Source organism: Ziziphus jujuba, chromosome 6, assembly GCF_031755915.1.
Source record: "Ziziphus jujuba cultivar Dongzao chromosome 6, ASM3175591v1".
Classification (NCBI taxonomy): Eukaryota; Viridiplantae; Streptophyta; class Magnoliopsida; order Rosales; family Rhamnaceae; genus Ziziphus; species Ziziphus jujuba.
The window spans coordinates 784,899-929,077 of NC_083384.1; the positions used below are offsets into that span (position 1 = coordinate 784,899).

A 144,179-nucleotide genomic window follows, 5' to 3' on the forward strand; every position below is an offset into this window, starting at 1 on the left:
TGTAAAAAGTTTTAATATTCTTGAGGATAAAATCCAACTGCAAGGTCTGAGACGACCCAGAAAGAACTTGATCATGATTTGTAAGCCCACTTGGGTATTGAACATTTATCTGTAATAACTGAATTCCTTACAATGGATGGTTGTTGAAACTCCAAAAAAGGAAATTTGGTAAATTTTTTCTTACTCTTACATAGAATCATTCATATAGGTGTGGATACCATATCAATTTTTTTATTTTTTATATGGATCTATTTGGTTCGTTTGATTCTTGCTCGAGCCGGATGATTAAAAATTATTATGTCCAGTTCTTTTGTAGGATGGATCTAGAATAATTCATCTATCCTAATAACAAAAAAAACCCGACTTGAACAATCCTATATTAAGAGCTAAGTTGGCTAAGGGGATGGGGCATAATTATAATGGAGAGCCCGCATGGCCCAACAATCTTTTATATATTTTTTCGGTAGTAATTTTAGGTACTATTGCATGTAACATAGGTTTAACGGTTCTAGAACCATCAATGATTGGCGAACCCGCGGATCCATTTGCAACTCCTTTGGAGATATTGCCTGAATGGTATTTCTTTCCTGTATTTCAAATTCTTCATATAGTGCCCAATAAATTATTGGGTATTTCTTTCCCGTATTTCAAATTCTTCATATAGTGCCCAATAAATTATTGGGCATTCTTTTAATGGTTTTCGTACCCACGGGGTTATTAACAGTATTCTTTTTGGAGGACGTTACTAAATTCCAAAACCCATTTCGTCATCCAGTAGTGACAACCTTCTTTTTTATTGATATCGCAGTAGCCTTTTGGTTGGGTATTGGAGCAACATTATTTATTGATAAATCCCTAACTTTAGGTCTTTTTTAAATTTATTTAGTTGAGAAATAAATAAATAAAACACGATGTGTGTATCTAGGGAATAGTCGCTTCAAAGTGAATTCTCCCTAGATACATTTATTTATTCAATTAAATTTTGGATCTATTTCGAGTATATAGAATGTGCTAAAGATTCAAAACTCATTTTTATCTCTTTTTTTTTTTAAAATAAATAATCCATTAAAATTTATGGGAAATGCTTTTCTATTTCTAGAATGTCCAATATATGTTTTATATCTTCTATGCGAAAATGTTTCATTTTCATAAGCTCTGCTTCACTGTTATTCAAAAGGTCTAATAATGTATGTATATAGGACCTTTTAAGGCAATTATAGACCCTGTGGTGCAATTCTAATTGGTGAATAAAAATAGATTTCAATGCTATTTCGTTTTGATTTTTATATGGTTTAGCCAATCTATCATGAAAAGTAAAAAGGGGCAAAGTAACTTTGTGTTGGTTTTTTTCTAAATCAAAATTTTCTTCTTCTGCATATAAAAAGGGAATAAATAAATCAATCAAATTTCGGGAACCCTCATGAAGTGCTTCTTTAGGAGTTAAACTTCCATTTGTCCATATTTCGAGAAAAAGTATCTCTTGTTTTTCATTCCCATTCGCATAATAATGAATACTATGATTGGCATTTCGAACAGGCATTAATACAGCATCTATAGGATAACGTCCATCTTGAAAGTTATTTGGCATTTTTATATGATACCCATTATGCCTTTCGAGTTGTAATTCAATACACAAATTAATTGGTTCCGTTAGGTTCGCTATAGCCTATGTATTATCAACAATTTCCACCGAAGGTGGTAAGATGATGTCTTGAGCAGTTACATATCAGGGACCTTTGACACAACTAGACGCATCACAAGTTCCATAGAGGTTACTTTTCTATACAATTTGTTTCAACTCAATAAAATTTCATGTATAGATTCTTGAATACCCACTATGGTAGAATATTCATGTCGTATTTTATCAAATTTTGCGCATGTGATACATGTTCCTTATATTTCTCTAAGCAAAGCTCTTCGCATCGCAATGCCAATTGTATCGGCTTGGCCTTTCATAAGTGGAGCTAGAATAAAGTGTCCATAATAAAGACGCTTACTGTCTACTTCTAATTCAACACACTTCCCCTGCAGTGTCTAAGTAGATATTGTTGCCTTCTCCTGAACCATAGTAATATTATTTTATTAGATCATTCAATTATTTATTTCTCTTGAAATATCTTCAATGTTTATTTTTATACACGTCTTTTTTTAGGAGGTCTACAGCCATTACATGGCATAGGGGTTACATCTCGGATGAAACTTAATACGAATAGGTCTTAATGCCGCATCTCTTCGGAGATCGGGGCCTTTTATCATGACTTCTGCCCATTGCATACCTTGATCCACTACTATCTAAATAGCATTTCCCATTGTGGTTTGAGCGGCAAATGGCGACCCTCATCTTGTACCCTTGAATACACAAGTATCGGCAAAAGACCATGAAATTACTCGACCTCTTACATCCGTAATAGTTACAATAGTATTGTTGAAACTTGCTTGAACATGAATAACTCCCTTTCGTATTCTACACTCATTTTTACGTGAACCAATATGTTTATTCTCATGTGAACCAGTTCTTGGTATAGGTTTTTCCATATTTTATCATCTCATAAATATAAGTCAGAGATATATGAATATATCCATTTCATGTCAAAACAGATCCTTTATTTTTATTTATGTATTTGTACAATGGTTCCTTTAGATTTATGGAGTCCTTTTTTGTTTAGAAGGATTATCATTGTCTTTGTCTATATCTCAGGTTGGAATAAATTACTATAATTCGTCCCCACCTATGGATCAGTCGACATTTTTCACAAATTTTATGCGCAAAGGCTCTTATTTTCATATTTATCATTCCTTAATTTAATTCTAACTTTCTTTATTGGAAGAAAATAAGTTGCTTGAAATTTTTAACTTTGAATTGTATACCCCAAAAATGAATGTTGAAATTGAAAAAACCATATAATCATTGGAATCTTTTTTCAGAGACTATAAACTATACATTTGCTGGTTGAATCAAAATGACTTGCTTCACTTTTGCTTCGATTTCCTCATCGTATATATATATATATAAAAAACTACTTATAATCATTTTTGAAACATAATCTAGAATCAGATTTTCATTATCTAAATGAATTTAGACTATACCATTGGGCAGTTATGCAGTAATTCAACCTTCATGAATCCTTTTTTTTTCTTTCATTTTAGGTCAAACTCCTTGACGTATCAACTAATACGGGAGGGGTGATATTAGAAAACCACCCTTTCTCTTCTTTGTTTTTTTTTTTTTTTTTTTTACAAATATGAAAGTTCCACATATAATTCATATATCAGAAGGATTACCATATATAACACAAAAGTTCTCCACCAATTTCTTTTAATCGAGCCCCTTTGCTGTAATTGTACGAAAAAATTACAATCTCCATTCCGCCTAAAATTCTAGGAATTCGTTGATAGTTAGAATATATTCGTAGACTGGGTCGATTAATCCATTTTAAATTTAAAACAGCTTTATATGGTGCTTTCCTATTCCTTCTATGTCGTAGGGTTAAAACCAAAAAATCTTTGTCATTTTGTTGATGTTTCCGCATCTTTTCAATAAAACCTTCGCGTAAAAGGATTTTAACAATGTTTTCAATAATGTTAGTAGATGGTATTCAAACTGTTCTTTTTTTATTCATGTCAGCATTTCGTATAGAGGTTATTATGTTAGCAATAGTGTCTTTATTCATGATAAACTTAGATTATTGTTTTACTCAAATTTGATATAATCAACATGCTCTTTTTCTGTTTTATTTTTATTTTTAATTATGAATTCTTAAAGGCATATACGTGAGACACAACCACTCTACTACTAATAATAAATCTCAATTTACTAAATAATCTTAATCAATTTCAGTTAAATACTCAGTTAAATATTATAACTATAATAATTATATTAATTATGTTATGGTCTCTTCTTATAATACTTCGGGTGCTAATGAAACTATTTTAGTGAAATTTAACTGTCTTAATTCCCGGGTGATCGTACCAAAACTTCGGGTTCCTTTTGGGTTTCCTTCTTGTTCAATAACACCCACAGCATTTTCATCGTATTGTATGATCATATCGTTCTCAGATTTAAGCTCTTTACCAGCATGTACAATTACAGCTCTAATCACTTTTGATCATTCTAGAGGTGTATTTGGTATTGATTCCTTGATTACAGCAACAATAACGCCACCAATATGAGCATATCATCGATTACTAGGTCCTATGATTCGAGTACACATTAATTCTTGGGCCCCGCTGTTATCCGCTACATTCAAATGGCTTTGGGGTTGAATCATTTTTTTATCTGTTTTTATCTGTTGTTTGTTCAAAACAAAAAAGGAAACCTGAAATTGGTTTTTTTTTTTTTTTTCTTCATCCAAAAAGCCTTTTCTTTTGGTTCTATGTTCCTATACCGAAATAATGAATTGACTTCATATGCCGCTAGTCAAACAGCCTTTCTAGCGATATTTTCTGCTACTCTACTCATTTCATAAAGTATTCTATCAAGTTTGATGGCAGCTACCCAATATTCAGGAGATCCTTTCCCCGAACCTGTACGGGTTTCTGTAGGTCTTATTGTAATTAGTTTGTATGGAAATATACGTACCCATACTTTCCCAGCGCAACGGACATTTTGTGTCATTGCTCATTGACCGGCTTCAATTTGTTGAGATGTGATCCAAGCGGGTTCAAACGCTTGAAGAGCATATCTACCGAAGCAAATACAATTACCTTGATAAGATATTCCTTTCATTCTTCCTCTATGATGTTTATGAAATCTGGTTCTTTTGGGCTAGAGTTGATGGTTGTTTATGAATTCCATCTTTACTACAGAATTGGACAAGAGAGTTTCTTCTCATCCAGGTTCTCACGAATGAAACGATTAAAAAATAATATCTATGTATTTATATTTACCTATTTAATGAATAATATACTAAAAAAATATATTGATTCATGAGATTTTTTGAAATTTCATCTAATCTATTAGAAATTTTTATTTCTTGTTTTGATATCTAACTAAACATGGATTCGATTTATAGAGAATTTTTATTTAGAGATACATTAGAGATAATAGTATAGATACAGTAATTTTGTTATAAGGTTATAATGAATCTTTATTTTGTTTTACATTTTATTATCATATCGGATCAGCTAAAATTTAGAAATCCAATAAAATCAAAATTTTCACAGGTGGATATTTACTCTTTCAATATTTAGTTGTCGGTTTAGTCTATGACATGAACTTTCAGAATAAATGAATTGGTTTCTGGTTCATTCCGCCATCCTACCCAATGAATCATTAAGATTCATTTTCAGTATAATCTTATGTATTCATAGGTTCTATCATTCCCATCACTTCTCGATTAATGGCTAAGTCTGACTTCTACAACGGAGCCCCTAATGAAATTTGATTTGTTCTCGAGTCAATCCTCTCAGTATTTATTAGCTTGGGGCTCTTGATTCTTTTTCTATGAGCAGATTTGTATAATTATAGACCAATTAGTATTAATGGTTTATTACATTCCTCGTTATGAGATGAATCATAGACCTTACATATTGGAATCATATATCATTGATATTTATTTTTTTTTCACTTTTTCTAATTTTTTGATTTATCCGCATATTTTTTTTTTCTTTACAACTCAGACTTATATTCATTTTTTCTTTTTTGTTGTTTGTTTATGCAAAAAAGATTTCAGTTGCTACGTTGATATGACCAATATATCATATCTCGACCAGTTTTTTATATCTAGATAATGCGAAAAAATGAGCTGGTTATTGGTTCTATAATAGTTATTAGTTCACGATGAGCTGATTATGACTTGAATCAAATCGATTCGTTTTTTAATTTCTGTACATGAAATTCCCTCAACACTAGAAGATATTTTCATATTTTTTATTCTTCTTGTAGATCCTCCGAATAATTTTTCAGTTGTGCAAACCAAAGAGAATGATGACCTTGGGTTTATGCCAAGTCTGAAACCAAGTGGATTTATTTTTTGTCCCATAATCCCCCGCTACTATACATATCATGACATGTCATATCGATCTACTTCTTTTTTTTATTCATTCATGTTTTTTTAAGCATAATATGGCGTATTTTATTTGTATTTTTATTATAAAAAAATATTTGTCATTTAACCTTAAAATTCTTCAAAGACAATTTTGTTCTTTAAATAGTCTATATAATAATGTACAGCTATATGTTTTGGTATAATAGTTATATGACAAGTGGGTCTTTTTATTGGATAACTTCGTCCCCGAGCTTGAGGTTTTAATTTTTTCACAGTAATTAGTATCTTCGAGGCCAGAAATCACAAAATATTCTAATTTATGATCAATTCATTCAATATTTCCATTTTTAGAGGACAAATTCCCACATTTAAATTATGTATCAGATGTACAAATACCCTACCCCATTCATCTGGAAATTTTGATTCAAACCCTTCGCTATTGGATGAAAGATGCCCCTTCTTTGCTTTTATTACGGCTTTTATTATAATTGGAATAGTTTTATTACTCCAGAAAAATCTTTTTCTTTTTTTTTTTGAAAAATAATTCAAGATTTTTCTTGTTCCTGTATAATTCTCATTTTTATGAATACGAATCCATCTTACTTTTTCTCCATAACCAATCTTCTCATTTATGATTGACATCTTCTGGGGTATTTTTTTAGCGAATTTATTTTTGTGGAAAAATAAAACATCTTGTACAAAAAGTCTTTTCCAATGATTTTCCAGCAGTTTTATGGTTCTTCACGGAGCCTTTCATGCATTATGTTAGATATCAAGGAAAATCTATTTTGGTTTCAAAAGATACACCTCTTCTAATGAATAAATGGAAATATTTTCTTGTCCTTTTATGGAAATGTCATTTTTATGTGTGGGCTCAACCAGGAAGGATCTATATAAACCAATTAGCCAACCATTCTTTTGGCTTTTTAGGCTATCTTTTCAGTGTGCGACTAAATCTTTCAGTGGTAAGGAGTCAAATGCTAGAAAATTCATTTATAATGGATAATGCTATAAAGAAGCTTGATACATTAGTTCCAATTAGGCCAATGATTGGATCATTGGCTAAAATGAAATTTTGTAACGAATTAGGACATCTTGTTAGTAAGTTGACCTGGGCCGATTCGTCAGATTTTGAGATTATCGATCAATTTGCCCATATATGCTGACATCTTTCTCATTATTTCAGCAAATCCTTAAAAAAAAAAGAGTTTGTATCGAATAAAATATATACTTTGACTTTCTTGTCTTAAAACTTTGGCTCGTAAACACAAAAGTATTGTACGGGTTTTTTTTTAAAATATTAGATTTGGAATTATTGTAAGAGTTCTTTATGCATGAAGAAGGGGTTCTTTATTTGATTTTTCCAATAACTTATTTGACTTTTCAATGGTTATATAGAGGGCGAATTTGGTATTTGCATATTGTTTGCATCAATGATCTGGTCAATCATGAATGCTTGGTTGTTCGACCATGGAAATGGAAATTATCCTTAAATGCTGAAGAGATAACAAAAAATTTATTTAGTCGTCTATTATGAAATGTTCATATGGTAAGAGTAAAGGTTGATCAACTGAATATTCAACTTTGTTAGAGGCTTGTCTAGGGAAGGAGCTAGATTTTAGGTGTATACATAAGGAAGGCCGTGTGCAATGAAAAATGCAAGCACGGTTTGGGGAAAGATTTTTGCCTATTTTTTATTTTCTAATTCTAGGAAGTAAATTATCTACTCCATCCAACTAGTTCCGGGTTCGAGTCCCAGCCAACCCATTCTAATTATTCTATCGAAATCATATGTATCTAAATTAAATTTGAATTTTAATCAAAATTTTGTAACTTATTTATTTTTATTCAATTTATTTATTCAGTTTATTAAAAAAAAAATGGATGAATCTAGATAGATAAAAACCTCGATATATCTATGGATGTTGAATATTGGTTGACATGGGTATATAAGTCATGTTATATTGTTGAATAACAAGCCCTCGATTATCTATTTATAGAAAATTCATGTGCTTGGGAGTCCCTGATGATTAATAATTGAATAAATCAAGATTTTACCATGTCTTTACATTTGATGGTTTGGTGTTTTGATGATCCCTACCTATTGACCACAACTTCTCTATTTATTATCACTTTCATTGTTGCCTCTCCGGTAGATACTGATGGTATTCGTGAACCTATTTCTGGATCTTTACTTTATGGAAACAATATTATTTCTGGTACCATTATTCCTACTTCTACAGCGATAGGTTTACATTTTTACCCGATATGAGAAACGGCTTCCTTTGATGAATGGTTATAAAATGGTGGTCCTTATGAGCTAATTGTTCTGCACTTTTTACTTGGTGTAGCTGGTTATATGAGTTGTGAGTGGGAACTTAGTTTTCGTCTAGGTACGAGCCCTTGGATTGCTATTGCATATTCAGCTCCTGTTGTAGCTGCTACTGCTATTTCATTGATCTATCCAATTGGTCAAGGAAGTTTTTATGACGATATGCCTCTAGGAATCTCTGGTACTTTCAACTTCATGATTGTATTCCAAGTTGAGCACAACATCCTTATGCACCCATTTCACATGTTAGGTGTAGCTGGTGTATTCAGCGGCTCCCTACTCAGTGCTATGCATGGTTCCTTGGTAACTTCTAGTTTGATCAGGGAAACCACAGAAAATGAATATGATAATGAAGGTTACAGATTCAGTCAAAAGGAAGAAACCTACAATATCGTAGCCGCTCATGGTTATTTTGGATGATTGATCTTCCAATATGCTAGTTTCAACAACTCTCATTCTTTACACTTCTTCCTAGCTGCTTGGCCTGTAGTAGGTATTTGGTTCACTACTTTATGTATTAGCACTATGACTTTTAACTTTAATGGTTTCAATTTCAACCTATCTACAATTGATAGCCAAGGTTGTGTAATTAATACCTGGGCTGATATTATCAGCCGTGCTAAGTTAGGTATGGAAGTTATGCATGAATTTAACGCTCATAACTTCCCTCTGGATCTAGCTGCGGTCGAAGTTCCATCTACAAATGGATAAGACTTTGGTATTAGTGTATACTGAGTTATTGAACATAAAGGAGCAATAATCATTTCTTGTTCTAGCAAGAAGTTTGGTATTACTCCTTTAGGAGTTTTTTTACTTAAATTTTTTTCTTTACTTCATCTTTACTTCAACATACCCATACATTCATTATGTAGAAATTTTTATTTTTGATATCCTCTTTTCAATTTTTTTTATTTTACATTTAAATTTAAAGTTTTCAATTCCATTTTTTCTTTTTTAAGTTTGAATAATGAAAAAAAAATGATAAATGGTGTAAATTGACTTATTTGTTTGTAATTTGTAAGTTTGTAATTTGTAATAGGGGCGGATGTAGCCAAGTGGATCAAGGCAGTGGATTGTGAATCCACCATGTGCGGGTTCAATTCCCATCATTCACCCATATATATATTTAAACTAAACAAAAAAATATTGAAAATATGAAAATAGTTAACTATATATACTATATATATTAACTAAATACACTATAGATATTAACTAAATAAAGACTAAATAAAGAAAAATTTTAAAATTTAAATTGAAGTATCAACTAAACGGGACCAAGTGACTATTATTTCTTTTTATGCTTTTGTGTTAAGCATATTTATTTTTCTTAATAAACGATTTGCTACAAAAGGAATTTTTTATTTTTTTAGTGAACGTGTCACAATTAATTACTACTTTTTTTTTTTTTTTTTGTAAAGATGAAGAAACAATTTCTATTTACTATAGCGACTAAGAATCAAATTATCACTATATTTATTCCTTTTTCTACTTCTTCTTCCAAGTGTAGGATAACCCCAAGGGGTTGCAGGTTTTTTCTACCAATCGGGGCCCTCCCTTCACCACCCCCATGGGGATGGTCTACAAGGTTCATAACTACTCCTCTTACTACAGGACGCTTACCTAGCCAACATTTCAATCCGGCTCTACCTAAACTTTTCTGGTTCACCCCAACATTCCCCACTTGTCCAACTGTTGTTGAGCAGTTTTTGGGTACCAAACAGACCTCCCCAAAAGGTAGTTTTAATGTGGCTGGTTTACCCTCTTTTGCAATCAGTTTCGCTACAGCACCTGCTGCTCTAGCTAGTTGTCCACCCTTTCCAAGTGTGATTTCTATGTTATGTATGGCCGTGCCTAGGGGCATATCGGTTGAAGTAGATTCTTCTTTTTGATCATTCAAAACCCCTTCCTAAATTGTACAAGCTTCTTCCAAAGCATATGGCTTTCTGGATGTAGATGATGATATCTATACAAATGGATCTTATATATATATTGTTGAAATGTGGTGATCTTGCCACAATGTGCAAGGTAGTTTGGTTACACTTGCACTCTTCATTTTGCAACATCAAAGACCAAGCATTGTTTATGTTTATGCGTTTTATTTTATCTTGTAATGTTTAAGAACAATACCCTTTTTGTAATGCCCTAAGCTCATTATCTAGCTTAAGGCCTTTTTTGTGTAGTTGCCGTAATTGTATTTCCAGCAACATAAGTCCACTTCCTTGCATTCCGTTTGAAGTAGGTTTGGTATTTGGACCTGAATTTTGGATATGATAAACTAGATACGCAGAGGAAGCAGCCGCAAAAGAATGGCCCAATTTGGAGCTGGGAAGGCTGAGTTAAGCCCCAAACAATCTGACCCTTGTGCAGTGTTGTTGCCCAGAACACTGCGCAAAACTGCCTCGGGTTTGATTACTTTTGAATGGGTAAATGGACTTTGTTTTATCTGGTTTTTGGGTAAAACGTAGTTTAATATTCAAAAAGGTTTCCCTCCAATTTTCAAGTCAAATGGAGCTGGTTTTCAAATTCAAATACCTTAGACAAGCTGAACTGCCCATTAAAGAAGGTTTCTTGCATGCCCAGCACATTGATTAGAGTTAGTTGAGGTAGTTTGGCTTGGTTGGTTACTTTTAATGCTTTTGTATTTATTGCTCAATATGGCAGCATGCCTTATTGTCTTTTTGATGTATTTAAAAGTATGAAAATTGTAATGAAAAACGTTGAGAAAGAAAATATTCAAAAAACAGATTTTGAAAAACAACATTTTTGGCTCTCTCTCTCTCAACTACTACATTTTTGGTTTCTTGTTCTTCCCAAAGCTAACAACCTTCTCAAGAACCCTAAACCTCCATTAAAACCAGAAACAAAACATAAACAAACCCAAAAAAAAAAAAAAAAAATCAAGAACCAAGAACCAAGAACCAACAACAATCATTCTTGACTAACACCTTGAATGATTGTGCTCTAGGGTACAACAACATAAACCTACACCAAATTCCATCATGGTATCAGAGCATAGTGTAATTTCTTAGGACCTTGTGAGCTTTCAACCTAGACCATTTTATTTGTGAGAGGATTCCCCACCTAAAGCCTTCCAACCCAAACCAAAACCTCCCAAAAAGACTAGTTGAAACTCACCAAAACACCACCACCTGAGAGCTTGTTCTTGTGTCCATTTTTCAAAACTTTTCAAAAACCATCTTTTTCAAATGGCCTCACAATCCTTTGCAACCCCAACACCACCTAAGTTTGAAGGCCAAAACTATTCCATTTGGAGTATAAAAATGGAAGCCTACCTTCAAGCCTTTGGTTTATGGGAAGTCATAGAAGAAGGTTATGTAGTGGAGGAGTTGAGAGCTAATGCAACCCAAGCACAAAGAAATGCACATGAGGCCGAAGTTGCCAAGGGGTTCAAGGCCCTCACTGCCTTGCACTCCTCCATGAGTGATTCCATTTTTATAAGGATAATGTCATGCACAAGTGCTAGAGAGGTTTGGATAAAGCTTCAAGAGGAGTTCCATGGAAATACTAGAACTCGGCAAATGCAAGTTTTAAACCTAAGAAGAGAGTTTGAGACCTTGAAGATGAAGGAGAATGAGCTTGTCAAGGATTTCATGGAAAGGATGCTCAAAGTGGTAAATCAAATTCGGGTCCTTGGTGAGCAATTGATCGATTAAATGGTAGTAGAGAAAGTATTGGTGAGCTTACCCGAAAGGTTTGAAGCTAAGATTTCCTCCCTTGAAGAATCTAGAAATCTTAGTGAAATAACCTTGAGTGAGCTCATCAATGCTCTTCAAGCAACCGAACAAATGAGAGCCATTAGAAAGGAGGAGACCATAGAGACTGCATTCTATGGTGGCCACAGCAACAAAAAGAAGAACAAAGGAAGGAAGAGCAACAACACCAACCAAACCGGTTTTACAACCAACAACAACACAGACAACAACAAAAATGGATGGAATCAACAACAACAACAATAAAGCCATCAAAACCGAGGAGGGCATCCACCTTGCCCTCATTGCAAGAAGCTTGGACATCTACCATCCAAGTGTTTTTGGGGGCCGGATGCATCTTGTGAATGATGTGGAGGAAAAGGCCACATTGCCAAAGTATGCAAGCAAAGGAGACAACAAGCCAATGTGGTTAATGAAGAAGCCGAGAACCTATTTGTGGCCACATGCCTTAAAGTCACAAGTAGTGGTCTCGGTTGGCTTGTGGATAGTGGTTGCTCACACCACATGAGTTCCCAAAAGGATGGCTTTGTGGAGCTTGACCGAAACTACAAAACCAAAGTGAAGATTGGTGATGGCCGGTTCATGAAAGTAGAAGGCAAAGGAGATGTGTGCTTGAACACCAAGGAAGGTACCAAAATTATAAAAGATGTGCTATATGTTCCTAGTTTATGTGAAAACTTGCTTAGTGTAGCACAATTGGTAGAAAGAGGCTTTGCTTTAAATTTTGCAAAAGATGGATGTATCATATATGATGCTTGTGGTAATGAGTTGTTTAAGGTACCATTGAAGGACAAAAGCTATAGATTGGACCTAGTTAAGAATGAACAAGCCTTAAAAACCAAAGTGGAGTCCATTTCTCAACTTTGGCATAAAAGGCTTGGGCATTCTAGCTATGGTGCCATGAAAAACACCAATGCCATTGTGAAGGATATGCCAAAGATTGAGGAGATGAAAAGCCTATGTGATGTATGCCAACTAGGGAAATCCACACGGCTTCCATTCCCTAAAGCCGGTTCATGGAGAGCTAAGGAGAAGCTTGAGCTAGTCCATTCGGATGTGTGTGGACCGATGAGTTTGTCATCAATTGGAGGATGTAAGTACTTCCTAACCTTTATTGATGACTACTCAAGGATGTGTTGGGTATATTTTCTAACAACCAAGTCACAAGTGCTTGAGAAGTTCATGGAATTCAAGAAGATGGTGGAAACCCAAAGCAATACAAAGATAAAGTGCTTGAGAACCGACAATGGTGGAGAATATACAAGCTTGGCTATGGAGGATTTTTGCAAAGAAAATGGAATGGTGCATCAATTCACAACACCATACACACCACAACAAAATGGTATTTGTGAGAGGAAAAATAGGACCTTGATGGAGATGGCAAGGTGCATGATACATGAGAAGAACATGCCAAAGAAGTTTTGGGTCGAAGCCATATACACGGCTAGCTACATCCAAAACCGAGCATACACCAAAGCCAATGACTCCAAGACACCCTATGAGATATGGTATGGAGAAAAACCATCTTTGGACAACATAAAAATCTTTGGAAGTGTTTGTTTTCTCCATGTTCATCCACACATGAGAGAGAAGCTTGACAAAAGGGCAAATGTGGGCATCTTGGTCGGCTTTAGTGAGGTTACCAAAGGTTTTAGGGTTTTCAACTTGGAAACCAAGAAACTTGTGGTAACAAGGGATGTGAGGATTGATGAAGATGCTGTTTGGGATTGGACAAAGGAGAAGCTTCTTGTCCATGAAGATAATGCTCGGTTGGATGATGGAGAAGAAGAAACCAATGACAATGACAATGAAGAAAATGAAGATGATGAGGAGGATGCACTTGAGACCATTGGAGCCGAATTGGAGATTGGAGATGGTGTTAGAGGAGAAAGGCCATTGCTTGAAATATATGAAAGGTGCAATGTTGCCTTGAGTGATCCTACCAATGCTCAAGAAGCTATGCAAAAGAAAGAGTGGATGGAGGCCATGCAAACCGAAATGGATATGATAGAAAAGAATGAAACTTGGTCTTTGGTTTCTAAACCTAAATACAAGAAACCAATTGGTGTAAAGTGGATCTTTAGGACCAAGTTCAACCCGGATGGAACAATATGCAAGCACAAGGCAAGGCTTGTGGCAAAAGGCTATGCACAACAAGCGGGTGTAGATTATGGAGAGACGTTTGCACCGGTTGCAAGAATGGAGACCATAAGGCTCATCCTATCCATCTCGGCCTCAATGTCATGGAAGGTGTACCACCTTGATGTAAAGTCGGCTTTCTTGAATGGTGTGCTTCAAGAGGAGGTTTATGTCAAGCAACCCGAGGGCTTCATTGTTCAAGGACATGAGGATAAAGTCTACCATCTACACAAGGCACTTTACGGGTTAAAGCAAGCACCTAGGGCTTGGTATGGCAAGATTGATGGTTACTTGACCTAACAAGGCTTTAGGAGGAGTCCAAATGAGCCAACACTATACATAAGGAATGAAGAAGGCATGATTGTTATCTCACTCTATGTGGATGATTTGTTGGTCACGGGTGAAAATGAAAAGAATGTGGAAGTTTTGAAAAATGAACTTGAAAAGGAGTTTGACATGTCAAGCCTTGGTGAAATGAATTACTTCCTTGGAGTGGAAGTGATGCAATGCTCTAGGGGTATTTTCATATCTCAAGAGAAATACATCAAAGATCTTTTGAAAAAGTTCAAGCTTGATGAATGCAAGCCAATGTCAACACCAATGAGCCAAGGAGACAAATACAAGAAGGAGGATGGCACACCAAAGGTAAACCCGACCCTATATAGAAGCATGATAGGAAGTTTGCTCTATGTATGTTCATCAAGACTGGATATTATGCATGCCACATGTGTTTTGTCTAGATATATGCAAGCACCATCCCAAAACCATTTTGTAGGTGCCAAAAGAATTCTTAGATACTTAAAAGGAACACAAGACTTTGGAGTTTGGCATGATAGGCAAGATGTGATGAGATTAAGGGCCTACTCGGATAGTGATTGGGCTGGATGCTTGGATGATATGAAGAGCACTTCGGGGTATCTTTTCTCACTTAGTAGTGGACCATTCTCATGGAATGCAAAGAAGCAAGCAACAACCGCTCAAAGCACCGCCGAAGCCGAGTACATTGCTTGCTCTTCATGTGCAAATCAATGCGTTTGGCTTAGGAAATTATTGGAGGACCTTGGTTATCCTCAAGAGGGTTCAACCATCATCAAATGTGACAACACTTCAGCCATATCAATAGCCAAGAACCCCGTTCAACATGGAAGGACAAAACACATACCGGTGAAGTATCACTCTTTGAGGGAGTTTGAAGAAAATGGAGAAGTAAGCTTGGAATATATCAAGACTGAAGATAACCTTGCAGATTTCTTCACCAAGCCACTTCCAAAAGCAAGATTTGAGACCTTGAGGAAGCTTCTAAATATTTTAAGCAAGAACACCAAGGAGGAGTGTTGAAATGTGGTGATCTTGCCACAATGTGCAAGGTAGTTCAGTTACACTTGCACTCTTTGTTTTACAACATCAAAGACCAAACATTGTTTATGTTTATGCATTTTATTTTATCTTGTAATGTTCAAGAACAATATCCTTTTTGTAATTCCCTAAGCTCATTATCTAGCTTAAGGCCTTTTTTGTCTAGTTGCTGGAATTGTATTTCCAGCAACATAAGTCCACTTCCTTGGATTCCGTTTGAAGTAGGTTTGGTATTTGGACCTTAATTTTGGATATGATAAACTCGATATGCAGAGGAAGCAGTATAAAAAATAATGGCCCAATTTGGAGCTGGGAAGGCTGCGTTAAGCCCAAAACAATCTGACCCTTGTGCAGTGTTGTTGCCCAGAAAACTGGGCAAAACTGCCTCGGGTTTGATTACTTTTGAATGGGTAAATGGACTTTGTTTTATCTTTTTTTTGGGTAGAACATATTTTAATATTCAAAAAGGCTTCCCTCCAATTTTCAAGTCAAATGGAGCTGGTTTTCAAATTCAAATGCCTTAGACAAGCTGAACTGCCCGTTAAAGAAGGTTTCTTGCATGCCCAGCACATTGATTAGAGTTAGTTGAGGTAGTTTGGCTTGGTTGGTTACTTTTAATGCTTTTGTATTTATTGCTCAATATGGAAGAATGCGTTATTGTCTTTTTGATGTATTTAAAAGTATGAAAATTGTAATGAAAAACGTTGAGAAAGAAAATATTCAAAAAACAGATTTTGAAAAACAACATTTTTGGCTCTCTCTCTCTCTCAACTACTACATTTTTGGTTTCTTCTTCTTCCCAAAGCTAAAAACCTTCCCAAGAACCCTAAACCTCCATTAAAACCAGAAACAAAACCTAAAAAAACCCAAAAAAAAAAAAAAACAAAATCAAGAACCAAGAACCAAGAACCAACAACAATCATTCTTAACTAACACCTTGAATGATTATGCTCTAGGGTAAAACAACATAAACCTACACCAAATTCCATCATATATATCATATAATTCTTATATATATCATATAATGAAGTACCGCATGAATGGATATATAGGAATCAAAATCTATCGAGTCACTCATGTTATGATCTTCTACATCTTAGGTCTTCCCGTTCCTTCATCTGGCTTATGTTCTTCATGTAGAATTTAGACCAAATGACTCTATGAAATTACGTTGATACTTCCACATATTACAGGTAATGTAGGAGAAATCTCTATTTTTCTCCTTGGGCTTAGCTTTCAACTCGCCTTTGACCATCAAATGAAATGCGAAGAACCCGTCCTCCTCTCTTTGAAACAAGGGGTGCTTTTGGTTCTGTCGGTGCTTGAAACAATTTTTTCTTTTCCATATTACTATATCTATAGAGTCAATAATTTTATATGAGGAACTCCTGAACTCAATCACTTGTTGCCATTACTCTTCAGTTTTCTACCGAGGTCTATCCTGTAGAGGGACTCAAATTGTAAACCTAATTGGTTACTTCCAATTACATAAATCAATAGATCAAACCGCACTCAAAGGTAAGGTATTTCCTATTTTTATAGGAACTTCTGTACTAGAAACAATGGTATCTCCAATTATAGCCCCTCTGGGATGTAAAATATATCTTTTCTCACCATCCCCATAGTGTATGAGACAAATGTATGCATTTCGATTAGGATCATATTTTAGAGTTACGATTCTACCATATATGCCTTTTTCATTTCGTCGAAAATCGATTTTATGATATAGACACTTATGACCTCCCCCTCTATGCCTTGCGGTAATGATTCCTCTGGCATTACGACCTTTACCACAATGATGCTGCCCATAGATCAAATTATTTCATGGATTGGATTTCACTTGATTGTCTATGACTCCTTTGCCTGTGCTTGGGATATAAGTATTGTATAGATGTATCGCCATGCTATTAAGTATTTTGATTTAAGTTCTTTTCTTTCTAACAGGTGGAATAGAATAACTCGGTTGAAGCGTAATGGTCATATGCCTGTAATGCATTGTATGTCCTGTAATAGGTCCCATTCTTCTACCCTTTTCTAGTAGTCGATGACTATTCATAGCTATTACCTTAACACCAAAGAAGAGTTCAACCCAATGCTTTATTTCTGTCCTAGTTGATCCTGATTCGACATTAGAAGTATATTGATTTTTCAAAAATAACCGAATACTTTTGTCTGTAAATATAGCATATTTGATTCCATCCATAAATCTATTTTCTTCCCTATGAGTTATAGTCTCAATAAGAATGCTAGTTCTTACTGTTCATATGTTATGATATGAATATACCATACCAATTCGTTATGTATGGATGATGAGATTCCATTGATACAGAGCCAATTCCAATAGACTTATTCTATTGAAGGGTCCCATTGGTATGCATCCAGTAGGAATTGAACCTACGAATTCACCAATTATGAGTTGGTCGCTTTAACCATTCAGCCATGGATGCTTAGCGAGGATCCTCGTACATAGTAAATAACCAAATTCCAATTCAAATTAAATCTTTAGGATAAATCAATGCAATTTAGGAGGACACACTGAAAGGAAATCAATTCAAATCCTGGATTTTTGAATTAAGAGAGATATCGAGAGAGATCAAAACTTCTCACTATTTCTTAGATTCATGGACCCAATTCAATTTAGTGGGATCTTTCATTCACATTTTTTTTCCATCAAGAACATTTTATAAAACTCTTGGACTCCCGAATTTGGAGTATCCTACTTTCAAGCAATCAATATTTCACGATCAAGGGTGTAGTACTATTTGTAGTAGTGGTCCTTATATAGTGTATTAACAATCGAAAGATGGTCGAAAGAAAAAAATCTCTATTTGATAGGGCTTCTTCCTATACCTATGAATTTCATTGGATCCATAAATGATACATTGGAAGACTCTTTTAGGTCTTCCAACATCAATAGGTTGATTTTTTCGCTCCTGTATCTTGCAAAAGGAAAAAAGATCTCTGAGAGCTATTTCCTAGATCCGAAAGAGAGTACTTGGGTTCTCTCAATAACTAAAAAGTGTATCATGCCTGACTCTAGTTGTGGTTCGCGATGATGGAGGAACTAGATCAGAAAAAAGAGGGATTCTAGTTGTAAGATATCTAATCAAACCGTCACTGGAATTGAGATCTCACTAAAAGAGAAAGATATCAAATATCTAGAGTTTCTTTTTGTATATTCTATGGATGTTCTGATCCACAAGGGCCATGATTGGGAATTGTTTCATTGTCTGTCTCTGAGGATGAGGTGAAACATAATCAACTTGAATTTGGGATAGCTATTCGAAATCTTACTGAAAGATTGGATTTGTTATCTCATGTTTGCTTTCGTGAAAAAATACCAATTAAAGCGGAGGGTTTCTTCAAACAACAAAGAGCTGGGTCAACTATTCTATCAAATGATATTGAGCATGTTTCCCTTTCTCGAGAAACAAGTGGGCTATTTCTTTGCAAAATTGTGCTCAATTTCATATGTGGCAATTCTGCCAAGATCTCTTCTTTAGTTAGGGGAAGAACCCACAAGAATTGGATTTTTTGAGGAACATATTGAGAGAGAATTGGATTTGGTTAGACAAAGTGTGGTTGGTAAACAAGGATCAGTTTTTAGCAAGGTACGGAATGTATTGTCAAATATTCAATATGATTCCACAAGATCCAGTTTTGTTCAAGTAATAGACTCTAGCCAATTGAAATGATCTTCTGATCGATCCAGAGATCATTTTGATTCCATTAATAACAAGGATTCAGAATACCATGAATTTTAAAGATACTTATTTAAAGATGTCTTTATTGCATAGAACTTTATCTGCATTGTTGAGAGCTTTACTTAGTGGTAATTTGAAAATTTGGGAAATATTGATTGCTAACTTTAAAAAGTGTAATTTTTACCATAATGAGCATGTATTTCTAGATTTTGTTGTAATAGTGTTTGACCCTGGAGAATTGATTTGGTTGCACTTACGAAAGGAAAGGTTTCCTAAACAAAGAAAGTCAAAGCTCATGCTGTATTATACCAAATGATACGAACCTAGGACGACCTGCTCCTAAACCCGTATTATATTAGCCCGGATCTCAATTAAGTTCAAGTTCTAATGGAATGGACCTCATTCTTTGGTGCTTGGACAGATTCGGTTCTAGTCTCCTTCCTTGGCCAATTTGAGCTTTCTTCTTTGACTTTCAGCTTTGGCTTGCTCTCATAGATGGGATTGTTCCTCCAGCCACTTGAATTGGACCTTCCACTGTTGGAAACACCTCCAAACCATGATCTTACACCCCTCCTCTTGAATTGATGCTCTAATTTAATAGCCACACGCAACATCTCCTCCAATTCCACATATTGTTGCAATTCTAGTTGATTGGCTATTTCACGATTCAAACCACCAAGAAACCTTGCCATGGTTGCTTCCCTACCTTCATTCAAGTTCAATCTCATCATAAGCATCTCCATCTCCTTGTAATAGTCCTCTACGGATACATGTCCTTGAGATAAAGATTATAGTCTTTGATGCAGCACCTATGATAGTGTGATGGTACGAATCGCTTCCGCATGGCTCCTTTCATTTGTCGCCATGTAGTAGTCAAGTCATCACCAACTCTCCTTCGGGTGTTTTGCCCATTGGTCCACCATTGGCGTGTATAATGGCCAAACTCCATTGCTGCCAATTTCACCATTGGAGTGCATAATGGCCGAATTTGCTGTATTGCTTGCTGGCTTTACTGTATTAGCCTTTTCTTATTTTTCCAAGCATGGGCAACATGTGGGCCTTCATATTCAGTTTATTTGGCATCCTAAAAAGCATCTAGAAGCTGATTTGGAGCTCAATTTGGTCAAAGATTGGTCAAAGTCAACTTAGTCAAAAAGCTAGTATTATAGTTTCCTAATTTGTTTTTACTTTTTGTTTTAGGAAACTACCATTACTTTTTGGCTTTTATTTATTTATTTTCTGGAAAAATAACTTTAGGAAGGTTTTTATTTTATTCTTTCCATTGTAAATTAATTAATTCCTAATTTAATATAAAGGAATTAATTAATCAAACTTAGATTAGGAAAGGAAGTATAGTTTCAGCCAACTAGGTTTCTTTATGTGTGGTGGCTGGTTTTCTTTATGTTATAGGGTTTTATTTCGTGGATTTGTAGCCTATTTAAAGGCTTATTTTTCAATATGAATAAAACTTGGATTTGACTAAAAAAAATACTTGTGAGATTAATTATCTCTTTGTTCTTTGAGAACACCTAAAGCACCATTAGAGAATTGGTTGTTTTAGCTTGATTTATCAATAGGTTTTCCATCCCCTATTGTGGCGTCTACATTATACCAAGGTTTCTAACCACAGGTTGGTTAGGGGTTGAGGTCCATTCCATTAGAACTTGAACTTAATTAAGATCCGAGCTAATATAATACGGGTTTAGGAGCAGGTCGTCCTAGGTTCGTATCATAGTATCATCATAATATCAGCCTATTTCATTCTTTTAACTAATTGAGGAAGAATTTGCAAATTGATAAAACCTGATGGGCGAATTTTCCATCTCCAAGGAAAACCATCCTGATCCCCTATCAGAAAAATTCCCAATTCTCCTTTTGGGGCTTCGACTCTCACATAGAGTTCTTGTTTCGGTAATTCAAATGTAGGAGAAGGTTCTTTACTAATAAATCAATATTCAAAATCATTCCATTTAGGATTCTTTTGTCTATCAAAGTATTAGATTTCTAAATTCTCATGTGGAGCTCTTGGAATTCCTTCCAAAGCCTGTTGAATAATTTTTATGGATTCTGACATTTCACAAATTCAAACTAGATAACGAGCTAACGAATCTCCTTTTTTTTGCCACTGAAGTTCCCAATCAAATTCATCGTAACACTCATAATGATCAACTTTACGAAGATCCCATTGTATTCCAGAAGCCCACGGAATTGGTCCTGATAAACCCCAATTTATTAATTCCTCTGTACCAATAATGCCCACTCCTTCAACTTGTTCTAAAAAAATAGGATTTCATGTAATAAGTTTTTGATATTCAGCGATTCTTGTTAAAAAATAATCGTAAAAATCCAAACATTTATCTATCCAGCCATGAGGTAGATCAGCAACTACTCCTCTGATATGAAAATAATTATGCATCATTCTCATAGGGGTGGCATCTTTGAATGGATCATTTTTTAATTATCTTTCTTAGAAAATATAGAAGAAAGGCATTTGTGCACCAATATCTGCCATAAAAGGGCTGAGCCATAGCATATGAGAAGCTATACGACTCAACTCCAACATAATTACTCTGATATAGCTGGCTCTTTTAGGCACTTGAATATTTTCCAACTGCTCCAGGCCATTTACGGTTATGGCTTATGTGAACATAGTAGCTGTTGGAGTTTGGTGTGGTTTTTGGGTTCACTTCGCCAAGAGTGTTGTACACAAGATGTTAGTCTTGTGCATAACCTTTAATCTAGTTTTCAGTTTGGTATTTAGGTGATTTTTGCATTTGTTTTTGGTATGATGATATTGAGTTTTGTTAGGGTTTTAGTTTGGAAGGAAGAAGAAGAAGATGAAGAAGAAGAGAAAATGCTAGAGTAAGCCTGACAACTAGATAGCACAATAATTCTTCATTACATTCATTTGTTGCATAATATAGATACAAAACTTGGTTCACACATGTGAAGTATGTGTGAAATGAAACAAAGTCTTTTTAAAATTCAAAATACAAATTTCCCCCCCCCCCCCCAATAATTTAATAAAAAAAATGTTCAAATACCAGCTGCACATGTAAGTGTACAAATATGGCAAAGGTTGGCAAGAATTTGAATTCCAAAAACTGTCTCCTTCCAAATCAGGTAATACTAGTTTGACCTGATGAAATGCTGGGATATCTTCATCCAAATTGTCTGATGTTTTACATATGGCATTTCGAAATATTAAGGATAAAATATGGAGAAGACCCGGTCCAAAGGAATTGGTTAAGGCCTTCAATTCTTCCCAAACCTGTGGCCCATAACTGCTGGAAATCACAGCAGTTATGCCAAGTCGAAACCTATATATCTTAGGCTTTCCAAGTCCGTTTTGAGTCATTATTTTTTATATATATTCTTTCACATGTCTATTATAACATATCCAAAAATTATAACCGGGTTCTAAAGACCCAGGAAATTCCAGCCCCAACAATGGACCTATGTTGTTGGAAACACTGTTTCCAGCACATAGCCATTTTACAAAATCAAATCAATACCCAACAAAGAGATCATTCCTAAGCTAAATACAATAAAACTTAGGCATTCAAAAGACATTAACAGGAATATAAAATATAGACATAAATATTCTATTAGGTCATTCGACAAAATATTTCTTACAAAGAAAGAAAGAGGGTGCAAACCTTGGTGGATTTTGGTTTGCACAAGGTGGCAAGATTACCACATTTTCAACAGTAGCTAAATAATCCCAACGCGTTACATGATACGAACCTAGGACGACCTGCTCCTAAACCCCGTATTATATTAGCCCGGATCTTTAATTAAGTTCAAGTTCTAATGGAATGGACCTCAACCCCTAACCAACCTGTGGTTAGAAACCTTGGTATAATGTAGACGCCACAATAGGAGATGGAAAACCTATTGATAAGTCAAGCTAAAACAACCAATTCTCTAATGGTGTTTTAGGTGTTCTCAAAGAACAAAGAGATAATTAATCTCACAAGTATTTTCTTAATCAAATCAAAGTTCTATTCATATTGAAAAATAAGCCTTTAAATAGGCTTTGAAAGAAACAAAGTAAACCCTAAAAACCCTAGGTAAAACAGGCCACACAATAAAGAGTTCTATGGTGGCCGAAATTCTCACTCCTTTCCTAATCTAATTTGGATTAATTAATTCCTTTATTTTGAATTAGGAATTAATTAATTTACAATGAAAATAATAAAATAATAACTTTCCTAAACTTATTTTTCCAGAAAATAAATAAATAAAAACTAAAAAGTAATGGTAATTTCCTAAAACAAAAAGTAGAATCAAATTAGGAAACTATAATACTAGCTTTTTGACTAAGTTGACTTTGACCAATCTTTGACCAAATTGAGCTCCAAATCAGCTTCTAGATGCTTTGTAGGATGCCAAATAAACTGAATATGAAGGCCCACACGTTGCCCATGCTTGGAAAAATAAGAAAAGGCTAATACAGTAAAATACAGTAAAGCCAGCAAGCAATACAGCAAATTCGGCCAAATTGTTGAAGCTGTCCGTACAAGCCCTTTTTGATTGCATTTGAGGCTGCTTTAACTTGATTCCATGACCTCTTAGGCATATGTATTGAACCCATAAAGCATTGGAACCATTTCATGCTTCTCGGACTCCAAAAATGTACCAAAACCGTCACTCGGGTCCGTATCGGCTTCCACCACTTGGATGCTTAGAATAGGCTTTGTATCTTCAAGTATGGACAAGCTCTATTGAGATTGATTACCCCCTGTATAAATACTTCCAGGTTGTCCTTAAATCTCTTAATTTGAGCTCTTGTGATTGGCCTAGTCTTCATCCGTGTCGAGTCAGCATCCCAGCGGGTTATCGGTTGAGCGGGCTCGGGTGGAATCACATCATTCCCCTCCTCTTGAAAAGGATTTGTCCTCAAATCAAGATCATCACCTGCAGCAAAAGGAGTTAAATCAGCAACATTAAATGCAGCACTCATGTTATACTCACCCGGTAAATCAAGCTTGTAGGCATTCTTGTTATTCTGCTCCAAAACTTGAAAAAGTCCATCCATAGGCGGCATGAGCTTTGACTTTCTTTGTTTAGGAAACCTTTCCTTTCGTAAGTGCAACCAAACCAATTCTCCTGGGTCAAACACTATTACAATAAAATCTAGAAATACATGCTCATTATGGTAAAAATTACACTTTTTAAAGTTAGGAAACAATATTTCCCAAATTTTCTATCGTGAACTATTTGTGTCAATGGATTAGAACAGAACCTTTTTTTTTTCAATTTTTTTTTTTACTGTTCAAATAGAAAAGAAATCTGTTATTACATGGATACACATTTTTTTATGGGAAACAACATAGTGGTTGTCCAACAAGATACTACAACTCCATATAATAAAATATTGCCTTGGGCGAGTCACATATTGCACACTTACCGCCTGTTTTATTATGTGGTTTATTATTTTATAGATTTTATTTATGCTATGCTTGCTTTATTGAACTCATTTCATATCATGGTTCAAAGGTTAAAAATCGATGAGGATTACTAATCCTTTTTGAAATCCGAAGTAGTTCCCACGGAACCCCTCGGAACCTCTGTCAATTGCTCAATCAATTACTTCTTTGTCGGAATGCTAATAAACATATTACTTGCTTTTATTTTATCCATACCCTTTTTTCCTTCATTGGTTTTTTTCTTTCTTTCAATGGATATTGGGATTCATATTAAAAATAATCCAAAATACAGGAATTAGAATCATACGAATAAGAGTTCTCTTTTGATTAGTTTCGATTATTAATTGGAATAAATACAAATTAAATAGAACTAGATGAAGAAATAGAATTGGGACACGACACTATGTAATTTACATATGGAATTGATATCTATATATATGAAGATAATAATGTAGATTGATATATATTAAATTAACCTATATCTTTAGACAATAAACTTTATACAGTACAATGGCAATACTAGATATTATGGTAGAAAGAAAAATATGAACTTTTCTTTCTACCATACTATCATCTCTCATAGAATAATGCTGATCCTATTTTGTTCATTTCATTCATTTAATACGTGAAATTGGAATCTTTTTTGTTTTATTTCTTTTCTTCAATCATTGACAAGAACTAAAAAGTCAAGTTTAATTCAAATTAATCGCTCTGATTTACTGGTTTTATGTATATTATAAGTAAGAAAGCAGTAGGAACTAGAATGAACAGTGCAGTAGCAATCATCGTTTCATTTTTCTTTAATTAGCAATAACTCGGGATTTAATCCCATAAAGATGATAAATCTTTCATTTGTAAATTCAATGGGATGAATTATGTCTCGATGTAATCAAGTCGATTGAATGTCATAAATAAAAATATCTAGGCTATCGAATCAATTCATCATCAAAAATTGAATAGTATAACATAGGAAGATCTTTTATCCATACCGACTTCAAAGGTTGATTCTTGATCCAATCAGAAATTCCTTATATTAATTTAAATTTTGATTTATCATTCTTTTCCATTCTTTTTTTCTATAACTTACCGCCTTCCTTGTACAATCATCTGATGAAGTATCATCTAACCGCCTTTACACTTACCTTACCGTTGATTTTAACCAAATCTAAACAAACAATCGAAATGAAAAAAATGATGGATCTGGTTGGGAATGAAATTCAATTATTTGTACTCCCTTTCATAGAAAAATGGATAGACGAATTGGTGTATTTTTGTTATTTTATTGGAGTTGGATCCATCGGGACTGATGAGGCTCGAAGCCGCAGCTTTCACCTTGACAGGGTGGTGTTCTAACCAATTGAACTACAATCCCAGGGAAATAACGTAATAAAATAAAGTGTACAGTATACCTATTATTAATGATTTCATTCAAACACTTTCGATTTAGATTTTTGATTAGAATTGTCATATTGGAATAGAGAAGCAAGTGATATATTTCTATCCATATGGATATGCGCTTTAGCGAAAGTGGCGTGGATTACCAATAATATTTTTGTTATTGCCAAATCAATTGGATAATCAATCTTTCAATGAAAAAGTTTGTTTTTCTTTATTTTACTTTTGTCCTTAGCCTTTACACTTACCAATCCTGATATGAATCTAGATCATTAGAAAAATCAAATTTTGTTGGAAAAAAAAAATTAATAGAGTAACTAAATAGTGGCAAAGATATATAAAAAACTTTTACTTTTTTTCCTATTGGGATCGAGCATTTTGGGAAAAGAACAAATGGGTTATATCATGGTAGATTGGCAAATTATTGGGCCGAGCTGGATTTGAACCAGCATAGACATATTGCCAATGAATTTACTATCTGTCCCCATTAACCGCTCAACCCAGGATAGGAAGAAGCAATTTCATGCTTATTGATAGTCCATGATCAACTTCCTTTCATAGTACCTTATCCCCAGGAGAAGTCGAATCCCCGCTACCTCCTTGAAAGAGAGATGTCCCGAACCACTAGATGATGGGGGCATACTTGCCCGACTGCCATCATACTATGCTCATAGTATGAATAGTTTTTTGAAATTGTCAATATACAATATAATAGAATGGGAATGGTATGAATTAATACAAAGGATAGCACTTTTTGGTGAGTAATTGGTCTACCAGAAAGAGGAATTAAACCCCATTCTTACACTTTCATGCATCGATTTATTCATTGTTAAGATCAGGCGAGCATATTTCTACCTCACACTAAGATAGGAAATTCAAATAAAAAAAATGATAAGTTATTGAATTTTTTTCTCTAAATTTTTTTCGGTTCAGAGGACAAGCCGAATTTCTTTATCAGCGGTTGCTTCGATAAAATATTTTGGAGCTATGTTGAATTGGTAGATATATGTATCATTCAAACGAATTTCGCTATAATGGAAAATAATGGAAAGAAATTAGGTTCGGCCAGTCTAAAAACAATTCATTGCATTGATATTTATCAAATCCAGTATCAATAGACCTTTTTTTACCTACACTAACTAGTATATTCTATACTCACTAGGTAAATCAAATTGAGCATTCCTGAATGACCCACTATGTGTCTAAGATATATCTATTACATAGATTATAATGTATAAACGTATAAGATATGTCTATAGACATATAACATATAATAAGTATATACACTAAACTCATAGTAACTAGCAGCTTATTCTGGAGTTGAAGTAAACGGGCCCTTTTTACTCAGTGGTAGAGTAACACCATGGTAAGGCATAAGTCATCGGTTCAAATCCGATAAGGGGCTTTGGTTTTTTCATAAAATTCCAATGGCAGTATTCATATTTATAGATATATTGTTGCCATTTGTAATAAAAAATTAACAAACCATAAAATGTAATTGTAATATAATTAATTTTTATATTGAAATTCTATTAAATACTGATGAAGTGTAGTAATTTCTAGTAATTATAGTTATAAAGTTGAACATTTGTTATTGTGTTTATTATATTGTGATAAATATTATAATGATAAGTTTATAATGAATAATGCTAAGTTGTCTACTTGAATCTCCAAATATTCCTATTAATTTATTCTATTATTCCAATCAAATCAATTAGAAATCAACGAAAGAAAAAGTAAGTGGACCTAACCCATTGAATCATAACTATATCCACTATTCTGATATTAAAATTTGATTAGAGATAAAATTGGAACAGTGGATTTTTTTCTTTTCATTTTCATATTTCTCTGGACTACGCAAGAATCTTTCGATATTCTAAATAAATCTTCTTGTTTCTATATGTTGTATAGGAATGCCATTCCATTCCCTTACTTTACAGCGAAAGATTTATTCCAAGCACAACATACATAAGAGGCCTTTAAAACACCTTTCTTTGATTCCAGAACACAAGACAAGATCCCTTTCTATTTTATTATATATATTTCATAATTTATAAGTATCTATTTTAGGTACGTAGATAGATATCTATCAGATAATGGTTTCATGTAACAAATATTTCCATCCATATGGATACATACAATATTTTTTCCCGATAATCTAATGGAAAATGGATGCAAGAAATAGACTTTTATTTATAGTCTCCTATTATTAAATTCAATACCCTATTAATTTAATTAAATATAAATAATAGAATAAGATAAATGGAATATGAGGTTTATTAAAAGAAAATGAAAGGGTAAAATAGAAAGCAATAAAATATATGATATTGTAGTAGTTTAAGACACATACAAATTCTTATTTTTATTAATTTTCATAACGGGATTTAAGAATAAGATTAGTTGATGGAATGGGAGGAATATATCGGTAGTGAGAAAAGGGATTGCTTGTTTCTTGAACAGTTCTTTTGATTGATGCGTCTATTTGATTGATGAATCATAAGACAATTCATGGTTCAGGTGGTCATTAAGAATAGGAAAGGATAACCGAATTGAGTTCAGGGATTTTACTTTACTACGTCGAGTTAAAGACCAATAAATTTTTTTATATTTGAAACCTATTTAAAAGAAGCCACAACGTTCTGAAAATGCTACGAGGTGCTCGAAAATGGTTGAAGTAGTTGAATAAGAGGATCACTATGACTATAGCCCTTGGTAAATTTATAAAAATGAAAATGATTTATTTGATATTATGGATGACTCTTTACAGAGGGACCGTTTCATTTTTGTAGGTTGTTCGGGTCTATTTCTCTTTCCTTGGGCCTATTTTGCCTTAGGGGGTTGGTTTACAGGTACAACCTTTGTAACTTCATGGTATATCCTTGGATTAGCAAGTTCCTATTTGGAAGGCTGCAACTTCTTAACCGCTGCAGTTTCTACTCTTGCTAATAGTTTAGCACACTCTTTGTTGTTACTATGGGCCCTAAAGCACAAGGAGATTTTACTTGTTGGTGTCAATTAGGCGGTCTGTTGACTTTTGTTGCTCTTCACGGTGCTTTCAGACTAATAGGTTTCATTTTATGTCAATTTCAACTCGCTTGATTTGTTCAATTACGAGCTTATAATGCAGTCGCATTCTCCGGTCCAATTGCGGCTTTTGTTTATGTATTCTTGATTTATCCACTAGGTTAATTTGGTTGGTTCTTTGTGCCAAGTTTTGGTGTAGCAGCTATATTTCAATTCATCCTCTTTTTCCAAGGGTTTTATAATTGGACATTGAACCCATTTTATATGATGGGAGTTGCTGGGACATTGGGTGCTACTTTGCTATGCACTATTCATGGTGCTACCCTAGAAAATACTTTATTTGAAGATGGTGATGGTGCAAATACATTTCGGGCTTTTAACCTAACTCAAGCTGAAGAAACTTATTCAATGGTTACCGCTAACCACTTTTGGTCCCAAATCTTTGTTGCTTTTTCCAATAAACGTTGGTTACATTTCTTTATGTTATTTGTACCAGTAATTGGTTTGTGGATGAGTGCTCTTGGAGTAGTTGGTCTAGCCCTGAATCTACGTGCCTATGACTGCATTTTTTAGGAAATTCGTGCAATGGAAGATCCAAAATTTGAGACTTTCTACACCAAAAATGTTCTCTTAAACGAAGGTATTCATGCTTGGATGGTGGCTCAATATCAGCCTCATGAAAACCTTATATTCCTTGAGGAGGTTCTACCCTGTGGAAACGCTCTGTAATGGAACTTTAGCTTATGTTGGTCGTGACCAAGAAACCACTGGTTTCGTATGGTGGGCCGGAAATGCCCGACTTATCAACTTATCCAGTAAACTACTTGGGGCTCATGTAGCTCATGCCAGATTAATCTTATTCTGGGCCAGAGCAATGAACACATTTGAAGTGGCTCATTTCGTACCAGAGAAACCGATGTATGAACAAGGATTAATTTTTCGATGTATGAACAAGGATTAATTTTACTTACACCTTTCTATACTTTGTGTCTGGAGTAATTCACTTAATTTCCTCTCCAGTATTAGGCTTGGCGGTATTTATCATGCACTTTGGGGACTGAAACTCTTGAAGAATCTTTTCGATTCTTCGGTTACGTATGGAAAGTTAGAAATAAAATGACTACAATTTTGGGATTCACTTAATCTTGTTAGGTATAGGTGCTTCTCTTCTAGTGTTCAAGGCTCTTTATTTTGGGGGGGGGGGGGGGGGGGGGGGGCGGGGGATGTAAGAAAAAATACCAACTTGACACTTAGCCCAAGTATTGTATTTGGTTATTTACTAAAATCACCTTTTGGGGGAGAGGGGTGTATTGTTAGTGTGCACGATTTGGAGGATATAATTGGAGGGCATGTATGGTTAGGTTGCATTTGTATACTTGGTGGAATATGACATATCTTAACCAAACCCTTTGCATGGGCTCGCCTTGCACTTGTATGGTCTGTAGAGGCTTACTTGTCTTATAGTTTAGATGCTTTATCTGTTTTTGGTTTTATTGCTTGTTGCGTTGTCTGGTTCAATAATACCGCTTATCCTAGTGAGTTTTACGGTCCTACTAGACAATAAGCTTCTCAAGCTCAAGCCTTTACTTTTCTAGTTAGAGAGCAACATCTTGGGGCTAATGTGGGATCCGCTCAAAGACCTACTGGTTTAGGTAAATATCTAATGTGCTCCTCAACTAGGGAAGTTATTTTTGGAGGATAAACTATGCATTTTTGGGATCTATGTGCTCCATTGTTAGAACCTCTAAGGGGCCCCAATGGTTTGGACTTGAGTAGGCTGAAAAAAGACATCCAGCCTTGGCAAGAACGAAATTCTGTGGAATATATGACTCATGCTCCGTTAAGTTCTTTAAATTCCATGGGGGGCATAGCGATCGAGATCAATGCAGTCAATTATGTCTCTCCCAGAAGTTTGTTAGCTACCTCTCATTTTGTTCTAGGATTTTTCCTATTTTTAGGTCATTTATGGCATGCGGGAAGGGCTCGTGCAGCTACTGTAGGATTTGAAAAATGAATTGATTGTGATTTTGAACTTGCTCTTTCCATGACTGTCTTAATTGAGATGGGAAGCCTGATGCTTAAAGTAGGAATCAATTTGATTCCACCATACATATTAGGTTAGGTGGGTCAAGTCAAATTTAAAAAGTATTCCTCTTTCCTTTCTTTTCAATCCATTTATATCTATTTTTTTTTTCTGGCTTGGCTATCCTACTCAGCTGAGCCATTTCCCGTTATGATACTGAAAGGGAAAAACCAATAAAATAGAGAAAAGCAACAAATCTATTCACCAAACCAAGAAAGGAGAGAGAGGGATTCGAGCCCTCGATAGTTCTTTGTTTCGAACTATACCGGTTCTCAAGACCGAAGCTATGAACACTCGACCATCTCTCTGAAAGCTAATTTCTATTTTTTTTTTCCGCTGAATTGAACATGGACATATGAGTTGATACCATTACTATCTATAGAAAGATATCAGGGATGAATCTATAGGCCTATCTGTCTGTATATATATAGATGCATGATCCAGCATGCCCCTTTGTAAACTAAAAAAACCACCCTCGATTCTATGCCTTAATTAAAAAAGTGGCTAAAGTCGGTAATAAGTCATATAGAATCAACGATGGAGTCATGGTAAAATACTTCTATGATACATTTTGTTTCTTTACAATTTTTTGGCTGATAAAGAGATCAAATGGTATCATTCTTTTGTTAGTCGATTGGAGGATTAGAAACATTACTATTGCTTTCCAATTGGCTGTTTTTGCATTAATTGCTACTTCATCAATCTTACTGATTAGTGTATCCGTTTTATTTGCTTCTCCTGATGGTTGGGCGGGTAACAAAAATGTTGTATATTCCGGTACATCATTATGGATTAGTTTAGTCTTTCTAGTGAGTATCCTTAATTCTCTCATCTTTTGAACCTATTCGCTTTAAATCTACAATTGACCCTTCCCCGAATTCTTTTAGGTTGTGAGACACATTAAAAATCCATATAAGCCCCAAAAATAAAATACAAATAAAGAAAAAAATTCTAAAAATTAGAGAGAGGGTTCAAACATATTGTATTTGTGTATTTGTTTTGTAAATTTTTGTTTATATAAATATGAAATAAATATGTATTATAAATTATATATAAACTATATAAACAAATATTATAACATAATATAATAAATTTTAAAATTATATTATATATATAATTATATATACTATAAATAACATAAAATATAAAAATGAAAGAGAGTATTTGGCCTAGCTTTGCTCCAATATAATCTATACATTTTGTATCAAAAACGAAAAAAAAAATATGTGGATATAGTCGAATGGTAAAATTTCTCTTTGCCAAGGAGAAGATGCAGGTTCGAGTCCCGCTATCCGCCTGGAATTCTCCTTGCAGGTTCGAGTCCCGCTATCCGCCTGGAATAATAACTTAATGTATTTAAGTTAACAGAATAAAGGATTAAGTAAAGTTGATCACAATAGTATATTGGTTCTATCCCCCCTTCTTTTTCCCCCGCTCCCAAAGAAAAATGGTAATCAATTACTAGTTAACAAATTAACAAAACCAAACCTAAAAGTTTTTGTCAAAAAAAATGTTGTAGAGACTAGATTTGAACCCTTAACCTCAAGGTTATGAGCCTTGCGAGCTACCAAGCTACTCTACCCGTGATGAAAAGACAAGTGGGAAACTAATGGGCAAACAAGGATTGAACGGGCCTCTCGACCATATCTGTACAAATAGGATAGCCCATTTATACATAATGGTAAAGGGGCCCTCTATGATCATCGATCATAGAAATGAATAGAAAAATGAAGAGATTGTTTAATCCTTACCAACTCGATCTTGTTGCTCCGGGCAACAAATATGCATAAAGCATTTCACAAAGTATGTGTCCGGATAGACCAAAGTCTCGATAGTTAGCTCTTGGTCTTCCAGTCGAAAAACAACGTCGATGAAGGAGTGTAGGTACACTATTACGGGGTGGGGATTGTAACTTTCCATGAATTTCCCATTTTTCACTCAATGACAGAACTTTGCTTATTTCTTTTTTTGAGGATCGATGAATCAAATGATATTTTTGTTCCAATTTTTGCCTCTTCTTCTCCCTTTGAATCAAACTTTTTCTTGCCATAATGGTTGAATTCCTATTAGTTTAGTTTCAATGATACAAGTCGGATCCTAAACGTAGAAATATAATAAGGCAGTCACCCTTCTCCATCGAAAGATATGATATTATCGAGGATAATACAACACATAAAAAAAAGAATTAACCAAATTTGCCTGATGTAGAGGCAATCGAGAAGGCCGCATAAGTGAATATATAACCTACAGAAAAGTGGGCTAACCAAACCAATCTTGCTTGCACAATGGAAAGAGCCACCAATTTATCTCTCCATCGAATCAAATTAGCCAAAGGTGTTCGTTCATGAACCTATGCTAAAGTTTCAATCAATTCCTGCCAATATCCACACCAAGAAATTAAGAACATAAACCCAGTATGATACGAACCTAGGACGACCTGCTCCTAAACCCGTATTATATTAGCCCGGATCTCAATTAAGTTCAAGTTCTAAAGGAATGGACCTCAACCCCTAACCAACCTGTGGTTAGAAACCTTGGTATGATGTAGACGCCACAATAGGGGATGGAAAACCTATTGATAAGTCAAGCTAAAACAACCAATTCTCTAATGGTGTTTTAGGTATTCTCAAAGAACAAAGAGATAATTAATCTCACAAGTATTTTCTCAATCAAATCAAAGTTGTATTCATATTGAAAAAATAAGCCTTTAAATAGGCTTTGAAAGAAACAAAGTAAACCCTAAAAACCCTAGGTAAAACAGGCCACATAATAAAGAGTTCTATGGTGGCCGAAATTCTCACTCCTTTCCTAATCTAATTTGGATTAATTAATTCCTTTATTTTGAATTAGGAATTAATTAATTTACAATGAAAATAACAAAATAATAACATTCCTAAACTTATTTTTCCAGAAAATAAATAAATAAAAACTAAAAAGTAATGGTAATTTCCTAAAACAAAAAGTAGAATCAAATTAGGAAACTATAATACTAGCTTTTTGACTAAGTTGACTTTGACTAATCTTTGACCAAATTGAGCTCCAAATCAGCTTCTAGATGCTTTGTAGGATGCCAAATAAACTGAATATGAAGGCCCACACGTTGCCCATGCTTGGAAAAATAAGAAAAGGCTAATACAGTAAAATACAGTAAAGCCAGCAAGCAATACAGCAAATTCGGCCAAATTGTTGAAGCTGTCCGTACAAGCCCTTTTTGATTGCATTTGAGGCTGCTTTAAATTGATTCCATGACCTCTTAGGCATATGTATTGAACCCATAAAGCATTGGAACCATTTCATGCTCCCCGGACTCCAAATATGTAGTAAAACCGTCCCCCGGGTCCGTATCGGCTTCCACCACTTGGATGCTTCGAATAGGCTTTGTATCTTCAAGTATGGACAAGCTCTGTTGAGATTGATTACCCTCTGTATAAATACTCCCAGGTTGCCCTTAAATCTCTTAATTTGAGCTCTTTGGATTGGCCTAGTCTTCATCCGTGTCGAGTCAGCACCCCAGCGGGTTATCGGTTGAGCGGCCTCGGGCGGAATCACATCACAGTAGCCCAAACAAGATGTCTAAATAAAAACATCCATGCCCAAACCGATAAACTATTCATACCAAAAGGGTCATATCCATTGATAAGTTGTGAAGAGTTTAACCATAAATAATTGTTTAACCATCCCATCAAATAAGTGGAAGACTCATTAAATTGTGAAACACTACCCTACCATAATGTGATGTGCTTCCAATGCCAATAAAAAGTCATCCATTCAATGGTATTTAACATCCAGAAAATCGTCAAACAAAATGCATCCCAAGCCGAAATATCACAAGTACCACCTCGTCCTGGATCGTCACAAGGAAAACTATAACCAAAATCCTTTTTATCTGGCATTAACTTGGAACCACATGCATCTAAAGCCCTTTTTACTAAGATCAATGTAGTTGTATGTAAACATAAAGCAATAGCACGATGAACAAAGAAGTCTCCGGGTCCTATTGTTATGAATAGTGAATTACTATTCTCATTAACAGCATTTAACCAGCCAGGCAACCATATGTTTTGACCTGCATTCAATGCGGGACCATTCGTTGAAGACAAAAGTACATCGAACCCATATGAAGTTTTACCATGAATCGATTGTATCCATTGGGCAAATACAGGTTCGATCAAATCTGTTTCTTTGAAGTACCAAAAACAAGCATGACATCATTACAAACATAAAGTCCTAAAGTATGGAACCCCATAAAGAGGCTGGCCCAACTTAAATGAGAGATAATGGCTTCTTTATGGTCTAACATTCTTGCCAATACATTATCCTCATTCTGTTGTGGATTGTAATCTGTAATAAAAAATATAGCTCCATGAGCAAAAGCCCCTGTCATGATGAATCCTACGAAGTATTGGTGATGAGTAAATAAAGTAGCTTGAGTAGTAAAGTCATGTGCTATGAATGTATAAGCGGGCAAATAATACATATGTTGAGCGACCAAGGAAGTAATAACCTCTAAAGAGGCTAGGTCAAGGCTTGATTGAAAATGAATCGAATTATTTATTGTGTCATAAAGACCCGTATGTCCATGCCCTAGTCGCCCCCCAGAGGAATATATGCTTCTAAAAGATTTTTTATACTATGCCCAATCCCGAAATTAGTTCTACATATGACCAGCAATAAGAAAAATAAATGCAATAGCTAAATGATGATGAGCATTATCAGTCAGCCATAAACTTTGTGTTTATGGATCGAATCCTCCAAGAAAAGTTAGAATGGCAGTTCTGGTCCCTTGGGAGGTACCAAATAAATGACTACTTGAATTGGGGTTTTGAGCATAAAGATTCCACTGACCTGTAAAAAGTGGGCCTAATCCTTGGGGGTGCGGCAATACATCTGAGAAATTATTCCAACGAACGTATTCCCCTCTGGCTCCCAAAATAGCAACATGAACTAAATGTCCTGTCCAAGCCAAGGAACTTACTTCGAATAGTACTAATAAATGATGAATGAGGTGCGATTCGGCATTTTTAAACAAAAAAAAATGCTCGGTTTCCATTTTGATTGTAGGTGTAACCAACTGGCTATTAAATATATGGTAGAAATAAATAATAGAAAAAGAGCTCCATTATGAAGATCTCCATTAGTACTTAAACCGATTATATACCACCACTGATAAACACCAGAATAAGTGATATTCACTGGGCTAAGAGCCAGCCCCCGCCCCCCCCCCCCCTCCGCGGCACAAGTAAAAGCCTCCATAGCTGATTGACCAAAATTGGATCCCAAATTGCATGAGCAATAGGTCTTACCCGTAAAGGGTCTTGTACCCATGCCTCAAAGTTTCCTTACCAAGCTACATGAAATATATTTCCAAAAGTCCATAGAAAAATTATTGTTAATTGCCCAAAATGGGAAGCAAAAATATTCTGGTAAAGACGTTCCTCAGTAATAGCAATACCAAACCAAATACGATGAGTAGTGGGGTCCTGAGATAAGCCTTAGCTAAACCTTGGAAACTTAATGCCATAATGCCTTTCAAATCCTCCTAGTCATTATCCTACTGCAATAATTCTTGCGAAGAAGAATGCCCATGTTGTGGCAATTCCACCCAGAAGGTAATGGGTTACTCCTATAGCACGTCCTTGGACAATGCTTAAGGCTTTAGGCTAAGTAGCAGGAGCAACTTTTTGATGCGAATCCGTCGGAACCCGCTCAACCGACAACCCACTAGGGTGACGACCTGATACGGATGAAGACCGGACCGATCACTAGTGCTCAGGCTAAGAAGTTTAAGGAAACACTTGCTGCCTTTATCAAGGGAGTAATTCATATTCAAAAGTGCTTGTCCATACCTAAAGATCAAAGACCTATCTTGAGCATACAAATGGTGGAAGCTGGTACGAACCCGAGTAGTGGTTTTGGTGCAATTATGGAGGCCGGGAAGCATGAAATGGTTCCAATGTTTCATGGATTCAATACATATGTCTACAAGGACATGGAATCAAGTCAAATCAGCTTCAAAATTGTCCAAAAAGGGGTTGTACAAACAGTTAGTAAATTTGGCCAGTTTTCGCTGTATTTTGTGCTGGCTTTACTGTATTGTGCTGAGTTGGCTTTTTCTCTTTCTTCCAAGCAAGGGTAACATGTGGGACTTCATGATAAGATTATTTGACATCCTACAAAGCATATTGAAGCTGATTTGGAGCTCAAATTGGTCAAAGAATGGTCAAAGTCAACTTAGTCAAAAAGCTAGTATTTTAGTTTCCTAATCTGATTCTACTTTTTATTTTAGAAAATTATCATTAATTTTTGGTTTTTATTTATTTATGTGCCAGAAAAAATATGTTTAGGAAAGTTACCATTTTATTATTTTCATTGCAAATTAATTAATTCCTAATTCAAAATAAAGGAATTAATTAATCCAAAATAGATTAGGAAAGGAGTGAGAATTTTGGCCACCATAGGAAACTACTTTGTATGGTCGATTTTTCTCTTTAGTTTTTAGGGTTTTATTTCGTGACTTTGTAGCCAATTTAAAGGCTTATTTTTCAATAAGAATTAAGCTTCAATTATATACAAAAAATTGTTTGTGAGATTAAATTCTCTTTGTTCTCTTTGAACAACTAAAACACCATTAGTGAATAAGTGTTTTAGCTTGACTTATCAATAGGCCTTCCATCACTTATTTTGGCGTCTTCATTCTATACCAAGGTTTCTAATCACGGGCTGGTTAGGGGTCAAGGTGACCATTAGAACTTGAACATAATTAGATCCGGGCTAATATAATACTGGTTTAGGAGCAGGTCGTCCTACGTTCGTATCACTTTTAATTTATTATGAGCCCAAACGGTGCATTCAATCAGTTCTTTCCAACAACCACGCCCGCTAAATAGAAACATTAGACTAAAAGCCCATACAAAATGAGCACCTACGAAAAAAAGGCCATATGCAGATAATGAAAACGATAGGACTGAATTACCTGGGATGCTTGTGCCCATAAGAAATCGCAGAGCCACCCATTAATTGTAATGGAACTTTGCGCAAAGTTACCTCTCGTGATATGAGTTACCACTATCACTTATACTACCCCAAACATCTAACTGCATTTTCCAACTGAAATGGAATATTACTATTAAAATTGAATTATACATCCTAAATAGCCCTAAGAAGACATGATCCCAAGTGAATACTTGACATGTCCCAACCCCCCCTTCCAGGCCCATCACAAGGGAAACAAAAACCAAGATTTGCTTTATCTTGTATTAAACGTGAAGTATGAGAAAATAGAACACCTTTCAGAAGTATCAATATCACCACATGAATCGTAAATGCATGGATGTGATGTACCAAAAAATCGACCGTTCCTAATGGAATAGGTAACAAAGCAACCTTGCCGCCCATGGCCACTAAATCACCACCCCCCAAGTTAAACTGGTACTTGTTATTGAACTAGGGTCCATTGCGCTAGGTGCTAAAGCATGGGTGTTTTGTATCCGTTGAGCAAAGACGAGTTGTAATTGTATAGTAGTATCTGAAAACATATATTGGGGATGCCCTAAAGTGCTCATAGTATCATAATGAATATACAAACCAAAATTATGAAAGCTTAAAAATATACATACCTAGTTGAGATGTGATATGATTGCATCGTGATGTTTAAGGACACGATCTAATAGATCATTGTATCGAGTAGTTGGATCATAGTCTCTTACCATAAAAATGGCTACATGTGTAGCAGCACCAACTATGAGAAATTCACCAATCCACAAGTGATATGTGAGCAATGAAAGTTATGTACCATAGTCAGTAGCTAGATATGGATAAGGGGGCATCGAATACATATGGTGAGCTACAACAATGGTTAAAGAGCCCAACATAGGTAGGTTAATAGATAGTTGAGTGTGCCATGATGTTGTTAGGATCTCATATAGACCTTTATGGCCCTGGCCGGTAAATGGGCCTCTATGAGCCTCTAAAATATCTTTTATGCCATGACTAATGCCCCAGTTGGTCCCATACATGTGACCTGCTATTAGGAAAGAATTGCAATAGCTAAATGATGGTGTGCTATATCGGTCAGCCATAGACTCTCGGTTACTAGAACAAATCCTCCACGAAAGGTAAGAAATTTTGCATATTTTGACCAATTTAAGGAGAAAAAGGGGGTTACTCCCTCAGTAAAACTAGGATAAAGTTGAGCCAAAAGATCCCGATTCAAGATAAATTCATGGGGAAGTGGAATCTCTTTAGGATCTACTCCAGCATTTAGAAATTGTTTAATCGGTAAAGATACATGTACTTAATGCCCTGCCCAAGAAAGAGACCCAAGTCCTAATAACCCTGCCAAATGATGATTCAACATAGATTCTACATCTTGGAACAAAGCCAATTTTGGAGCAGCTTTGTGATAATGGAACCAACCGGCAAAAAGCATTAAGCCTGTAAAAACCAAAGCACTAATTGCAGTACAATAGAGTTGTAATTCATTAGTTATTCCAGATGATTGCCAAAAATGAAAAAACCAGAGGTTATGTGTATTCCTCGGAAACCACCGCCTACATCACCATTCAATATTTCTTGACCCATTATTGGCCAAACCACCTGGGCACTAGGTCCAATGTGAGTAGGATCGCTAAGTCATGCTCCATAATTGGAAAAACAAGCACCGTGGAAATACATATCACTCAGCCAAAGAAAAATGATGGAGAGTTGACTGAAATGGGCACTAAATACTTTTCGAGAGATCTCCTCCAAATCATTGGTATGACTATCAAAATCGTGAGCATCAGCGTGTAGGTTCCAGATCCAAGTGATAGTATCTGGTCCTTTAGCTATTGTTCCAGAGAAATGACCTGACCTGGCCCATTCCTCGAAAGAAGTTTTTATGGGATCCCAATCTACCAAAATTTTAACTTTTGGTTTTGATGAATGAATAATCATTGAGTCCTCTCCTTTTTGGACAACACATACAAAGAGACCTGCCAATTGTTAAGTAATTAGTGAACCTGTGAGAGATGTTTAGACTTAGTTTTTTATCTTCTATCTCCCATCTATCTATTTTCTTTAGTTATTCACTAGAGCAATTATGATTTGGAAGTAGATCCGGGGTAAGTGTTCGGATCTATTATGACATAGCTAGGGGGCGCATAATGGACCTTTTTAATGTTATAAAATCTTTTTGGGGGGCTTTGAATTGATGCATTCTTTTTTGTGCAACCTAATGTATTCATCTCTCAATTAGAAGTTCCAAAATGAAGACACTTTATGCCTTACATAGATATATTACTATTACTCTATTCCAAACCATGTGAACAGTCATTAGTCATTACTAAGAGACATACTAGTATTTCTATTTAGTCATTCGAAGGTCTCTTTTACTTTTATTAGTTATTATTATTAACAGCATAAAAGAAATATATTTTCTAACTTATCTGTATATCATTTATCCCTATGAAATAACAGACGAAATAGAACAATCTTAGAAGGAGAAGGGATATGATGAAATTTTTTGATTGGTTCTTCCCAGAGGAATGATCCATTTTATTTGACTGATAGAGACAACAAACAATTCATAAACAATTCATTATAACAAATAAAAAATATATAAAATAAAAAAATAGTTAGAATAAAATAGTGTTCTCATTCGAAACGCCTTTTGTGCTTCAATATAACTTCGAGGGGTAAGCACTATATCCTGTTTCCAATACTTGGCAGCTTGGTCAAACCAAGCCTCTGTAATTTCAGAATCTCCTTGTTGAATGGCCTATTCTCCCGGGTCGAAATAGGCAGGTAAATTCCTTCCCTCAGAACCGTACTTGAGAGTTTCCGACCTCATATGGCTCAGCAGTCAAATTCTTTTAGTATCTCATTTTTTTAATCTACCATATATAATTGAATAAGATTTCTAATGGGTCTATCCCCTTTTTTTTTCTCTGGCGTTAACCAAAAGAGGTTATGAGTTTCAAACTTTAATTTTGCTTAATGATTTAATCAGTTTTATCTTTTCTCCCACCTTCATAAAGCATAAGTATTTCCGCTATCATTAGAATTTTCTAAAAGGTAACTATCTCGGTTTCAGATATAAATTTATATAGAATCTTTGAAAAAGAATTTCTTCATAAGAAGGAAAAGACTTACTATCGTTGGGATCTGATGCTACATCGCCGCTCAGTACCTTAGGGGATCAACTCTATTACATAAGTGAATCACTAACTTTTATCTCATATCATGACATAAGTAAGCAGTTGTTATTGTATTGGCCAGAATCTCATAAATTGATCTTTACAGTGCTTCCTTTTCAATTAGACCCTTTATCCATAGAATAAAGTATCTAGGCATACAAATTTAGTCATATTTCCACTTCTATGAAGTGCATTTCTTTCCTACAGCTGATAAAATCGTTGTTTTGAACGATACATACGTAGAAAGTCTATTTTTTCTAGTATTTATTAACGGATTTACTTTTTCTTTCCCTTTCTATAGTGGAGATAGTCGCACATAATGATAGATCATGGCCATATTATTAAAAGCTTATGGCAAGAATGGGTTCCACTCTAGTGCCCGAAAATAATATTTCAAAGCTTTCGTATGTTCTTCGTTCCTTGTGTGGATAAGGCCTATGTTATAGAGTATATAACTTCGATCATAGGGATCAATTTCTAATCGCATAGCTTCATAATAATTCTGTAAAGCTTTCGCATAATTTTCTTCGGATTTGATGCGAATCTGTCCATGCCCACAGAACAGACAACCTGCTGGGTTACTAACCCAATACGGATGAAGACCGGGCCGATCACTAGTGCTCAAGCTAAGAGGTTTAGGGAAAAATATACTGCCTTTATCCAGGGGGTAATTCATTCTCAAGAGAACTTGTCCATACCTAAAGATCCAAGACCTGTTTTGGGCATACAAGTGGTGGAAGCCGATACAGACCTGGGTAGCAGTTTTTATGCATTTATAGAGTCTGGGCAGCAAGAAATGGTTCCAACTCTTTATGGATTCAATAAATATCACTAAGAGGTCATGGAAACAAGTCAAGGCAGAAGAAAACCAACTTGTACAGACTTGTACGGACAGCTTAAAAAATTTGACCGAAAATTGTTGTATTGCTTGCTGGCTTTACTGTATTTTACTGAGTTGGCTTTTTCTCTTTCTTCCAAGCAAAGGCAACGTGTGGGACTCCATAATAAGCTTCTTTGTCATCCTAAAATGTATATTCAAGCTGATTTGAAGCTCACATTGGTCAAAGATTGGTCAAAGTCAATTTAGTCAAAAAACTAGTATTTTAGTTTCCTAATTTGATTCTACTTTTTGTTTTAGGAAATTACCATTACTTTTTTTTTCTGGAAAAATAAGTTTAGGAAATTTATTATTTTATTATTTTCACTGTAAATCAACTAATTCCTAATTCAAAATAAAGGAATTAATTAATCCAAATTAGATTAGGAAAGGAGGAGACTTTCGACCATATTAGGATTCTTCATTGCATGGTCAGTTTTTCCTTTTTATTTTAGGGTTTTATTTTGTTTTCTCTTATCCTATAAAAGGGCTTGTTTTTTAGGAAGAACACACCATTAATAATATTCAGAATTTATTTTGTGAGATTGAATTTCTCTTTGTTCTTTTGAACACTTAAAACACCATTAGTGAGTGAGTGTTTTAGTTTGACTTATCAATAGGAATTCCATCACCTATTATGGCATCTTCGATATACCAAGGTTTCTTATCACAGGTTGATTAGGGGTTGAGGTGACCATTAAAACTTGAACATAATTAGATCCGGGCTAATATAATAGGAGTTTAGGTGCAGGTTGTCCTAGGTTCGTATCAGGATTGAGCCAACATCCATTACGGCCGTCGTTTGATTCAAAGAATCTCCATTTCAAAACTGTACATGAGATTTTCATCTCATACAGCTCCTCCTTTATATGCATAATGAGAATAATACATGGAATCCACAAAGATTGAAATGAAATAGTCTCATTTTTAACTTGTAACAAACATGGGCTTTTTCTTTCATGTTTCAAGAAAGATGAGTTTTGGCCTGTTTTAATTTATATATAAATTAAAAACGTATAAATAAAAAAAGTCACTAAACTTATTGGACTAACTTCTCATTGATGTATTGTTTCATCGGGATCCAATCCAAATCACGATGTAATTTTCTTGTTCCTGAACGGTCTTCTTCAACGTTTTTTAGGTTTAGGCTTTACTCCATGTAAAGATATGCCCGATTTGGATTTGAACATATAGGAAAAATGCCTCAATACCATGTCCTTTTGCTACGACTTTTTTTTTTTTTTTTATATTCCATGTCTCCCGCTAAATAGTAAATATTCAATGCATTCTTCACATTACTCAATTGATTAACATTTTGAGATCATTATTATATATTATAAATGGAAAATCTTTATAAATAGAATATGATATAACTGGTAATTATAGATATATTACCAATTGGTTTTTTTTTTTCTAAACGAAGCCTGTATATTAATATTATATTTCATTTTTTTTTTGTCTAACCAAGCCAACCATAAATTATAAATTATTATAATTAAGAACATTAATCTATATACGCCACTAAAAAATAGTTTAAGTTGCACTTCATTGTATTTCACGCTCCAAATTTTTGATGATTCAATAAACCTTTCTTGGGCGAAAAAGAGGATATCTCGATCAGGTAAGAGAACGGGGAAATACCGTATGACCAAATATATCTGACAAGTCGCACTATGTGTCAATCCACGATGCATCTTCCTCTCCAGGGTTTCATAAAGGAACTTTTGGAACACCAATAAGCATTAAATTAGATAAAAATTAATTACGATAGCTCACTTTGATGTGAAAGCGTAACAATGTATTTATTGTCTTAATAATATTGTGCTTTATCCTATTTTATCCATAGATCTAATAAGTTTATAGAAAAGGAAGATAGAAATACTAAAGGAAAATTCTTTTAAATAGGTCCTTTGAATGATGAAAAAAAATATATAAATGCAGTCACTCATATAAAAGGTATCAACCTCTTACCATTGCGTATTGGTACTTATCGGGTGTAGAATAGATCTGCTTCCTTTTGTTCCTACAAAAAAAATTGTTCCATTATTACAAAAATAATAGAACAAATATTAATCCTTTCCCCGAGATAATCCACTCAAAAGGGAAAGTCTATAGTATAGTTTTTTTCGAGTGCAATAAAGTTACATAGTATTTATTTTTTGTTGATAGAGGGGTATTTCCATGGGTTGCCTTGGTATCATGTTCATACCATCATATTGAATGATCTTGTATGTTTGCTTGCTGTCCATATAATGCATACAGCTCTAGTTGCTGGTTGGGCCGATTCGATGGCTCTATACGAATTAGTGATTTTTGATCCCTCTGACCCTATTCTAAATCCAATGTGGAGACAAGGGATGTTTGTTATACCCTTCATGACTCGTTTAGGAATAACCAATTCATGGGGCGGTTGATCATAGGAAGGACTATAATGAATACAGGTATTTGGAGTTACGAAGGCATGGCCGGTGCACATATTGTGTTTTATGGCTTACGCTTTTTGGCAGCTATCTGGCACTGGGTGTATTAGGATCTAGAAATATTTTGTGATGAATGTATAGGAAAACCCTCATTGGATTTGCCCAAAATCTTTGGAATTCATTTATTTCTTGAAAGGCTGGCTTACTTTGGTTTTGGCGCATTTCATGTAACAGGATTGTATGGTCCACGAATATGGGTATCCAATCCTTATGGACTAACCGGAAGGGTACAATTTGTAAATTTAGCATGGGGTGTGGAAGGCTTTGATCCTTTTGTTCTGGGAGGAATAACCTCTCATCATATTGCAGCAGGGACGTTGGGCATATTGGCGGGTCTATTCCATCTATACAAAGGATTACGTATGGGAAATATTGAAACCGCCCTTTCTAGTAGTATCACTGCAATCTTTTTTGCAGCTTTTGTTGTTGCTGGAACTCTGTGGTATGGTTCGGTAACTACCTGATAGAATTATTTGGTCCCACTTGTTATCAATGGGATTAAGGATACTTTCCATAAGAAATATATCGATGAGTTGGTGTTGGGCTAGTCAAAAATCAAAGTTTATCCGAAGCTTGGTCTAAAACTCCTAAAAAATTAGCTTTTTATGATTACATCGGAAATAATCCAACAAACGGGGGATTATTCCGAGTAGGCTCAATGGACAATGGGGATGGAATTGCTGTTGGGTGGTTAGGACACCCTATTTTTAGAGATAAAGAGGGTCATGAACTTTTTGTATGTTGTATGCCTACTTTTTTTGAAACATTTTCGGTTATTTTGGTAGATGGAGATGGAATTGTTAGAGCCGATGTTCCTTTTGGACGGGTCGAATCGAAATACAGTGTCGAACAAGTAGGTGGAACTGTTGAGTTCTATGGCGGTGAACTCAATGGAGTCAGTTATAGTGATCCCGCTACTGTGAAAAAATATGCTAAACGTGCTCAATTGGGTGAAATTTTTGAATTGCATCATGCTACTTTGAAATCTGACAGTGTTTTTCATAGCAGTCCAAGGGGTTGGTTTACTTTTGGACATGCTTCATTTGCTTTGCTGTTTTTCTTCAGACATATTGGGCATGGTGCTAGAACCTTGTTCAGGGATGTTTTTGCTGGTATTGACCCCGATTTGGATGCTCAAGTAGAATTTGGAGCATTCCAAAAACTTGGAGATCCAACTACAAGAAGACAAGTAATCTGATAGAATATTGTTTTGTTGTTTTTCATTTTTAGTTTTGTGAGTAGGATACCAGACAAATATCGATTTGAATCGATACCTTTTCTTTGACTCTTACTCTTTCTTTATATGGGAGACGACCCCAAATAAATAGGAATGGAAGCTATAATAGTATGTAAACCATGATTGAATCTATGGAAGCATTGGTTTATACATTCCTCTTAGTCTAAACTTTAGGAATAATTTTTTTCGCTATCTTTTTTTGGAGAACCACCTAAAGTTCCAACTAAAAAGGTGAAATGATTTTTCATTATCTCAATTGAAAGTAATGAGCCACTCAATATTGAGAGTCTCATTACTTTAACTAGTCTCTATGCTCCTCGAATGGATCTCTTAGTTGTTGAGAGGATTGCCCAAAAGCAGTATATAAGGTGTACCCAGTAAAACTTACAAGTAAACTCGATATAAAGATGGCAACAAGGGTTTCTGTTTCCATTATTATATAGTTTCAATACCACAATGGGTCTATGATAAGATCATTTATTTACAAATGGTATACAAAGTCAACAGATCTTAATGAATATAAAATACGATTCATGGCTACACAAATCGTTGAGAGTGTTGAAGTGTGGCAATTTTGGCACTTGATGGTGCATGCACCGGTTAGCATGCACACCTTGGTATCACCTCCTTTCCTTTTATGAGTTTATATATTTTTTTTTTGTATATTTTTAATTGATGTGAGGTACATTTGGATAATGTTTTGTGCCTAAGTTATGTATGCAAAAGCATAGGCAAAACTATGCACAAAAGAGTAGGAACGTTATGCTTGAAATGCCTATGGTGTTGGATTCATAATTTCCAGCAACATAGGTCTACTGTTTATCTTATATCTCAGGTTTCAAATGGATTTTGGGGCTGAAATTTTGAGGGATGTGTAAAGACATATAGAGGCGACAATTTTTCAAATCTTAGGTCAAAATGACATGGGGAAGTCCATTTTCTATTCCAAACAGATTGCTGTATCTGATGGGCCCAGTATGCAGAGTATAGGTCAGTGTTGGAGCTGTTTGGCCAATGATCCAGTTCCAAAACCTTCTTAGCTCTTGAAGCAATATTTATTGATGACCAAGGATACCTCAAACCAAGTTTTATAAGCAGATACAAAGGGGAACTAAGTAGGTGAAGCTAGTTTGATTGTTTACCCAAACTAGTTAAACAATATAAACTTAATTCAAACCATGTGCCACTTTTTACTATATTTGGAATAGACATGTTGCAGCTGGTTTTTACCTCTTTCGTGTATGAAAATTTAGGTGTTGGCCATTTTACTTTTTAAATTTCAAATGCTTTACTCATTTTGTAAGCTCACATGCTTGGTGTCACGGTCCCACTGTTCTAAGCGTACAACGGGGCCGTGCGGTGCTTACTCGCCCCTCGCGGGTAGTAAGCCAACCATTAATATCCCTCGCATGTAAATAACCCACACGATATTAGTATTGTGCATGCACCAAGCAAGCAATAAAATAAAACATGTAATCACACAATCGTTAGAAAAGGGTCAGTAAACAAGGCAACAATACGATGAAACACGCAATCAAGAGTTCTCACCTATGCTAGTGGTCTAGCCCAACAACTTGCCGACTAGCCACCCCCCTCCAAAGAGCTTATCGGGCCATTTTCATTCCGACAGGAATACATATCAAAATATGCGAGGAATCATAATGGCACTATTGCCTATAACAAAAGCTAGAAATCTAAGCAAGTGACCATGGGCTTGACTAATGACCCTGGATGAACTTGGCTTGGTATTTACAATCAAAATTTATAGGTGTGTGTGACTCTTACATCCTCCCCCACTTATTCTATGGACGCCCTCGACGACTCCGCTGCTTTGAACTCCTCGATCTGCTGCTTGTAGGGTGCCAAGTTGCCTTCCTTCTCCCAGCTAGTTTCTTCTTCTCCTAGTCCCTTCCACTTGATGAGGTACTCTCGTACTGGCTGTCGATGCATGCTTCTGGTTCTTTCTGTAAGGATCTCCTCCACTTCCTTTGTTGTCTTCGGCAGCTTGGTCTTGACTTCGACTCTTGCTGGAGTGTTGCGCGCTGGATCTTCCTTGTCGGCATAGTATGGCTTGAGGTTGTTGACGTGGAATACTAGGTGCACTCTTATCCATCCTGGGGTAACCACCTTGTACGACGCCCTCCCTACTTTGGCAATTATCGGCATTGGTCCCTTATATTTTCTCATCAACCTGGGGTCTCTATCTCTTAGCCAGCGAAATTGCTCTCGAGTTAGCTTAACCATCACCATATCCCCCGCATTGAACTCTAGGGGCCGCCGATCTTTGTCTGCCTATTTCTTCATCCGATTTGCCGCCTTCTCCAAGTAGGCCCTGTATATTTCCATGTTGTTCTTCCACTATTTGGTGAAGTTAAAAGCCTTTGGGTTCTTGCCTTGGTACTCATCGACTGTGTATGGGAGTGAGGGCTTCTAGCCGTTAACTATTTCGAATGGGCACTTACTTGTGGGAGATCCCTTCTGTGCGTTGAAGCAAAATTAAGCTATATCAAGGAGTTTCGCCCAATTCTTCTAGTTGGCACTAACAAAGTGTCGTAGGTACTCCTCAAACATGCCATTGAATCTTTCCGTCTGCCCATCCGTTTGCGGGTGATAACTAGAGGAGATGTTGAGCTGGGACCTAAGAAGCTTGAATAGTTCTATCCAAAAAGATCCCGTGAACTTTGCATCTCTATCGCTTACAATGTGTCGGGGCACACCCCAATATTTCACCATAAACTTGAAGAATAAGTGGGCGGTTTCCTCGGCCGTACAGTACTTTGAGGCAGGGATTAATGTTGCATATTTTGAGAATCGATCCACAATAACCAAAATACTTGAAAGATCCCCGATCTTTGGAAGGTTGGTGATTAAATCGATTGACACACTCTCCCATGGGTGTGACAGGACGAATAGAGGTTCCAACAGCCCTGGTGGTTTATGCCACTCCACTTTGTCCTGTTGGCACACAAGACAGATTCGGATGTAGTCTATAATATCGTCACGTATCTGTGGCCAATAATATCCCTTTTTGATTAAGGCATACGTCCTTTACCACCTCGGATGTCCAGCCCACAGAGTGTCGTGGCGTTCTCTCATTAACATCTTTCTTAGGTCTCCAGCCTTTGGGACAAACAACCTATTGCCTTTTGTCCATAGTAAACCATCCTCCTCCCAAAATTGATGAGTTTTTCCCTCCTTTAACAGTTTGAGGATATTTTGGGCACATTGATCTCCCCCTAGATGCTGCTTTATCAGCTCTCGCATTGAAGTCGCAATAGTACTCGCAGCCATGTTAGCCAACACCCTTAGTGCCGCAAGCTCTGTCTTATGACTTAGGGCAGCCGTTGCCTAGTTTTTGGTCCTCGCTTTGTGCTCGAAATGGAGGTCAAACTCCACAATGAATTCCTGCCAACGAGTTTGTTTTGGGGTTAGTTTTGGTTGTGTAAGGAAGTGACTAACGGCTGAGTTATCAATCTTTACTACAAAGCTTGACCCCAATAAGTAGTGCCTCCAGGTTCTTAAACAATGAATTACAACAAGCATCTCCTTTTTTTGAGTCGTATAGTTTCTTTCTATCACTGATAACTTCCTGCTTTCGTAGGCGACAGGATGACCATCTTGGAGAAGGTCTCCACCTAAAGCGAAGTCAGATGCATCAGTTTGGACTTCGAAAGGTCTTGTGATGTCCTGCACGGCCAACACCGGGTCTTTCATCATTGCTTCCTTTAGATCCTGGAATGCACCCTCACATTCCTTGGTCCACTCCCAAGGCACCTCCTTCTTTAGCAATTCCGTTAGGGGAGTTGCTTTCTTTGAGTACCCTTTTACGAAACGACGGTAGTAATTTGCCAATCCCATAAATGATCTATGTTCTTTCACATTAGCGGGAGTTTTCCACTCTTGGATGGCATTTACCTTCTCCATGTCCATACGGATCTTCCCCTCCTCAATGATGTGTCCCAGAAACGTGATTTGTCTCTTGCCAAATGCACATTTTTCCTTCTTCACAAATAATTGATTTTCTCGGAGTCTCTGGAATACCATTCGAATGTGTTCGACATGTTCTTCCAAGGTAGGGCTAAAGATTACAATGTCGTCATGGTACACCACCACAAATTTGTCAAGGAGGTCTCGAAATACCTGGTTCATGAGAGTGCAAAATGTTGCTGATGCATTCGTCAATCTAAAAGGCATCACCAGGAATTTGAAGGCTCTGTATCGTGTAACACAAGTGGTTTTCTCTTCGTCTCCTTCAGCGATTCTCACTTGGTAGTATCCCGATCTCAAATCCAATTTAGTAAAAAATTTGGCTCCACTTAGCTGGCGAACAAGTCAGCTACTAAAGGGATCGGGTACTTGTTTCGCACCGTGACCTTGTTCAGTGCTCGGTAATCTACACACAGGCACAAAGTTCCATCTTTCTTCTTCTAGAATAATACTGGAGCACCATAAGATGCCTTCGAGGGTCTCAGGAACCCTGCTTCCAAAAGTTCCTTAAGTTGCTTTCGTAGTTCTGCCAACTCAGGAGGGGCCATCCGATAAGGTGCTTTTGCTGGAGGTTTTGCTCCTGGTATCAGTTCGATTTTGTGGTCAATATCTCGTCGAAGAGGTAGGTTCCTCGGTAAGTTGTTCGGCATCACATCGTTGAATGATTGCAAGGCGTCTAGCACCATAGGAGGGGTAGGTTCATCATCTTCACCCTCCCTCGCTACCACCAATGCAATGTAAGAGGGTTCTTTGCGTCTTACTCCCTTCTTAAATTGGAGAGCCGATAGAAGTTTGGGGTTGTTCAATTGCTTCCTCTGTACGGGAACTATTCCTGTTTGTTCCCTTCAATCTCTGAACAAAAGTTATGGGTGGCACATGTGTCCACCATCACACTTTTTGCGGCCTTTCCATTTATTGCCGCATCCATGAACATAAGACCTTTCTCATTGGTCTTCCTTGCCTGAATGACCTGTCCATTAAGGGCATTCAAGAATCTCAGCACTCCCACTTGTGCGCCGTCTTCTCCTTATTCTACTGCCTCTTCTTGCCCTCCTTCATGCTCTTGGGAGTGAATAGATGCTTGCAGAGCACTAAAAGCGGTCTTATGGGGGCATTCACCCACTCTATGGGGACCATTATATAGGAAACATGTCAGACGTCGGGGTCTAAATCCAAATGCATTGGGGTTCCGTGGTTGAGGTTCTCTCATGTTCGAAGGTTTCCTATTGTCGGTTCCCCCACGTCTTGTGAGATTGGTAGGCCTGAAGGGTCTACCACTATTGGCATTCGAAGGAGGCGGTTGGGGCCTTCTATTGATGGGGCTCTCTGTTGAGTAGTCCATTAGACGCTCCGCTGCCCCTAGCGCTGAGGCTAAGTCTTGTACTCTCTGTCATTGAAGTTTTGTCATAGCCCAAGGTTTCATCCCTTCTAGGAAGTAAAATACCTTATCCTTCTCAGACATGTCGTGTATATCGAGCATGAGTGCCGAGAAAGCTTTCACGTAGTCCCTTACATTACTGGTCTGTCTCAATTCTCTCAAATGTCGCCGGGTAATGTAGTCCACGTTCTCAGGAAGGAATTGGTTTTTAAGTTCCTTCTGTAGCTGGTCCCATATGTCAATGATGCATCAGTTGTTGTTGATATCTTCGTATTTAGATCGCCACCACAGTTTTGCATCATTGGTTAGGTACTTGTAGCCATGGTCACCTTCGTTTCCTCCAAATCCGATTTTATTGCTTGAAAATATTGTTCCATATCAAACAAAAAGTTTTCGAGCTCCTTCGCATCTCGTGCCCCTCCATATGTTGGGGGCTCAGGCACTTTCATTCGTCCATAGTCCCCGCCCATTGGGACAGTAGGTCGATTTTCTACCACTCACATGGTGATGGCAAGCTTGGTGTTTATTTGCCCCATTTCAATCTTTAAGGCTTCCATGGTGGCTCGAAAGTCCTCCGTCAGTTAGTTGGCCGTAGACATCAATCTCTCTATGGCCTCTTCCACTACTCCATCTCGCTCGCCCGCAGTAGAGCTCGAAAGGCCAGTATTGCCCCACGGGGTTTGATTCCTCTCGAGTACGCTCACTCGACTGGCTATGTCGTCGATTGTATCCATATTTTCAAAGGCCTCCTGCCAGTTGTGGCCTCTGATATGTTCATTTACAACGCCAGCAAGCTCCCCGAGCTGCTGGTCGATGGTATTGAACCGCATTTCGTTTGTCAGCTTCAACATCCTGTGCGAGTGACTCCCAACCCCGCTCTGATACCAACTGTCACAGTCCCACCGTTCTAAGTGTACAACAGGGCCGTGCGGTGCTTACTCGCCCCTCGCGGGTAGTAAGCCAACCGTTAATATCCCTCGCAAGCAAATAACCCACACGATATTAGTATTGTGCATGCACCAAGCAAGCAATAAAATAAAGCATGTAATCACACAATCGTTAGAAAAGGGTCAGTAAACAAGGCAACAATACGATGAAATGGAAATGTGTTCGTTTTATTCGGTCTCGATTGAGAGAACAACAGAGAGGTTTACAAGCACGCTATCAAGAGTTATCACCTATGCTAGTGGTCTAGCCCAACAACTCGCCGACTAGCCACCCCCCTCCAAAGAGCTTATCGGGCCATTTTCATTCCGACAGGAATACATATCAAAATATGCGAGGAATCATAATGGCACTATTTCGTATAACAAAAGCTAGAAATCCAAGCAAGTGATCATGGGCTTGACTAATGACCCTGGATGAACTTGGCTTGGTATTTACAATCAAAATGCAGAGGTGTGTGCGACTCTTACACTGGGTATGTGTGAACTAGTTGTAATTTCAAGCTTATATTGTTAAATGTATGAGATGGCTACATATCCAAGCCTCATTTTTAAAAACCAACGTGGTACCTTTCTTCTCATCTCTTCTTCAACATCTTAGAACACTCTAGGAACCCTAAAAACCAGAAAACACCATATCCAAAACCTAAAAACACAACTCACACACAACCATTCCTAAGAGCATCACCAAAAGCTTGCTTGTTGCTAACACTTCAAGCTAGCTTGGTCTTGGTCATAACCTACTCACCCCAACAGAGAGTATTTCTAGATTTGGTCTAAGACGAACTGCTATAGGGAGTTTATTGAAGCCATTGAATTCAGAATACGGTAAAGTAGCTCCTGGGTGGGGAACTACTCCTTTGATGGGTATTGCAATGGCCCTTTTTATGGTATTCCTATCTACTATTTTGGAGATTTGTAATTCTTCCATTTTATTTGACGGAATTGGAATGAATTAGATTCACAAGAACTAGTAACTAGCTTTTCAATACAAAGTGAAGCATTAAGGTCTCTGATTTTGATCCCATTATATTTTGGTAGTTCGATCGTGAAATTTCTTTGTTCCTATAGTTCCGGAATATGAGTGGGTGGCTTATTATAATTGATCCTGTGGATAGTACAGAGAATGCGTCTATCATCTTGATAGAGATGGTTTTACTTCGTCAGATATTCATTCTAGTATTTAAACCACAGAATATAGAAAATAGATTCCAAAGTATTATTAGCACTATGATTCATCCTTAATATTCAGACCACGAGTCCAGACTTCCTTTTTTTTTTTTTTTCCTTTTTTTCAAAGAGTTAGATTTAAAAATTATAAATCAAAATATTTTTATTTTTTCAAACTCCTATTTATGCTTATTTGATTGAAGGACAAGGGTGTCGTTGGATTTTTATTCATTCTAGTTATTCATTGAATAAGTGATGATCCAACAGTTCTTACTCAAGGAATTTTTGGAATTAGTTTATAAAGAAAGGGTTTTATGGAATCATCGTGGTTCTAGTATGAATCTGGGGTTTTAACCGATTCAGAGGATCTTAGCAAGAGAATTCCTATCAATATCAATAATAAAGAAAACAGTAGTTAAAGGTGCATTACACACAAAAAAAAAAACTATAAAGTAGGTAAAAAGCAGATTCAAGAGGCCTATAATCATCACCACAGAGACAAATAAGCCAACTTGATATTCTGGCATTATAACCACAAGAAAGAACTTTCAAATTTTTATTCTTTTGTATCTTCAGAAACGATTGAATCAGAGGATTAAGAAGTTTCGAACTTAACTTTCTATTACACATATCTGGTAGAACTAGTATTTTGGTGTTTCTGTTTGAGCCGTACGAGATGAAATTCTCATATACAGTTCTTGGGGGTGGGGGGGAGGGGGTTGTGGGAGGGTCTGCTCTATTTACCTATCCCAATAAAATCTATGATTGGTTCAAAGAACATCTTAAGATCAAGGCAATTGCAGCTGATATAACTAGTATATATGTTCCTCCTCATGTCAACATTTTTTATTGTCTAAGCGGAGTTACACTTAGTTGTTTTTTAGTACAAGTAGCTATAGGGTTTACTATGACTTTATATTACCGTCCGACCGCTATGAAGGCTTTTTCTTCTATTCAATATATAATGACTGAAGCTAACATTGGTTGGTTAAATCGATTAGTTCATTGATGGTCGGCCAGTATGATGGTCCTAATGATGATCCCGAAGTATGTTCTATATATTTGACTTAGTTAATGGAAATGTTTTCTTTTCCTTTGCATTGACTCAATTTATTATACTATCAGAGTGAAACAAGGGATCCAAAGAAGAATATGAAGAATAAGGGCTAAACTAGATTAGTAACAAGTAAATCCTTTGTATGTAAAAAGTTTTAATATTCTTGAGGATAAAATCCAACTGCAAGGTCTGAGACGACCCAGAAAGAACTTGATCATGATTTGTAAGCCCACTTGGGTATTGAACATTTATCTGTAATAACTGAATTCCTTACAATGGATGGTTGTTGAAACTCCAAAAAAGGAAATTTGGTAAATTTTTTCTTACTCTTACATAGAATCATTCATATAGGTGTGGATACCATATCAATTTTTTTATTTTTTATATGGATCTATTTGGTTCGTTTGATTCTTGCTCGAGCCGGATGATTAAAAATTATTATGTCCAGTTCTTTTGTAGGATGGATCTAGAATAATTCATCTATCCTAATAACAAAAAAAACCCGACTTGAACAATCCTATATTAAGAGCTAAGTTGGCTAAGGGGATGGGGCATAATTATAATGGAGAGCCCGCATGGCCCAACAATCTTTTATATATTTTTTCGGTAGTAATTTTAGGTACTATTGCATGTAACATAGGTTTAACGGTTCTAGAACCATCAATGATTGGCGAACCCGCGGATCCATTTGCAACTCCTTTGGAGATATTGCCTGAATGGTATTTCTTTCCCGTATTTCAAATTCTTCATATAGTGCCCAATAAATTATTGGGTATTTCTTTCCCGTATTTCAAATTCTTCATATAGTGCCCAATAAATTATTGGGCATTCTTTTAATGGTTTTCGTACCCACGGGGTTATTAACAGTATTCTTTTTGGAGGACGTTACTAAATTCCAAAACCCATTTCATCATCCAGTAGTGACAACCTTCTTTTTTATTGATATCGCAGTAGCCTTTTGGTTGGGTATTGGAGCAACATTATTTATTGATAAATCCCTAACTTTAGGTCTTTTTTAAATTTATTTAGTTGAGAAATAAATAAATAAAACACGATGTGTGTATCTAGGGAATAGTCGCTTCAAAGTGAATTCTCCCTAGATACATTTATTTATTCAATTAAATTTTGGATCTATTTCGAGTATATAGAATGTGCTAAAGATTCAAAACTCATTTTTATCTCTTTTTTTTTTTAAAATAAATAATCCATTAAAATTTATGGGAAATGCTTTTCTATTTCTAGAATGTCCAATATATGTTTTATATCTTCTATGCGAAAATGTTTCATTTTCATAAGCTCTGCTTCACTGTTATTCAAAAGGTCTAATAATGTATGTATATAGGACCTTTTAAGGCAATTATAGACCCTGTGGTGCAATTCTAATTGGTGAATAAAAATAGATTTCAATGCTATTTCGTTTTGATTTTTATATGGTTTAGCCAATCTATCATGAAAAGTAAAAAGGGGCAAAGTAACTTTGTGTTGGTTTTTTTCTAAATCAAAATTTTCTTCTTCTGCATATAAAAAGGGAATAAATAAATCAATCAAATTTCGGGAACCCTCATGAAGTGCTTCTTTAGGAGTTAAACTTCCATTTGTCCATATTTCGAGAAAAAGTATCTCTTGTTTTTCATTCCCATTCGCATAATAATGAATACTATGATTGGCATTTCGAACAGGCATTAATACAGCATCTATAGGATAACGTCCATCTTGAAAGTTATTTGGCATTTTTATATGATACCCATTATGCCTTTCGAGTTGTAATTCAATACACAAATTAATTGGTTCCGTTAGGTTCGCTATAGCCTATGTATTATCAACAATTTCCACCGAAGGTGGTAAGATGATGTCTTGAGCAGTTACATATCAGGGACCTTTGACACAACTAGACGCATCACAAGTTCCATAGAGGTTACTTTTCTATACAATTTGTTTCAACTCAATAAAATTTCATGTATAGATTCTTGAATACCCACTATGGTAGAATATTCATGTCGTATTTTATCAAATTTTGCGCATGTGATACATGTTCCTTATATTTCTCTAAGCAAAGCTCTTCGCATCGCAATGCCAATTGTATCGGCTTGGCCTTTCATAAGTGGAGCTAGAATAAAGTGTCCATAATAAAGACGCTTACTGTCTACTTCTAATTCAACACACTTCCCCTGCAGTGTCTAAGTAGATATTGTTGCCTTCTCCTGAACCATAGTAATATTATTTTATTAGATCATTCAATTATTTATTTCTCTTGAAATATCTTCAATGTTTATTTTTATACACGTCTTTTTTTAGGAGGTCTACAGCCATTACATGGCATAGGGGTTACATCTCGGATGAAACTTAATACGAATAGGTCTTAATGCCGCATCTCTTCGGAGATCGGGGCCTTTTATCATGACTTCTGCCCATTGCATACCTTGATCCACTACTATCTAAATAGCATTTCCCATTGTGGTTTGAGCGGCAAATGGAGACCCTCATCTTGTACCCTTGAATACACAAGTATCGGCAAAAGACCATGAAATTACTCGACCTCTTACATCCGTAATAGTTACAATAGTATTGTTGAAACTTGCTTGAACATGAATAACTCCCTTTCGTATTCTACACTCATTTTTACGTGAACCAATATGTTTATTCTCATGTGAACCAGTTCTTGGTATAGGTTTTTCCATATTTTATCATCTCATAAATATAAGTCAGAGATATATGAATATATCCATTTCATGTCAAAACAGATCCTTTATTTTTATTTATGTATTTGTACAATGGTTCCTTTAGATTTATGGAGTCCTTTTTTGTTTAGAAGGATTATCATTGTCTTTGTCTATATCTCAGGTTGGAATAAATTACTATAATTCGTCCCCACCTATGGATCAGTCGACATTTTTCACAAATTTTATGCGCAAAGGCTCTTATTTTCATATTTATCATTCCTTAATTTAATTCTAACTTTCTTTATTGGAAGAAAATAAGTTGCTTGAAATTTTTAACTTTGAATTGTATACCCCAAAAATGAATGTTGAAATTGAAAAAACCATATAATCATTGGAATCTTTTTTCAGAGACTATAAACTATACATTTGCTGGTTGAATCAAAATGACTTGCTTCACTTTTGCTTCGATTTCCTCATCGTATATATATATATAAAAAACTACTTATAATCATTTTTGAAACATAATCTAGAATCAGATTTTCATTATCTAAATGAATTTAGACTATACCATTGGGCAGTTATGCAGTAATTCAACCTTCATGAATCCTTTTTTTTTCTTTCATTTTAGGTCAAACTCCTTGACGTATCAACTAATACGGGAGGGGTGATATTAGAAAACCACCCTTTCTCTTCTTTGTTTTTTTTTTTTTTTTTTTTACAAATATGAAAGTTCCACATATAATTCATATATCAGAAGGATTACCATATATAACACAAAAGTTCTCCACCAATTTCTTTTAATCGAGCCCCTTTGCTGTAATTGTACGAAAAAATTACAATCTCCATTCCGCCTAAAATTCTAGGAATTCGTTGATAGTTAGAATATATTCGTAGACTGGGTCGATTAATCCATTTTAAATTTAAAACAGCTTTATATGGTGCTTTCCTATTCCTTCTATGTCGTAGGGTTAAAACCAAAAAATCTTTGTCATTTTGTTGATGTTTCCGCATCTTTTCAATAAAACCTTCGCGTAAAAGGATTTTAACAATGTTTTCAATAATGTTAGTAGATGGTATTCAAACTGTTCTTTTTTTATTCATGTCAGCATTTCGTATAGAGGTTATTATGTTAGCAATAGTGTCTTTATTCATGATAAACTTAGATTATTGTTTTACTCAAATTTGATATAATCAACATGCTCTTTTTCTGTTTTATTTTTATTTTTAATTATGAATTCTTAAAGGCATATACGTGAGACACAACCACTCTACTACTAATAATAAATCTCAATTTACTAAATAATCTTAATCAATTTCAGTTAAATACTCAGTTAAATATTATAACTATAATAATTATATTAATTATGTTATGGTCTCTTCTTATAATACTTCGGGTGCTAATGAAACTATTTTAGTGAAATTTAACTGTCTTAATTCCCGGGTGATCGTACCAAAACTTCGGGTTCCTTTTGGGTTTCCTTCTTGTTCAATAACACCCACAGCATTTTCATCGTATTGTATGATCATATCGTTCTCAGATTTAAGCTCTTTACCAGCATGTACAATTACAGCTCTAATCACTTTTGATCATTCTAGAGGTGTATTTGGTATTGATTCCTTGATTACAGCAACAATAACGCCACCAATATGAGCATATCATCGATTACTAGGTCCTATGATTCGAGTACACATTAATTCTTGGGCCCCGCTGTTATCCGCTACATTCAAATGGCTTTGGGGTTGAATCATTTTTTTATCTGTTTTTATCTGTTGTTTGTTCAAAACAAAAAAGGAAACCTGAAATTGGTTTTTTTTTTTTTTTTCTTCATCCAAAAAGCCTTTTCTTTTGGTTCTATGTTCCTATACCGAAATAATGAATTGACTTCATATGCCGCTAGTCAAACAGCCTTTCTAGCGATATTTTCTGCTACTCTACTCATTTCATAAAGTATTCTATCAAGTTTGATGGCAGCTACCCAATATTCAGGAGATCCTTTCCCCGAACCTGTACGGGTTTCTGTAGGTCTTATTGTAATTAGTTTGTATGGAAATATACGTACCCATACTTTCCCAGCGCAACGGACATTTTGTGTCATTGCTCATTGACCGGCTTCAATTTGTTGAGATGTGATCCAAGCGGGTTCAAACGCTTGAAGAGCATATCTACCGAAGCAAATACAATTACCTTGATAAGATATTCCTTTCATTCTTCCTCTATGATGTTTATGAAATCTGGTTCTTTTGGGCTAGAGTTGATGGTTGTTTATGAATTCCATCTTTACTACAGAATTGGACAAGAGAGTTTCTTCTCATCCAGGTTCTCACGAATGAAACGATTAAAAAATAATATCTATGTATTTATATTTACCTATTTAATGAATAATATACTAAAAAAATATATTGATTCATGAGATTTTTTGAAATTTCATCTAATCTATTAGAAATTTTTATTTCTTGTTTTGATATCTAACTAAACATGGATTCGATTTATAGAGAATTTTTATTTAGAGATACATTAGAGATAATAGTATAGATACAGTAATTTTGTTATAAGGTTATAATGAATCTTTATTTTGTTTTACATTTTATTATCATATCAGATCAGCTAAAATTTAGAAATCCAATAAAATCAAAATTTTCACAGGTGGATATTTACTCTTTCAATATTTAGTTGTCGGTTTAGTCTATGACATGAACTTTCAGAATAAATGAATTGGTTTCTGGTTCATTCCGCCATCCTACCCAATGAATCATTAAGATTCATTTTCAGTATAATCTTATGTATTCATAGGTTCTATCATTCCCATCACTTCTCGATTAATGGCTAAGTCTGACTTCTACAACGGAGCCCCTAATGAAATTTGATTTGTTCTCGAGTCAATCCTCTCAGTATTTATTAGCTTGGGGCTCTTGATTCTTTTTCTATGAGCAGATTTGTATAATTATAGACCAATTAGTATTAATGGTTTATTACATTCCTCGTTATGAGATGAATCATAGACCTTACATATTGGAATCATATATCATTGATATTTATTTTTTTTTCACTTTTTCTAATTTTTTGATTTATCCGCATATTTTTTTTTTCTTTACAACTCAGACTTATATTCATTTTTTCTTTTTTGTTGTTTGTTTATGCAAAAAAGATTTCAGTTGCTACGTTGATATGACCAATATATCATATCTCGACCAGTTTTTTATATCTAGATAATGCGAAAAAATGAGCTGGTTATTGGTTCTATAATAGTTATTAGTTCACGATGAGCTGATTATGACTTGAATCAAATCGATTCGTTTTTTAATTTCTGTACATGAAATTCCCTCGACACTAGAAGATATTTTCATATTTTTTATTCTTCTTGTAGATCCTCCGAATAATTTTTCAGTTGTGCAAACCAAAGAGAATGATGACCTTGGGTTTATGCCAAGTCTGAAACCAAGTGGATTTATTTTTTGTCCCATAATCCCCCGCTACTATACATATCATGACATGTCATATCGATCTACTTCTTTTTTTTATTCATTCATGTTTTTTTAAGCATAATATGGCGTATTTTATTTGTATTTTTATTATAAAAAAATATTTGTCATTTAACCTTAAAATTCTTCAAAGACAATTTTGTTCTTTAAATAGTCTATATAATAATGTACAGCTATATGTTTTGGTATAATAGTTATATGACAAGTGGGTCTTTTTATTGGATAACTTCGTCCCCGAGCTTGAGGTTTTAATTTTTTCACAGTAATTAGTATCTTCGAGGCCAGAAATCACAAAATATTCTAATTTATGATCAATTCATTCAATATTTCCATTTTTAGAGGACAAATTCCCACATTTAAATTATGTATCAGATGTACAAATACCCTACCCCATTCATCTGGAAATTTTGATTCAAACCCTTCGCTATTGGATGAAAGATGCCCCTTCTTTGCTTTTATTACGGCTTTTATTATAATTGGAATAGTTTTATTACTCCAGAAAAATCTTTTTCTTTTTTTTTTTGAAAAATAATTCAAGATTTTTCTTGTTCCTGTATAATTCTCATTTTTATGAATACGAATCCATCTTACTTTTTCTCCATAACCAATCTTCTCATTTATGATTGACATCTTCTGGGGTATTTTTTTAGCGAATTTATTTTTGTGGAAAAATAAAACATCTTGTACAAAAAGTCTTTTCCAATGATTTTCCAGCAGTTTTATGGTTCTTCACGGAGCCTTTCATGCATTATGTTAGATATCAAGGAAAATCTATTTTGGTTTCAAAAGATACACCTCTTCTAATGAATAAATGGAAATATTTTCTTGTCCTTTTATGGAAATGTCATTTTTATGTGTGGGCTCAACCAGGAAGGATCTATATAAACCAATTAGCCAACCATTCTTTTGGCTTTTTAGGCTATCTTTTCAGTGTGCGACTAAATCTTTCAGTGGTAAGGAGTCAAATGCTAGAAAATTCATTTATAATGGATAATGCTATAAAGAAGCTTGATACATTAGTTCCAATTAGGCCAATGATTGGATCATTGGCTAAAATGAAATTTTGTAACGAATTAGGACATCTTGTTAGTAAGTTGACCTGGGCCGATTCGTCAGATTTTGAGATTATCGATCAATTTGCCCATATATGCTGACATCTTTCTCATTATTTCAGCAAATCCTTAAAAAAAAAAGAGTTTGTATCGAATAAAATATATACTTTGACTTTCTTGTCTTAAAACTTTGGCTCGTAAACACAAAAGTATTGTACGGGTTTTTTTTTAAAATATTAGATTTGGAATTATTGTAAGAGTTCTTTATGCATGAAGAAGGGGTTCTTTATTTGATTTTTCCAATAACTTATTTGACTTTTCAATGGTTATATAGAGGGCGAATTTGGTATTTGCATATTGTTTGCATCAATGATCTGGTCAATCATGAATGCTTGGTTGTTCGACCATGGAAATGGAAATTATCCTTAAATGCTGAAGAGATAACAAAAAATTTATTTAGTCGTCTATTATGAAATGTTCATATGGTAAGAGTAAAGGTTGATCAACTGAATATTCAACTTTGTTAGAGGCTTGTCTAGGGAAGGAGCTAGATTTTAGGTGTATACATAAGGAAGGCCGTGTGCAATGAAAAATGCAAGCACGGTTTGGGGAAAGATTTTTGCCTATTTTTTATTTTCTAATTCTAGGAAGTAAATTATCTACTCCATCCAACTAGTTCCGGGTTCGAGTCCCAGCCAACCCATTCTAATTATTCTATCGAAATCATATGTATCTAAATTAAATTTGAATTTTAATCAAAATTTTGTAACTTATTTATTTTTATTCAATTTATTTATTCAGTTTATTAAAAAAAAAATGGATGAATCTAGATAGATAAAAACCTCGATATATCTATGGATGTTGAATATTGGTTGACATGGGTATATAAGTCATGTTATATTGTTGAATAACAAGCCCTCGATTATCTATTTATAGAAAATTCATGTGCTTGGGAGTCCCTGATGATTAATAATTGAATAAATCAAGATTTTACCATGTCTTTACATTTGATGGTTTGGTGTTTTGATGATCCCTACCTATTGACCACAACTTCTCTATTTATTATCACTTTCATTGTTGCCTCTCCGGTAGATACTGATGGTATTCGTGAACCTATTTCTGGATCTTTACTTTATGGAAACAATATTATTTCTGGTACCATTATTCCTACTTCTACAGCGATAGGTTTACATTTTTACCCGATATGAGAAACGGCTTCCTTTGATGAATGGTTATAAAATGGTGGTCCTTATGAGCTAATTGTTCTGCACTTTTTACTTGGTGTAGCTGGTTATATGAGTTGTGAGTGGGAACTTAGTTTTCGTCTAGGTACGAGCCCTTGGATTGCTATTGCATATTCAGCTCCTGTTGTAGCTGCTACTGCTATTTCATTGATCTATCCAATTGGTCAAGGAAGTTTTTATGACGATATGCCTCTAGGAATCTCTGGTACTTTCAACTTCATGATTGTATTCCAAGTTGAGCACAACATCCTTATGCACCCATTTCACATGTTAGGTGTAGCTGGTGTATTCAGCGGCTCCCTACTCAGTGCTATGCATGGTTCCTTGGTAACTTCTAGTTTGATCAGGGAAACCACAGAAAATGAATATGATAATGAAGGTTACAGATTCAGTCAAAAGGAAGAAACCTACAATATCGTAGCCGCTCATGGTTATTTTGGATGATTGATCTTCCAATATGCTAGTTTCAACAACTCTCATTCTTTACACTTCTTCCTAGCTGCTTGGCCTGTAGTAGGTATTTGGTTCACTACTTTATGTATTAGCACTATGACTTTTAACTTTAATGGTTTCAATTTCAACCTATCTACAATTGATAGCCAAGGTTGTGTAATTAATACCTGGGCTGATATTATCAGCCGTGCTAAGTTAGGTATGGAAGTTATGCATGAATTTAACGCTCATAACTTCCCTCTGGATCTAGCTGCGGTCGAAGTTCCATCTACAAATGGATAAGACTTTGGTATTAGTGTATACTGAGTTATTGAACATAAAGGAGCAATAATCATTTCTTGTTCTAGCAAGAAGTTTGGTATTACTCCTTTAGGAGTTTTTTTACTTAAATTGTTTTCTTTACTTCATCTTTACTTCAACATACCCATACATTCATTATGTAGAAATTTTTATTTTTGATATCCTCTTTTCAATTTTTTTTATTTTACATTTAAATTTAAAGTTTTCAATTCCATTTTTTCTTTTTTAAGTTTGAATAATGAAAAAAAAATGATAAATGGTGTAAATTGACTTATTTGTTTGTAATTTGTAAGTTTGTAATTTGTAATAGGGGCGGATGTAGCCAAGTGGATCAAGGCAGTGGATTGTGAATCCACCATGTGCGGGTTCAATTCCCATCATTCACCCATATATATATTTAAACTAAACAAAAAAATATTGAAAATATGAAAATAGTTAACTATATATACTATATATATTAACTAAATACACTATAGATATTAACTAAATAAAGACTAAATAAAGAAAAATTTTAAAATTTAAATTGAAGTATCAACTAAACGGGACCAAGTGACTATTATTTCTTTTTATGCTTTTGTGTTAAGCATATTTATTTTTCTTAATAAACGATTTGCTACAAAAGGAATTTTTTATTTTTTTAGTGAACGTGTCACAATTAATTACTACTTTTTTTTTTTTTTTGTAAAGATGAAGAAACAATTTCTATTTACTATAGCGACTAAGAATCAAATTATCACTATATTTATTCCTTTTTCTACTTCTTCTTCCAAGTGTAGGATAACCCCAAGGGGTTGCAGGTTTTTTCTACCAATCGGGGCCCTCCCTTCACCACCCCCATGGGGATGGTCTACAAGGTTCATAACTACTCCTCTTACTACAGGACGCTTACCTAGCCAACATTTCAATCCGGCTCTACCTAAACTTTTCTGGTTCACCCCAACATTCCCCACTTGTCCAACTGTTGTTGAGCAGTTTTTGGGTACCAAACAGACCTCCCCAAAAGGTAGTTTTAATGTGGCTGGTTTACCCTCTTTTGCAATCAGTTTCGCTACAGCACCTGCTGCTCTAGCTAGTTGTCCACCCTTTCCAAGTGTGATTTCTATGTTATGTATGGCCGTGCCTAGGGGCATATCGGTTGAAGTAGATTCTTCTTTTTGATCATTCAAAACCCCTTCCTAAATTGTACAAGCTTCTTCCAAAGCATATGGCTTTCTGGATGTAGATGATGATATCTATACAAATGGATCTTATATATATATTGTTGAAATGTGGTGATCTTGCCACAATGTGCAAGGTAGTTTGGTTACACTTGCACTCTTCATTTTGCAACATCAAAGACCAAGCATTGTTTATGTTTATGCGTTTTATTTTATCTTGTAATGTTTAGGAACAATACCCTTTTTGTAATGCCCTAAGCTCATTATCTAGCTTAAGGCCTTTTTTGTGTAGTTGCCGTAATTGTATTTCCAGCAACATAAGTCCACTTCCTTGCATTCCGTTTGAAGTAGGTTTGGTATTTGGACCTGAATTTTGGATATGATAAACTAGATACGCAGAGGAAGCAGCCGCAAAAGAATGGCCCAATTTGGAGCTGGGAAGGCTGAGTTAAGCCCCAAACAATCTGACCCTTGTGCAGTGTTGTTGCCCAGAACACTGCGCAAAACTGCCTCGGGTTTGATTACTTTTGAATGGGTAAATGGACTTTGTTTTATCTGGTTTTTGGGTAAAACGTAGTTTAATATTCAAAAAGGTTTCCCTCCAATTTTCAAGTCAAATGGAGCTGGTTTTCAAATTCAAATACCTTAGACAAGCTGAACTGCCCATTAAAGAAGGTTTCTTGCATGCCCAGCACATTGATTAGAGTTAGTTGAGGTAGTTTGGCTTGGTTGGTTACTTTTAATGCTTTTGTATTTATTGCTCAATATGGCAGCATGCCTTATTGTCTTTTTGATGTATTTAAAAGTATGAAAATTGTAATGAAAAACGTTGAGAAAGAAAATATTCAAAAAACAGATTTTGAAAAACAACATTTTTGGCTCTCTCTCTCTCAACTACTACATTTTTGGTTTCTTGTTCTTCCCAAAGCTAACAACCTTCTCAAGAACCCTAAACCTCCATTAAAACCAGAAACAAAACATAAACAAACCCAAAAAAAAAAAAAAAAAATCAAGAACCAAGAACCAAGAACCAACAACAATCATTCTTGACTAACACCTTGAATGATTGTGCTCTAGGGTACAACAACATAAACCTACACCAAATTCCATCATGGTATCAGAGCATAGTGTAATTTCTTAGGACCTTGTGAGCTTTCAACCTAGACCATTTTATTTGTGAGAGGATTCCCCACCTAAAGCCTTCCAACCCAAACCAAAACCTCCCAAAAAGACTAGTTGAAACTCACCAAAACACCACCACCTGAGAGCTTGTTCTTGTGTCCATTTTTCAAAACTTTTCAAAAACCATCTTTTTCAAATGGCCTCACAATCCTTTGCAACCCCAACACCACCTAAGTTTGAAGGCCAAAACTATTCCATTTGGAGTATAAAAATGGAAGCCTACCTTCAAGCCTTTGGTTTATGGGAAGTCATAGAAGAAGGTTATGTAGTGGAGGAGTTGAGAGCTAATGCAACCCAAGCACAAAGAAATGCACATGAGGCCGAAGTTGCCAAGGGGTTCAAGGCCCTCACTGCCTTGCACTCCTCCATGAGTGATTCCATTTTTATAAGGATAATGTCATGCACAAGTGCTAGAGAGGTTTGGATAAAGCTTCAAGAGGAGTTCCATGGAAATACTAGAACTCGGCAAATGCAAGTTTTAAACCTAAGAAGAGAGTTTGAGACCTTGAAGATGAAGGAGAATGAGCTTGTCAAGGATTTCATGGAAAGGATGCTCAAAGTGGTAAATCAAATTCGGGTCCTTGGTGAGCAATTGATCGATTAAATGGTAGTAGAGAAAGTATTGGTGAGCTTACCCGAAAGGTTTGAAGCTAAGATTTCCTCCCTTGAAGAATCTAGAAATCTTAGTGAAATAACCTTGAGTGAGCTCATCAATGCTCTTCAAGCAACCGAACAAATGAGAGCCATTAGAAAGGAGGAGACCATAGAGACTGCATTCTATGGTGGCCACAGCAACAAAAAGAAGAACAAAGGAAGGAAGAGCAACAACACCAACCAAACCGGTTTTACAACCAACAACAACACAGACAACAACAAAAATGGATGGAATCAACAACAACAACAATAAAGCCATCAAAACCGAGGAGGGCATCCACCTTGCCCTCATTGCAAGAAGCTTGGACATCTACCATCCAAGTGTTTTTGGGGGCCGGATGCATCTTGTGAATGATGTGGAGGAAAAGGCCACATTGCCAAAGTATGCAAGCAAAGGAGACAACAAGCCAATGTGGTTAATGAAGAAGCCGAGAACCTATTTGTGGCCACATGCCTTAAAGTCACAAGTAGTGGTCTCGGTTGGCTTGTGGATAGTGGTTGCTCACACCACATGAGTTCCCAAAAGGATGGCTTTGTGGAGCTTGACCGAAACTACAAAACCAAAGTGAAGATTGGTGATGGCCGGTTCATGAAAGTAGAAGGCAAAGGAGATGTGTGCTTGAACACCAAGGAAGGTACCAAAATTATAAAAGATGTGCTATATGTTCCTAGTTTATGTGAAAACTTGCTTAGTGTAGCACAATTGGTAGAAAGAGGCTTTGCTTTAAATTTTGCAAAAGATGGATGTATCATATATGATGCTTGTGGTAATGAGTTGTTTAAGGTACCATTGAAGGACAAAAGCTATAGATTGGACCTAGTTAAGAATGAACAAGCCTTAAAAACCAAAGTGGAGTCCATTTCTCAACTTTGGCATAAAAGGCTTGGGCATTCTAGCTATGGTGCCATGAAAAACACCAATGCCATTGTGAAGGATATGCCAAAGATTGAGGAGATGAAAAGCCTATGTGATGTATGCCAACTAGGGAAATCCACACGGCTTCCATTCCCTAAAGCCGGTTCATGGAGAGCTAAGGAGAAGCTTGAGCTAGTCCATTCGGATGTGTGTGGACCGATGAGTTTGTCATCAATTGGAGGATGTAAGTACTTCCTAACCTTTATTGATGACTACTCAAGGATGTGTTGGGTATATTTTCTAACAACCAAGTCACAAGTGCTTGAGAAGTTCATGGAATTCAAGAAGATGGTGGAAACCCAAAGCAATACAAAGATAAAGTGCTTGAGAACCGACAATGGTGGAGAATATACAAGCTTGGCTATGGAGGATTTTTGCAAAGAAAATGGAATGGTGCATCAATTCACAACACCATACACACCACAACAAAATGGTATTTGTGAGAGGAAAAATAGGACCTTGATGGAGATGGCAAGGTGCATGATACATGAGAAGAACATGCCAAAGAAGTTTTGGGTCGAAGCCATATACACGGCTAGCTACATCCAAAACCGAGCATACACCAAAGCCAATGACTCCAAGACACCCTATGAGATATGGTATGGAGAAAAACCATCTTTGGACAACATAAAAATCTTTGGAAGTGTTTGTTTTCTCCATGTTCATCCACACATGAGAGAGAAGCTTGACAAAAGGGCAAATGTGGGCATCTTGGTCGGCTTTAGTGAGGTTACCAAAGGTTTTAGGGTTTTCAACTTGGAAACCAAGAAACTTGTGGTAACAAGGGATGTGAGGATTGATGAAGATGCTGTTTGGGATTGGACAAAGGAGAAGCTTCTTGTCCATGAAGATAATGCTCGGTTGGATGATGGAGAAGAAGAAACCAATGACAATGACAATGAAGAAAATGAAGATGATGAGGAGGATGCACTTGAGACCATTGGAGCCGAATTGGAGATTGGAGATGGTGTTAGAGGAGAAAGGCCATTGCTTGAAATATATGAAAGGTGCAATGTTGCCTTGAGTGATCCTACCAATGCTCAAGAAGCTATGCAAAAGAAAGAGTGGATGGAGGCCATGCAAACCGAAATGGATATGATAGAAAAGAATGAAACTTGGTCTTTGGTTTCTAAACCTAAATACAAGAAACCAATTGGTGTAAAGTGGATCTTTAGGACCAAGTTCAACCCGGATGGAACAATATGCAAGCACAAGGCAAGGCTTGTGGCAAAAGGCTATGCACAACAAGCGGGTGTAGATTATGGAGAGACGTTTGCACCGGTTGCAAGAATGGAGACCATAAGGCTCATCCTATCCATCTCGGCCTCAATGTCATGGAAGGTGTACCACCTTGATGTAAAGTCGGCTTTCTTGAATGGTGTGCTTCAAGAGGAGGTTTATGTCAAGCAACCCGAGGGCTTCATTGTTCAAGGACATGAGGATAAAGTCTACCATCTACACAAGGCACTTTACGGGTTAAAGCAAGCACCTAGGGCTTGGTATGGCAAGATTGATGGTTACTTGACCTAACAAGGCTTTAGGAGGAGTCCAAATGAGCCAACACTATACATAAGGAATGAAGAAGGCATGATTGTTATCTCACTCTATGTGGATGATTTGTTGGTCACGGGTGAAAATGAAAAGAATGTGGAAGTTTTGAAAAATGAACTTGAAAAGGAGTTTGACATGTCAAGCCTTGGTGAAATGAATTACTTCCTTGGAGTGGAAGTGATGCAATGCTCTAGGGGTATTTTCATATCTCAAGAGAAATACATCAAAGATCTTTTGAAAAAGTTCAAGCTTGATGAATGCAAGCCAATGTCAACACCAATGAGCCAAGGAGACAAATACAAGAAGGAGGATGGCACACCAAAGGTAAACCCGACCCTATATAGAAGCATGATAGGAAGTTTGCTCTATGTATGTTCATCAAGACTGGATATTATGCATGCCACATGTGTTTTGTCTAGATATATGCAAGCACCATCCCAAAACCATTTTGTAGGTGCCAAAAGAATTCTTAGATACTTAAAAGGAACACAAGACTTTGGAGTTTGGCATGATAGGCAAGATGTGATGAGATTAAGGGCCTACTCGGATAGTGATTGGGCTGGATGCTTGGATGATATGAAGAGCACTTCGGGGTATCTTTTCTCACTTAGTAGTGGACCATTCTCATGGAATGCAAAGAAGCAAGCAACAACCGCTCAAAGCACCGCCGAAGCCGAGTACATTGCTTGCTCTTCATGTGCAAATCAATGCGTTTGGCTTAGGAAATTATTGGAGGACCTTGGTTATCCTCAAGAGGGTTCAACCATCATCAAATGTGACAACACTTCAGCCATATCAATAGCCAAGAACCCCGTTCAACATGGAAGGACAAAACACATACCGGTGAAGTATCACTCTTTGAGGGAGTTTGAAGAAAATGGAGAAGTAAGCTTGGAATATATCAAGACTGAAGATAACCTTGCAGATTTCTTCACCAAGCCACTTCCAAAAGCAAGATTTGAGACCTTGAGGAAGCTTCTAAATATTTTAAGCAAGAACACCAAGGAGGAGTGTTGAAATGTGGTGATCTTGCCACAATGTGCAAGGTAGTTCAGTTACACTTGCACTCTTTGTTTTACAACATCAAAGACCAAACATTGTTTATGTTTATGCATTTTATTTTATCTTGTAATGTTCAAGAACAATATCCTTTTTGTAATTCCCTAAGCTCATTATCTAGCTTAAGGCCTTTTTTGTCTAGTTGCTGGAATTGTATTTCCAGCAACATAAGTCCACTTCCTTGGATTCCGTTTGAAGTAGGTTTGGTATTTGGACCTTAATTTTGGATATGATAAACTCGATATGCAGAGGAAGCAGTATAAAAAATAATGGCCCAATTTGGAGCTGGGAAGGCTGCGTTAAGCCCAAAACAATCTGACCCTTGTGCAGTGTTGTTGCCCAGAAAACTGGGCAAAACTGCCTCGGGTTTGATTACTTTTGAATGGGTAAATGGACTTTGTTTTATCTTTTTTTTGGGTAGAACATATTTTAATATTCAAAAAGGCTTCCCTCCAATTTTCAAGTCAAATGGAGCTGGTTTTCAAATTCAAATGCCTTAGACAAGCTGAACTGCCCGTTAAAGAAGGTTTCTTGCATGCCCAGCACATTGATTAGAGTTAGTTGAGGTAGTTTGGCTTGGTTGGTTACTTTTAATGCTTTTGTATTTATTGCTCAATATGGAAGAATGCGTTATTGTCTTTTTGATGTATTTAAAAGTATGAAAATTGTAATGAAAAACGTTGAGAAAGAAAATATTCAAAAAACAGATTTTGAAAAACAACATTTTTGGCTCTCTCTCTCTCTCAACTACTACATTTTTGGTTTCTTCTTCTTCCCAAAGCTAAAAACCTTCCCAAGAACCCTAAACCTCCATTAAAACCAGAAACAAAACCTAAAAAAACCCAAAAAAAAAAAAAAACAAAATCAAGAACCAAGAACCAAGAACCAACAACAATCATTCTTAACTAACACCTTGAATGATTGTGCTCTAGGGTAAAACAACATAAACCTACACCAAATTCCATCATATATATCATATAATTCTTATATATATCATATAATGAAGTACCGCATGAATGGATATATAGGAATCAAAATCTATCGAGTCACTCATGTTATGATCTTCTACATCTTAGGTCTTCCCGTTCCTTCATCTGGCTTATGTTCTTCATGTAGAATTTAGACCAAATGACTCTATGAAATTACGTTGATACTTCCACATATTACAGGTAATGTAGGAGAAATCTCTATTTTTCTCCTTGGGCTTAGCTTTCAACTCGCCTTTGACCATCAAATGAAATGCGAAGAACCCGTCCTCCTCTCTTTGAAACAAGGGGTGCTTTTGGTTCTGTCGGTGCTTGAAACAATTTTTTCTTTTCCATATTACTATATCTATAGAGTCAATAATTTTATATGAGGAACTCCTGAACTCAATCACTTGTTGCCATTACTCTTCAGTTTTCTACCGAGGTCTATCCTGTAGAGGGACTCAAATTGTAAACCTAATTGGTTACTTCCAATTACATAAATCAATAGATCAAACCGCACTCAAAGGTAAGGTATTTCCTATTTTTATAGGAACTTCTGTACTAGAAACAATGGTATCTCCAATTATAGCCCCTCTGGGATGTAAAATATATCTTTTCTCACCATCCCCATAGTGTATGAGACAAATGTATGCATTTCGATTAGGATCATATTTTAGAGTTACGATTCTACCATATATGCCTTTTTCATTTCGTCGAAAATCGATTTTATGATATAGACACTTATGACCTCCCCCTCTATGCCTTGCGGTAATGATTCCTCTGGCATTACGACCTTTACCACAATGATGCTGCCCATAGATCAAATTATTTCATGGATTGGATTTCACTTGATTGTCTATGACTCCTTTGCCTGTGCTTGGGATATAAGTATTGTATAGATGTATCGCCATGCTATTAAGTATTTTGATTTAAGTTCTTTTCTTTCTAACAGGTGGAATAGAATAACTCGGTTGAAGCGTAATGGTCATATGCCTGTAATGCATTGTATGTCCTGTAATAGGTCCCATTCTTCTACCCTTTTCTAGTAGTCGATGACTATTCATAGCTATTACCTTAACACCAAAGAAGAGTTCAACCCAATGCTTTATTTCTGTCCTAGTTGATCCTGATTCGACATTAGAAGTATATTGATTTTTCAAAAATAACCGAATACTTTTGTCTGTAAATATAGCATATTTGATTCCATCCATAAATCTATTTTCTTCCCTATGAGTTATAGTCTCAATAAGAATGCTAGTTCTTACTGTTCATATGTTATGATATGAATATACCATACCAATTCGTTATGTATGGATGATGAGATTCCATTGATACAGAGCCAATTCCAATAGACTTATTCTATTGAAGGGTCCCATTGGTATGCATCCAGTAGGAATTGAACCTACGAATTCACCAATTATGAGTTGGTCGCTTTAACCATTCAGCCATGGATGCTTAGCGAGGATCCTCGTACATAGTAAATAACCAAATTCCAATTCAAATTAAATCTTTAGGATAAATCAATGCAATTTAGGAGGACACACTGAAAGGAAATCAATTCAAATCCTGGATTTTTGAATTAAGAGAGATATCGAGAGAGATCAAAACTTCTCACTATTTCTTAGATTCATGGACCCAATTCAATTTAGTGGGATCTTTCATTCACATTTTTTTTCCATCAAGAACATTTTATAAAACTCTTGGACTCCCGAATTTGGAGTATCCTACTTTCAAGCAATCAATATTTCACGATCAAGGGTGTAGTACTATTTGTAGTAGTGGTCCTTATATAGTGTATTAACAATCGAAAGATGGTCGAAAGAAAAAAATCTCTATTTGATAGGGCTTCTTCCTATACCTATGAATTTCATTGGATCCATAAATGATACATTGGAAGACTCTTTTAGGTCTTCCAACATCAATAGGTTGATTTTTTCGCTCCTGTATCTTGCAAAAGGAAAAAAGATCTCTGAGAGCTATTTCCTAGATCCGAAAGAGAGTACTTGGGTTCTCTCAATAACTAAAAAGTGTATCATGCCTGACTCTAGTTGTGGTTCGCGATGATGGAGGAACTAGATCAGAAAAAAGAGGGATTCTAGTTGTAAGATATCTAATCAAACCGTCACTGGAATTGAGATCTCACTAAAAGAGAAAGATATCAAATATCTAGAGTTTCTTTTTGTATATTCTATGGATGTTCTGATCCACAAGGGCCATGATTGGGAATTGTTTCATTGTCTGTCTCTGAGGATGAGGTGAAACATAATCAACTTGAATTTGGGATAGCTATTCGAAATCTTACTGAAAGATTGGATTTGTTATCTCATGTTTGCTTTCGTGAAAAAATACCAATTAAAGCGGAGGGTTTCTTCAAACAACAAAGAGCTGGGTCAACTATTCTATCAAATGATATTGAGCATGTTTCCCTTTCTCGAGAAACAAGTGGGCTATTTCTTTGCAAAATTGTGCTCAATTTCATATGTGGCAATTCTGCCAAGATCTCTTCTTTAGTTAGGGGAAGAACCCACAAGAATTGGATTTTTTGAGGAACATATTGAGAGAGAATTGGATTTGGTTAGACAAAGTGTGGTTGGTAAACAAGGATCAGTTTTTAGCAAGGTACGGAATGTATTGTCAAATATTCAATATGATTCCACAAGATCCAGTTTTGTTCAAGTAATAGACTCTAGCCAATTGAAATGATCTTCTGATCGATCCAGAGATCATTTTGATTCCATTAATAACAAGGATTCAGAATACCATGAATTTTAAAGATACTTATTTAAAGATGTCTTTATTGCATAGAACTTTATCTGCATTGTTGAGAGCTTTACTTAGTGGTAATTTGAAAATTTGGGAAATATTGATTGCTAACTTTAAAAAGTGTAATTTTTACCATAATGAGCATGTATTTCTAGATTTTGTTGTAATAGTGTTTGACCCTGGAGAATTGATTTGGTTGCACTTACGAAAGGAAAGGTTTCCTAAACAAAGAAAGTCAAAGCTCATGCTGTATTATACCAAATGATACGAACCTAGGACGACCTGCTCCTAAACCCGTATTATATTAGCCCGGATCTCAATTAAGTTCAAGTTCTAATGGAATGGACCTCATTCTTTGGTGCTTGGACAGATTCGGTTCTAGTCTCCTTCCTTGGCCAATTTGAGCTTTCTTCTTTGACTTTCAGCTTTGGCTTGCTCTCATAGATGGGATTGTTCCTCCAGCCACTTGAATTGGACCTTCCACTGTTGGAAACACCTCCAAACCATGATCTTACACCCCTCCTCTTGAATTGATGCTCTAATTTAATAGCCACACGCAACATCTCCTCCAATTCCACATATTGTTGCAATTCTAGTTGATTGGCTATTTCACGATTCAAACCACCAAGAAACCTTGCCATGGTTGCTTCCCTACCTTCATTCAAGTTCAATCTCATCATAAGCATCTCCATCTCCTTGTAATAGTCCTCTACGGATACATGTCCTTGAGATAAAGATTGTAGTCTTTGATGCAGCACCTATGATAGTGTGATGGTACGAATCGCTTCCGCATGGCTCCTTTCATTTGTCGCCATGTAGTAGTCAAGTCATCACCAACTCTCCTTCGGGTGTTTTGCCCATTGGTCCACCATTGGCGTGTATAATGGCCAAACTCCATTGCTGCCAATTTCACCATTGGAGTGCATAATGGCCGAATTTGCTGTATTGCTTGCTGGCTTTACTGTATTAGCCTTTTCTTATTTTTCCAAGCATGGGCAACATGTGGGCCTTCATATTCAGTTTATTTGGCATCCTAAAAAGCATCTAGAAGCTGATTTGGAGCTCAATTTGGTCAAAGATTGGTCAAAGTCAACTTAGTCAAAAAGCTAGTATTATAGTTTCCTAATTTGTTTTTACTTTTTGTTTTAGGAAACTACCATTACTTTTTGGCTTTTATTTATTTATTTTCTGGAAAAATAACTTTAGGAAGGTTTTTATTTTATTCTTTCCATTGTAAATTAATTAATTCCTAATTTAATATAAAGGAATTAATTAATCAAACTTAGATTAGGAAAGGAAGTATAGTTTCAGCCAACTAGGTTTCTTTATGTGTGGTGGCTGGTTTTCTTTATGTTATAGGGTTTTATTTCGTGGATTTGTAGCCTATTTAAAGGCTTATTTTTCAATATGAATAAAACTTGGATTTGACTAAAAAAAATACTTGTGAGATTAATTATCTCTTTGTTCTTTGAGAACACCTAAAGCACCATTAGAGAATTGGTTGTTTTAGCTTGATTTATCAATAGGTTTTCCATCCCCTATTGTGGCGTCTACATTATACCAAGGTTTCTAACCACAGGTTGGTTAGGGGTTGAGGTCCATTCCATTAGAACTTGAACTTAATTAAGATCCGAGCTAATATAATACGGGTTTAGGAGCAGGTCGTCCTAGGTTCGTATCATAGTATCATCATAATATCAGCCTATTTCATTCTTTTAACTAATTGAGGAAGAATTTGCAAATTGATAAAACCTGATGGGCGAATTTTCCATCTCCAAGGAAAACCATCCTGATCCCCTATCAGAAAAATTCCCAATTCTCCTTTTGGGGCTTCGACTCTCACATAGAGTTCTTGTTTCGGTAATTCAAATGTAGGAGAAGGTTCTTTACTAATAAATCAATATTCAAAATCATTCCATTTAGGATTCTTTTGTCTATCAAAGTATTAGATTTCTAAATTCTCATGTGGAGCTCTTGGAATTCCTTCCAAAGCCTGTTGAATAATTTTTATGGATTCTGACATTTCACAAATTCAAACTAGATAACGAGCTAACGAATCTCCTTTTTTTTGCCACTGAAGTTCCCAATCAAATTCATCGTAACACTCATAATGATCAACTTTACGAAGATCCCATTGTATTCCAGAAGCCCACGGAATTGGTCCTGATAAACCCCAATTTATTAATTCCTCTGTACCAATAATGCCCACTCCTTCAACTTGTTCTAAAAAAATAGGATTTCATGTAATAAGTTTTTGATATTCAGCGATTCTTGTTAAAAAATAATCGTAAAAATCCAAACATTTATCTATCCAGCCATGAGGTAGATCAGCAACTACTCCTCTGATATGAAAATAATTATGCATCATTCTCATAGGGGTGGCATCTTTGAATGGATCATTTTTTAATTATCTTTCTTAGAAAATATAGAAGAAAGGCATTTGTGCACCAATATCTGCCATAAAAGGGCTGAGCCATAGCATATGAGAAGCTATACGACTCAACTCCAACATAATTACTCTGATATAGCTGGCTCTTTTAGGCACTTGAATATTTTCCAACTGCTCCAGGCCATTTACGGTTATGGCTTATGTGAACATAGTAGCTGTTGGAGTTTGGTGTGGTTTTTGGGTTCACTTCGCCAAGAGTGTTGTACACAAGATGTTAGTCTTGTGCATAACCTTTAATCTAGTTTTCAGTTTGGTATTTAGGTGATTTTTGCATTTGTTTTTGGTATGATGATATTGAGTTTTGTTAGGGTTTTAGTTTGGAAGGAAGAAGAAGAAGATGAAGAAGAAGAGAAAATGCTAGAGTAAGCCTGACAACTAGATAGCACAATAATTCTTCATTACATTCATTTGTTGCATAATATAGATACAAAACTTGGTTCACACATGTGAAGTATGTGTGAAATGAAACAAAGTCTTTTTAAAATTCAAAATACAAATTTCCCCCCCCCCCCCCAATAATTTAATAAAAAAAATGTTCAAATACCAGCTGCACATGTAAGTGTACAAATATGGCAAAGGTTGGCAAGAATTTGAATTCCAAAAACTGTCTCCTTCCAAATCAGGTAATACTAGTTTGACCTGATGAAATGCTGGGATATCTTCATCCAAATTGTCTGATGTTTTACATATGGCATTTCGAAATATTAAGGATAAAATATGGAGAAGACCCGGTCCAAAGGAATTGGTTAAGGCCTTCAATTCTTCCCAAACCTGTGGCCCATAACTGCTGGAAATCACAGCAGTTATGCCAAGTCGAAACCTATATATCTTAGGCTTTCCAAGTCCGTTTTGAGTCATTATTTTTTATATATATTCTTTCACATGTCTATTATAACATATCCAAAAATTATAACCGGGTTCTAAAGACCCAGGAAATTCCAGCCCCAACAATGGACCTATGTTGTTGGAAACACTGTTTCCAGCACATAGCCATTTTACAAAATCAAATCAATACCCAACAAAGAGATCATTCCTAAGCTAAATACAATAAAACTTAGGCATTCAAAAGACATTAACAGGAATATAAAATATAGACATAAATATTCTATTAGGTCATTCGACAAAATATTTCTTACAAAGAAAGAAAGAGGGTGCAAACCTTGGTGGATTTTGGTTTGCACAAGGTGGCAAGATTACCACATTTTCAACAGTAGCTAAATAATCCCAACGCGTTACATGATACGAACCTAGGACGACCTGCTCCTAAACCCCGTATTATATTAGCCCGGATCTTTAATTAAGTTCAAGTTCTAATGGAATGGACCTCAACCCCTAACCAACCTGTGGTTAGAAACCTTGGTATAATGTAGACGCCACAATAGGAGATGGAAAACCTATTGATAAGTCAAGCTAAAACAACCAATTCTCTAATGGTGTTTTAGGTGTTCTCAAAGAACAAAGAGATAATTAATCTCACAAGTATTTTCTTAATCAAATCAAAGTTCTATTCATATTGAAAAATAAGCCTTTAAATAGGCTTTGAAAGAAACAAAGTAAACCCTAAAAACCCTAGGTAAAACAGGCCACACAATAAAGAGTTCTATGGTGGCCGAAATTCTCACTCCTTTCCTAATCTAATTTGGATTAATTAATTCCTTTATTTTGAATTAGGAATTAATTAATTTACAATGAAAATAATAAAATAATAACTTTCCTAACCTTATTTTTCCAGAAAATAAATAAATAAAAACTAAAAAGTAATGGTAATTTCCTAAAACAAAAAGTAGAATCAAATTAGGAAACTATAATACTAGCTTTTTGACTAAGTTGACTTTGACCAATCTTTGACCAAATTGAGCTCCAAATCAGCTTCTAGATGCTTTGTAGGATGCCAAATAAACTGAATATGAAGGCCCACACGTTGCCCATGCTTGGAAAAATAAGAAAAGGCTAATACAGTAAAATACAGTAAAGCCAGCAAGCAATACAGCAAATTCGGCCAAATTGTTGAAGCTGTCCGTACAAGCCCTTTTTGATTGCATTTGAGGCTGCTTTAACTTGATTCCATGACCTCTTAGGCATATGTATTGAACCCATAAAGCATTGGAACCATTTCATGCTTCTCGGACTCCAAAAATGTACCAAAACCGTCACTCGGGTCCGTATCGGCTTCCACCACTTGGATGCTTAGAATAGGCTTTGTATCTTCAAGTATGGACAAGCTCTATTGAGATTGATTACCCCCTGTATAAATACTTCCAGGTTGTCCTTAAATCTCTTAATTTGAGCTCTTGTGATTGGCCTAGTCTTCATCCGTGTCGAGTCAGCATCCCAGCGGGTTATCGGTTGAGCGGGCTCGGGTGGAATCACATCATTCCCCTCCTCTTGAAAAGGATTTGTCCTCAAATCAAGATCATCACCTGCAGCAAAAGGAGTTAAATCAGCAACATTAAATGCAGCACTCATGTTATACTCACCCGGTAAATCAAGCTTGTAGGCATTCTTGTTATTCTGCTCCAAAACTTGAAAAAGTCCATCCATAGGCGGCATGAGCTTTGACTTTCTTTGTTTAGGAAACCTTTCCTTTCGTAAGTGCAACCAAACCAATTCTCCTGGGTCAAACACTATTACAATAAAATCTAGAAATACATGCTCATTATGGTAAAAATTACACTTTTTAAAGTTAGGAAACAATATTTCCCAAATTTTCTATCGTGAACTATTTGTGTCAATGGATTAGAACAGAACCTTTTTTTTTTCAATTTTTTTTTTACTGTTCAAATAGAAAAGAAATCTGTTATTACATGGATACACATTTTTTTATGGGAAACAACATAGTGGTTGTCCAACAAGATACTACAACTCCATATAATAAAATATTGCCTTGGGCGAGTCACATATTGCACACTTACCGCCTGTTTTATTATGTGGTTTATTATTTTATAGATTTTATTTATGCTATGCTTGCTTTATTGAACTCATTTCATATCATGGTTCAAAGGTTAAAAATCGATGAGGATTACTAATCCTTTTTGAAATCCGAAGTAGTTCCCACGGAACCCCTCGGAACCTCTGTCAATTGCTCAATCAATTACTTCTTTGTCGGAATGCTAATAAACATATTACTTGCTTTTATTTTATCCATACCCTTTTTTCCTTCATTGGTTTTTTTCTTTCTTTCAATGGATATTGGGATTCATATTAAAAATAATCCAAAATACAGGAATTAGAATCATACGAATAAGAGTTCTCTTTTGATTAGTTTCGATTATTAATTGGAATAAATACAAATTAAATAGAACTAGATGAAGAAATAGAATTGGGACACGACACTATGTAATTTACATATGGAATTGATATCTATATATATGAAGATAATAATGTAGATTGATATATATTAAATTAACCTATATCTTTAGACAATAAACTTTATACAGTACAATGGCAATACTAGATATTATGGTAGAAAGAAAAATATGAACTTTTCTTTCTACCATACTATCATCTCTCATAGAATAATGCTGATCCTATTTTGTTCATTTCATTCATTTAATACGTGAAATTGGAATCTTTTTTGTTTTATTTCTTTTCTTCAATCATTGACAAGAACTAAAAAGTCAAGTTTAATTCAAATTAATCGCTCTGATTTACTGGTTTTATGTATATTATAAGTAAGAAAGCAGTAGGAACTAGAATGAACAGTGCAGTAGCAATCATCGTTTCATTTTTCTTTAATTAGCAATAACTCGGGATTTAATCCCATAGAGATGATAAATCTTTCATTTGTAAATTCAATGGGATGAATTATGTCTCGATGTAATCAAGTCGATTGAATGTCATAAATAAAAATATCTAGGCTATCGAATCAATTCATCATCAAAAATTGAATAGTATAACATAGGAAGATCTTTTATCCATACCGACTTCAAAGGTTGATTCTTGATCCAATCAGAAATTCCTTATATTAATTTAAATTTTGATTTATCATTCTTTTCCATTCTTTTTTTCTATAACTTACCGCCTTCCTTGTACAATCATCTGATGAAGTATCATCTAACCGCCTTTACACTTACCTTACCGTTGATTTTAACCAAATCTAAACAAACAATCGAAATGAAAAAAATGATGGATCTGGTTGGGAATGAAATTCAATTATTTGTACTCCCTTTCATAGAAAAATGGATAGACGAATTGGTGTATTTTTGTTATTTTATTGGAGTTGGATCCATCGGGACTGATGAGGCTCGAAGCCGCAGCTTTCACCTTGACAGGGTGGTGTTCTAACCAATTGAACTACAATCCCAGGGAAATAACGTAATAAAATAAAGTGTACAGTATACCTATTATTAATGATTTCATTCAAACACTTTCGATTTAGATTTTTGATTAGAATTGTCATATTGGAATAGAGAAGCAAGTGATATATTTCTATCCATATGGATATGCGCTTTAGCGAAAGTGGCGTGGATTACCAATAATATTTTTGTTATTGCCAAATCAATTGGATAATCAATCTTTCAATGAAAAAGTTTGTTTTTCTTTATTTTACTTTTGTCCTTAGCCTTTACACTTACCAATCCTGATATGAATCTAGATCATTAGAAAAATCAAATTTTGTTGGAAAAAAAAAATTAATAGAGTAACTAAATAGTGGCAAAGATATATAAAAAACTTTTACTTTTTTTCCTATTGGGATCGAGCATTTTGGGAAAAGAACAAATGGGTTATATCATGGTAGATTGGCAAATTATTGGGCCGAGCTGGATTTGAACCAGCATAGACATATTGCCAATGAATTTACTATCTGTCCCCATTAACCGCTCAACCCAGGATAGGAAGAAGCAATTTCATGCTTATTGATAGTCCATGATCAACTTCCTTTCATAGTACCTTATCCCCAGGAGAAGTCGAATCCCCGCTACCTCCTTGAAAGAGAGATGTCCCGAACCACTAGATGATGGGGGCATACTTGCCCGACTGCCATCATACTATGCTCATAGTATGAATAGTTTTTTGAAATTGTCAATATACAATATAATAGAATGGGAATGGTATGAATTAATACAAAGGATAGCACTTTTTGGTGAGTAATTGGTCTACCAGAAAGAGGAATTAAACCCCATTCTTACACTTTCATGCATCGATTTATTCATTGTTAAGATCAGGCGAGCATATTTCTACCTCACACTAAGATAGGAAATTCAAATAAAAAAAATGATAAGTTATTGAATTTTTTTCTCTAAATTTTTTTCGGTTCAGAGGACAAGCCGAATTTCTTTATCAGCGGTTGCTTCGATAAAATATTTTGGAGCTATGTTGAATTGGTAGATATATGTATCATTCAAACGAATTTCGCTATAATGGAAAATAATGGAAAGAAATTAGGTTCGGCCAGTCTAAAAACAATTCATTGCATTGATATTTATCAAATCCAGTATCAATAGACCTTTTTTTACCTACACTAACTAGTATATTCTATACTCACTAGGTAAATCAAATTGAGCATTCCTGAATGACCCACTATGTGTCTAAGATATATCTATTACATAGATTATAATGTATAAACGTATAAGATATGTCTATAGACATATAACATATAATAAGTATATACACTAAACTCATAGTAACTAGCAGCTTATTCTGGAGTTGAAGTAAACGGGCCCTTTTTACTCAGTGGTAGAGTAACACCATGGTAAGGCATAAGTCATCGGTTCAAATCCGATAAGGGGCTTTGGTTTTTTCATAAAATTCCAATGGCAGTATTCATATTTATAGATATATTGTTGCCATTTGTAATAAAAAATTAACAAACCATAAAATGTAATTGTAATATAATTAATTTTTATATTGAAATTCTATTAAATACTGATGAAGTGTAGTAATTTCTAGTAATTATAGTTATAAAGTTGAACATTTGTTATTGTGTTTATTATATTGTGATAAATATTATAATGATAAGTTTATAATGAATAATGCTAAGTTGTCTACTTGAATCTCCAAATATTCCTATTAATTTATTCTATTATTCCAATCAAATCAATTAGAAATCAACGAAAGAAAAAGTAAGTGGACCTAACCCATTGAATCATAACTATATCCACTATTCTGATATTAAAATTTGATTAGAGATAAAATTGGAACAGTGGATTTTTTTCTTTTCATTTTCATATTTCTCTGGACTACGCAAGAATCTTTCGATATTCTAAATAAATCTTCTTGTTTCTATATGTTGTATAGGAATGCCATTCCATTCCCTTACTTTACAGCGAAAGATTTATTCCAAGCACAACATACATAAGAGGCCTTTAAAACACCTTTCTTTGATTCCAGAACACAAGACAAGATCCCTTTCTATTTTATTATATATATTTCATAATTTATAAGTATCTATTTTAGGTACGTAGATAGATATCTATCAGATAATGGTTTCATGTAACAAATATTTCCATCCATATGGATACATACAATATTTTTTCCCGATAATCTAATGGAAAATGGATGCAAGAAATAGACTTTTATTTATAGTCTCCTATTATTAAATTCAATACCCTATTAATTTAATTAAATATAAATAATAGAATAAGATAAATGGAATATGAGGTTTATTAAAAGAAAATGAAAGGGTAAAATAGAAAGCAATAAAATATATGATATTGTAGTAGTTTAAGACACATACAAATTCTTATTTTTATTAATTTTCATAACGGGATTTAAGAATAAGATTAGTTGATGGAATGGGAGGAATATATCGGTAGTGAGAAAAGGGATTGCTTGTTTCTTGAACAGTTCTTTTGATTGATGCGTCTATTTGATTGATGAATCATAAGACAATTCATGGTTCAGGTGGTCATTAAGAATAGGAAAGGATAACCGAATTGAGTTCAGGGATTTTACTTTACTACGTCGAGTTAAAGACCAATAAATTTTTTTATATTTGAAACCTATTTAAAAGAAGCCACAACGTTCTGAAAATGCTACGAGGTGCTCGAAAATGGTTGAAGTAGTTGAATAAGAGGATCACTATGACTATAGCCCTTGGTAAATTTATAAAAATGAAAATGATTTATTTGATATTATGGATGACTCTTTACAGAGGGACCGTTTCATTTTTGTAGGTTGTTCGGGTCTATTTCTCTTTCCTTGGGCCTATTTTGCCTTAGGGGGTTGGTTTACAGGTACAACCTTTGTAACTTCATGGTATATCCTTGGATTAGCAAGTTCCTATTTGGAAGGCTGCAACTTCTTAACCGCTGCAGTTTCTACTCTTGCTAATAGTTTAGCACACTCTTTGTTGTTACTATGGGCCCTAAAGCACAAGGAGATTTTACTTGTTGGTGTCAATTAGGCGGTCTGTTGACTTTTGTTGCTCTTCACGGTGCTTTCAGACTAATAGGTTTCATTTTATGTCAATTTCAACTCGCTTGATTTGTTCAATTACGAGCTTATAATGCAGTCGCATTCTCCGGTCCAATTGCGGCTTTTGTTTATGTATTCTTGATTTATCCACTAGGTTAATTTGGTTGGTTCTTTGTGCCAAGTTTTGGTGTAGCAGCTATATTTCAATTCATCCTCTTTTTCCAAGGGTTTTATAATTGGACATTGAACCCATTTTATATGATGGGAGTTGCTGGGACATTGGGTGCTACTTTGCTATGCACTATTCATGGTGCTACCCTAGAAAATACTTTATTTGAAGATGGTGATGGTGCAAATACATTTCGGGCTTTTAACCTAACTCAAGCTGAAGAAACTTATTCAATGGTTACCGCTAACCACTTTTGGTCCCAAATCTTTGTTGCTTTTTCCAATAAACGTTGGTTACATTTCTTTATGTTATTTGTACCAGTAATTGGTTTGTGGATGAGTGCTCTTGGAGTAGTTGGTCTAGCCCTGAATCTACGTGCCTATGACTGCATTTTTTAGGAAATTCGTGCAATGGAAGATCCAAAATTTGAGACTTTCTACACCAAAAATGTTCTCTTAAACGAAGGTATTCATGCTTGGATGGTGGCTCAATATCAGCCTCATGAAAACCTTATATTCCTTGAGGAGGTTCTACCCTGTGGAAACGCTCTGTAATGGAACTTTAGCTTATGTTGGTCGTGACCAAGAAACCACTGGTTTCGTATGGTGGGCCGGAAATGCCCGACTTATCAACTTATCCAGTAAACTACTTGGGGCTCATGTAGCTCATGCCAGATTAATCTTATTCTGGGCCAGAGCAATGAACACATTTGAAGTGGCTCATTTCGTACCAGAGAAACCGATGTATGAACAAGGATTAATTTTTCGATGTATGAACAAGGATTAATTTTACTTACACCTTTCTATACTTTGTGTCTGGAGTAATTCACTTAATTTCCTCTCCAGTATTAGGCTTGGCGGTATTTATCATGCACTTTGGGGACTGAAACTCTTGAAGAATCTTTTCGATTCTTCGGTTACGTATGGAAAGTTAGAAATAAAATGACTACAATTTTGGGATTCACTTAATCTTGTTAGGTATAGGTGCTTCTCTTCTAGTGTTCAAGGCTCTTTATTTTGGGGGGGGGGGGGGGGGCGGGGGATGTAAGAAAAAATACCAACTTGACACTTAGCCCAAGTATTGTATTTGGTTATTTACTAAAATCACCTTTTGGGGGAGAGGGGTGTATTGTTAGTGTGCACGATTTGGAGGATATAATTGGAGGGCATGTATGGTTAGGTTGCATTTGTATACTTGGTGGAATATGACATATCTTAACCAAACCCTTTGCATGGGCTCGCCTTGCACTTGTATGGTCTGTAGAGGCTTACTTGTCTTATAGTTTAGATGCTTTATCTGTTTTTGGTTTTATTGCTTGTTGCGTTGTCTGGTTCAATAATACCGCTTATCCTAGTGAGTTTTACGGTCCTACTAGACAATAAGCTTCTCAAGCTCAAGCCTTTACTTTTCTAGTTAGAGAGCAACATCTTGGGGCTAATGTGGGATCCGCTCAAAGACCTACTGGTTTAGGTAAATATCTAATGTGCTCCTCAACTAGGGAAGTTATTTTTGGAGGATAAACTATGCATTTTTGGGATCTATGTGCTCCATTGTTAGAACCTCTAAGGGGCCCCAATGGTTTGGACTTGAGTAGGCTGAAAAAAGACATCCAGCCTTGGCAAGAACGAAATTCTGTGGAATATATGACTCATGCTCCGTTAAGTTCTTTAAATTCCATGGGGGGCATAGCGATCGAGATCAATGCAGTCAATTATGTCTCTCCCAGAAGTTTGTTAGCTACCTCTCATTTTGTTCTAGGATTTTTCCTATTTTTAGGTCATTTATGGCATGCGGGAAGGGCTCGTGCAGCTACTGTAGGATTTGAAAAATGAATTGATTGTGATTTTGAACTTGCTCTTTCCATGACTGTCTTAATTGAGATGGGAAGCCTGATGCTTAAAGTAGGAATCAATTTGATTCCACCATACATATTAGGTTAGGTGGGTTAAGTCAAATTTAAAAAGTATTCCTCTTTCCTTTCTTTTCAATCCATTTATATCTATTTTTTTTTTCTGGCTTGGCTATCCTACTCAGCTGAGCCATTTCCCGTTATGATACTGAAAGGGAAAAACCAATAAAATAGAGAAAAGCAACAAATCTATTCACCAAACCAAGAAAGGAGAGAGAGGGATTCGAGCCCTCGATAGTTCTTTGTTTCGAACTATACCGGTTCTCAAGACCGAAGCTATGAACACTCGGCCATCTCTCTGAAAGCTAATTTCTATTTTTTTTTTCCGCTGAATTGAACATGGACATATGAGTTGATACCATTACTATCTATAGAAAGATATCAGGGATGAATCTATAGGCCTATCTGTCTGTATATATATAGATGCATGATCCAGCATGCCCCTTTGTAAACTAAAAAAACCACCCTCGATTCTATGCCTTAATTAAAAAAGTGGCTAAAGTCGGTAATAAGTCATATAGAATCAACGATGGAGTCATGGTAAAATACTTCTATGATACATTTTGTTTCTTTACAATTTTTTGGCTGATAAAGAGATCAAATGGTATCATTCTTTTGTTAGTCGATTGGAGGATTAGAAACATTACTATTGCTTTCCAATTGGCTGTTTTTGCATTAATTGCTACTTCATCAATCTTACTGATTAGTGTATCCGTTTTATTTGCTTCTCCTGATGGTTGGGCGGGTAACAAAAATGTTGTATATTCCGGTACATCATTATGGATTAGTTTAGTCTTTCTAGTGAGTATCCTTAATTCTCTCATCTTTTGAACCTATTCGCTTTAAATCTACAATTGACCCTTCCCCGAATTCTTTTAGGTTGTGAGACACATTAAAAATCCATATAAGCCCCAAAAATAAAATACAAATAAAGAAAAAAATTCTAAAAATTAGAGAGAGGGTTCAAACATATTGTATTTGTGTATTTGTTTTGTAAATTTTTGTTTATATAAATATGAAATAAATATGTATTATAAATTATATATAAACTATATAAACAAATATTATATCATAATATAATAAATTTTAAAATTATATTATATATATAATTATATATACTATAAATAACATAAAATATAAAAATGAAAGAGAGTATTTGGCCTAGCTTTGCTCCAATATAATCTATACATTTTGTATCAAAAACGAAAAAAAAAATATGTGGATATAGTCGAATGGTAAAATTTCTCTTTGCCAAGGAGAAGATGCAGGTTCGAGTCCCGCTATCCGCCTGGAATTCTCCTTGCAGGTTCGAGTCCCGCTATCCGCCTGGAATAATAACTTAATGTATTTAAGTTAACAGAATAAAGGATTAAGTAAAGTTGATCACAATAGTATATTGGTTCTATCCCCCCTTCTTTTTCCCCCGCTCCCAAAGAAAAATGGTAATCAATTACTAGTTAACAAATTAACAAAACCAAACCTAAAAGTTTTTGTCAAAAAAAATGTTGTAGAGACTAGATTTGAACCCTTAACCTCAAGGTTATGAGCCTTGCGAGCTACCAAGCTACTCTACCCGTGATGAAAAGACAAGTGGGAAACTAATGGGCAAACAAGGATTGAACGGGCCTCTCGACCATATCTGTACAAATAGGATAGCCCATTTATACATAATGGTAAAGGGGCCCTCTATGATCATCGATCATAGAAATGAATAGAAAAATGAAGAGATTGTTTAATCCTTACCAACTCGATCTTGTTGCTCCGGGCAACAAATATGCATAAAGCATTTCACAAAGTATGTGTCCGGATAGACCAAAGTCTCGATAGTTAGCTCTTGGTCTTCCAGTCGAAAAACAACGTCGATGAAGGAGTGTAGGTACACTATTACGGGGTGGGGATTGTAACTTTCCATGAATTTCCCATTTTTCACTCAATGACAGAACTTTGCTTATTTCTTTTTTTGAGGATCGATGAATCAAATGATATTTTTGTTCCAATTTTTGCCTCTTCTTCTCCCTTTGAATCAAACTTTTTCTTGCCATAATGGTTGAATTCCTATTAGTTTAGTTTCAATGATACAAGTCGGATCCTAAACGTAGAAATATAATAAGGCAGTCACCCTTCTCCATCGAAAGATATGATATTATCGAGGATAATACAACACATAAAAAAAAGAATTAACCAAATTTGCCTGATGTAGAGGCAATCGAGAAGGCCGCATAAGTGAATATATAACCTACAGAAAAGTGGGCTAACCAAACCAATCTTGCTTGCACAATGGAAAGAGCCACCAATTTATCTCTCCATCGAATCAAATTAGCCAAAGGTGTTCGTTCATGAACCTATGCTAAAGTTTCAATCAATTCCTGCCAATATCCACACCAAGAAATTAAGAACATAAACCCAGTATGATACGAACCTAGGACGACCTGCTCCTAAACCCGTATTATATTAGCCCGGATCTCAATTAAGTTCAAGTTCTAAAGGAATGGACCTCAACCCCTAACCAACCTGTGGTTAGAAACCTTGGTATGATGTAGACGCCACAATAGGGGATGGAAAACCTATTGATAAGTCAAGCTAAAACAACCAATTCTCTAATGGTGTTTTAGGTATTCTCAAAGAACAAAGAGATAATTAATCTCACAAGTATTTTCTCAATCAAATCAAAGTTGTATTCATATTGAAAAAATAAGCCTTTAAATAGGCTTTGAAAGAAACAAGGTAAACCCTAAAAACCCTAGGTAAAACAGGCCACATAATAAAGAGTTCTATGGTGGCCGAAATTCTCACTCCTTTCCTAATCTAATTTGGATTAATTAATTCCTTTATTTTGAATTAGGAATTAATTAATTTACAATGAAAATAACAAAATAATAACATTCCTAAACTTATTTTTCCAGAAAATAAATAAATAAAAACTAAAAAGTAATGGTAATTTCCTAAAACAAAAAGTAGAATCAAATTAGGAAACTATAATACTAGCTTTTTGACTAAGTTGACTTTGACTAATCTTTGACCAAATTGAGCTCCAAATCAGCTTCTAGATGCTTTGTAGGATGCCAAATAAACTGAATATGAAGGCCCACACGTTGCCCATGCTTGGAAAAATAAGAAAAGGCTAATACAGTAAAATACAGTAAAGCCAGCAAGCAATACAGCAAATTCGGCCAAATTGTTGAAGCTGTCCGTACAAGCCCTTTTTGATTGCATTTGAGGCTGCTTTAAATTGATTCCATGACCTCTTAGGCATATGTATTGAACCCATAAAGCATTGGAACCATTTCATGCTCCCCGGACTCCAAATATGTAGTAAAACCGTCCCCCGGGTCCGTATCGGCTTCCACCACTTGGATGCTTCGAATAGGCTTTGTATCTTCAAGTATGGACAAGCTCTGTTGAGATTGATTACCCTCTGTATAAATACTCCCAGGTTGCCCTTAAATCTCTTAATTTGAGCTCTTTGGATTGGCCTAGTCTTCATCCCTGTCGAGTCAGCACCCCAGCGGGTTATCGATTGAGCGGCCTCGGGCGGAATCACATCACAGTAGCCCAAACAAGATGTCTAAATAAAAACATCCATGCCCAAACCGATAAACTATTCATACCAAAAGGGTCATATCCATTGATAAGTTGTGAAGAGTTTAACCATAAATAATTGTTTAACCATCCCATCAAATAAGTGGAAGACTCATTAAATTGTGAAACACTACCCTGCCATAATGTGATGTGCTTCCAATGCCAATAAAAAGTCATCCATTCAATGGTATTTAACATCCAGAAAATCGTCAAACAAAATGCATCCCAAGCCGAAATATCACAAGTACCACCTCGTCCTGGATCGTCACAAGGAAAACTATAACCAAAATCCTTTTTATCTGGCATTAACTTGGAACCACATGCATCTAAAGCCCTTTTTACTAAGATCAATGTAGTTGTATGTAAACATAAAGCAATAGCACGATGAACAAAGAAGTCTCCGGGTCCTATTTTTATGAATAGTGAATTACTATTCTCATTAACAGCATTTAACCAGCCAGGCAACCATATGTTTTGACCTGCATTCAATGCGGGACCATTCGTTGAAGACAAAAGTACATCGAACCCATATGAAGTTTTACCATGAATCGATTGTATCCATTGGGCAAATACAGGTTCGATCAAATCTGTTTCTTTGAAGTACCAAAAACAAGCATGACATCATTACAAACATAAAGTCCTAAAGTATGGAACCCCATAAAGAGGCTGGCCCAACTTAAATGAGAGATAATGGCTTCTTTATGGTCTAACATTCTTGCCAATACATTATCCTCATTCTGTTGTGGATTGTAATCTGTAATAAAAAATATAGCTCCATGAGCAAAAGCCCCTGTCATGATGAATCCTACGAAGTATTGGTGATGAGTAAATAAAGTAGCTTGAGTAGTAAAGTCATGTGCTATGAATGTATAAGCGGGCAAATAATACATATGTTGAGCGACCAAGGAAGTAATAACCTCTAAAGAGGCTAGGTCAAGGCTTGATTGAAAATGAATCGAATTATTTATTGTGTCATAAAGACCCGTATGTCCATGCCCTAGTCGCCCCCCAGAGGAATATATGCTTCTAAAAGATTTTTTATACTATGCCCAATCCCGAAATTAGTTCTACATATGACCAGCAATAAGAAAAATAAATGCAATAGCTAAATGATGATGAGCATTATCAGTCAGCCATAAACTTTGCGTTTATGGATCGAATCCTCCAAGAAAAGTTAGAATGGCAGTTCTGGTCCCTTGGGAGGTACCAAATAAATGACTACTTGAATTGGGGTTTTGAGCATAAAGATTCCACTGACCTGTAAAAAGTGGGCCTAATCCTTGGGGGTGCGGCAATACATCTGAGAAATTATTCCAACGAACGTATTCCCCTCTGGCTCCCAAAATAGCAACATGAACTAAATGTCCTGTCCAAGCCAAGGAACTTACTTCGAATAGTACTAATAAATGATGAATGAGGTGCGATTCGGCATTTTTAAACAAAAAAAAATGCTCGGTTTCCATTTTGATTGTAGGTGTAACCAACTGGCTATTAAATATATGGTAGAAATAAATAATAGAAAAAGAGCTCCATTATGAAGATCTCCATTAGTACTTAAACCGATTATATACCACCACTGATAAACACCAGAATAAGTGATATTCACTGGGCTAAGAGCCAGCCCCCGCCCCCCCCCCCTCCGCGGCACAAGTAAAAGCCTCCATAGCTGATTGACCAAAATTGGATCCCAAATTGCATGAGCAATAGGTCTTACCCGTAAAGGGTCTTGTACCCATGCCTCAAAGTTTCCTTACCAAGCTACATGAAATATATTTCCAAAAGTCCATAGAAAAATTATTGTTAATTGCCCAAAATGGGAAGCAAAAATATTCTGGTAAAGACGTTCCTCAGTAATAGCAATACCAAACCAAATACGATGAGTAGTGGGGTCCTGAGATAAGCCTTAGCTAAACCTTGGAAACTTAATGCCATAATGCCTTTCAAATCCTCCTAGTCATTATCCTACTGCAATAATTCTTGCGAAGAAGAATGCCCATGTTGTGGCAATTCCACCCAGAAGGTAATGGGTTACTCCTATAGCACGTCCTTGGACAATGCTTAAGGCTTTAGGCTAAGTAGCAGGAGCAACTTTTTGATGCGAATCCGTCGGAACCCGCTCAACCGACAACCCACTAGGGTGACGACCTGATACGGATGAAGACCGGACCGATCACTAGTGCTCAGGCTAAGAAGTTTAAGGAAACACTTGCTGCCTTTATCAAGGGAGTAATTCATATTCAAAAGTGCTTGTCCATACCTAAAGATCAAAGACCTATCTTGAGCATACAAATGGTGGAAGCTGGTACGAACCCGAGTAGTGGTTTTGGTGCAATTATGGAGGCCGGGAAGCATGAAATGGTTCCAATGTTTCATGGATTCAATACATATGTCTACAAGGACATGGAATCAAGTCAAATCAGCTTCAAAATTGTCCAAAAAGGGGTTGTACAAACAGTTAGTAAATTTGGCCAGTTTTCGCTGTATTTTGTGCTGGCTTTACTGTATTGTGCTGAGTTGGCTTTTTCTCTTTCTTCCAAGCAAGGGTAACGTGTGGGACTTCATGATAAGATTATTTGACATCCTACAAAGCATATTGAAGCTGATTTGGAGCTCAAATTGGTCAAAGAATGGTCAAAGTCAACTTAGTCAAAAAGCTAGTATTTTAGTTTCCTAATCTGATTCTACTTTTTATTTTAGAAAATTATCATTAATTTTTGGTTTTTATTTATTTATGTGCCAGAAAAAATATGTTTAGGAAAGTTACCATTTTATTATTTTCATTGCAAATTAATTAATTCCTAATTCAAAATAAAGGAATTAATTAATCCAAAATAGATTAGGAAAGGAGTGAGAATTTTGGCCACCATAGGAAACTACTTTGTATGGTCGATTTTTCTCTTTAGTTTTTAGGGTTTTATTTCGTGACTTTGTAGCCAATTTAAAGGCTTATTTTTCAATAAGAATTAAGCTTCAATTATATACAAAAAATTGTTTGTGAGATTAAATTCTCTTTGTTCTCTTTGAACAACTAAAACACCATTAGTGAATAAGTGTTTTAGCTTGACTTATCAATAGGCCTTCCATCACTTATTTTGGCGTCTTCATTCTATACCAAGGTTTCTAATCACGGGCTGGTTAGGGGTCAAGGTGACCATTAGAACTTGAACATAATTAGATCCGGGCTAATATAATACTGGTTTAGGAGCAGGTCGTCCTACGTTCGTATCACTTTTAATTTATTATGAGCCCAAACGGTGCATTCAATCAGTTCTTTCCAACAACCACGCCCGCTAAATAGAAACATTAGACTAAAAGCCCATACAAAATGAGCACCTACGAAAAAAAGGCCATATGCAGATAATGAAAACGATAGGACTGAATTACCTGGGATGCTTGTGCCCATAAGAAATCGCAGAGCCACCCATTAATTGTAATGGAACTTTGCGCAAAGTTACCTCTCGTGATATGAGTTACCACTATCACTTATACTACCCCAAACATCTAACTGCATTTTCCAACTGAAATGGAATATTACTATTAAAATTGAATTATACATCCTAAATAGCCCTAAGAAGACATGATCCCAAGTGAATACTTGACATGTCCCAACCCCCCCTTCCAGGCCCATCACAAGGGAAACAAAAACCAAGATTTGCTTTATCTTGTATTAAACGTGAAGTATGAGAAAATAGAACACCTTTCAGAAGTATCAATATCACCACATGAATCGTAAATGCATGGATGTGATGTACCAAAAAATCGACCGTTCCTAATGGAATAGGTAACAAAGCAACCTTGCCGCCCATGGCCACTAAATCACCACCCCCCAAGTTAAACTGGTACTTGTTATTGAACTAGGGTCCATTGCGCTAGGTGCTAAAGCATGGGTGTTTTGTATCCGTTGAGCAAAGACGAGTTGTAATTGTATAGTAGTATCTGAAAACATATATTGGGGATGCCCTAAAGTGCTCATAGTATCATAATGAATATACAAACCAAAATTATGAAAGCTTAAAAATATACATACCTAGTTGAGATGTGATATGATTGCATCGTGATGTTTAAGGACACGATCTAATAGATCATTGTATCGAGTAGTTGGATCATAGTCTCTTGCCATAAAAATGGCTACATGTGTAGCAGCACCAACTATGAGAAATTCACCAATCCACAAGTGATATGTGAGCAATGAAAGTTATGTACCATAGTCAGTAGCTAGATATGGATAAGGGGGCATCGAATACATATGGTGAGCTACAACAATGGTTAAAGAGCCCAACATAGGTAGGTTAATAGATAGTTGAGTGTGCCATGATGTTGTTAGGATCTCATATAGACCTTTATGGCCCTGGCCGGTAAATGGGCCTCTATGAGCCTCTAAAATATCTTTTATGCCATGACTAATGCCCCAGTTGGTCCCATACATGTGACCTGCTATTAGGAAAGAATTGCAATAGCTAAATGATGGTGTGCTATATCGGTCAGCCATAGACTCTCGGTTACTAGAACAAATCCTCCACGAAAGGTAAGAAATTTTGCATATTTTGACCAATTTAAGGAGAAAAAGGGGGTTACTCCCTCAGTAAAACTAGGATAAAGTTGAGCCAAAAGATCCCGATTCAAGATAAATTTATGGGGAAGTGGAATCTCTTTAGGATCTACTCCAGCATTTAGAAATTGTTTAATCGGTAAAGATACATGTACTTAATGCCCTGCCCAAGAAAGAGACCCAAGTCCTAATAACCCTGCCAAATGATGATTCAACATAGATTCTACATCTTGGAACAAAGCCAATTTTGGAGCAGCTTTGTGATAATGGAACCAACCGGCAAAAAGCATTAAGCCTGTAAAAACCAAAGCACTAATTGCAGTACAATAGAGTTGTAATTCATTAGTTATTCCAGATGATTGCCAAAAATGAAAAAACCAGAGGTTATGTGTATTCCTCGGAAACCACCGCCTACATCACCATTCAATATTTCTTGACCCATTATTGGCCAAACCACCTGGGCACTAGGTCCAATGTGAGTAGGATCGCTAAGTCATGCTCCATAATTGGAAAAACAAGCACCGTGGAAATACATATCACTCAGCCAAAGAAAAATGATGGAGAGTTGACTGAAATGGGCACTAAATACTTTTCGAGAGATCTCCTCCAAATCATTGGTATGACTATCAAAATCGTGAGCATCAGCGTGTAGGTTCCAGATCCAAGTGATAGTATCTGGTCCTTTAGCTATTGTTCCAGAGAAATGACCTGACCTGGCCCATTCCTCGAAAGAAGTTTTTATGGGATCCCAATCTACCAAAATTTTAACTTTTGGTTTTGATGAATGAATAATCATTGAGTCCTCTCCTTTTTGGACAACACATACAAAGAGACCTGCCAATTGTTAAGTAATTAGTGAACCTGTGAGAGATGTTTAGACTTAGTTTTTTATCTTCTATCTCCCATCTATCTATTTTCTTTAGTTATTCACTAGAGCAATTATGATTTGGAAGTAGATCCGGGGTAAGTGTTCGGATCTATTATGACATAGCTAGGGGGCGCATAATGGACCTTTTTAATGTTATAAAATCTTTTTGGGGGGCTTTGAATTGATGCATTCTTTTTTGTGCAACCTAATGTATTCATCTCTCAATTAGAAGTTCCAAAATGAAGACACTTTATGCCTTACATAGATATATTACTATTACTCTATTCCAAACCATGTGAACAGTCATTAGTCATTACTAAGAGACATACTAGTATTTCTATTTAGTCATTCGAAGGTCTCTTTTACTTTTATTAGTTATTATTATTAACAGCATAAAAGAAATATATTTTCTAACTTATCTGTATATCATTTATCCCTATGAAATAACAGACGAAATAGAACAATCTTAGAAGGAGAAGGGATATGATGAAATTTTTTGATTGGTTCTTCCCAGAGGAATGATCCATTTTATTTGACTGATAGAGACAACAAACAATTCATAAACAATTCATTATAACAAATAAAAAATATATAAAATAAAAAAATAGTTAGAATAAAATAGTGTTCTCATTCGAAACGCCTTTTGTGCTTCAATATAACTTCGAGGGGTAAGCACTATATCCTGTTTCCAATACTTGGCAGCTTGGTCAAACCAAGCCTCTGTAATTTCAGAATCTCCTTGTTGAATGGCCTATTCTCCCGGGTCGAAATAGGCAGGTAAATTCCTTCCCTCAGAACCGTACTTGAGAGTTTCCGACCTCATATGGCTCAGCAGTCAAATTCTTTTAGTATCTCATTTTTTTAATCTACCATATATAATTGAATAAGATTTCTAATGGGTCTATCCCCTTTTTTTTTCTCTGGCGTTAACCAAAAGAGGTTATGAGTTTCAAACTTTAATTTTGCTTAATGATTTAATCAGTTTTATCTTTTCTCCCACCTTCATAAAGCATAAGTATTTCCGCTATCATTAGAATTTTCTAAAAGGTAACTATCTCGGTTTCAGATATAAATTTATATAGAATCTTTGAAAAAGAATTTCTTCATAAGAAGGAAAAGACTTACTATCGTTGGGATCTGATGCTACATCGCCGCTCAGTACCTTAGGGGATCAACTCTATTACATAAGTGAATCACTAACTTTTATCTCATATCATGACATAAGTAAGCAGTTGTTATTGTATTGGCCAGAATCTCATAAATTGATCTTTACAGTGCTTCCTTTTCAATTAGACCCTTTATCCATAGAATAAAGTATCTAGGCATACAAATTTAGTCATATTTCCACTTCTATGAAGTGCATTTCTTTCCTACAGCTGATAAAATCGTTGTTTTGAACGATACATACGTAGAAAGTCTATTTTTTCTAGTATTTATTAACGGATTTACTTTTTCTTTCCCTTTCTATAGTGGAGATAGTCGCACATAATGATAGATCATGGCCATATTATTAAAAGCTTATGGCAAGAATGGGTTCCACTCTAGTGCCCGAAAATAATATTTCAAAGCTTTCGTATGTTCTTCGTTCCTTGTGTGGATAAGGCCTATGTTATAGAGTATATAACTTCGATCATAGGGATCAATTTCTAATCGCATAGCTTCATAATAATTCTGTAAAGCTTTCGCATAATTTTCTTCGGATTTGATGCGAATCTGTCCATGCCCACAGAACAGACAACCTGCTGGGTTACTAACCCAATACGGATGAAGACCGGGCCGATCACTAGTGCTCAAGCTAAGAGGTTTAGGGAAAAATATACTGCCTTTATCCAGGGGGTAATTCATTCTCAAGAGAACTTGTCCATACCTAAAGATCCAAGACCTGTTTTGGGCATACAAGTGGTGGAAGCCGATACAGACCTGGGTAGCAGTTTTTATGCATTTATAGAGTCTGGGCAGCAAGAAATGGTTCCAACTCTTTATGGATTCAATAAATATCACTAAGAGGTCATGGAAACAAGTCAAGGCAGAAGAAAACCAACTTGTACAGACTTGTACGGACAGCTTAAAAAATTTGACCGAAAATTGTTGTATTGCTTGCTGGCTTTACTGTATTTTACTGAGTTGGCTTTTTCTCTTTCTTCCAAGCAAAGGCAACGTGTGGGACTCCATAATAAGCTTCTTTGTCATCCTAAAATGTATATTCAAGCTGATTTGAAGCTCACATTGGTCAAAGATTGGTCAAAGTCAATTTAGTCAAAAAACTAGTATTTTAGTTTCCTAATTTGATTCTACTTTTTGTTTTAGGAAATTACCATTACTTTTTTTTTCTGGAAAAATAAGTTTAGGAAATTTATTATTTTATTATTTTCACTGTAAATCAACTAATTCCTAATTCAAAATAAAGGAATTAATTAATCCAAATTAGATTAGGAAAGGAGGAGACTTTCGACCATATTAGGATTCTTCATTGCATGGTCAGTTTTTCCTTTTTATTTTAGGGTTTTATTTTGTTTTCTCTTATCCTATAAAAGGGCTTGTTTTTTAGGAAGAACACACCATTAATAATATTCAGAATTTATTTTGTGAGATTGAATTTCTCTTTGTTCTTTTGAACACTTAAAACACCATTAGTGAGTGAGTGTTTTAGTTTGACTTATCAATAGGAATTCCATCACCTATTATGGCATCTTCGATATACCAAGGTTTCTTATCACAGGTTGATTAGGGGTTGAGGTGACCATTAAAACTTGAACATAATTAGATCCGGGCTAATATAATAGGGGTTTAGGCGCAGGTTGTCCTAGGTTCGTATCAGGATTGAGCCAACATCCATTACGGCCGTCGTTTGATTCAAAGAATCTCCATTTCAAAACTGTACATGAGATTTTCATCTCATACAGCTCCTCCTTTATATGCATAATGAGAATAATACATGGAATCCACAAAGATTGAAATGAAATAGTCTCATTTTTAACTTGTAACAAACATGGGCTTTTTCTTTCATGTTTCAAGAAAGATGAGTTTTGGCCTGTTTTAATTTATATATAAATTAAAAACGTATAAATAAAAAAAGTCACTAAACTTATTGGACTAACTTCTCATTGATGTATTGTTTCATCGGGATCCAATCCAAATCACGATGTAATTTTCTTGTTCCTGAACGGTCTTCTTCAACGTTTTTTAGGTTTAGGCTTTACTCCATGTAAAGATATGCCCGATTTGGATTTGAACATATAGGAAAAATGCCTCAATACCATGTCCTTTTGCTACGACTTTTTTTTTTTTTTTTTATATTCCATGTCTCCCGCTAAATAGTAAATATTCAATGCATTCTTCACATTACTCAATTGATTAACATTTTGAGATCATTATTATATATTATAAATGGAAAATCTTTATAAATAGAATATGATATAACTGGTAATTATAGATATATTACCAATTGGTTTTTTTTTTTCTAAACGAAGCCTGTATATTAATATTATATTTCATTTTTTTTTTGTCTAACCAAGCCAACCATAAATTATAAATTATTATAATTAAGAACATTAATCTATATACGCCACTAAAAAATAGTTTAAGTTGCACTTCATTGTATTTCACGCTCCAAATTTTTGATGATTCAATAAACCTTTCTTGGGCGAAAAAGAGGATATCTCGATCAGGTAAGAGAACGGGGAAATACCGTATGACCAAATATATCTGACAAGTCGCACTATGTGTCAATCCACGATGCATCTTCCTCTCCAGGGTTTCATAAAGGAACTTTTGGAACACCAATAAGCATTAAATTAGATAAAAATTAATTACGATAGCTCACTTTGATGTGAAAGCGTAACAATGTATTTATTGTCTTAATAATATTGTGCTTTATCCTATTTTATCCATAGATCTAATAAGTTTATAGAAAAGGAAGATAGAAATACTAAAGGAAAATTCTTTTAAATAGGTCCTTTGAATGATGAAAAAAAATATATAAATGCAGTCACTCATATAAAAGGTATCAACCTCTTACCATTGCGTATTGGTACTTATCGGGTGTAGAATAGATCTGCTTCCTTTTGTTCCTACAAAAAAAATTGTTCCATTATTACAAAAATAATAGAACAAATATTAATCCTTTCCCCGAGATAATCCACTCAAAAGGGAAAGTCTATAGTATAGTTTTTTTCGAGTGCAATAAAGTTACATAGTATTTATTTTTTGTTGATAGAGGGGTATTTCCATGGGTTGCCTTGGTATCATGTTCATACCATCATATTGAATGATCTTGTATGTTTGCTTGCTGTCCATATAATGCATACAGCTCTAGTTGCTGGTTGGGCCGATTCGATGGCTCTATACGAATTAGTGATTTTTGATCCCTCTGACCCTATTCTAAATCCAATGTGGAGACAAGGGATGTTTGTTATACCCTTCATGACTCGTTTAGGAATAACCAATTCATGGGGCGGTTGGAGTATCATAGGAAGGACTATAATGAATACAGGTATTTGGAGTTACGAAGGCATGGCCGGTGCACATATTGTGTTTTATGGCTTACGCTTTTTGGCAGCTATCTGGCACTGGGTGTATTAGGATCTAGAAATATTTTGTGATGAATGTATAGGAAAACCCTCATTGGATTTGCCCAAAATCTTTGGAATTCATTTATTTCTTGAAAGGCTGGCTTACTTTGGTTTTGGCGCATTTCATGTAACAGGATTGTATGGTCCACGAATATGGGTATCCAATCCTTATGGACTAACCGGAAGGGTACAATTTGTAAATTTGGCATGGGGTGTGGAAGGCTTTGATCCTTTTGTTCTGGGAGGAATAACCTCTCATCATATTGCAGCAGGGACGTTGGGCATATTGGCGGGTCTATTCCATCTATACAAAGGATTACGTATGGGAAATATTGAAACCGCCCTTTCTAGTAGTATCACTGCAGTCTTTTTTGCAGCTTTTGTTGTTGCTGGAACTCTGTGGTATGGTTCGGTAACTACCTGATAGAATTATTTGGTCCCACTTGTTATCAATGGGATTAAGGATACTTTCCATAAGAAATATATCGATGAGTTGGTGTTGGGCTAGTCAAAAATCAAAGTTTATCCGAAGCTTGGTCTAAAACTCCTAAAAAATTAGCTTTTTATGATTACATCGGAAATAATCCAACAAACGGGGGATTATTCCGAGTAGGCTCAATGGACAATGGGGATGGAATTGCTGTTGGGTGGTTAGGACACCCTATTTTTAGAGATAAAGAGGGTCATGAACTTTTTGTATGTTGTATGCCTACTTTTTTTGAAACATTTTCGGTTATTTTGGTAGATGGAGATGGAATTGTTAGAGCCGATGTTCCTTTTGGACGGGTCGAATCGAAATACAGTGTCGAACAAGTAGGTGGAACTGTTGAGTTCTATGGCGGTGAACTCAATGGAGTCAGTTATAGTGATCCCGCTACTGTGAAAAAATATGCTAAACGTGCTCAATTGGGTGAAATTTTTGAATTGCATCATGCTACTTTGAAATCTGACAGTGTTTTTCATAGCAGTCCAAGGGGTTGGTTTACTTTTGGACATGCTTCATTTGCTTTGCTGTTTTTCTTCAGACATATTGGGCATGGTGCTAGAACCTTGTTCAGGGATGTTTTTGCTGGTATTGACCCCGATTTGGATGCTCAAGTAGAATTTGGAGCATTCCAAAAACTTGGAGATCCAACTACAAGAAGACAAGTAATCTGATAGAATATTGTTTTGTTGTTTTTCATTTTTAGTTTTGTGAGTAGGATACCAGACAAATATCGATTTGAATCGATACCTTTTCTTTGACTCTTACTCTTTCTTTATATGGGAGACGACCCCAAATAAATAGGAATGGAAGCTATAATAGTATGTAAACCATGATTGAATCTATGGAAGCATTGGTTTATACATTCCTCTTAGTCTAAACTTTAGGAATAATTTTTTTCGCTATCTTTTTTTGGAGAACCACCTAAAGTTCCAACTAAAAAGGTGAAATGATTTTTCATTATCTCAATTGAAAGTAATGAGCCACTCAATATTGAGAGTCTCATTACTTTAACTAGTCTCTATGCTCCTCGAATGGATCTCTTAGTTGTTGAGAGGATTGCCCAAAAGCAGTATATAAGGTGTACCCAGTAAAACTTACAAGTAAACTCGATATAAAGATGGCAACAAGGGTTTCTGTTTCCATTATTATATAGTTTCAATACCACAATGGGTCTATGATAAGATCATTTATTTACAAATGGTATACAAAGTCAACAGATCTTAATGAATATAAAATACGATTCATGGCTACACAAATCGTTGAGAGTGTTGAAGTGTGGCAATTTTGGCACTTGATGGTGCATGCACCGGTTAGCATGCACACCTTGGTATCACCTCCTTTCCTTTTATGAGTTTATATATATTTTTTTTTGTATATTTTTAATTGATGTGAGGTACATTTGGATAATGTTTTGTGCCTAAGTTATGTATGCAAAAGCATAGGCAAAACTATGCACAAAAGAGTAGGAACGTTATGCTTGAAATGCCTATGGTGTTGGATTCATAATTTCCAGCAACATAGGTCTACTGTTTATCTTATATCTCAGGTTTCAAATGGATTTTGGGGCTGAAATTTTGAGGGATGTGTAAAGACATATAGAGGCGACAATTTTTCAAATCTTAGGTCAAAATGACATGGGGAAGTCCATTTTCTATTCCAAACAGATTGCTGTATCTGATGGGCCCAGTATGCAGAGTATAGGTCAGTGTTGGAGCTGTTTGGCCAATGATCCAGTTCCAAAACCTTCTTAGCTCTTGAAGCAATATTTATTGATGACCAAGGATACCTCAAACCAAGTTTTATAAGCAGATACAAAGGGGAACTAAGTAGGTGAAGCTAGTTTGATTGTTTACCCAAACTAGTTAAACAATATAAACTTAATTCAAACCATGTGCCACTTTTTACTATATTTGGAATAGACATGTTGCAGCTGGTTTTTACCTCTTTCGTGTATGAAAATTTAGGTGTTGGCCATTTTACTTTTTAAATTTCAAATGCTTTACTCATTTTGTAAGCTCACATGCTTGGTGTCACGGTCCCACTGTTCTAAGCGTACAACGGGGCCGTGCGGTGCTTACTCGCCCCTCGCGGGTAGTAAGCCAACCATTAATATCCCTCGCATGTAAATAACCCACACGATATTAGTATTGTGCATGCACCAAGCAAGCAATAAAATAAAACATGTAATCACACAATCGTTAGAAAAGGGTCAGTAAACAAGGCAACAATACGATGAAACACGCAATCAAGAGTTCTCACCTATGCTAGTGGTCTAGCCCAACAACTTGCCGACTAGCCACCCCCCTCCAAAGAGCTTATCGGGCCATTTTCATTCCGACAGGAATACATATCAAAATATGCGAGGAATCATAATGGCACTATTGCCTATAACAAAAGCTAGAAATCTAAGCAAGTGACCATGGGCTTGACTAATGACCCTGGATGAACTTGGCTTGGTATTTACAATCAAAATTTATAGGTGTGTGTGACTCTTACATCCTCCCCCACTTATTCTATGGACGCCCTCGACGACTCCGCTGCTTTGAACTCCTCGATCTGCTGCTTGTAGGGTGCCAAGTTGCCTTCCTTCTCCCAGCTAGTTTCTTCTTCTCCTAGTCCCTTCCACTTGATGAGGTACTCTCGTACTGGCTGTCGATGCATGCTTCTGGTTCTTTCTGTAAGGATCTCCTCCACTTCCTTTGTTGTCTTCGGCAGCTTGGTCTTGACTTCGACTCTTGCTGGAGTGTTGCGCGCTGGATCTTCCTTGTCGGCATAGTATGGCTTGAGGTTGTTGACGTGGAATACTAGGTGCACTCTTATCCATCCTGGGGTAACCACCTTGTACGACGCCCTCCCTACTTTGGCAATTATCGGCATTGGTCCCTTATATTTTCTCATCAACCTGGGGTCTCTATCTCTTAGCCAGCGAAATTGCTCTCGAGTTAGCTTAACCATCACCATATCCCCCGCATTGAACTCTAGGGGCCGCCGATCTTTGTCTGCCTATTTCTTCATCCGATTTGCCGCCTTCTCCAAGTAGGCCCTGTATATTTCCATGTTGTTCTTCCACTATTTGGTGAAGTTAAAAGCCTTTGGGTTCTTGCCTTGGTACTCATCGACTGTGTATGGGAGTGAGGGCTTCTAGCCGTTAACTATTTCGAATGGGCACTTACTTGTGGGAGATCCCTTCTGTGCGTTGAAGCAAAATTAAGCTATATCAAGGAGTTTCGCCCAATTCTTCTAGTTGGCACTAACAAAGTGTCGTAGGTACTCCTCAAACATGCCATTGAATCTTTCCGTCTGCCCATCCGTTTGCGGGTGATAACTAGAGGAGATGTTGAGCTGGGACCTAAGAAGCTTGAATAGTTCTATCCAAAAAGATCCCGTGAACTTTGCATCTCTATCGCTTACAATGTGTCGGGGCACACCCCAATATTTCACCATAAACTTGAAGAATAAGTGGGCGGTTTCCTCGGCCGTACAGTACTTTGAGGCAGGGATTAATGTTGCATATTTTGAGAATCGATCCCCAATAACCAAAATACTTGAAAGATCCCCGATCTTTGGAAGGTTGGTGATTAAATCGATTGACACACTCTCCCATGGGTGTGACAGGACGAATAGAGGTTCCAACAGCCCTGGTGGTTTATGCCACTCCACTTTGTCCTGTTGGCACACAAGACAGATTCGGATGTAGTCTATAATATCGTCACGTATCTGTGGCCAATAATATCCCTTTTTGATTAAGGCATACGTCCTTTACCACCTCGGATGTCCAGCCCACAGAGTGTCGTGGCGTTCTCTCATTAACATCTTTCTTAGGTCTCCAGCCTTTGGGACAAACAACCTATTGCCTTTTGTCCATAGTAAACCATCCTCCTCCCAAAATTGATGAGTTTTTCCCTCCTTTAACAGTTTGAGGATATTTTGGGCACATTGATCTCCCCCTAGATGCTGCTTTATCAGCTCTCGCATTGAAGTCGCAATAGTACTCGCAGCCATGTTAGCCAACACCCTTAGTGCCGCAAGCTCTGTCTTATGACTTAGGGCAGCCGTTGCCTAGTTTTTGGTCCTCGCTTTGTGCTCGAAATGGAGGTCAAACTCCACAATGAATTCCTGCCAACGAGTTTGTTTTGGGGTTAGTTTTGGTTGTGTAAGGAAGTGACTAACGGCTGAGTTATCAATCTTTACTACAAAGCTTGACCCCAATAAGTAGTGCCTCCAGGTTCTTAAACAATGAATTACAACAAGCATCTCCTTTTTTTGAGTCGTATAGTTTCTTTCTATCACTGATAACTTCCTGCTTTCGTAGGCGACAGGATGACCATCTTGGAGAAGGTCTCCACCTAAAGCGAAGTCAGATGCATCAGTTTGGACTTCGAAAGGTCTTGTGATGTCCTGCACGGCCAACACCGGGTCTTTCATCATTGCTTCCTTTAGATCCTGGAATGCACCCTCACATTCCTTGCTCCACTCCCAAGGCACCTCCTTCTTTAGCAATTCCGTTAGGGGAGTTGCTTTCTTTGAGTACCCTTTTACGAAACGACGGTAGTAATTTGCCAATCCCATAAATGATCTATGTTCTTTCACATTAGCGGGAGTTTTCCACTCTTGGATGGCATTTACCTTCTCCATGTCCATACGGATCTTCCCCTCCTCAATGATGTGTCCCAGAAACGTGATTTGTCTCTTGCCAAATGCACATTTTTCCTTCTTCACAAATAATTGATTTTCTCGGAGTCTCTGGAATACCATTCGAATGTGTTCGACATGTTCTTCCAAGGTAGGGCTAAAGATTACAATGTCGTCATGGTACACCACCACAAATTTGTCAAGGAGGTCTCGAAATACCTGGTTCATGAGAGTGCAAAATGTTGCTGATGCATTCGTCAATCTAAAAGGCATCACCAGGAATTTGAAGGCTCTGTATCGTGTAACACAAGTGGTTTTCTCTTCGTCTCCTTCAGCGATTCTCACTTGGTAGTATCCCGATCTCAAATCCAATTTAGTAAAAAATTTGGCTCCACTTAGCTGGCGAACAAGTCAGCTACTAAAGGGATCGGGTACTTGTTTCGCACCGTGACCTTGTTCAGTGCTCGGTAATCTACACACAGGCACAAAGTTCCATCTTTCTTCTTCTAGAATAATACTGGAGCACCATAAGATGCCTTCGAGGGTCTCAGGAACCCTGCTTCCAAAAGTTCCTTAAGTTGCTTTCGTAGTTCTGCCAACTCAGGAGGGGCCATCCGATAAGGTGCTTTTGCTGGAGGTTTTGCTCCTGGTATCAGTTCGATTTTGTGGTCAATATCTCGTCGAAGAGGTAGGTTCCTCGGTAAGTTGTTCGGCATCACATCGTTGAATGATTGCAAGGCGTCTAGCACCATAGGAGGGGTAGGTTCATCATCTTCACCCTCCCTCGCTACCACCAATGCAATGTAAGAGGGTTCTTTGCGTCTTACTCCCTTCTTAAATTGGAGAGCCGATAGAAGTTTGGGGTTGTTCAATTGCTTCCTCTGTACGGGAACTATTCCTGTTTGTTCCCTTCAATCTCTGAACAAAAGTTATGGGTGGCACATGTGTCCACCATCACACTTTTTGCGGCCTTTCCATTTATTGCCGCATCCATGAACATAAGACCTTTCTCATTGGTCTTCCTTGCCTGAATGACCTGTCCATTAAGGGCATTCAAGAATCTCAGCACTCCCACTTGTGCGCCGTCTTCTCCTTATTCTACTGCCTCTTCTTGCCCTCCTTCATGCTCTTGGGAGTGAATAGATGCTTGCAGAGCACTAAAAGCGGTCTTATGGGGGCATTCACCCACTCTATGGGGACCATTATATAGGAAACATGTCAGACGTCGGGGTCTAAATCCAAATGCATTGGGGTTCCGTGGTTGAGGTTCTCTCATGTTCGAAGGTTTCCTATTGTCGGTTCCCCCACGTCTTGTGAGATTGGTAGGCCTGAAGGGTCTACCACTATTGGCATTCGAAGGAGGCGGTTGGGGCCTTCTATTGATGGGGCTCTCTGTTGAGTAGTCCATTAGACGCTCCGCTGCCCCTAGCGCTGAGGCTAAGTCTTGTACTCTCTGTCATTGAAGTTTTGTCATAGCCCAAGGTTTCATCCCTTCTAGGAAGTAAAATACCTTATCCTTCTCAGACATGTCGTGTATATCGAGCATGAGTGCCGAGAAAGCTTTCACGTAGTCCCTTACATTACTGGTCTGTCTCAATTCTCTCAAATGTCGCCGGGTAATGTAGTCCACGTTCTCAGGAAGGAATTGGTTTTTAAGTTCCTTCTGTAGCTGGTCCCATATGTCAATGATGCATCAGTTGTTGTTGATATCTTCGTAGTTAGATCGCCACCACAGTTTTGCATCATTGGTTAGGTACTTGTAGCCATGGTCACCTTCGTTTCCTCCAAATCCGATTTTATTGCTTGAAAATATTGTTCCATATCAAACAAAAAGTTTTCGAGCTCCTTCGCATCTCGTGCCCCTCCATATGTTGGGGGCTCAGGCACTTTCATTCGTCCATAGTCCCCGCCCATTGGGACAGTAGGTCGATTTTCTACCACTCACATGGTGATGGCAAGCTTGGTGTTTATTTGCCCCATTTCAATCTTTAAGGCTTCCATGGTGGCTCGAAAGTCCTCCGTCAGTTAGTTGGCCGTAGACATCAATCTCTCTATGGCCTCTTCCACTACTCCATCTCGCTCGCCCGCAGTAGAGCTCGAAAGGCCAGTATTGCCCCACGGGGTTTGATTCCTCTCGAGTACGCTCACTCGACTGGCTATGTCGTCGATTGTATCCATATTTTCAAAGGCCTCCTGCCAGTTGTGGCCTCTGATATGTTCATTTACAACGCCAGCAAGCTCCCCGAGCTGCTGGTCGATGGTATTGAACCGCATTTCGTTTGTCAGCTTCAACATCCTGTGCGAGTGACTCCCAACCCCGCTCTGATACCAACTGTCACAGTCCCACCGTTCTAAGTGTACAACAGGGCCGTGCGGTGCTTACTCGCCCCTCGCGGGTAGTAAGCCAACCGTTAATATCCCTCGCAAGCAAATAACCCACACGATATTAGTATTGTGCATGCACCAAGCAAGCAATAAAATAAAGCATGTAATCACACAATCGTTAGAAAAGGGTCAGTAAACAAGGCAACAATACGATGAAATGGAAATGTGTTCGTTTTATTCGGTCTCGATTGAGAGAACAACAGAGAGGTTTACAAGCACGCTATCAAGAGTTATCACCTATGCTAGTGGTCTAGCCCAACAACTCGCCGACTAGCCACCCCCCTCCAAAGAGCTTATCGGGCCATTTTCATTCCGACAGGAATACATATCAAAATATGCGAGGAATCATAATGGCACTATTTCGTATAACAAAAGCTAGAAATCCAAGCAAGTGATCATGGGCTTGACTAATGACCCTGGATGAACTTGGCTTGGTATTTACAATCAAAATGCAGAGGTGTGTGCGACTCTTACACTGGGTATGTGTGAACTAGTTGTAATTTCAAGCTTATATTGTTAAATGTATGAGATGGCTACATATCCAAGCCTCATTTTTAAAAACCAACGTGGTACCTTTCTTCTCATCTCTTCTTCAACATCTTAGAACACTCTAGGAACCCTAAAAACCAGAAAACACCATATCCAAAACCTAAAAACACAACTCACACACAACCATTCCTAAGAGCATCACCAAAAGCTTGCTTGTTGCTAACACTTCAAGCTAGCTTGGTCTTGGTCATAACCTACTCACCCCAACAGAGAGTATTTCTAGATTTGGTCTAAGACGAACTGCTATAGGGAGTTTATTGAAGCCATTGAATTCAGAATACGGTAAAGTAGCTCCTGGGTGGGGAACTACTCCTTTGATGGGTATTGCAATGGCCCTTTTTATGGTATTCCTATCTACTATTTTGGAGATTTGTAATTCTTCCATTTTATTTGACGGAATTGGAATGAATTAGATTCACAAGAACTAGTAACTAGCTTTTCAATACAAAGTGAAGCATTAAGGTCTCTGATTTTGATCCCATTATATTTTGGTAGTTCGATCGTGAAATTTCTTTGTTCCTATAGTTCCGGAATATGAGTGGGTGGCTTATTATAATTGATCCTGTGGATAGTACAGAGAATGCGTCTATCATCTTGATAGAGATGGTTTTACTTCGTCAGATATTCATTCTAGTATTTAAACCACAGAATATAGAAAATAGATTCCAAAGTATTATTAGCACTATGATTCATCCTTAATATTCAGACCACGAGTCCAGACTTCCTTTTTTTTTTTTTTTCCTTTTTTTCAAAGAGTTAGATTTAAAAATTATAAATCAAAATATTTTTATTTTTTCAAACTCCTATTTATGCTTATTTGATTGAAGGACAAGGGTGTCGTTGGATTTTTATTCATTCTAGTTATTCATTGAATAAGTGATGATCCAACAGTTCTTACTCAAGGAATTTTTGGAATTAGTTTATAAAGAAAGGGTTTTATGGAATCATCGTGGTTCTAGTATGAATCTGGGGTTTTAACCGATTCAGAGGATCTTAGCAAGAGAATTCCTATCAATATCAATAATAAAGAAAACAGTAGTTAAAGGTGCATTACACACAATAAAAAAAACTATAAAGTAGGTAAAAAGCAGATTCAAGAGGCCTATAATCATCACCACAGAGACAAATAAGCCAACTTGATATTCTGGCATTATAACCACAAGAAAGAACTTTCAAATTTTTATTCTTTTGTATCTTCAGAAACGATTGAATCAGAGGATTAAGAAGTTTCGAACTTAACTTTCTATTACACATATCTGGTAGAACTAGTATTTTGGTGTTTCTGTTTGAGCCGTACGAGATGAAATTCTCATATACAGTTCTTGGGGGTGGGGGGGGGGGGGGGGGGGTTGTGGGAGGGTCTGCTCTATTTACCTATCCCAATAAAATCTATGATTGGTTCAAAGAACATCTTAAGATCAAGGCAATTGCAGCTGATATAACTAGTATATATGTTCCTCCTCATGTCAACATTTTTTATTGTCTAAGCGGAGTTACACTTAGTTGTTTTTTAGTACAAGTAGCTATAGGGTTTACTATGACTTTATATTACCGTCCGACCGCTATGAAGGCTTTTTCTTCTATTCAATATATAATGACTGAAGCTAACATTGGTTGGTTAAATCGATTAGTTCATTGATGGTCGGCCAGTATGATGGTCCTAATGATGATCCCGAAGTATGTTCTATATATTTCACTTAGTTAATGGAAATGTTTTCTTTTCCTTTGCATTGACTCAATTTATTATACTATCAGAGTGAAACAAGGGATCCAAAGAAGAATATGAAGAATAAGGGCTAAACTAGATTAGTAACAAGTAAATCCTTTGTATGTAAAAAGTTTTAATATTCTTGAGGATAAAATCCAACTGCAAGGTCTGAGACGACCCAGAAAGAACTTGATCATGATTTGTAAGCCCACTTGGGTATTGAACATTTATCTGTAATAACTGAATTCCTTACAATGGATGGTTGTTGAAACTCCAAAAAAGGAAATTTGGTAAATTTTTTCTTACTCTTACATAGAATCATTCATATAGGTGTGGATACCATATCAATTTTTTTATTTTTTATATGGATCTATTTGGTTCGTTTGATTCTTGCTCGAGCCGGATGATTAAAAATTATTATGTCCAGTTCTTTTGTAGGATGGATCTAGAATAATTCATCTATCCTAATAACAAAAAAAACCCGACTTGAACAATCCTATATTAAGAGCTAAGTTGGCTAAGGGGATGGGGCATAATTATAATGGAGAGCCCGCATGGCCCAACAATCTTTTATATATTTTTTCGGTAGTAATTTTAGGTACTATTGCATGTAACATAGGTTTAACGGTTCTAGAACCATCAATGATTGGCGAACCCGCGGATCCATTTGCAACTCCTTTGGAGATATTGCCTGAATGGTATTTCTTTCCCGTATTTCAAATTCTTCATATAGTGCCCAATAAATTATTGGGTATTTCTTTCCCGTATTTCAAATTCTTCATATAGTGCCCAATAAATTATTGGGCATTCTTTTAATGGTTTTCGTACCCACGGGGTTATTAACAGTATTCTTTTTGGAGGACGTTACTAAATTCCAAAACCCATTTCGTCATCCAGTAGTGACAACCTTCTTTTTTATTGATATCGCAGTAGCCTTTTGGTTGGGTATTGGAGCAACATTATTTATTGATAAATCCCTAACTTTAGGTCTTTTTTAAATTTATTTAGTTGAGAAATAAATAAATAAAACACGATGTGTGTATCTAGGGAATAGTCGCTTCAAAGTGAATTCTCCCTAGATACATTTATTTATTCAATTAAATTTTGGATCTATTTCGAGTATATAGAATGTGCTAAAGATTCAAAACTCATTTTTATCTCTTTTTTTTTTTAAAATAAATAATCCATTAAAATTTATGGGAAATGCTTTTCTATTTCTAGAATGTCCAATATATGTTTTATATCTTCTATGCGAAAATGTTTCATTTTCATAAGCTCTGCTTCACTGTTATTCAAAAGGTCTAATAATGTATGTATATAGGACCTTTTAAGGCAATTATAGACCCTGTGGTGCAATTCTAATTGGTGAATAAAAATAGATTTCAATGCTATTTCGTTTTGATTTTTATATGGTTTAGCCAATCTATCATGAAAAGTAAAAAGGGGCAAAGTAACTTTGTGTTGGTTTTTTTCTAAATCAAAATTTTCTTCTTCTGCATATAAAAAGGGAATAAATAAATCAATCAAATTTCGGGAACCCTCATGAAGTGCTTCTTTAGGAGTTAAACTTCCATTTGTCCATATTTCGAGAAAAAGTATCTCTTGTTTTTCATTCCCATTCGCATAATAATGAATACTATGATTGGCATTTCGAACAGGCATTAATACAGCATCTATAGGATAACGTCCATCTTGAAAGTTATTTGGCATTTTTATATGATACCCATTATGCCTTTCGAGTTGTAATTCAATACACAAATTAATTGGTTCCGTTAGGTTCGCTATAGCCTATGTATTATCAACAATTTCCACCGAAGGTGGTAAGATGATGTCTTGAGCAGTTACATATCAGGGACCTTTGACACAACTAGACGCATCACAAGTTCCATAGAGGTTACTTTTCTATACAATTTGTTTCAACTCAATAAAATTTCATGTATAGATTCTTGAATACCCACTATGGTAGAATATTCATGTCGTATTTTATCAAATTTTGCGCATGTGATACATGTTCCTTATATTTCTCTAAGCAAAGCTCTTCGCATCGCAATGCCAATTGTATCGGCTTGGCCTTTCATAAGTGGAGCTAGAATAAAGTGTCCATAATAAAGACGCTTACTGTCTACTTCTAATTCAACACACTTCCCCTGCAGTGTCTAAGTAGATATTGTTGCCTTCTCCTGAACCATAGTAATATTATTTTATTAGATCATTCAATTATTTATTTCTCTTGAAATATCTTCAATGTTTATTTTTATACACGTCTTTTTTTAGGAGGTCTACAGCCATTACATGGCATAGGGGTTACATCTCGGATGAAACTTAATACGAATAGGTCTTAATGCCGCATCTCTTCGGAGATCGGGGCCTTTTATCATGACTTCTGCCCATTGCATACCTTGATCCACTACTATCTAAATAGCATTTCCCATTGTGGTTTGAGCGGCAAATGGCGACCCTCATCTTGTACCCTTGAATACACAAGTATCGGCAAAAGACCATGAAATTACTCGACCTCTTACATCCGTAATAGTTACAATAGTATTGTTGAAACTTGCTTGAACATGAATAACTCCCTTTCGTATTCTACACTCATTTTTACGTGAACCAATATGTTTATTCTCATGTGAACCAGTTCTTGGTATAGGTTTTTCCATATTTTATCATCTCATAAATATAAGTCAGAGATATATGAATATATCCATTTCATGTCAAAACAGATCCTTTATTTTTATTTATGTATTTGTACAATGGTTCCTTTAGATTTATGGAGTCCTTTTTTGTTTAGAAGGATTATCATTGTCTTTGTCTATATCTCAGGTTGGAATAAATTACTATAATTCGTCCCCACCTATGGATCAGTCGACATTTTTCACAAATTTTATGCGCAAAGGCTCTTATTTTCATATTTATCATTCCTTAATTTAATTCTAACTTTCTTTATTGGAAGAAAATAAGTTGCTTGAAATTTTTAACTTTGAATTGTATACCCCAAAAATGAATGTTGAAATTGAAAAAACCATATAATCATTGGAATCTTTTTTCAGAGACTATAAACTATACATTTGCTGGTTGAATCAAAATGACTTGCTTCACTTTTGCTTCGATTTCCTCATCGTATATATATATATAAAAAACTACTTATAATCATTTTTGAAACATAATCTAGAATCAGATTTTCATTATCTAAATGAATTTAGACTATACCATTGGGCAGTTATGCAGTAATTCAACCTTCATGAATCCTTTTTTTTTCTTTCATTTTAGGTCAAACTCCTTGACGTATCAACTAATACGGGAGGGGTGATATTAGAAAACCACCCTTTCTCTTCTTTGTTTTTTTTTTTTTTTTTTTTACAAATATGAAAGTTCCACATATAATTCATATATCAGAAGGATTACCATATATAACACAAAAGTTCTCCACCAATTTCTTTTAATCGAGCCCCTTTGCTGTAATTGTACGAAAAAATTACAATCTCCATTCCGCCTAAAATTCTAGGAATTCGTTGATAGTTAGAATATATTCGTAGACTGGGTCGATTAATCCATTTTAAATTTAAAACAGCTTTATATGGTGCTTTCCTATTCCTTCTATGTCGTAGGGTTAAAACCAAAAAATCTTTGTCATTTTGTTGATGTTTCCGCATCTTTTCAATAAAACCTTCGCGTAAAAGGATTTTAACAATGTTTTCAATAATGTTAGTAGATGGTATTCAAACTGTTCTTTTTTTATTCATGTCAGCATTTCGTATAGAGGTTATTATGTTAGCAATAGTGTCTTTATTCATGATAAACTTAGATTATTGTTTTACTCAAATTTGATATAATCAACATGCTCTTTTTCTGTTTTATTTTTATTTTTAATTATGAATTCTTAAAGGCATATACGTGAGACACAACCACTCTACTACTAATAATAAATCTCAATTTACTAAATAATCTTAATCAATTTCAGTTAAATACTCAGTTAAATATTATAACTATAATAATTATATTAATTATGTTATGGTCTCTTCTTATAATACTTCGGGTGCTAATGAAACTATTTTAGTGAAATTTAACTGTCTTAATTCCCGGGTGATCGTACCAAAACTTCGGGTTCCTTTTGGGTTTCCTTCTTGTTCAATAACACCCACAGCATTTTCATCGTATTGTATGATCATATCGTTCTCAGATTTAAGCTCTTTACCAGCATGTACAATTACAGCTCTAATCACTTTTGATCATTCTAGAGGTGTATTTGGTATTGATTCCTTGATTACAGCAACAATAACGCCACCAATATGAGCATATCATCGATTACTAGGTCCTATGATTCGAGTACACATTAATTCTTGGGCCCCGCTGTTATCCGCTACATTCAAATGGCTTTGGGGTTGAATCATTTTTTTATCTGTTTTTATCTGTTGTTTGTTCAAAACAAAAAAGGAAACCTGAAATTGGTTTTTTTTTTTTTTTTCTTCATCCAAAAAGCCTTTTCTTTTGGTTCTATGTTCCTATACCGAAATAATGAATTGACTTCATATGCCGCTAGTCAAACAGCCTTTCTAGCGATATTTTCTGCTACTCTACTCATTTCATAAAGTATTCTATCAAGTTTGATGGCAGCTACCCAATATTCAGGAGATCCTTTCCCCGAACCTGTACGGGTTTCTGTAGGTCTTATTGTAATTAGTTTGTATGGAAATATACGTACCCATACTTTCCCAGCGCAACGGACATTTTGTGTCATTGCTCATTGACCGGCTTCAATTTGTTGAGATGTGATCCAAGCGGGTTCAAACGCTTGAAGAGCATATCTACCGAAGCAAATACAATTACCTTGATAAGATATTCCTTTCATTCTTCCTCTATGATGTTTATGAAATCTGGTTCTTTTGGGCTAGAGTTGATGGTTGTTTATGAATTCCATCTTTACTACAGAATTGGACAAGAGAGTTTCTTCTCATCCAGGTTCTCACGAATGAAACGATTAAAAAATAATATCTATGTATTTATATTTACCTATTTAATGAATAATATACTAAAAAAATATATTGATTCATGAGATTTTTTGAAATTTCATCTAATCTATTAGAAATTTTTATTTCTTGTTTTGATATCTAACTAAACATGGATTCGATTTATAGAGAATTTTTATTTAGAGATACATTAGAGATAATAGTATAGATACAGTAATTTTGTTATAAGGTTATAATGAATCTTTATTTTGTTTTACATTTTATTATCATATCGGATCAGCTAAAATTTAGAAATCCAATAAAATCAAAATTTTCACAGGTGGATATTTACTCTTTCAATATTTAGTTGTCGGTTTAGTCTATGACATGAACTTTCAGAATAAATGAATTGGTTTCTGGTTCATTCCGCCATCCTACCCAATGAATCATTAAGATTCATTTTCAGTATAATCTTATGTATTCATAGGTTCTATCATTCCCATCACTTCTCGATTAATGGCTAAGTCTGACTTCTACAACGGAGCCCCTAATGAAATTTGATTTGTTCTCGAGTCAATCCTCTCAGTATTTATTAGCTTGGGGCTCTTGATTCTTTTTCTATGAGCAGATTTGTATAATTATAGACCAATTAGTATTAATGGTTTATTACATTCCTCGTTATGAGATGAATCATAGACCTTACATATTGGAATCATATATCATTGATATTTATTTTTTTTTCACTTTTTCTAATTTTTTGATTTATCCGCATATTTTTTTTTTCTTTACAACTCAGACTTATATTCATTTTTTCTTTTTTGTTGTTTGTTTATGCAAAAAAGATTTCAGTTGCTACGTTGATATGACCAATATATCATATCTCGACCAGTTTTTTATATCTAGATAATGCGAAAAAATGAGCTGGTTATTGGTTCTATAATAGTTATTAGTTCACGATGAGCTGATTATGACTTGAATCAAATCGATTCGTTTTTTAATTTCTGTACATGAAATTCCCTCGACACTAGAAGATATTTTCATATTTTTTATTCTTCTTGTAGATCCTCCGAATAATTTTTCAGTTGTGCAAACCAAAGAGAATGATGACCTTGGGTTTATGCCAAGTCTGAAACCAAGTGGATTTATTTTTTGTCCCATAATCCCCCGCTACTATACATATCATGACATGTCATATCGATCTACTTCTTTTTTTTATTCATTCATGTTTTTTTAAGCATAATATGGCGTATTTTATTTGTATTTTTATTATAAAAAAATATTTGTCATTTAACCTTAAAATTCTTCAAAGACAATTTTGTTCTTTAAATAGTCTATATAATAATGTACAGCTATATGTTTTGGTATAATAGTTATATGACAAGTGGGTCTTTTTATTGGATAACTTCGTCCCCGAGCTTGAGGTTTTAATTTTTTCACAGTAATTAGTATCTTCGAGGCCAGAAATCACAAAATATTCTAATTTATGATCAATTCATTCAATATTTCCATTTTTAGAGGACAAATTCCCACATTTAAATTATGTATCAGATGTACAAATACCCTACCCCATTCATCTGGAAATTTTGATTCAAACCCTTCGCTATTGGATGAAAGATGCCCCTTCTTTGCTTTTATTACGGCTTTTATTATAATTGGAATAGTTTTATTACTCCAGAAAAATCTTTTTCTTTTTTTTTTTGAAAAATAATTCAAGATTTTTCTTGTTCCTGTATAATTCTCATTTTTATGAATACGAATCCATCTTACTTTTTCTCCATAACCAATCTTCTCATTTATGATTGACATCTTCTGGGGTATTTTTTTAGCGAATTTATTTTTGTGGAAAAATAAAACATCTTGTACAAAAAGTCTTTTCCAATGATTTTCCAGCAGTTTTATGGTTCTTCACGGAGCCTTTCATGCATTATGTTAGATATCAAGGAAAATCTATTTTGGTTTCAAAAGATACACCTCTTCTAATGAATAAATGGAAATATTTTCTTGTCCTTTTATGGAAATGTCATTTTTATGTGTGGGCTCAACCAGGAAGGATCTATATAAACCAATTAGCCAACCATTCTTTTGGCTTTTTAGGCTATCTTTTCAGTGTGCGACTAAATCTTTCAGTGGTAAGGAGTCAAATGCTAGAAAATTCATTTATAATGGATAATGCTATAAAGAAGCTTGATACATTAGTTCCAATTAGGCCAATGATTGGATCATTGGCTAAAATGAAATTTTGTAACGAATTAGGACATCTTGTTAGTAAGTTGACCTGGGCCGATTCGTCAGATTTTGAGATTATCGATCAATTTGCCCATATATGCTGACATCTTTCTCATTATTTCAGCAAATCCTTAAAAAAAAAAGAGTTTGTATCGAATAAAATATATACTTTGACTTTCTTGTCTTAAAACTTTGGCTCGTAAACACAAAAGTATTGTACGGGTTTTTTTTTAAAATATTAGATTTGGAATTATTGTAAGAGTTCTTTATGCATGAAGAAGGGGTTCTTTATTTGATTTTTCCAATAACTTATTTGACTTTTCAATGGTTATATAGAGGGCGAATTTGGTATTTGCATATTGTTTGCATCAATGATCTGGTCAATCATGAATGCTTGGTTGTTCGACCATGGAAATGGAAATTATCCTTAAATGCTGAAGAGATAACAAAAAATTTATTTAGTCGTCTATTATGAAATGTTCATATGGTAAGAGTAAAGGTTGATCAACTGAATATTCAACTTTGTTAGAGGCTTGTCTAGGGAAGGAGCTAGATTTTAGGTGTATACATAAGGAAGGCCGTGTGCAATGAAAAATGCAAGCACGGTTTGGGGAAAGATTTTTGCCTATTTTTTATTTTCTAATTCTAGGAAGTAAATTATCTACTCCATCCAACTAGTTCCGGGTTCGAGTCCCAGCCAACCCATTCTAATTATTCTATCGAAATCATATGTATCTAAATTAAATTTGAATTTTAATCAAAATTTTGTAACTTATTTATTTTTATTCAATTTATTTATTCAGTTTATTAAAAAAAAAAATGGATGAATCTAGATAGATAAAAACCTCGATATATCTATGGATGTTGAATATTGGTTGACATGGGTATATAAGTCATGTTATAATGTTGAATAACAAGCCCTCGATTATCTATTTATAGAAAATTCATGTGCTTGGGAGTCCCTGATGATTAATAATTGAATAAATCAAGATTTTACCATGTCTTTACATTTGATGGTTTGGTGTTTTGATGATCCCTACCTATTGACCACAACTTCTCTATTTATTATCACTTTCATTGTTGCCTCTCCGGTAGATACTGATGGTATTCGTGAACCTATTTCTGGATCTTTACTTTATGGAAACAATATTATTTCTGGTACCATTATTCCTACTTCTACAGCGATAGGTTTACATTTTTACCCGATATGAGAAACGGCTTCCTTTGATGAATGGTTATAAAATGGTGGTCCTTATGAGCTAATTGTTCTGCACTTTTTACTTGGTGTAGCTGGTTATATGAGTTGTGAGTGGGAACTTAGTTTTCGTCTAGGTACGAGCCCTTGGATTGCTATTGCATATTCAGCTCCTGTTGTAGCTGCTACTGCTATTTCATTGATCTATCCAATTGGTCAAGGAAGTTTTTATGACGATATGCCTCTAGGAATCTCTGGTACTTTCAACTTCATGATTGTATTCCAAGTTGAGCACAACATCCTTATGCACCCATTTCACATGTTAGGTGTAGCTGGTGTATTCAGCGGCTCCCTACTCAGTGCTATGCATGGTTCCTTGGTAACTTCTAGTTTGATCAGGGAAACCACAGAAAATGAATATGATAATGAAGGTTACAGATTCAGTCAAAAGGAAGAAACCTACAATATCGTAGCCGCTCATGGTTATTTTGGATGATTGATCTTCCAATATGCTAGTTTCAACAACTCTCATTCTTTACACTTCTTCCTAGCTGCTTGGCCTGTAGTAGGTATTTGGTTCACTACTTTATGTATTAGCACTATGACTTTTAACTTTAATGGTTTCAATTTCAACCTATCTACAATTGATAGCCAAGGTTGTGTAATTAATACCTGGGCTGATATTATCAGCCGTGCTAAGTTAGGTATGGAAGTTATGCATGAATTTAACGCTCATAACTTCCCTCTGGATCTAGCTGCGGTCGAAGTTCCATCTACAAATGGATAAGACTTTGGTATTAGTGTATACTGAGTTATTGAACATAAAGGAGCAATAATCATTTCTTGTTCTAGCAAGAAGTTTGGTATTACTCCTTTAGGAGTTTTTTTACTTAAATTTTTTTCTTTACTTCATCTTTACTTCAACATACCCATACATTCATTATGTAGAAATTTTTATTTTTGATATCCTCTTTTCAATTTTTTTTATTTTACATTTAAATTTAAAGTTTTCAATTCCATTTTTTCTTTTTTAAGTTTGAATAATGAAAAAAAAATGATAAATGGTGTAAATTGACTTATTTGTTTGTAATTTGTAAGTTTGTAATTTGTAATAGGGGCGGATGTAGCCAAGTGGATCAAGGCAGTGGATTGTGAATCCACCATGTGCGGGTTCAATTCCCATCATTCACCCATATATATATTTAAACTAAACAAAAAAATATTGAAAATATGAAAATAGTTAACTATATATACTATATATATTAACTAAATACACTATAGATATTAACTAAATAAAGACTAAATAAAGAAAAATTTTAAAATTTAAATTGAAGTATCAACTAAACGGGACCAAGTGACTATTATTTCTTTTTATGCTTTTGTGTTAAGCATATTTATTTTTCTTAATAAATGATTTGCTACAAAAGGAATTTTTTATTTTTTTAGTGAACGTGTCACAATTAATTACTACTTTTTTTTTTTTTTTTGTAAAGATGAAGAAACAATTTCTATTTACTATAGCGACTAAGAATCAAATTATCACTATATTTATTCCTTTTTCTACTTCTTCTTCCAAGTGTAGGATAACCCCAAGGGGTTGCAGGTTTTTTCTACCAATCGGGGCCCTCCCTTCACCACCCCCATGGGGATGGTCTACAAGGTTCATAACTACTCCTCTTACTACAGGACGCTTACCTAGCCAACATTTCAATCCGGCTCTACCTAAACTTTTCTGGTTCACCCCAACATTCCCCACTTGTCCAACTGTTGTTGAGCAGTTTTTGGGTACCAAACAGACCTCCCCAAAAGGTAGTTTTAATGTGGCTGGTTTACCCTCTTTTGCAATCAGTTTCGCTACAGCACCTGCTGCTCTAGCTAGTTGTCCACCCTTTCCAAGTGTGATTTCTATGTTATGTATGGCCGTGCCTAGGGGCATATCGGTTGAAGTAGATTCTTCTTTTTGATCATTCAAAACCCCTTCCTAAATTGTACAAGCTTCTTCCAAAGCATATGGCTTTCTGGATGTAGATGATGATATCTATACAAATTGATCTTATATATATATTGTTGAAATGTGGTGATCTTGCCACAATGTGCAAGGTAGTTTGGTTACACTTGCACTCTTCATTTTGCAACATCAAAGACCAAGCATTGTTTATGTTTATGCGTTTTATTTTATCTTGTAATGTTTAGGAACAATACCCTTTTTGTAATGCCCTAAGCTCATTATCTAGCTTAAGGCCTTTTTTGTGTAGTTGCCGTAATTGTATTTCCAGCAACATAAGTCCACTTCCTTGCATTCCGTTTGAAGTAGGTTTGGTATTTGGACCTGACTTTTGGATATGATAAACTAGATACGCAGAGGAAGCAGCCGCAAAAAGAATGGCCCAATTTGGAGCTGGGAAGGCTGAGTTAAGCCCCAAACAATCTGACCCTTGTGCAGTGTTGTTGCCCAGAACACTGCGCAAAACTGCCTCGGGTTTGATTACTTTTGAATGGGTAAATGGACTTTGTTTTATCTGGTTTTTGGGTAAAACGTAGTTTAATATTCAAAAAGGTTTCCCTCCAATTTTCAAGTCAAATGGAGCTGGTTTTCAAATTCAAATACCTTAGACAAGCTGAACTGCCCATTAAAGAAGGTTTCTTGCATGCCCAGCACATTGATTAGAGTTAGTTGAGGTAGTTTGGCTTGGTTGGTTACTTTTAATGCTTTTGTATTTATTGCTCAATATGGCAGCATGCCTTATTTTCTTTTTGATGTATTTAAAAGTATGAAAATTGTAATGAAAAACGTTGAGAAAGAAAATATTCAAAAAACAGATTTTGAAAAACAACATTTTTGGCTCTCTCTCTCTCAACTACTACATTTTTGGTTTCTTGTTCTTCCCAAAGCTAACAACCTTCTCAAGAACCCTAAACCTCCATTAAAACCAGAAACAAAACATAAACAAACCCAAAAAAAAAAAAACAAAATCAAGAACCAAGAACCAAGAACCAACAACAATCATTCTTGACTAACACCTTGAATGATTGTGCTCTAGGGTACAACAACATAAACCTACACCAAATTCCATCATGGTATCAGAGCATAGTGTAATTTCTTAGGACCTTGTGAGCTTTCAACCTAGACCATTTTATTTGTGAGAGGATTCCCCACCTAAAGCCTTCCAACCCAAACCAAAACCTCCCAAAAAGACTAGTTGAAACTCACCAAAACACCACCACCTGAGAGCTTGTTCTTGTGTCCATTTTTCAAAACTTTTCAAAAACCATCTTTTTCAAATGGCCTCACAATCCTTTGCAACCCCAACACCACCTAAGTTTGAAGGCCAAAACTATTCCATTTGGAGTATAAAAATGGAAGCCTACCTTCAAGCCTTTGGTTTATGGGAAGTCATAGAAGAAGGTTATGTAGTGGAGGAGTTGAGAGCTAATGCAACCCAAGCACAAAGAAATGCACATGAGGCCGAAGTTGCCAAGGGGTTCAAGGCCCTCACTGCCTTGCACTCCTCCATGAGTGATTCCATTTTTATAAGGATAATGTCATGCACAAGTGCTAGAGAGGTTTGGATAAAGCTTCAAGAGGAGTTCCATGGAAATACTAGAACTCGGCAAATGCAAGTTTTAAACCTAAGAAGAGAGTTTGAGACCTTGAAGATGAAGGAGAATGAGCTTGTCAAGGATTTCATGGAAAGGATGCTCAAAGTGGTAAATCAAATTCGGGTCCTTGGTGAGCAATTGATCGATTAAATGGTAGTAGAGAAAGTATTGGTGAGCTTACCCGAAAGGTTTGAAGCTAAGATTTCCTCCCTTGAAGAATCTAGAAATCTTAGTGAAATAACCTTGAGTGAGCTCATCAATGCTCTTCAAGCAACCGAACAAATGAGAGCCATTAGAAAGGAGGAGACCATAGAGACTGCATTCTATGGTGGCCACAGCAACAAAAAGAAGAACAAAGGAAGGAAGAGCAACAACACCAACCAAACCGGTTTTACAACCAACAACAACACAGACAACAACAAAAATGGATGGAATCAACAACAACAACAATAAAGCCATCAAAACCGAGGAGGGCATCCACCTTGCCCTCATTGCAAGAAGCTTGGACATCTACCATCCAAGTGTTTTTGGGGGCCGGATGCATCTTGTGAATGATGTGGAGGAAAAGGCCACATTGCCAAAGTATGCAAGCAAAGGAGACAACAAGCCAATGTGGTTAATGAAGAAGCCGAGAACCTATTTGTGGCCACATGCCTTAAAGTCACAAGTAGTGGTCTCGGTTGGCTTGTGGATAGTGGTTGCTCACACCACATGAGTTCCCAAAAGGATGGCTTTGTGGAGCTTGACCGAAACTACAAAACCAAAGTGAAGATTGGTGATGGCCGGTTCATGAAAGTAGAAGGCAAAGGAGATGTGTGCTTGAACACCAAGGAAGGTACCAAAATTATAAAAGATGTGCTATATGTTCCTAGTTTATGTGAAAACTTGCTTAGTGTAGCACAATTGGTAGAAAGAGGCTTTGCTTTAAATTTTGCAAAAGATGGATGTATCATATATGATGCTTGTGGTAATGAGTTGTTTAAGGTACCATTGAAGGACAAAAGCTATAGATTGGACCTAGTTAAGAATGAACAAGCCTTAAAAACCAAAGTGGAGTCCATTTCTCAACTTTGGCATAAAAGGCTTGGGCATTCTAGCTATGGTGCCATGAAAAACACCAATGCCATTGTGAAGGATATGCCAAAGATTGAGGAGATGAAAAGCCTATGTGATGTATGCCAACTAGGGAAATCCACACGGCTTCCATTCCCTAAAGCCGGTTCATGGAGAGCTAAGGAGAAGCTTGAGCTAGTCCATTCGGATGTGTGTGGACCGATGAGTTTGTCATCAATTGGAGGATGTAAGTACTTCCTAACCTTTATTGATGACTACTCAAGGATGTGTTGGGTATATTTTCTAACAACCAAGTCACAAGTGCTTGAGAAGTTCATGGAATTCAAGAAGATGGTGGAAACCCAAAGCAATACAAAGATAAAGTGCTTGAGAACCGACAATGGTGGAGAATATACAAGCTTGGCTATGGAGGATTTTTGCAAAGAAAATGGAATGGTGCATCAATTCACAACACCATACACACCACAACAAAATGGTATTTGTGAGAGGAAAAATAGGACCTTGATGGAGATGGCAAGGTGCATGATACATGAGAAGAACATGCCAAAGAAGTTTTGGGTCGAAGCCATATACACGACTAGCTACATCCAAAACCGAGCATACACCAAAGCCAATGACTCCAAGACACCCTATGAGATATGGTATGGAGAAAAACCATCTTTGGACAACATAAAAATCTTTGGAAGTGTTTGTTTTCTCCATGTTCATCCACACATGAGAGAGAAGCTTGACAAAAGGGCAAATGTGGGCATCTTGGTCGGCTTTAGTGAGGTTACCAAAGGTTTTAGGGTTTTCAACTTGGAAACCAAGAAACTTGTGGTAACAAGGGATGTGAGGATTGATGAAGATGCTGTTTGGGATTGGACAAAGGAGAAGCTTCTTGTCCATGAAGATAATGCTCGGTTGGATGATGGAGAAGAAGAAACCAATGACAATGACAATGAAGAAAATGAAGATGATGAGGAGGATGCACTTGAGACCATTGGAGCCGAATTGGAGATTGGAGATGGTGTTAGAGGAGAAAGGCCATTGCTTGAAATATATGAAAGGTGCAATGTTGCCTTGAGTGATCCTACCAATGCTCAAGAAGCTATGCAAAAGAAAGAGTGGATGGAGGCCATGCAAACCGAAATGGATATGATAGAAAAGAATGAAACTTGGTCTTTGGTTTCTAAACCTAAATACAAGAAACCAATTGGTGTAAAGTGGATCTTTAGGACCAAGTTCAACCCGGATGGAACAATATGCAAGCACAAGGCAAGGCTTGTGGCAAAAGGCTATGCACAACAAGCGGGTGTAGATTATGGAGAGACGTTTGCACCGGTTGCAAGAATGGAGACCATAAGGCTCATCCTATCCATCTCGGCCTCAATGTCATGGAAGGTGTACCACCTTGATGTAAAGTCGGCTTTCTTGAATGGTGTGCTTCAAGAGGAGGTTTATGTCAAGCAACCCGAGGGCTTCATTGTTCAAGGACATGAGGATAAAGTCTACCATCTACACAAGGCACTTTACGGGTTAAAGCAAGCACTTAGGGCTTGGTATGGCAAGATTGATGGTTACTTGACCTAACAAGGCTTTAGGAGGAGTCCAAATGAGCCAACACTATACATAAGGAATGAAGAAGGCATGATTGTTATCTCACTCTATGTGGATGATTTGTTGGTCACGGGTGAAAATGAAAAGAATGTGGAAGTTTTGAAAAATGAACTTGAAAAGGAGTTTGACATGTCAAGCCTTGGTGAAATGAATTACTTCCTTGGAGTGGAAGTGATGCAATGCTCTAGGGGTATTTTCATATCTCAAGAGAAATACATCAAAGATCTTTTGAAAAAGTTCAAGCTTGATGAATGCAAGCCAATGTCAACACCAATGAGCCAAGGAGACAAATACAAGAAGGAGGATGGCACACCAAAGGTAAACCCGACCCTATATAGAAGCATGATAGGAAGTTTGCTCTATGTATGTTCATCAAGACTGGATATTATGCATGCCACATGTGTTTTGTCTAGATATATGCAAGCACCATCCCAAAACCATTTTGTAGGTGCCAAAAGAATTCTTAGATACTTAAAAGGAACACAAGACTTTGGAGTTTGGCATGATAGGCAAGATGTGATGAGATTAAGGGCCTACTCGGATAGTGATTGGGCTGGATGCTTGGATGATATGAAGAGCACTTCGGGGTATCTTTTCTCACTTAGTAGTGGACCATTCTCATGGAATGCAAAGAAGCAAGCAACAACCGCTCAAAGCACCGCCGAAGCCGAGTACATTGCTTGCTCTTCATGTGCAAATCAATGCGTTTGGCTTAGGAAATTATTGGAGGACCTTGGTTATCCTCAAGAGGGTTCAACCATCATCAAATGTGACAACACTTCAGCCATATCAATAGCCAAGAACCCCGTTCAACATGGAAGGACAAAACACATACCGGTGAAGTATCACTCTTTGAGGGAGTTTGAAGAAAATGGAGAAGTAAGCTTGGAATATATCAAGACTGAAGATAACCTTGCAGATTTCTTCACCAAGCCACTTCCAAAAGCAAGATTTGAGACCTTGAGGAAGCTTCTAAATATTTTAAGCAAGAACACCAAGGAGGAGTGTTGAAATGTGGTGATCTTGCCACAATGTGCAAGGTAGTTCAGTTACACTTGCACTCTTTGTTTTACAACATCAAAGACCAAACATTGTTTATGTTTATGCATTTTATTTTATCTTGTAATGTTCAAGAACAATATCCTTTTTGTAATTCCCTAAGCTCATTATCTAGCTTAAGGCCTTTTTTGTCTAGTTGCTGGAATTGTATTTCCAGCAACATAAGTCCACTTCCTTGGATTCCGTTTGAAGTAGGTTTGGTATTTGGACCTTAATTTTGGATATGATAAACTCGATATGCAGAGGAAGCAGTATAAAAAATAATGGCCCAATTTGGAGCTGGGAAGGCTGCGTTAAGCCCAAAACAATCTGACCCTTGTGCAGTGTTGTTGCCCAGAAAACTGGGCAAAACTGCCTCGGGTTTGATTACTTTTGAATGGGTAAATGGACTTTGTTTTATCTTTTTTTTGGGTAGAACATATTTTAATATTCAAAAAGGCTTCCCTCCAATTTTCAAGTCAAATGGAGCTGGTTTTCAAATTCAAATGCCTTAGAGAAGCTGAACTGCCCGTTAAAGAAGGTTTCTTGCATGCCCAGCACATTGATTAGAGTTAGTTAAGGTAGTTTGGCTTGGTTGGTTACTTTTAATGCTTTTGTATTTATTGCTCAATATGGAAGAATGCGTTATTGTCTTTTTGATGTATTTAAAAGTATGAAAATTGTAATGAAAAACGTTGAGAAAGAAAATATTCAAAAAACAGATTTTGAAAAACAACATTTTTGGCTCTCTCTCTCTCTCAACTACTACATTTTTGGTTTCTTCTTCTTCCCAAAGCTAAAAACCTTCCCAAGAACCCTAAACCTCCATTAAAACCAGAAACAAAACCTAAAAAAACCCAAAAAAAAAAAAAAACAAAATCAAGAACCAAGAACCAAGAACCAACAACAATCATTCTTAACTAACACCTTGAATGATTGTGCTCTAGGGTAAAACAACATAAACCTACACCAAATTCCATCATATATATCATATAATTCTTATATATATCATATAATGAAGTACCGCATGAATGGATATATAGGAATCAAAATCTATCGAGTCACTCATGTTATGATCTTCTACATCTTAGGTCTTCCCGTTCCTTCATCTGGCTTATGTTCTTCATGTAGAATTTAGACCAAATGACTCTATGAAATTACGTTGATACTTCCACATATTACAGGTAATGTAGGAGAAATCTCTATTTTTCTCCTTGGGCTTAGCTTTCAACTCGCCTTTGACCATCAAATGAAATGCGAAGAACCCGTCCTCCTCTCTTTGAAACAAGGGGTGCTTTTGGTTCTGTCGGTGCTTGAAACAATTTTTTCTTTTCCATATTACTATATCTATAGAGTCAATAATTTTATATGAGGAACTCCTGAACTCAATCACTTGTTGCCATTACTCTTCAGTTTTCTACCGAGGTCTATCCTGTAGAGGGACTCAAATTGTAAACCTAATTGGTTACTTCCAATTACATAAATCAATAGATCAAACCGCACTCAAAGGTAAGGTATTTCCTATTTTTATAGGAACTTCTGTACTAGAAACAATGGTATCTCCAATTATAGCCCCTCTGGGATGTAAAATATATCTTTTCTCACCATCCCCATAGTGTATGAGACAAATGTATGCATTTCGATTAGGATCATATTTTAGAGTTACGATTCTACCATATATGCCTTTTTCATTTCGTCGAAAATCGATTTTATGATATAGACACTTATGACCTCCCCCTCTATGCCTTGCGGTAATGATTCCTCTGGCATTACGACCTTTACCACAATGATGCTGCCCATAGATCAAATTATTTCATGGATTGGATTTCACTTGATTGTCTATGACTCCTTTGCCTGTGCTTGGGATATAAGTATTGTATAGATGTATCGCCATGCTATTAAGTATTTTGATTTAAGTTCTTTTCTTTCTAACAGGTGGAATAGAATAACTCGGTTGAAGCGTAATGGTCATATGCCTGTAATGCATTGTATGTCCTGTAATAGGTCCCATTCTTCTACCCTTTTCTAGTAGTCGATGACTATTCATAGCTATTACCTTAACACCAAAGAAGAGTTCAACCCAATGCTTTATTTCTGTCCTAGTTGATCCTGATTCGACATTAGAAGTATATTGATTTTTCAAAAATAACCGAATACTTTTGTCTGTAAATATAGCATATTTGATTCCATCCATAAATCTATTTTCTTCCCTATGAGTTATAGTCTCAATAAGAATGCTAGTTCTTACTGTTCATATGTTATGATATGAATATACCATACCAATTCGTTATGTATGGATGATGAGATTCCATTGATACAGAGCCAATTCCAATAGACTTATTCTATTGAAGGGTCCCATTGGTATGCATCCAGTAGGAATTGAACCTACGAATTCACCAATTATGAGTTGGTCGCTTTAACCATTCAGCCATGGATGCTTAGCGAGGATCCTCGTACATAGTAAATAACCAAATTCCAATTCAAATTAAATCTTTAGGATAAATCAATGCAATTTAGGAGGACACACTGAAAGGAAATCAATTCAAATCCTGGATTTTTGAATTAAGAGAGATATCGAGAGAGATCAAAACTTCTCACTATTTCTTAGATTCATGGACCCAATTCAATTTAGTGGGATCTTTCATTCACATTTTTTTTTCCATCAAGAACATTTTATAAAACTCTTGGACTCCCGAATTTGGAGTATCCTACTTTCAAGCAATCAATATTTCACGATCAAGGGTGTAGTACTATTTGTAGTAGTGGTCCTTATATAGTGTATTAACAATCGAAAGATGGTCGAAAGAAAAAAATCTCTATTTGATAGGGCTTCTTCCTATACCTATGAATTTCATTGGATCCATAAATGATACATTGGAAGACTCTTTTAGGTCTTCCAACATCAATAGGTTGATTTTTTCGCTCCTGTATCTTGCAAAAGGAAAAAAGATCTCTGAGAGCTATTTCCTAGATCCGAAAGAGAGTACTTGGGTTCTCTCAATAACTAAAAAGTGTATCATGCCTGACTCTAGTTGTGGTTCGCGATGATGGAGGAACTAGATCAGAAAAAAGAGGGATTCTAGTTGTAAGATATCTAATCAAACCGTCACTGGAATTGAGATCTCACTAAAAGAGAAAGATATCAAATATCTAGAGTTTCTTTTTGTATATTCTATGGATGTTCTGATCCACAAGGGCCATGATTGGGAATTGTTTCATTGTCTGTCTCTGAGGATGAGGTGAAACATAATCAACTTGAATTTGGGATAGCTATTCGAAATCTTACTGAAAGATTGGATTTGTTATCTCATGTTTGCTTTCGTGAAAAAATACCAATTAAAGCGGAGGGTTTCTTCAAACAACAAAGAGCTGGGTCAACTATTCTATCAAATGATATTGAGCATGTTTCCCTTTCTCGAGAAACAAGTGGGCTATTTCTTTGCAAAATTGTGCTCAATTTCATATGTGGCAATTCTGCCAAGATCTCTTCTTTAGTTAGGGGAAGAACCCACAAGAATTGGATTTTTTGAGGAACATATTGAGAGAGAATTGGATTTGGTTAGACAAAGTGTGGTTGGTAAACAAGGATCAGTTTTTAGCAAGGTACGGAATGTATTGTCAAATATTCAATATGATTCCACAAGATCCAGTTTTGTTCAAGTAATAGACTCTAGCCAATTGAAATGATCTTCTGATCGATCCAGAGATCATTTTGATTCCATTAATAACAAGGATTCAGAATACCATGAATTTTAAAGATACTTATTTAAAGATGTCTTTATTGCATAGAACTTTATCTGCATTGTTGAGAGCTTTACTTAGTGGTAATTTGAAAATTTGGGAAATATTGATTGCTAACTTTAAAAAGTGTAATTTTTACCATAATGAGCATGTATTTCTAGATTTTGTTGTAATAGTGTTTGACCCTGGAGAATTGATTTGGTTGCACTTACGAAAGGAAAGGTTTCCTAAACAAAGAAAGTCAAAGCTCATGCTGTATTATACCAAATGATACGAACCTAGGACGACCTGCTCCTAAACCCGTATTATATTAGCCCGGATCTCAATTAAGTTCAAGTTCTAATGGAATGGACCTCATTCTTTGGTGCTTGGACAGATTCGGTTCTAGTCTCCTTCCTTGGCCAATTTGAGCTTTCTTCTTTGACTTTCAGCTTTGGCTTGCTCTCATAGATGGGATTGTTCCTCCAGCCACTTGAATTGGACCTTCCACTGTTGGAAACACCTCCAAACCATGATCTTACACCCCTCCTCTTGAATTGATGCTCTAATTTAATAGCCACACGCAACATCTCCTCCAATTCCACATATTGTTGCAATTCTAGTTGATTGGCTATTTCACGATTCAAACCACCAAGAAACCTTGCCATGGTTGCTTCCCTACCTTCATTCAAGTTCAATCTCATCATAAGCATCTCCATCTCCTTGTAATAGTCCTCTACGGATACATGTCCTTGAGATAAAGATTGTAGTCTTTGATGCAGCACCTATGATAGTGTGATGGTACGAATCGCTTCCGCATGGCTCCTTTCATTTGTCGCCATGTAGTAGTCAAGTCATCACCAACTCTCCTTCGGGTGTTTTGCCCATTGGTCCACCATTGGCGTGTATAATGGCCAAACTCCATTGCTGCCAATTTCACCATTGGAGTGCATAATGGCCGAATTTGCTGTATTGCTTGCTGGCTTTACTGTATTAGCCTTTTCTTATTTTTCCAAGCATGGGCAACATGTGGGCCTTCATATTCAGTTTATTTGGCATCCTAAAAAGCATCTAGAAGCTGATTTGGAGCTCAATTTGGTCAAAGATTGGTCAAAGTCAACTTAGTCAAAAAGCTAGTATTATAGTTTCCTAATTTGTTTTTACTTTTTGTTTTAGGAAACTACCATTACTTTTTGGCTTTTATTTATTTATTTTCTGGAAAAATAACTTTAGGAAGGTTTTTATTTTATTCTTTCCATTGTAAATTAATTAATTCCTAATTTAATATAAAGGAATTAATTAATCAAACTTAGATTAGGAAAGGAAGTATAGTTTCAGCCAACTAGGTTTCTTTATGTGTGGTGGCTGGTTTTCTTTATGTTATAGGGTTTTATTTCGTGGATTTGTAGCCTATTTAAAGGCTTATTTTTCAATATGAATAAAACTTGGATTTGACTAAAAAAAATACTTGTGAGATTAATTATCTCTTTGTTCTTTGAGAACACCTAAAGCACCATTAGAGAATTGGTTGTTTTAGCTTGATTTATCAATAGGTTTTCCATCCCCTATTGTGGCGTCTACATTATACCAAGGTTTCTAACCACAGGTTGGTTAGGGGTTGAGGTCCATTCCATTAGAACTTGAACTTAATTAAGATCCGAGCTAATATAATACGGGTTTAGGAGCAGGTCGTCCTAGGTTCGTATCATAGTATCATCATAATATCAGCCTATTTCATTCTTTTAACTAATTGAGGAAGAATTTGCAAATTGATAAAACCTGATGGGCGAATTTTCCATCTCCAAGGAAAACCATCCTGATCCCCTATCAGAAAAATTCCCAATTCTCCTTTTGGGGCTTCGACTCTCACATAGAGTTCTTGTTTCGGTAATTCAAATGTAGGAGAAGGTTCTTTACTAATAAATCAATATTCAAAATCATTCCATTTAGGATTCTTTTGTCTATCAAAGTATTAGATTTCTAAATTCTCATGTGGAGCTCTTGGAATTCCTTCCAAAGCCTGTTGAATAATTTTTATGGATTCTGACATTTCACAAATTCAAACTAGATAACGAGCTAACGAATCTCCTTTTTTTTGCCACTGGAGTTCCCAATCAAATTCATCGTAACACTCATAATGATCAACTTTACGAAGATCCCATTGTATTCCAGAAGCCCACGGAATTGGTCCTGATAAACCCCAATTTATTAATTCCTCTGTACCAATAATGCCCACTCCTTCAACTTGTTCTAAAAAAATAGGATTTCATGTAATAAGTTTTTGATATTCAGCGATTCTTGTTAAAAAATAATCGTAAAAATCCAAACATTTATCTATCCAGCCATGAGGTAGATCAGCAACTACTCCTCTGATATGAAAATAATTATGCATCATTCTCATAGGGGTGGCATCTTTGAATGGATCATTTTTTAATTATCTTTCTTAGAAAATATAGAAGAAAGGCATTTGTGCACCAATATCTGCCATAAAAGGGCTGAGCCATAGCATATGAGAAGCTATACGACTCAACTCCAACATAATTACTCTGATATAGCTGGCTCTTTTAGGCACTTGAATATTTTCCAACTGCTCCAGGCCATTTACGGTTATGGCTTATGTGAACATAGTAGCTGTTGGAGTTTGGTGTGGTTTTTGGGTTCACTTCGCCAAGAGTGTTGTACACAAGATGTTAGTCTTGTGCATAACCTTTAATCTAGTTTTCAGTTTGGTATTTAGGTGATTTTTGCATTTGTTTTTGGTATGATGATATTGAGTTTTGTTAGGGTTTTAGTTTGGAAGGAAGAAGAAGAAGATGAAGAAGAAGAGAAAATGCTAGAGTAAGCCTGACAACTAGATAGCACAATAATTCTTCATTACATTCATTTGTTGCATAATATAGATACAAAACTTGGTTCACACATGTGAAGTATGTGTGAAATGAAACAAAGTCTTTTTAAAATTCAAAATACAAATTTCCCCCCCCCCCCCCCAATAATTTAATAAAAAAAATGTTCAAATACCAGCTGCACATGTAAGTGTACAAATATGGCAAAGGTTGGCAAGAATTTGAATTCCAAAAACTGTCTCCTTCCAAATCAGGTAATACTAGTTTGACCTGATGAAATGCTGGGATATCTTCATCCAAATTGTCTGATGTTTTACATATGGCATTTCGAAATATTAAGGATAAAATATGGAGAAGACCCGGTCCAAAGGAATTGGTTAAGGCCTTCAATTCTTCCCAAACCTGTGGCCCATAACTGCTGGAAATCACAGCAGTTATGCCAAGTCGAAACCTATATATCTTAGGCTTTCCAAGTCCGTTTTGAGTCATTATTTTTTATATATATTCTTTCACATGTCTATTATAACATATCCAAAAATTATAACCGGGTTCTAAAGACCCAGGAAATTCCAGCCCCAACAATGGACCTATGTTGTTGGAAACACTGTTTCCAGCACATAGCCATTTTACAAAATCAAATCAATACCCAACAAAGAGATCATTCCTAAGCTAAATACAATAAAACTTAGGCATTCAAAAGACATTAACAGGAATATAAAATATAGACATAAATATTCTATTAGGTCATTCGACAAAATATTTCTTAGAAAGAAAGAAAGAGGGTGCAAACCTTGGTGGATTTTGGTTTGCACAAGGTGGCAAGATTACCACATTTTCAACAGTAGCTAAATAATCCCAACGCGTTACATGATACGAACCTAGGACGACCTGCTCCTAAACCCCATATTATATTAGCCCGGATCTTTAATTAAGTTCAAGTTCTAATGGAATGGACCTCAACCCCTAACCAACCTGTGGTTAGAAACCTTGGTATAATGTAGACGCCACAATAGGAGATGGAAAACCTATTGATAAGTCAAGCTAAAACAACCAATTCTCTAATGGTGTTTTAGGTGTTCTCAAAGAACAAAGAGATAATTAATCTCACAAGTATTTTCTTAATCAAATCAAAGTTCTATTCATATTGAAAAATAAGCCTTTAAATAGGCTTTGAAAGAAACAAAGTAAACCCTAAAAACCCTAGGTAAAACAGGCCACACAATAAAGAGTTCTATGGTGGCCGAAATTCTCACTCCTTTCCTAATCTAATTTGGATTAATTAATTCCTTTATTTTGAATTAGGAATTAATTAATTTACAATGAAAATAATAAAATAATAACTTTCCTAAACTTATTTTTCCAGAAAATAAATAAATAAAAACTAAAAAGTAATGGTAATTTCCTAAAACAAAAAGTAGAATCAAATTAGGAAACTATAATACTAGCTTTTTGACTAAGTTGACTTTGACCAATCTTTGACCAAATTGAGCTCCAAATCAGCTTCTAGATGCTTTGTAGGATGCCAACTAAACTGAATATGAAGGCCCACACGTTGCCCATGCTTGGAAAAATAAGAAAAGGCTAATACAGTAAAATACAGTAAAGCCAGCAAGCAATACAGCAAATTCGGCCAAATTGTTGAAGCTGTCCGTACAAGCCCTTTTTGATTGCATTTGAGGCTGCTTTAACTTGATTCCATGACCTCTTAGGCATATGTATTGAACCCATAAAGCATTGGAACCATTTCATGCTTCTCGGACTCCAAAAATGTACCAAAACCGTCACTCGGGTCCGTATCGGCTTCCACCACTTGGATGCTTAGAATAGGCTTTGTATCTTCAAGTATGGACAAGCTCTATTGAGATTGATTACCCCCTGTATAAATACTTCCAGGTTGTCCTTAAATCTCTTAATTTGAGCTCTTGTGATTGGCCTAGTCTTCATCCGTGTCGAGTCAGCATCCCAGCGGGTTATCGGTTGAGCGGGCTCGGGTGGAATCACATCATTCCCCTCCTCTTGAAAAGGATTTGTCCTCAAATCAAGATCATCACCTGCAGCAAAAGGAGTTAAATCAGCAACATTAAATGCAGCACTCATGTTATACTCACCCGGTAAATCAAGCTTGTAGGCATTCTTGTTATTCTGCTCCAAAACTTGAAAAAGTCCATCCATAGGCGGCATGAGCTTTGACTTTCTTTGTTTAGGAAACCTTTCCTTTCGTAAGTGCAACCAAACCAATTCTCCTGGGTCAAACACTATTACAATAAAATCTAGAAATACATGCTCATTATGGTAAAAATTACACTTTTTAAAGTTAGGAAACAATATTTCCCAAATTTTCAAATTACCACTAAGTAAGGCTCTCAAGAATGCAGATAAAGTTCTATGCAATAAAGACATCTTTAAATAAGTATCTTTAAAATTCATGGTCAGCAATGATTTCTTATTCATAATTACTTGATTAACATCACCAAAGCTAAGATAAAAATTTATATTTTTCCTTTCTTGTCTTCCTTTTCCTTTCTCACTCATGGCAATCTCACCTTCCTCACTCTTGGCTTTTGCACCAAATTTTTCACTCTTGGTTTTATTAAAATTTTTCCACACAACCTGAGTATTAGAAGACTTACCTTGGATAGCAAGCTCACCTTTTCCCTCTTGATTGGATGGTAGTCCACTTGGAATTTCATTTGGGAAGACATCTCCAAATTCCTTCAAAAGAGAAATCATTGAACTTGGCAATTCAAGTTCTTCAAAGTTAGTTTGATCATTAAAATAATTTTCTTTATAAATCATGACCAGCGAAGGTTTCTTATACTCAATAACCTTATTAATATCCCCTAAACTCAAATAAAAGTTGCTACTTGACCTTTCTTTTCTTTCTTTTTCTTTTTCCCCCTTGGATTGGCGCAAACCTTCGGATTTCCCTTCCTTCTCCAAGCTCTCGGGTTTGCCACTCTCTTTCCCCTCTCTTTTGATTTTTCCTTGATCTTTCCACTCAATATGAGTCTTAGAAACCTTATCTTGATCAGCAACCTCATTCTTACCTTCTTGAAAGGATGGTGAAGCCGTTGGTGCCATACTTGCTTTTTCCTTGAGCTTTTCGGCTTCTCTCCTTTGTTGCATTAGTAATTGGTCTTTGTAAACCTCTTTAGGAGATAATGGTTCCAGCTTGACCTTCTTCCCTTTAAACCTAAAAACAATACTATTTTCTCGACCAAAATGAGTAGCATCTTTATCAAATTGCCATGGTCTACCTAATAGTATATGTCCAGCAATCATGGGTACAATATCACATAAAACTACATCCTCATATCTACCTATATTAAATTTTACTTTGGCTTGTTTGTTTACTTTCATCTCACCACTATCATTAAGCCATTGTAATCTATAAGGTTCTGGATGTTTAATTGTTTTCAAGCCTAATTTATCAACTACAAGATTACTTATCACATTAATACAACTTCCACTATCTATAATCATGCTACAAATTTTACCTTGTATTTCGCAGCGAGTGTGGAAGATGTTTTCTCTTTGTATCTGCTCTTCATCTTTATAGACAGCAAGTACTCTCCTCGAAACCAAGCTCAACTCGGCATTAGATGTATCTACAGGTTCGGCTTCATCTTCATTGCAATCCTCCTCTTGCTCGGTTTCAGCCCCACTTTCTTCACTTGCGGATTCCAGCTCACCATCACCCTTTAATACCATGATTCTTCTATTTGGGCATTGGCTGGCTATGTGTCCCCTTCCTTGGCATTTAAAACAAATTATTTCTCTTGATTTTTGAGGTTTAGGATCAGATTTTATCTCACCTCTAAGTGCTTGGACAGATTCGGTCTTGACCTCCCTTCTTGGCCGGTTGGTAGTTTCTTCTCCTAACTTCGGCTTCAACTTGTTTTCATAAGTGGAATTGTTTTTCCAGCCACTTGAACTTGTCCTTCCACTGCTAGAAACTCCTCCAAATCGTGTACTAACACCCCTCCTCTTGAATTGGTTCTCAAGCTTGATGGCCACATGCAACATCTCCTCCAATTCCAAGTATTGTTGTAATTCAAGTTGATTGGCAATGTCACGGTTCAAACCACCAAGAAATGTCGCCATTGTTGCTTCTCTATCCTCATTCATATTCAGCCTCATCATTAACATCTCCATCTCTTTGTAATAATCCTCCACGGACCTACTTCCTTGAGACAAAGATTGAAGCCTTTGATGCAGCAAGCTTTGGTAATGAGATGGCACAAACCGCTTTCTCATGGCTCCTTTCATTTGACGCCATGTTGTAATCAAGTCATCACCAACCCTCCTTCGGGTGCTTTGCTCATTTGTCCACCATTGGAGTGCATAATGGCCAAACTCCATTGCTGCCAACTTCACCTTCTTACCTTCCAAATAGTTGTGGCAGTCAAAAATCATCTCCATCTTTTCTTCCCACTCCAAATAAGCTTCGAGATCACTTTTACCCATAAAAGGTGGGATGTTAACCTTGATATTTCCCAAATCATCATCTGTATCTTCTCTCCTATATCTCCCATGGCCAGATCTATCTTGGACAGCAAAGGTTTCATCCATTCCTTCCCCAAAGTCGCCGTCGAATGGCTCCTCATCAAATTCCTCTCTCGGTCTCTCGCGACCTCCTCGTCCTCGGCCTCGTCCTCCATGGAATTCTTGCCTATTTCTTATATTTGACCTTCCTTGTGAGGCTTCTAGTCTTCCCACTCTTTGATTCACATGCTCAACTTGAGCACTAACCCGTTGTATTGATTCCAAGACAGCTCTCATGTCCACTTGGTCTCCACTCCCGGTAGCTCGGTCATCGCCATGGAATGCTACGGACTCTTCCTCGTTGATCCTCAAGGGTGGATCTCCTCTTCTTATTCTAGAATCTGCCATGTTAGTAAAATACTGCAAAAATAAAATAAATCCTCACTATATTCACTCCCTCACGTGTTTCACTCAAACAAGGTCTCGACACTCGTGTTTGCACACTAGTTTTGGCTTTTACCCTCTTTTAAGCTCACACACTCTTGCCTTTTTCCACTCAATGTATTATCTCAAAGTTCTAATTAAAACACCCACAAAACAGCAATTAGATCACTAGTATGTTTTAATTAAACTTACCAACAAAACAGCAGCAAAAAGTAGGCAATACCGAAAGAATCCAACAAATCCTAATTTTTCGGCTTTCTAGACAAGAAAACACAAAATAATGGGAAAACGTTGGAATATTTGAAAACTGCACCAGATGGTAGTAGATTATGAGTTCAAGAATAAAATTCTAGAAAAAGAAATTCAAATACGAACAAGAATCAAAGAGAACAAAAATATAGAAAAGTGTTGGTTGTTGTTCTTGTAATTCAAGTTTTGTGTCAATTCCTTTAACTAATTTTAATCCAAAAAATTTAAACACCCAAAATCCAAATATCCAGCAGCAAAAATAATTTCCCAGCAACTCAAATATTGAATAAATAATCAAAGAAACCAGCAGCTCCAACAAATTTCCAGCAAGCAAGTCAAACTCCAACAAACTGAAATATTTTTTATTTTTTTATTTTTTTATTCGGCTTTACCTCTTCTTTTATTTTTTTTTTATTTTTATTTTTTTCACTCACAGAACATAAACAACTGCAGTAGCAAGAATAATTACCAAAATTGCAATTCCAACTCCAAAACAAACACCAAACCCGTGACCTCCCAATCAAAAATTAAAAGTGCAGTTTTTTTTTTTTTTTATATGTTGCCGCAAACCTTTTTTTTTTTTTGTTTGTTTGTTTTTTTTTTTGGAATATATGAATGCAAATTTCTAAGACTAAAACAGCAAAGAAAAAATCAACAAAAACCAAATTAACAAGAACAATGATAAAAGACAACCAACAAACTAGGAAACAAAAAAACGATAAAACTAGGAAATCCTAATTCAACTAGGAATGAATTTTTTTTTTTTTTTTTAAGATGCTGAACGTGTATAGGATGGATGCAACCTTAACCTAATGCTAAAATTGCAGAATAACACAAAAACAAATAAAGCAAATAAAGATAGATCAAACCTGAACAAAATTTAGCTCTGATACCAAATGATACGAACCTAGGATGACCTGCTCCTAAACCCCGTATTATATTAGCCCGGATCTTTAATTAAGTTCAAGTTCTAATGGAATGGACCTCAACCCCTAACCAACCTGTGGTTAGAAACCTTGGTATAATGTAGACGCCACAATAGGAGATGGAAAACCTATTGATAAGTCAAGCTAAAACAACCAATTCTCTAATGGTGTTTTAGGTGTTCTCAAAGAACAAAGAGATAATTAATCTCACAAGTATTTTCTTAATCAAATCAAAGTTCTATTCATATTGAAAAATAAGCCTTTAAATAGGCTTTGAAAGAAACAAAGTAAACCCTAAAAACCCTAGGTAAAACAGGCCACACAATAAAGAGTTCTATGGTGGCCGAAATTCTCACTCCTTTCCTAATCTAATTTGGATTAATTAATTCCTTTATTTTGAATTAGGAATTAATTAATTTGCAATGAAAATAATAAAATAATAACTTTCCTAAACTTATTTTTCCAGAAAATAAATAAATAAAAACTAAAAAGTAATGGTAATTTCCTAAAACAAAAAGTAGAATCAAATTAGGAAACTATAATACTAGCTTTTTGACTAAGTTGACTTTGACCAATCTTTGACCAAATTGAGCTCCAAATCAGCTTCTAGATGCTTTGTAGGATGCCAAATAAACTGAATATGAAGGCCCACACGTTGCCCATGCTTGGAAAAATAAGAAAAGGCTAATACAGTAAAATACAGTAAAGCCAGCAAGCAATACAGCAAATTCGGCCAAATTGTTGAAGCTGTCCGTACAAGCCCTTTTTGATTGCATTTGAGGCTGCTTTAACTTGATTCCATGACCTCTTAGGCATATGTATTGAACCCATAAAGCATTGGAACCATTTCATGCTTCTCGGACCCCAAAAATGTACCAACACCGTCACCCGGGTCCGTATCGGCTTCCACCACTTGGATGCTTAGAATAGGCTTTGTATCTTCAAGTATGGACAAGCTCTGTTGAGATTGATTACCCCCTGTATAAATACTTCCAGGTTGTCCTTAAATCTCTTAATTTGAGCTCTTGTGATTGGCCTAGTCTTCATCCGTGTGGAGTCAGCACCCCAGCGGGTTATCGGTTGAGCGGGCTCGGGTGGAATCACATCATTACATAAGGCATATATTGTATAATTGTTTAGTTTTCCATAATTTTTTCCATCCCTCGGTGTAAATAGCCTAATATTTGTTCACAGTCAATAACATCTTCACCATCTAGAGTAACGATGAGTAGAAGAACACCATGCATTCTTGGGTGGTGGGGACCCATATTTACTACCATGAGGTCGTTTCTTGTAGCTGGTATATTCATAGGTTTTTGCTTGATTCGGTCTTTCATGAATTGCTGAAAGCTAAAATAAATTCATTAAATTCAAATTCAAGATCTAATAAATCAAATAATTCAAAATAAACTGCTTTTTCGAATTAGTGAGTTTTTGATTCCTGAATATTCAACTGATTAATTAATTCTCCATAACATATTCATTTTTTCTTTGACAAATAAGACAGCAGCCTTCCCAAAATTTAATGTAGGCCTCTCTGAGATCAATTGTCTTTTCTGTGCAATTCCAAATGTGAAGAAAGTTTTCGTATCCTATTGGTAAGGCTATGTATTTGAAACCCAACAGATCCTACTTTTTCTTTTTTTTCTTCTTGTGAAATAACCTAAATGGATGAATTTTTTACCATAAAACGAAATCTGCCCCCCCCCCCCCACTTTGTTCCTATCCTTTTTTTAGTGTTAGGTGGCTTTATTGATCAATAATAATAATACCATTCATTTTAATTTAATATACACAATACAATAATCTTAATTTTGTTAATAATTCCAAATTTGATCAAATAAAATTGTATTCGATAGGTATACCAAAATCTTATTTTCGGCATTTACAAAAGATAAAAATTTAGACCTAAAATGAAAAAAAGAAGATTTTTCTGATCATTTATAGATCTAATTGATTTGTCAATGAATCATGTATCAGAATGAAATGTAAGCCAATGCATGTGTGCGTTTCTTTTTTTTCATAGATCATACTATAGGAAATATAGGAGAAACAAATCTACCATTAACTAACGAATTTTGAATCTCGGATACATATGTATCCGAACAAGACAGAAATGACTGCCATTATGGGTATCAAACCAATATCGATTCATCAAGCTAAATCTTCCAATCGATAATTAGGCCAAATAAAAAATTTTAATTTAATTAGTTTAGTTGTATCTCTTTTGCTTTTATCCCAAACTTGACTGTGTTCCTTCTTACTATTGCAAAATGCTGCATTTCGAGGCATACCATTTCCATTCCTAGAATTAAAACAAATTAGAATTCTCAATTTTCTATGACATTTAGGGGATAAAATGTTTTCAGGGACAAACAAATCATAATGGCTGTTGTCTTTATTTCCAGTCTTTTTTTGATATTTTGCAATGAATTTAGCATAATTTTTGTTATCAACAGTGCTTTTTGTTAAGTCTTTTGATTTATTTCATGCTTACTCTTTCGAACCAATGAAATACCTACGGCTTGATATATAATAAATTGTCGTTGATTTTTTATAGACAGACAGATTGAGTCGATAATCAATAATCCCTTTTTCATCAATTTTATAAGAGTTAAATATTTATTAATCAGTAGAATATCTAGGCTTAATTGGCCCCTTTGAATAAAGGATATCAAAGTTTCTCTTGGATTTATTAGTCTAAGCAGGAGGCAATATACTTTGATGTTATTGATCATTTTTTTTTTTATTTAAAATACCGTCCCGTCTCAATTGAAAATGTAAATACCTTTTTAGGAATAAATCAAACCCCGCTTCCGTATTGTTCTTGTATTGTTTTTTATTTCCATCTTTTTTCATGTCTGATCCCATAAAATCTTCTTCAATATCTATGTCATGCTTTTAGAGAGAGGATTCAAAATCTGCTTGGCTTGCGGATTCTTTTTTTTCTTGATTTCGATTTTCTGATTCAAGAAATTTTTTTTTCATTAGAAAATATTGATATATTTGTTTTTTTCTTTCCAGTGATGCTTTTATTTTCACTAGAATTTTCATTTATATTCAAATTAAAAAGAATTAATTTGATTAGAATGGTCCATGGTTTAATCTTATACGTGTTATAAAGTATCAAAAATTATGGGAAAAACCAACGATCCATATTTGATACGGACAACTTCGTATTTCTTCATTCATTCCCATCCAATCAAAAATGGTTTTTTTATTTGTTATTTTTTATTTTTTATTTTTTGGGTACTAGATAGGTTGATTTCTTGATTTTGAGGAATTGTGAGTCTTACTATATTTATTACTAATGGTGTCAGTATCAATATTGATCCAGGCCTCAATAATGACTTTCTTTCTAATACAAAAATTGAGAATTATCCAATCAAAATATTTTCTATCCACATTTTTCTCCATATCTATAATATCATCTATGAGTAGATAATTATTGATAGGGATATCTATTAGCACATTAAAATATTTTCATTTATGTGTACTGTAATTATAAAACATCTCTTAGTTATTATTTACTTGTAATGGTAATCCAAAAATAGATGAGTTCTTTTGATCTTCATAATTAATAGATTTAGATGATATAAATTCATATACTAAAAGATCATATCTTTTTAAAGTAATCATTTTTAAAAAGAAATATTTACTTTCAAAAAAACAGATTTTATAACTTTTTTAGATTTTATTACATATATAGTCCCTAACCGATATCTGTTGAAGTGTGGCAATTTTGCCACTTGATGGTGCATGTCACCGGCTAGCATGCACACCTTGGTATCAAATCCTTTCCTTTTATGAGTTTATATTTTTTGTATGTTTTTAATTGATTCAAGGTATATTTTGATAATGTTTTGTGCCTAAGTTATGTATGCAAAATTATAGGCAAAATTATGCACAAAAGAGTAGGAATGTTATGCTTGAAGTGCCTATGCTGCTGGATTCATAATTTCCAGCAACATAGTTCCACTATTTATCTTATCTCTCAGGTTGCAAATGGAGTTTTGGGCTGCAATTTTGAGGGATGTCTACAGACATATATAGAAGACTATGGTTCAAATTTCAGGTCCAAATGACATGGGAAAGTCCATTTTCTATTCCAAACAGATTGCTGTATCTGATGGGCCCAGTATGCAGAGTATGGGTCAGCTTTGGAGCTGTTTGGCCCATGATCCGGTTCCAGAACTTTCCTAGCTCTTGGAAAAATATTTATTGATGACCAAGGATGCTTCAAACCAAGTTTCATAAGCAGATACAAAGGGGAACTAAGTAGGTGAAGCTAGTTTGGTTGTTTACCCAAACTAGTTAAACAATAGGAACTTAGTTCAAAACCATGTGCCACTTTTTACTATACTTGGAATAGACATGTTGCAGCTGGTTTTTGACTCTTTTGTGTATGAAAAGTTAGGTGTTGACCATTTTACTTTTTAAATTTCAAATACTTTAATCATTTTGTAAGCTCACATGCTTGGCATGTGTGAACTAGTTGTAATTTCAAGCTTATATTGTAAAATGAATGAAATGGCTACATATCTAAGCCTCATTTTCAAAACCCAACGTGGTCCCCTTCTTCTTATCTCTTCTTCAACACCTTAGAACACTCTAGGAACCCTAAAAACCAGAAAACACCATAACCAAAACCTAAAAACACAACTCACACACAACCATTCCCAAGAGCATCACCAAAAGCTTGCTTGTTGCTAACACTTCAAGCTAGCTTGCTCTTGGTCATAACCTTCTCACCCCAACAAAGTGGTATCAGAGCAAGGCACATTTTTGTGAGATTTGTGAGGTTTTTGGGCTGGTTCGTTCCTTGAGAGTGAAGAGATACTTGAAAGCACAAATATATTTTCATATTCCTTCATACTCGAAAGCAACATCCACATGGCTTCTTCAAGTTTTTCAACTCCTTCTCCTCCTATCTTCAATGGGGAGAACTACAACATTTGGAGTATCAAGATGCAAGCCTACTTGAAGGCTTATGGTCTTTGGGAGGTCACCATAAATCCCCAAGAACCCGAGCCTTTGAGACAAGGGGCAACGGTCAACCAAATCAAGCACCATGAGGAGGAATTCGCTAAAGGTTTCAAGGCTCTCACCGCCATTCATTCTTGTATTAGTGATACCATTTTCACAAGGATAATGGCATGTGAGAGTGCCAAAGAAGCTTGGGACAAACTTCAAGATGAGTTTCAAGGGAGTGCAAGGACAAGGCAAATGCAAATCCTTAACCTAAGGAGGGAGTTTGAGACCATCAAGATGAAAGACAAAGAAACGGTTAAGGAGTTCACCACAAGGCTTCTTAATGTGGTGAATCAAATTAGGGTGCTAGGTGAAAGATTAAGTGACCAAAGGATTGTGGAGAAGGTGTTGGTCTCCTTGCCCGAGAGGTTTGAAGCTAAGATATCTTCATTGGAGGAGTCAAGGAATCTAAATGAAATTTCCTTGACCGAGTTGGTGAATGCCTTGCAAGCTACGGAGCAAAGGAGGAGGATTAGACATGAAGAATCAATGGAGGCTGCATTTGTGTCTAAACAACACCAAAAGACACAAAATCAAAAGAAGAACAAGCTTAAGGTCATAAAGGAGAAAGGTGAAACTAGCAAACCCGAAAGGAAGTCCTATGAACCTTGTCACCATTGCAAGAAGAAAGGTCATCATCCAAGAAGGTGTTGGTGGAGGCCGGATGCATTTTGCCATAAATGCCAACAAAAAGGTCATGTGGAGAGAGTATGCAAGGCAAACAAGAAAGATAAGCAACAAGCAAATGTTGCTAAAGATAATGCAAGTGATAGTGAATCCGAAGAGTTGTTTGTTGCTACTTGTTTTAGTAGCATCAAGAATGATGAAAGATGGATCATTGATAGTGGATCAACACACCATATGTCTCACAAGCATGAGTGGTTCACAAACTTGGATAGGAGCAGCCACAACAAAGTCAAAATTGGAAATGGAGCCTTGATGGAAGTGAAAGGCAAAGGAGATGTGGTGATACACACCACCAAAGGTATCAAAACTATCCATGATGTTCTCTATGTACCTTCTTTATGTGAGAACTTACTTAGTGTAGGTCAAATGCTTGAGAATAAATATGCATTACACTTCTCAAACATGACATGCACTATAGTTGATCCACATGGAAATGAATTAATGTGTGTTGGAATGAAGAACAAGAATTTTAGGTTGAATATGGATGAAAATGGTGCATCGGTTGCATTGAACACCAAAGTTGAGAACACCTCTCAACTTTGGCATAAAAGACTAGGCCATGCTAGCTTTAAGTCATTGGTAGGCACACATGAACTTGTTAGAGACATGCCATTGGTGGAGAAGCAAGAACATGTGTGTGAAGTGTGTCAAAAAGGAAAGCATACTAGGCTAGCATTTCAATCTTGTTCTTGGAGATCAAAGGATAAGCTAGGACTTATACATTCGGATATTTGTGGTCCTATGAGTGTTCCATCCTTAAATGGCAGCAAGTATTTCATAACTTTCATTGATGATTACTCAAGAATGTGTTGGGTGTATTTCCTTGAAAGAAAATCACAAGCTTTGGAGAAGTTTGTAGAATTTATGAAGTTAGTGCAAAATCAATCCGGTTGCACTATAAAGGTGTTAAGGACGGACAATGGTGGGGAATACACAAGTGAGGCTTTCAAACAACTTTGTAAGGATCATGGTATAGTT

The 144,179-nt window shown here is 35.8% G+C and overlaps 3 non-coding genes and 17 pseudogenes across 3 annotated transcripts; 7 read left to right on the plus strand and 13 right to left on the minus strand.

The window, feature by feature from the left end:
• The first annotated feature begins 8,046 nt into the window (after positions 1 to 8,046).
• LOC132804194 (photosystem II protein D1-like) lies at positions 8,047 to 8,817 on the plus strand (annotated as a pseudogene).
• A 935-nt stretch (positions 8,818 to 9,752) lies between these two features.
• LOC132804123 (large ribosomal subunit protein uL2cz/uL2cy-like) lies at positions 9,753 to 17,448 on the minus strand (annotated as a pseudogene).
• A 470-nt stretch (positions 17,449 to 17,918) lies between these two features.
• Positions 17,919 to 17,992, minus strand: TRNAM-CAU (transfer RNA methionine (anticodon CAU)). Its single transcript has one exon. It is a non-coding gene; the product is annotated as a tRNA-Met (tRNA).
• Positions 17,993 to 20,978: 2,986 nt separating this feature from the next.
• Positions 20,979 to 26,734, minus strand: LOC132804195 (NAD(P)H-quinone oxidoreductase subunit H, chloroplastic-like; annotated as a pseudogene).
• Positions 26,735 to 28,772: 2,038 nt separating this feature from the next.
• On the plus strand, positions 28,773 to 29,840 carry LOC132804134 (photosystem II D2 protein-like; annotated as a pseudogene).
• Positions 29,841 to 33,368: 3,528 nt separating this feature from the next.
• On the minus strand, positions 33,369 to 36,769 carry LOC132804196 (photosystem I P700 chlorophyll a apoprotein A2-like; annotated as a pseudogene).
• A 1,217-nt stretch (positions 36,770 to 37,986) lies between these two features.
• On the minus strand, positions 37,987 to 40,117 carry LOC132804197 (photosystem I P700 chlorophyll a apoprotein A1-like; annotated as a pseudogene).
• A 4,355-nt stretch (positions 40,118 to 44,472) lies between these two features.
• LOC132804109 (photosystem II CP47 reaction center protein-like) lies at positions 44,473 to 45,959 on the plus strand (annotated as a pseudogene).
• Positions 45,960 to 62,694: 16,735 nt separating this feature from the next.
• Positions 62,695 to 63,446, plus strand: LOC132804198 (photosystem II protein D1-like; annotated as a pseudogene).
• Positions 63,447 to 64,379: 933 nt separating this feature from the next.
• On the minus strand, positions 64,380 to 72,075 carry LOC132804122 (large ribosomal subunit protein uL2cz/uL2cy-like; annotated as a pseudogene).
• Positions 72,076 to 72,545: 470 nt separating this feature from the next.
• TRNAM-CAU (transfer RNA methionine (anticodon CAU)) lies at positions 72,546 to 72,619 on the minus strand. Its single transcript has one exon. It is a non-coding gene; the product is annotated as a tRNA-Met (tRNA).
• A 2,986-nt stretch (positions 72,620 to 75,605) lies between these two features.
• Positions 75,606 to 81,360, minus strand: LOC132804199 (NAD(P)H-quinone oxidoreductase subunit H, chloroplastic-like; annotated as a pseudogene).
• A 2,038-nt stretch (positions 81,361 to 83,398) lies between these two features.
• Positions 83,399 to 84,466, plus strand: LOC132804135 (photosystem II D2 protein-like; annotated as a pseudogene).
• Positions 84,467 to 87,987: 3,521 nt separating this feature from the next.
• LOC132804200 (photosystem I P700 chlorophyll a apoprotein A2-like) lies at positions 87,988 to 91,386 on the minus strand (annotated as a pseudogene).
• Positions 91,387 to 92,603: 1,217 nt separating this feature from the next.
• On the minus strand, positions 92,604 to 94,734 carry LOC132804201 (photosystem I P700 chlorophyll a apoprotein A1-like; annotated as a pseudogene).
• A 4,356-nt stretch (positions 94,735 to 99,090) lies between these two features.
• Positions 99,091 to 100,574, plus strand: LOC132804113 (photosystem II CP47 reaction center protein-like; annotated as a pseudogene).
• A 16,731-nt stretch (positions 100,575 to 117,305) lies between these two features.
• On the plus strand, positions 117,306 to 118,054 carry LOC132804202 (photosystem II protein D1-like; annotated as a pseudogene).
• A 956-nt stretch (positions 118,055 to 119,010) lies between these two features.
• Positions 119,011 to 126,707, minus strand: LOC132804124 (large ribosomal subunit protein uL2cz/uL2cy-like; annotated as a pseudogene).
• A 470-nt stretch (positions 126,708 to 127,177) lies between these two features.
• On the minus strand, positions 127,178 to 127,251 carry TRNAM-CAU (transfer RNA methionine (anticodon CAU)). The gene has a single exon. It is a non-coding gene; the product is annotated as a tRNA-Met (tRNA).
• A 2,987-nt stretch (positions 127,252 to 130,238) lies between these two features.
• LOC132804203 (NAD(P)H-quinone oxidoreductase subunit H, chloroplastic-like) lies at positions 130,239 to 138,793 on the minus strand (annotated as a pseudogene).
• Between the last annotated feature and the right edge of the window lie 5,386 nt (positions 138,794 to 144,179).